Below are 144,179 nucleotides of genomic sequence, written 5' to 3' on the forward strand. Positions count from 1 at the left end.
GTATCAAGGAGTTGAAGGCAGAGTCGCACGGGCACTATAACTGCATGCAAGAGATTTCCCAATGTTTAACAGGACACTCGAGGGAGGCTTTGGAGTTGCTTAGCAGCTCAGATGCTGATACTCACTTCAGTAGAGTGGCAAACGAATCTCATGGTAGCAGGAGAGGGCCTCGACAAGGAGCCACAGCACATCTCTAAAGACATGACCCACAGTAGATTGCAAAAAGACACACCTGCTACCATGGGGCAGCCCTCCCCAACATTGAACATAAGTATGGTTACTGAAGAAGCTGCAAGTGAAACATTAGAAGGGCAACTACAAACAGTGACTGGAGACAAACCAGACACAATTCTGTAGTCTGTAGAGTCCACATGAGAGACTCTGGAGGCCACAACCGACACATGTGTGATCAACATGGGCCTTCTCCAGTAGGACCAGAAAAAACTGTTAGACAGATTCAAACACACTGTAGGTCTGTGGTGTTTGCTCAAGGTCTGTGGTGCTTACAATGTGTTAGAAATTATAAGCAACATCCACACTATATTTTCGAGCTATTTAAGGCAAATGGGTCCAGCAGGGTATCAATGTCACTATACTGTAGATTTACAGTCCCAAACATTTTACATACACTTCTTATGGCACTTTAAGAGATGTCAAATTTCCCTAGCTCAGCTCATGAAGAGATTCCAGGCCTTTGCCTCCCCTATTGGACCAATGAAATTACTCTGCTCCCCAGCAGGAGGATGTACGTCTATCATGCCCAATAGAGCCATCAACATTGCTTGACCGAGTTACTGGGAAAGGAAACAGTGGGGAGGAAATCTACATCTGTTAATTAGCTTGCCACACTGCACATGGGCTGGAACAAAGAAACACAGGAGGAAGGCCAGACCTCTGCAGCCACTCAGGAGGGGCTCCCCATTGACGTTTTGGTAGGAAGAGATCAGGCAGCTTCTCAGCTAGAGGCAGAGCTGAAGTTCTTAGGGAAGCTGTTTCCACAGACAACTTGAAGTCACCATATTGGATTATTCCCACATTTTGTGCACAAGGGTTAGGACAGGGTGGAGTGATGATGTGCTGCCCTCAGATTTTCCAGTAGTCCCTGGCTTCTAGAACTTGTCACCTCAACTTAAAAACCCTGCACAAGGGAAAGTCTGATGAGAGTACACTGGATCTGAGAGCAATACCGGTGAAATATGTACATCTGGAAGGAGAAGTCACCTGATGATTTGTAAGGATGACCTTTGGGACTCTGACTCTAGCGACCCCAGAAGTAGTATGGGTCATTCCAGAACCAGTGAAGCTGGCCCTTTTACTCCTTCTGAGGAACTGTTGGGAAACTAACCTTCAGGGGACCCTGGATGGTTTCTATGGGACTTCTGACCACTTGCTGTTGACATAGAGGTGTCCTTCAAGGAGCCAGGAGTCCTTGGCACACGGCGAGTGTGGTAGTGAGGGAATTTTGCTGACTAGCAGTGGAGGGACCGTGGAAGATGCCCCCCTCAGGCAGGAGAATGCCCCAGGATTGAGGTTGAGGACAGGTCTGGTGCAGGGAGCAATGGAAATCTAGCTCTGAAACAAAAGCACCCATAAGAGGCCAGGATCCCCGAAGAAAAGGTTCCTGGTAGCCAGGTATGACCAACAGGAGTGGAATTAACCCTTTTTTTAAGTTTAAAAAGGTGTTTATTTCAAGAAAAGATTGCAATCGAAAAACATACAATATAATCATAATATAAAGCAAATAGCAATCAGAATAGGAAATGATACATTACAGTATTAATGGGGGGAAGAGAAAGGAAAGAGAGAAAGAAAGAGAAAAAGAAAGAAATGAGGTAGGGTGGGAAAATACAAACAGTTCATTATGTAAAAATCCTAATAATATATAAAACGGTAAAGTTGCTAATTAAAAAGTATCATAATATAAACAGTGAAAAAACAATTATGTAGTACACATATATAATTCTATAAAAACAATATCAATATCATGGAGGTTTGGGGATTTCTTCAGTGGTAGGGGTATGTAATGGACGAGATTGAGCAGATACATCATGAACATTGGTAATTGGTAACCATAAGAAGTCACGCTTAATAGCAAGAGAAAGAGGGGATACATGTGCTCTATCCAATCTGTGAATGCAGCAGACACCGTAACACCAAGCTTGAAAAGAGACGCATGAGGTATCTTTCCAAGATTTAGTGATCTGCTGAAAAGCCACCGCCAGAAGCAAGTCAATAATAGAAATATTAAAGGTCATAGAGGACCATAGATCAGATAAGCTACCTAGGAAAATATGAGTGATTGAAAAAGGAAATTGTGTAGAGAAAATGGAGTTAATTTGTTGCCATACTTTAGACCAAAATAAATGAATTAGGGGACAAGTGAAAAGCATATGTTTGAGATCTGCGTGTGTATTGGAGCAGGACCAACATGTGGAGGGGATAGAAGAATCAATAGTGTGTAGTCTGGTAGGAGTGATCAAAAGTCTATTATAAACAAAAAATAAAGTCTGAGTGGTATTAGCTGCTCTAGAAGAACTTCTTATTTTATTCCATATGTCATGCCATAACAAACTAGAGAAAGTGTCTTCTAAGTCAGATTCCCAATTTTGTTCTATCTTGGACTTATCTCTAACTAGAGGAAAAACATGTAATTTTTTATAAACTTGTGAAGCCGAAGGCGAAGATAAAAGAAAAGGAAGAGTAAGAGAAGAGGCAACAGGGAGAGAAGAAGGAGAAAGAAAGGAACCATATGATGTTTGGAGAGCTACGCGCAAAAGATTATATTTACTAAGAAAGGATTGACGAAGAGAAAAACAAGACTGGAGAGACAAGAAAGGAAGGCAAGTGCCATCTTGAAAGAATTGATAAACCCAAATAAGACTAAGAGACTGCCACTCCTTCCAGAAAAATGTTCTATTTTTAACTTTAACAAAAGGATTGTACCATATGGGAGATTGCATAAATTGAGCTCGATCGTCAAGACCATTAAGGAAAAGAGGCAGAAAGAGTTTTCTAGCAGTTGTAAGAACAGGAAGAGACATTTTAGAAGGAACGCGAGAGAGAGAAATAAATTCTTTGAAAGTAAAAGGATGAAAGAAGGAGGATTCAATTGCAACCCATATTGGAAGTGAAGAGATATCTGACTCCGCATCCAATAAAAAGGAAGCTGAATGGGAAAGGAAGAATGAAGAATGATAGGACACGAAATCCGGAAAATTAACTCCACCTAAAAACTTAGGGCGTTTAAGTTTGGCAAAAGACATTCTAGCTTTTTTGTTTTGCCATAGAAATTTTGAAAGAACAGAATAAATGTTTTTAAAACAGGATTTAGGAAGATTAACAGGGAGATTAGAAAGAAAAAATAAAATTATCGGAACCAACATCATTTTAATGGAGTCCAGTCTTGCCCACCAGAATAAAAATAGGGGGTGCCATCTAGTTGTAGAGTCTGTTATAGTACCGATTAGGTTCTTAATATTCAAAGCATGTATCTTTAATAGAAGAAGTAAACTCAAGACCCAGATATTTGATTTTAGTAGGACTCCAATGAAAAGATGAAATTAAAAAATCAGCATGAAAACAATATTTATTAAGAGGGAGAATTTCACACTTATCAACATTAAGTTTGTAACCGGAGACTGTTGCATATGAAGAGACTTCAGACAGAAAAGTCGGAATGGACGTTTGAGGGTGAGAAATAAACAAAAGAATATCGTCCGCATAAGCAGAGAGTTTTAGCTGCTTATCTCCATATGGAAAACCAATGATATCTTTGTTTAATCTAACTTTTGACAAAAACGGTTCTAAAGCGAGGATAAAAAGTAAAGGAGATAGAGGACATCCTTGACGAACACCACGAAAAAGAGGAAAAGAAGAAGATACAAGACCATTAGCAAAAATAAAAGACCTACGAAAGGAATATAATAAAGAGATATAAGATATGAATTTAGAACCAAAACCAAACCAAGAGAGAGTAGAAAGCATGAAAGACCAGTTAACTCTATCGAAAGCTTTCTCTGCATCCAACGCAATTGCAGCTAAGGATTGATTGAAGGAGGGAGCTTTACTGAGAACGTTAAAGAAAAGGCGGGTATTATCCGAAAGAAGACGTCCCTTGATGAAACCACATTGTTCTCTACCTATCAGGTGTGGGAGAATTTTATCCAAACGAAGAGCTAAAATCTTAGCAAAAATTTTGTAATCCACATTAATTAATGAAATAGGTCTATAATTTTTGCATAGGGTGTGATCTTTGTTGTCCTTAGGAAGGAGACAAATAAGAGCTTCCTGGAAAGTACCTTCGGATTTCTGAGATGATATAAAAAAGCAAAATAATTGGTGAAGTTTGGGAACAAGAAAAGAAGAAAAATGAGAATAGAATTCTATAGAAAATCCATCTGGACCAGGCGCTTTACCTTTTTTAAGCACATGAATGGCATCTAAAATGTCTTTGGGAAGAATGTCTTTATCTAAAGAAGAAAAATACACATCAGCCGTGTGCGGACGAGGAATAGAGGATAGGTATTGATCAATATCGGAGGGCGCGGGAGGAGACTCAGGAGTATAAAGATTTTGATAAAAAGCAGTGAATTCATTTAAAATATCTTCATCTTTATGAAGTATAGAATTAGAAGAGGAAACAATCGAGTCAATTTTTGTTCGTTCTTTCTTGACTTTAAGATAATTGGCAAGAATATTCCGAGCTTTGTTTTGTGTAGAGTAAAATTTTGGGCTAGACTTGAGTAAAAACAAATTGGCCGAATTGTTAGTTAGTTTATTAAAAGAAAGTTTAGCTTTAATGAGTTGGGTAAGGACCGACTGAGATTTGGTTGAGTTATAAGAAAGCTCCAATTGTTTAATCTGAGAAGTTAAAGAAGATAGAGATTGACATGCAAGGCGACGTTTCTTGGCAACATAAGAAATAATAAAGTCCCTAGAAGCAGCTTTTAAAGTGTCCCAAATTAATTGAGGGGAAGATTGTGGTGTTTCATTTTCTGCAAAAAAGTGTGGAGCAAAATCAAGGAAAGCAGAAGTAAAAGATGTGTCCAAAAGAAGGGCATTATTAAATCCCCATCTTCGTGTTCCTTTAACAGGAGGGAGTAAATCAAGACCTAATGAAACAGGGGCATGGTCGGAAATTAGTATAGACCCAATGTCAAAGTGAGTGATATGTTGTGTGAGAGCCTTGGAAATAAAGAGATAATTAATTTGTGATTGAGAGGAGTGGACGGGTGAAAAATATGTATATTCTTGTAAGGTTGGGTTGGATAGCCTCCAGGAATCAACAAGAGACCTCTGTGAAATAGTGGATGTAAATTGAGTATGAACCTGAGAAGGAGAAAAACGAGATTTGGATTTCCTATCTAGAAAAAGATCTATAATCTTATTACAATCACCCCCAAGTATAAAGTAATCATCTGTATATTTCATAGAGGATTGAAGGATGGAAGGCCAAAACAGTTTATCAGGAGCAGTAGGGGCATATAAGTTGAAAAGAGTTAGGGGGATTTTATTAACCAATAACGAAATGACCACCCACCTACCCTCCGTGTCGTTATCTTGGGAAAGAAGTTCAATGTTTAAACGTTTATGACATAAAATTGCAACCCCATTACGCTTCCCCGAACCCGGAGAGGCATAAACATGGCCCACCCAATTACGACGTAACTTAGCTATTTCAACATCTTTATCATGAATTTCTTGTAATAAAACTATATCTGCGTTCAAATGTGCTAAATGTGATAGAACACGTCTCTTAATTGGGGACCCCAAACCTTTGACATTCCACGAAATTACATTAATTGGCATTTAAATGTATCAAAAATATCGAATACACGATACTTAGCAACAATAACATGAGTAACCAGCAAAATATACAACTAAACCACAAGGTAGCAATATTAACAGAAGAAAAAGAAGTATAGACCGGAAATGGGGAAGAAAATAAAGGAAAAAATGTAGCATAAAGAAATAGATGACTGAAATATAAGAAAAAGAAAAAGATTGAAGAAGATAAAGGGAAAGGAAGAAAGATAGAGAAAGAAGAAAGCAAAAGAAAGGGAAAAGTACAGAACAAAAATTGGAGAAATACAATATATGAAAAACATACCACATGAAAATAGAAAGAACAGGGATGGTGAAGCCACATAAGGGAGATGAAACGAAGGACGGGATAAACTCCATGACGAGACGAAAAGAGCGGGAAACAACTCCAGGACGCACTGAAGAGAATAAAAAACAATTTGGGACCATACACGAAACCACCTAGAAGGGGAGAGAAAAAGGGGAGAAAAAACTTAAATAACTTGAATAACTTGAATAACAGGGGAAAATTTGCAACAAGCATACAACAGAACACAAGCAAAGCCATAACCTCTGGATAGGTGAGGAATTACATCAAAGAACAAGCAACAACAAAAATAAAAGATAAAAATCAGTAATAAAGAAAGACGCTACGAGAGACAGAAGAGAGGGAGAAAGGACAAAAAATCATTGTACGAAGGATTCCGTCTTCATGGTTGAGGAATGTCCATTGAATCCACTCTGCAGCTGTTCAGAAATCGTTGAAGAAGAACAGGGTCATCATATGAGGTGGTTGTATTGTTATAAGTCACTTTAAAGAGGCAGGGGTGGAATAAACCATATCTCGCATTCAAGCTGCGTAACGCCGGCCTCATATCCAGGAATTTCTTACGTCTTTCCGCAGTGGCTTTAGCATAGTCCTGGGCAAAAAATAGTGTAGAGCCATTCCAAATAATCTTCCCCCGTTGTTTAGCAGCCTGCAGCACACGAAGTAGATCAGTATATTCAAGAAAGTACAGAATAACTCCCCTAGGCTTAGGAGAGGACGCTGAAGAACATGGACTTGAACCAAGACGATGTGCTTGCTGAATATTCAAAACTGGCGAGTCAAGAAGACCAAGAAGCGTTGGCAAAAAAGTTTGAAAAAAGGAAATCGGAGATGGACCTTCCAAACCTTCAACTAGGCCATAAATGCGCAGATTGTTGCGCCTATTACGGTTTTCTAACTGTTCAACCTGCTGTTTAAGATGTTGAATCTCTTTAGACATGGGTGGAATCTGATCCGCCAGACCTTGGATAAGAGCAACACGATTCTCCAACACTCCAACCTTCTGTTCAGTGATGGACCAGTTGGATTCCAGATTAAGCAGACGAAGATTAGTTTCCTCCATGTGAGGTTTAAGGGCACGCAGTTCTTCAAGGATGAGGTCTGAGGAATTCAAGGAGGATGAAGCAGGAGGTTGGGAAGGAGGGTTTACCTTGACTCGTTTGCCTTGTATAGAGGATGAAGTTGGCACATTAAGGGGCGCTTTAGGGCTTTGCTTAGCATTCAAGCGTGACGCCGAAGTAGCAGACCCCTTAGAGATAATAGAGTCCGTGAGGGAATCCTCTTTAGAGTCTTGCAAGACATTTATTTATTTATTTATTTATTTATTTATTTATTTATGCAATTTGTTGAGCGCACGTTTACCTAAGGGTGTCTTGGTGCTTTGACAGAGAAAATGAAAGGTTGGGACCGGGAATAAGGGATTTAATAATTAAACAGCCACGTCTTCAACTGCTTCCTGAATGATAATAATGTTGAAGCATTTTTTAGATGTCCTGGCATGGTGTTCCATAATTTAGCAGCAGCTACTGCAAAAGATCCATCTCCCCAAGTTGCTTTTTTAGTTTTAATTACTTTCAAAAGGTTTGCATCAGCAGATCTAAGATTGCGTGATGGTCGATAGAAATGGAGGGCATCTTTAAGAAAGCAGGTGCTTTTTCATGAATGCTCTTGAAGGGAATGCAGAGGGCTTTGAATTTGATACGTTGTGTAATTGGCAACCAATGAAGCTTACGGATGATATTGGAGATGGGCTTGAATTTTGGTGTACCTGTGACGAGTCGTGCGGCCGCGTTTTGGACCAGCGGAAGTTTGTTGACTACTTGTTCTTGGGCATTAAGCATAAGTGCATTGCAGTAGTCGACTCGGGACATCAGTAAGGTAGAGATCAAGGTATTTATGGTGTTTAAAGGTAGATAGGGCTGGATTTTTTAAATCATTTTAAGTATAAAGAAAGAGGCAGAAACTATAGAATTGGATTGTTGAATGAATGAGAGTTTGTTATCAAAGATAACACCAAGATTTCTAACCTTGGTAACAGGACTAGGCAGGGGGCCAAGATCTTGCGGCCACCATATAGAAGACCATGCAGGGGTGAGTTTCCCAAACACCATCACCTCGGTTTTATCCGAGTTCAGTTTCAGACAGTTTGAATTCATCCAATTACATATGGCAATCATTCCCTTTTGGAAGTTATTAGCAACCTCCATTCCATTGTTGTTAATAGCCAGGACAAGCTGTGTATCGTCTGGGTACGATGTAACTGCTAGACGATGAGCTTTGATGATCCTCGCCAAGTCCGTCACATAAATGTTAAAAAGTGTTGGGCTTAGCGAGGATCCCTGGGGGACTCCACAAGGTAAAGTAAAGGAGTCAGAAGAGAATGTGCCCATGGAGACTGATTGCTCTTGGTCTGTCAGGAAGGAAGCCAGGAGTGAGAGAGCATCAGATGATATTCCAGCTTTTCCGACATGGTCGATCAGAATGGAATGATCGACCGTGTCGAAAGCCGCAGACAGGTCGAGTAATATGAGCACCACGGCGCCTCCTTTGTCAAGGATCATTCGTATCTGGTCTGAGGATTTTATTAGTGCTGTCTCCATCCCGTGTCCCTTCCTAAAGCCAAATTGAGAGGTGTCTAAACAGTTATTAGAATCTATATATTCAGATAGTTGAGTGTTCATAATTTTCTCAATAATCTTGGATGGATAGGGGATACATGCTATAGGTCTATAACTGGTTACTTTGGAAGGGTCCAAAGTAGTTTTCCTGAGTAGAGGCTTAATCACTGTTTTTTTTCCATCTGGTAGGATAGATACAGGATGAAAAATGGATTAAAGTCCTCCAAACCTGCTCCATTTGGTTGTAAAGACCCATTGCGGTTTTTACGTGCTTTAGCCATATTAGAAATGAGGAGGAAACCACTTCCTACACAATATAGGCTTGTACACCGTAGAAAACCAGCTGGCGTAAATAAACAAGAATTCTGCAATAGCTCCTCAAAAGACACCCATGTATGTCAACAAATAAAAATATCAATCGCAGGGCAAAAAGAGGAAAAAAACAGTAAAATGACCGAAAATTAGAAGGTTTGGCAAGGTTTTGTGAGGAAAATGCATCTGGTAACTTGTGTAGGCGCGAAAACGCGGACGCGCCAAAAAAACAAAATGGCGGCCGTGACGTTTCTGTGGAAAGCGGAGACAAGAAACATCAAAAAGAAGGGGAAAGCCTTACAGGATGCAACTGTCGTGGCAGCAAGGCAGGCAGCATTCTTTCCGACGCCGGGAAATAGCACAAACCGGGTACGAAAGTGCAAATTAAGTCCTGAGAGCTGCTCGAACTCTCACGTCCCTACGGAGCTCCCGTGAATCGCGGCCATCTCCAGAGGCTCCTAAGCCACTTTTTTGTGGAGTAAGTTATTCAGTGAGCCCGGCCTGCCTAGCCATCTTAAGGATCAAATACAGAGACTGCAGAGACTGTCGAGATGAAAATCACAAGGTGAGCAGGCAAGGGAGGCGAGATGGATGTTTTCCGCCGGAAATGCCGTGCCCGGAAGTTCAAACGACAGCGATCAGGGCAAAACGGGACGCTGGAACCGCAACAAACGGAAGACGCGGAAGCAGAAACAAAATCAGTAGTCAACCTCTCGAATGTCAAACTCACTTTGGCCGAGACTGCGGTTCTTAATTTGGGACTTTCTTATTGCCCTCCTTGCAATATGAACTATGCTGACACCCACATGGATATTTACAGGTTCACAAGAAAATTAAAATTGAAGAAATTCTTTGCATTACATCCAAAAAAGACTACTGAACCTGCAATTCCATCTAGTCCCACATTTTCCAGCAGCCAAAGCCAAGCAAACTTTGACATAATCTGGGATTTACAAAATCAGTCGTCTTTGAGTAATCTGAGGGATGTTCCTCTGGAACCACTTGAACAGCGAGTCACCCCCTTCAAGCCGAAATCCACCTTTTTACCAATTATGGTTCATGACAATCTTGATACATTTCAGGAAAGTGTGGTCCGCGACATTAAACAGCTCTATACCGCCACGAATAAGAAAAAGTTTCACATTTCCAAACAAAACCAATGCTACAAACAACTAATTGTGAAACTTCAAAAGAACAACAATGTCATTGTCAAACAGGCCGACAAAGGCGGTAATGTGGTTTTGTGGCCCAGGGACATGTATTTGCAACAGGCGGACCTACAACTAAATGATATTTCCTGTTATCGGAAAAGCAACTTACAGATTGTCAAGAATGCGTGGATTACTCAACATCAAAGATTACAAGTGTGGAGAAGTGCGGGGTTACTCACACATGAGGAATTCAAATACCTTAAGAAGGATTATCCTGTCATTCCATCCTGGTATTTACTCCCAAAGATTCATAAGGACACTCATGTACCACCAGGCCGTCCAATTATCTCGGCCATAGATAGTTCTCTTGAACATGTGTCTAAGTACATTGACTTTTTTTTGCAAAGACATGTTAAAAATCTTCCTTCCTATGTTAAGGATTCTTTTGATTTCCTTGCTAAAATTGAAAACTTCATCTGGGAGGACAACATGGTACTCATGACTTTGGATGTTTCATCCCTCTATACCTCAATCAGACATGAAGACGGACTCAGGGCCCTGGATCACTATTTGAATAAGGACTTACCTCTCCCCACGGCACACAACAAAATGCTGGTTGATATGACCAAAATGTGCCTGGAACAGAACTTCTTCATTTTCAATGGCGCAATCTACCATCAGGTCAGGGGTGTGGCGATGGGGGCCTGTTTCTCACCTAGCTACGCGTGTTTACACGTTGGGCTATGGGAGGAACAGGTCCTAGTCGGAAAGCACTATGATTTCTTTTCCTGCAATATTGTTTTGTATTTGCGTTACATTGATGATGTTTTTCTGATTTGGAGGGGTAGTGAGGGTGAGGCCAGAAAGTTTGTTGATTTGATTAATTTAAACACCATTAATCTTAATTTTACGGCGAACTTTAGCACTGAGTCCGTCTGTTTCTTGGATGTTGAGGTTACGGTGAAAGGAACTAGTCTCAATACCAAACTGTACAGGAAGCCGAGTGCAGGAAATACTATCTTGCACTCTAACAGCCAACATCCGGCACACTTAATTCGGAGTATTCCCTTCGGGGAAATGCTCCGAATAAGGAGAATCTGCAGTACAGATGCCGAATGCGCGGCTGCGCAGGAGGCATGCAGATTGCGCTTCCTGGCTAGAGGCTACTCCACTGATGTCTTGACCAAGGCTATCTCACGTTCTAATTCCATGAGTAGGCAGGAGGCACTAATACCTAGAATGAAAAATGTCCAACTGAATAACGATGTGAACAAGGATGCTCGAATTTGTCCCTCCAGAGCTATTTTAACATTTAATCGACAACATGGGGCTCTTCGTAAAATCATCTATAAAAATTGGAATTTGGTTCTAAGTGACCCTGTGATCGGTCACATGATGGATACTAAGCCAACTCTGACTTTTAGAAGATCCCCATCTATGTCAAAAGCTCTGGTCAGTAACACCTTAGAACCCAAGATTTCTACCACCTGGTCAGCACTGAAGAAGGGATTTAAGACATGCCCCCAATGCAAGGCCTGTCGTTTTGGCAGCAACAGGACACATTTTAAAAGTCCTTTTTTTGAGCATCCTACCGCCATTTCTAAGTGGCTCACATGTAAAACGGAATATGTCGTTTATGTGTTGGAGTGTCCTTGTGGGCTACAATACGTGGGCAGCACCAAGCTGCCCGCCCACAAGCGAATACTCCAACACATACGAGCAATTTCTGGACATGATCAGAACTATCCGGTTGCCAGGCATTTTCAGGAAAAACATCTAGGGGTCCCTGATTCACTTGTATTTTTTTTAATTGATTGTGTTGAGGCGTCAAGGAGAGGAGGTGACCGTGAGGCCAAGCTCCGTCTCCTGGAGACTCGATATATTTTGGAATTAAACACCAAAAATCCAAATGGCCTCAACGACAGGGAAGATCTCTATACTTGCCTCTAGATTCTATTTTTATGCCTATATTTGCCTGTCCGGATATTTTAACACTCATTGAACTGTCTCCTGCAAAAATGTTTCCTGTTGTAAATATGATGAAAACTTTTTTCTCTTTTTACCGTAATATGTAATTGACTTTGGTTTTAACTTCGGAATCTTTAATGATCAATATTTTGCACTTTACTTAATTTGCACTTTACACTATGCACTTTCATGTCTATGACTATTATCGTGACTTGCCCACTTGGGCTCAGCTCAAAATGCTTATTGCTATTGTGTCATTATTTGTGCTGCTAACGGATATCCATTATTTACATTATTTGTAAATACTATATTTTTCTATATATATCGGAATACTTGGATTTTAACACTTCAGATCAAACATAGATGAATTTATTTATCATGTATATACATATGGTACTGTTGTGTATTGATCAAGTTTTGCTAATCTTACATGTTTCTATCTTGTATTTATTAAATTTTTAGTATTATTCGTTGTAAATATGTATATTGCATAATCTTGAATCAATGGTAGCCCACTTGGGCTCTTATCCGCTGTTCCGTTGTATTATTTGCAGAGATTTACGATATGAAGTATTTTCTTCGTTTCTATGACACCATGTAACGCACTGTCACTTTAAATAGTCTGGCTCTTTGCTTGCAATCTGTCATGTGATCAAGCCTCCTTGGAGGCGAAACGCGTCATGGCGGCAGCGCTGGCTTCTACGAATTAAACACTGTTCACTAGCACTTCTTGGGTCGGCTCTTTGTTGCAGTTATTCGAACTTCGCTGTTTGGTGTGACAAGATTCGCCATATATATATATATATATGTGGTTAAAATTTATGCCCATTCAGGGCTAGAGTAAATGGTTTGTAGATTGCCAAATATGTATTTGACGCTCTCATATCCATAACAACAGGAAAAGCGAGTGATATATATCTTTGTCGTTTTTCACTGTAAAAAGTACTCCTAAGATGGTGCTCATTGTAGCACACGAGTAGTCCTTTGTTGTTGTTCATGCCATCATTATGACGATTACATTGTATCTGTTTTAAAAGCAATGGCGGCGCGTTCCAAGTTGCAATTGACGAAGGCTCATCGCCGAAACGCGTCTTGTGTGTGCTGGTTGCCAAATAAAGAAGTTTTGGCTTTGTACCCCCCTGTGAGTGCTGCTTCTAATTTCGCAGGACTGCGTGTTGGATTTTGTAGCGACAATATATTGGATGGGCACACCCCCACCTAAAGGAGCACCCGCTCGTGAGTGCAGCAGGCTGGTGTATCGTTGGGAGCAAGCATTAATTTTCCAGCTGCACCATGTGTGAGAAAACGTGATTTAAAGCTTGGGGAAGACAAGGAACAAATATTGCCGGGACCGCTGCATTTTCTGCCTTCACGTCGGAGAAACATCTGTGAACAAAGACAGCCGACGAGTGGAAAACCGGTAAGCGGCAATAGACTTCCATTCTATTTCCCCGTATCTGGGCTCAGAGAATTATCACGTTTCATAACAAATAGAGCGAAGGGGTCAGGCACTTACATCTCGAAGGAGCTGCGGCTGCAGCATCCTATAATTTTTGAACTATGTTTTGCAAAAGTGAACGTAAAGAAGCCGCATTAGGCATGTTTAAAAAGAAGCAACACAGTGAAAGCTCTGATCAAGCAGGTCATAGTGCTATTCCCTCCACGTTGAATGCGAAGCTAACCTCCTTGGAAAGCCTATACGAAAGAGAAATTCGTAAGTGGTGGGAGGCCACCTCCCTGCAAAATTATATGGAGGTAAAACGTGTGCCCAGAGGATTAAGAATATACACCATACCTGCGTATGAAAATCCGGATCCTTTGTTGTTAGATGCCTGGGCAGAACATATAGCGGACTCATGCCAGGGAATGCTAGTAATACTAGTACGTTTTGCATGGAGTGACCGCGATAAGGCACTGGCTTCAATTAAGGATTTGGAGGAGGAATTGGAAAAGGAAAGAGATCAGGAGGGCATTAAAGAAAAGCGAGACCAAATGAAGAAACGATTAAAAGCATATGAACAAAAAATCAAACAACGAAAAGAAGAGAAATTCGATCGCGATGAAAAAGATTACAGGCTGGGCAGAGTTTTAACATTCTCAAAAAAATATGATAATCCCAGAAAAGAAATTCAGAAAAAACAAGCGGGACCGCCGCCTACAGTACAAGAAACCTCTGAATCCGAAGTGACACCTGATGAGGATTCCGTAGAGGAAGGAATGGGAGCCTCCACAAGCTCCCATTTTTACACGGAATTTCAAGTCATGAGGAAACAGCAGGAAGGTGGCAGGGGAAAACCCCCAGAACAAAGAGCTCCACGAGGAAAACGCGGAGGGGGGGCTGGAGTCAAAAAAACAGCAAGATCACCCCCGGTGACCAGGAGCAAAAAGACCTTCAACAAAAGGAATTAGAAAAAATAGAAGATCTATCCATCATTAACCTGACAACAAAGGTATTAACTTTGGAGGAAGAAAACATACTCAAACTAGGTCTTTCCTTTTGTCCGCAGAGAAATTTTGAATTTGCGCAAACACGCATTGATCTTTTCAAATTCGTGAGAAAGTTAAAGCTACATAAATTTTACAAATTGAAACCTACATCAACAAAACCCAATACAAAGAAAGCTCCAGGAAAATGCACAGAAGGCCTTCTGTGCAAAGATCTAAGTGGGATCATCACCATGGAAGAACTGCGAGCAGAAAGTTTGGGAGAGGAAAGTAGAAATATCTCAAATACACAAATGGTTTCAGCAATGGATGTCCAACTAAAAGGAGGGATTTCTTCTTTTAAACCAGCATCGGTCTTTATGCCTCCAACAACAACGGATGCCATAGATATATTTTCAGAAACGGTGATCAAAGATCTGAAAAAATTAAGACATGATGTACAGTATCAAAAGGATGTGAAAAAGAATTTTGACAAAAAACAACAAATGGCTTTCAGAGAGTTATGTGATGAGTCTTCCCTAATATGCAAACCATCTGACAAAGGAGGTAATATCGTACTCATGACAGTCTTACAATATGAAAAGGAAGCTTCCAGACAACTAAACGATACCTCATGCTATATCAAAATTACGAACTTGGAATATCAAAATAGCATAAGAGAATACCATGAAATGATCACCATATGGTATAATAAAGACATGCTAAACAGTGACGAATTTCTGTTTCTTCGTTGTATGAACCCCATTACTCCAACCTTTTACCATCTTCCCAAGATACACAAGGACAGTATAAACCCTCCTGGACGACCGATTGTATCTTCTCTAGGGGGGTTAACAGAACATTTATCTATGTATGTGGACTCATTTTTGTTTCCTTTTGTTATTACTTTGAAGTCGTATTTAAAAGATACCACACATCTTTTGAATATACTAGGTGAGTTCACATGGAAACCAGGTTACTGTATGCTGGTGATGGACATCACCAGCTTATACACAAGTATTGCACACACAGATGGGCTACGGGCCATACATAGTTTCTTACAAACAAAGGGTGTGGAATACTATGAGCATAATAAAATGCTCATGGAATTTATAACCTTTGGTTTACACAACAATATCTTTGTCTTTAAGGGACAACTGTATAAACAACAGTCAGGTGTAGCCATGGGTTCTTGCTCCTCCCCCAGCTACGCTAATTTAAGCGTTGGCTGGTGGGAGGAACAAATAGCCTGGAACGACAATAACAACACATGGAATGGGAAAATAAAATCATGGAATCGTTACATCGACGATCTGTTGATTATATTTGATGGGACAATAGAGGAGGCTAAAACCTATGTGGGTGTCTTGAACGAGAATAATGTACATTTGAAATTCAGTGGTGAAATAAGTGACTCAGAGGTTAACTTCCTAGACCTGACCATTTTTGTGGAAGGGGATACCTTACATACGAAGCTGTATCGGAAAGCCACAGCAGGGAACTGTACATTACACGCAACAAGCCATCATCCCAAAAAACTCATTAAAAGTATTCCCTACGGGGAACTTTTAAGACTCAAAAGAAACTGTTCCACCGAAGCAGAGTTTGAAAAGGCAGCCAAACAATGCATAAACAGATTTAAGGTGAGGGGATACAATGAGGGCGTGCTTAGACAAGCTCTTAACAAAGTCAAGAAAAGATCTAGATTAGACCTATTGAAACCTAAAGAGAACAAAAAACAAAACTCTAACACTTTCAGACTAATTACGACCTATTCACAAAATTCAGAACAGGTTCGTAAAATTCTGAAAAAGAATTGGAACATTTTACTAACGGACAATGTCATCAGGGACGATTTACCGAGCAATCCGCTGATAACTTACCGTAAAGCAAGAGCGTTGAAAGATGATTTAGTGCATAGTCATCTTACGGTTAAACCTAATGTATCCAATAAAATACCTCTCAATGGTTTCTTTCCATGTGGCCGTTGTAAGGCCTGCAAAATTAGCAAAAGGACCCTCAGCTATGAAATCCCAGGTTTAAAAACCCCAAAAAATATAAAAAAGTTTCTGACATGCACAACACCGTATGCCATTTATTGTTTGATGTGCCCATGTGGTCTAAGATACGTCGGGAGTACCATCAATCCCGTAAAATTACGTATATTGGAGCACATGCGTGCCATCAGCAATTTAGATGAGTCATATCCTGTGGCACGACACTTTGACAAAATGCATAGTCGCAACAGGGATCTGTTGGCCTATTTTTGTCTAGATAGTGTCCCACCCTTACCCCGGGGGGGTGACCGCTTACAAAAATTACGGCGGCTCGAGTCACGATATATTATAGACCTACAGAGTAAGAGCCCTTATGGACTTAATACACATGAGGATTTAGCAGTCCATTTAGGTTACTAATACTGTGTAAATATCGTAAATCACTGAATCTTGAAATAACAAATGAATTGGTCTTGTGCTTCTGATGTGTTCTTTCTTTTTCTCTTTGTTTCTTCTTTTCTTTTCTTTTCACTTTAAAAATCTTTTCTATTTTTCATCAGAGCATTGTGTGTTTCATAAACTGCCTTTTTAACTAGTGTGTGTGTATGTAATCATGTCAGCAAAAATTGGTGGCACAACGTAAGCCCATCTGAGGGCAAAATTATATGTGGTTAAAATTTATGCCCATTCAGGGCTAGAGTAAATGGTTTGTAGATTGCCAAATATGTATTTGACGCTCTCATATCCATAACAACAGGAAAAGCGAGTGATATATATCTTTGTCGTTTTTCACTGTAAAAAGTACTCCTAAGATGGTGCTCATTGTAGCACACGAGTAGTCCTTTGTTGTTGTTCATGCCATCATTATGACGATTACATTGTATCTGTTTTAAAAGCAATGGCGGCGCGTTCCAAGTTGCAATTGACGAAGGCTCATCGCCGAAACGCGTCTTGTGTGTGCTGGTTGCCAAATAAAGAAGTTTTGGCTTTGTACCCCCCTGTGAGTGCTGCTTCTAATTTCGCAGGACTGCGTGTTGGATTTTGTAGCGACAATATATTGGATGGGCACACCCCCACCTAAAGGAGCACCCGCTCGTGAGTGCAGCAGGCTGGTGTATCGTTGGGAGCAAGCATATATATATATATATATATATATATATATATATATATATATATATAACCTACTGGCGGTCGCCAGTAGGTGGTTATAGTTAGGATTGATTTCCATAGGGAAATCGTAACATTCTATTGGGAATAACGTTGGCGCCGGTGGAGGAATCTGCCTGAAATTTTCCTCAACTTTGCCTCGCGGCGCTCTGCTCCTTCCCTGAAAGTTTGGGGGGCATTTGTCAAGCGGGGGCCGAGATAAAAGGGGGGTCCCAAAACGTGTTTTCCCCATGTTAATTTTCAGAGGGCGGTCAAACTCACTTTCAGCTCGAACGGCTGAATAGATTCCCACCAAACTTGGCAAAATTGTAGGAACTGGTAGCCCGATGTGCCTTTGCTATGTCTCAAGATATGTGCTCCAGTGGATTTTGAGTAATTTAGGTTTTAAAAAAATTATATATCTATAGCCGCGCCCCGGTACCCGCACCGGGGAGCGCTCCGGGCGCGCAACGCGACTTGCGCACGGAAAGCTGATTGGCTCTCGGGTGTCTGTAAACATTCGAAACAGTCCGCAGTGGCCGTCATCTTGTGTCTCGGTAGGATCGGGACACAAGAGGTGGCAAAAACAAAGGGGGAAATGACCATAAGGGGGCTGGGTAGACCCCCCCTGACCCCATAGGTTTGATGTGGGGGCCATAAAAGGGTCCCGCGGGTGAAAAAAAAAGTACTTTTTTCAATTTTCGCGGGGGGAGTGCCCGGTACGCGCACCGGGGAGCGTACCGGGGAGCGTACTTTGGTGGAAAATAGTGAAAATTATAGTGTAAAATAATCATTTTGAGTGATTACAGGTAGGGTAGCTCTGAAAAGAGCTTCTGGGTTCTGTGGCTGTTTTAGGTACCTACAAGTACGTCCCACACACACCCACACGCACACACCCCACACACACCCACACCCCCACCTACACCCAAACACCCCACACACCCACATCCACAAACACACCTTACACACCAACATCCCCACCAACACCCACATACCCCACACACCTACACACACCTATGCACCTCATCCCCCCCAGACACACACACACACACACACCTCACAGACACACCCCACACATCCCCCACACACACCTTCCCCCCCACACATGGGGAAAACTCAGTGAAACACTAAAATAATAATTTAAAGTGCTTAGAGGTAGGGTAGCTCTGAATAGAGTTGTTGTCTTGTGTGGGTGATTTACGTACCAGCATGTAGGTACCAATGCAGAGTCTTAAATTCAATGTAGACTGTCTCATCTGTAGATAATTTGCATGTTGTTACAGAAGTTATTGTGGTATATGGAATCTATACTATAGTCTGTCAGGAAAGCAGTAACAACATGGAGGCAGGAGATGAAAAAGAGATGTCAAATACACATTGGAGATAATAAAGTGGGAGAAAGGAAGTAACTATGAACAAAATTACTATGTAACACAAAAAAAAATTGCACAGTATACTATAAGTCTCACATTATATTATATTCATTTTGGTACTATTTCATTGATTACATATAAAAAAGAATAATGTCTGGAACAATTTTTAATTATTAAATATAAATTTATTGCTCTGATTTTTCAAAATTTAATAAGACTTCCAACATTATGTCGTCGGGAATGTCCTCATTTGGATTACATGATTCCATTTCTTCCACATATTTCAGAAACTCTTCATCAAGAGACTGATCCAAAAAATCTGAATCGTTATTCTCTTCCTCTGGGTTGTCCTGAAGATCAAGTTCGAATGAAATATTACATTTATTTTGATCTCCTTCCATTATGTTGCTGTAAATTGCATACAAAATAAATATATCAGTAGAGATAGGGCACTGTTGGGTTTAAGTTCAGACAGGTAGTTTTGATTTTTTAACAGTGAAGTTATCTTTGGGCAGTGTATGGTATCAGGCTGGAAGTAGAAATATAAAAAAGTGTATATCATAAAGACTAAGTAAATTGATAATTATACAAGACAAGCCTAACTCCATCCATATCTATAACAGAAAAGCCTATCTCAATGTATAACTATTACTGTGGGATAGTATATAACTATCAGAAAATGTTTTCCAAATTAACTTAAAGTGCACAACATACTTCAGTTTTCAAAATAACATCTTACCTTTGAAAAAGAAGTTTAAGTTCTCAGTGAGAATCCTTTTGAAATGTACTTCAGGAAGTAGTAGTCAAAATGGCTGTGTTTCCCTCTCTTTCTTTATATATATTCATGTACATAACCAATCAAATGTCAGGAAATAATAGTGGAAAATGAAAGTAACATTTTAATTGGTTGTAAATTCTAACACTTCAGATGTGTTTTTGTCATGTAATTTACCTCAGGATATTTAGACAGGGCTACAGGCCAAATGGCTCAATGGAATTGCACCAAATTTGGGAAAATGGTAGGGACTGGTATGTAGTATTGCCTATTCTATATTTGGTGAACTTCTCTACAGAGGTTTTTATGTAAATTAACTTTTAAAAAATGTTGGGAGCGCTCACCGGTGCGCGCCCCGGTACGCGTACCGGCAGCGCAACGGGAGTCCTCCATTTTGTGTTTCGGTAGATTTGAGACAGAAAATGGAGGACAAACAACGTTGGGAATGGGTATAAGGGGGCATCGTAGGCACTCCCTGACCCTCTAGGTTTTCTGAGGGGGACTTAGGAGGCCCATATAGGCGGAAAAAAAAAAATATATATATATTTTTCGCGGGGGGAGCGCCCGGTACGCGCACCAGAGAGCGTACCGGGGAGCGTACTTTGGTGAAAAATAGTGAAAAAAGTTAGAAAAAGATAATCTTTTGGAGTGATCAGAGATAGGGTAGCCCTGAAAAGGGCTTTTGGGTTCTGTGGCTGATTTAGGTACCTACAAGTAGGTACCAATGCACAGTCTTAAATTCAGGAGGAATATTCTATTCCCCTCATGTGAAAAGTGCACACCATCTCCTCTGTAGATATCTTGCATGTTGTAACACAAGTTGTTGTTGTATATTGAACCCATTCCATAGTCTCTCATGTAAGCAGAAACAGATTTATTCACATGTTTCCGTGCTTTCTCAAATTGTGGACAAAATTGGTTGGACCAGTTCCATTTCTGTCTTTGGCATATATTGAAATATACCATGGCAGTTTGTGGAAAAAGTGTCATCAATTGCCCAAAGGTGTCCTTTAAAACCATCTCCAGACCTACCCCAGTCAAAGTGCCTAGGTCATTTCCACCACAGTGCAAAATTATGAGGTCAGGGTGCGGCAGATGGTAAAAGGTTTTCACCAATGGTATCAATTGATGACATCTCAATCCTCTTTGGCCAATCCATTTTATGTTCACATTTGGTAAATCAAGGTTGTGAAAATTTCTGGTAGCTGCATACCTTTGAGCCCAGTGAATGTAGCTATGTCCAATAATCCAGACAGAGTACATGGTGAGAGGAGGTTCTGGTGCAGTCAGATGAAGTGTAGGAATGAAATGGCAGTTGGAACAGTAGGAGTTTGCAAAAGAAAAACTGTGGAGTTTCAGTGCTCTTGAATCACAAGCAATGATTGGTGGATTCAGATAGTGGAAAACTGAAAGTTAGGGTGCATGGTTCTGTTGTGTGTAAGAAGTAATTTGAATGGTTAAAAAAGTCATTTAAAGAAAGATTGCAGTGGATAAGCTGGTGTATTGAGAGGTCAAACATCCTTGCTCATTTGATTTGCAACATTGTAGAATAAACTTTTAACCCTGGGAGCTCAGTGAGGAGGGAGTTGCTATGGTAACAGGTAGAAAGGGCTGAGGGGGGGAAGGGTGTTTATTTGAAAATAGAGAGGGAAGAGTTTTGATTGGTTACCATGAGGAACATGTGTGTACAATTAGAGGTTTTCGGTGACATTAATGGTTGCAGTGCCTGGAGAACATACCTTTTGCTCTGCTAAAGAAATATTGGTGTGTGTATCTGACACTGTTCTGAATCTCCCAAAGCATTTCTTAAGGTGAGTTATGATTCATTTAGATAGAGAGTTCAGATTAAGAAGCACATTGATTTTCTTTGCTGTTGGTTTGTGTGATGCTTTTTGAAAATGCATGGTTTCTATATTTGGAAAATAGAGGATTTGTATTTTGTGAAATAGTGATGTTTCAGTAGTGAAGTTGAATGGTTGTACATAGGACTTGCACTCTGTATCTAAAATGTTATTTTTAAAATCAATTTTAGGGTAAATGAATGGGTTTCAGTAGTGAAAATGAATGCTTGTACATAGGACCTGTGTTGTGTTCCTAAAATGGTAATTGAAAAAAGATTTTAGTGCAAATCAATGGGTTTGAGTAGTGAAAATGAATGTGTATATAGGATCTGTGCAGTGTTTCTAAAATGTTAATTTAAAAACGATTTTAGTGCAAAACAATGGGTTTTAGTAATGGAAATGAATGCTTATAAATAGGATCTGTCATCTGTTCATAAAATATTAAATAAAAAACGATTTTAGGGCCAATTAACGGCTTTCAGTAGTGAAAATGAATGCTTGTACATAGGACCTGTGTTCTGTTCCTAAAATGGTAATTGAAAAACGATTTTAGTGCAAATCAATGGGTTTGAGTAGTGAAAATGAATGCTTGTATATAGGATCTGTGCAGTGTTTCTAAAATGTTAATTGAAAAACGATTTTAGTGCAAGACAATGGGTTTTAGTAGTGAAAATGAATGCTTATAAATAGGATCTGTCCTCTGTTCATAAAATATTAAATAAAAAACGATTTTAGTGCAAATCAATGGGTTTGAGTAGTGAAAATGAATGGCACATGTTTTATGCCGCCGATACGTCACAAAAAGTGACGCATCAGCAGTGCAAAACTGATGCAGGGCCTCATAAATGAGGTTCATCTTTTTTTGCACACTACTCCAGTTTAGTCTTGTCCACTGCACTCTTGGACACAAGCCTCACCTTTTGTGCTCCCCTGGACAGGCTTCATCTCATCTGCACTCCTACTTATGTGTCAGAATCCTTTGCCTCAGTCTTATGCCTGCTGTGAGGCAGGTGCAAGATTTTGACGTAACAGTGTCCTAAAAGTGATGCAGTGAAATCTCATAGATTTCACTGCATCAGTATTACGAGGCTTTTTGCGGAGAAATGACCCCTCTGTGTATATTACACCTGACAGAGGTATAATGTGGCGCAGAGGTTTAAAAAATGACGCATCTACCTACATGCGTCACTTTTTATATATGGCGCAACAAGGCACATGTTTTATGCGCCAATGCGTCACAAAAACTGACGCATCAGTAGCGCAAAACTGACGCAGGGCTTTAGAAATGAGGCTCATCTTTTTTTTGCACACTACTCCAGTTTAGTCCTGTCCACTGCACTCTTGGACACAAGCCTCACCTTTTGTGCTCCCCTGGACAGGCTTCATCTCATCTGCACTCCTGCTTAGGTGTCAGAATCCTTTCACATGGGGAAAGCCCCATGTGAATTTGTTTGCCTCAGTCTTATGCCTGCTGTGAGGCAGGTGCAAGATTTTGATGTAACAGTGTCCTAAAAGTGACGCAGTGAAATCTCATAGATTTCACTGTGTCACTATTACGAGGCTTTTTGCGGAGAAATGACCCCTCTGTGTACATTACACCTGACAGAGGTATAATGTGGCGCAGAGGTTTCAAAAATGACGCATCTACCTACATGCGTCACTTTTTAAATATGGCACAACAAGGCACATGTTTTATGCGCCAATGCGTCACAAAAAGTGACACATCAGTAGCGCAAAACTGATGCAGGGCTTTATAAATGAGGCTCATCTTTTTTTTGCACACTACTCCAGTTTAGTCCTGTCCACTGCACTCTTGGACACAAGCCTCACGTTTTGTGCTCCCCTGGACAGGCTTCATCACATGAGCACTCCTGCTTAGGCCTTATAATCTTTTTTTAGAATAACATTTGAAAAACAGAGAAAAGGTCATATGTATAAGCTTTTCATTACACTACTAAAATATTTTTGGTGCAAATTAATGAGTTTTACATTTTTGAGAAAGAATAAATAGTAGGACCTGCACTGTGTTTCTAAAATGTTATTGAAAAATCGATTTTGGGACAAATCAATGAATTCTACATTTTTTAGAAAGAATAAATAGTGTGTGCATGATTACATTAAAAAATTTGAACTTTTCACAACCATGTCACCTGTGTTACCTCAGATTAGGAAGCACACTGAGCTTCTTTGCTGTTGGTTTGTGTTATTTTTTTGGTAATGCTTGGTAGGATTGTTTGCAAGAGAGAGGAAATGTATTTTGTAAAATAGTTAGTTTTCAGTACTGAAATGGAATGCTTGTACTCCAGCAATGCATCCTTTCACATGGGGAAAGCTGCATGTGAAAGCGTTTGCCTCAGTCTTATATCTGCTGTAAGGCAGGCGCAAGATTTTGACGTAAAAGTGTCCTAAAAGTGATGCAGTGAAATCTCATACATTTCACTGTGTCACTATTACGAGGCTTTTTGCGGAGAAATGACCCTTCTGTGTACATTACACCTGAAAGAGGTATAATGTGGCGCAGAGGTTTAAAAAATTAACGCATCTACCTACATGCGTCACTTTTTAAATATGGCGCAACAAGGCACATGTTTTATGCCGCCGATGTATTACAAAAAGTGACGCATCAGTAGCGCAAAACTGCCGCAGGGCTTTATAAATGAGGCTCATCTTTTTTTTGCACACTACTCCAGTTTAGTCCTGTCCACTGCACTCTTGGACACAAGCCTCACCTTTTGTGCTCCCCTGGACAGGTTTCATCACATCTGCACTCCTGCTTAGGCCTCATAATCTTTTTTTAGAATAACATTTGAAAAAAAGAGAAAAGGTCATATGTATAAGCTTTTCATTGCACTACTGAAACATTTTTGGGGCAAAATAATGTCTTTTACATTTTTGAGAAAGAATCAATAGTGTGTGCATGATTACATAAATTTTTTTGACCTTTTCACAATCATGTCACCTGTGTTACCTCAGATTAGGAAGTAGATTGTGTAGATGAGGTGAGGCATGTCCAGAGGGACAGACGAGGTGAGGCCTGAGTTCAAGACTGTAGTGGGAGAGAGGCCTTTCCTGGAGAACATAGGTGGTGAAGCCTGTGTGTAAGAGTGCAGTGGACTAGACTTCATGAAGCTTATCTCCTACTGCACTCTTAGACACAGGTCTCACTTTCTTTGTACCTGTGGACATACCTCTCTTCCACTACACTCTTAAATACAGGTCTCACCTCTTCTGCACCCTTGGAGAATCCTCACTTGATCTGTAACCCTGAATAGACCGTTTGCTTTTTGTCATTGCTTTGTTGTTTGATAATAGTGGTCTATAATGTGCTATTTTTTTTTAACACAGATTGCAATCAAGATTTCAAGAGTAAGGAAAGATGCCCTCAAGTCAAAGAAGAGTGAAGAATGAAATACGGTTCCAAACAAAAACAGCAACGGAATTACAGCACTCTTCAACAACAAATACTTCAAAAAACAGGAACAAAGCTCCTGGTAAGACCACTAAGTCTTTCTTACGGAACATATGTAGATCATGTAAAAATGTTGGACAGCATGTAGAAAAAGAGAATGAGAGAGTAAATTTGAAAAGGAAGGAGAGAACCTCAAAGAATCCTACAACTGGAGCCGGAGAGAATAATATGTATAGGAATAGAAGGCAGAATCAGTTTAGAGACATTTGTAAACGAATGTTTCGCAATAGGGTGGTTTTAAATTTGTTAAAAAACATTAGGAAAGGTAAACAGAGAGCTGCTTTTTATAAGAAAAAGAAAAGTGTAGAGAAGATTGTTGATCAGGCTTTTGAAGTTAAGAAAAAATTATTTATTTTAATAATCAATAGAATTAGGACACTTAACAAGACAATTGATGTTTTCAAATCAAACAGTAGATGGAAAAGAGTAATTAATCGGACAAATTTTGGTAACGTTTTTTCAGGAGAATGGATGCACAGTTCAAGTTGTGAGCCATTTTTTAATGAGGAGAGTTACTTCCAGGAGAATGATTTAGTGCATGCAGTTGACACCAGTGGTCGAGCGTATGAAGTGAAAGACGGTTTTCCGATTGAAAAAGAGAAACTTGTGCCTAGAGAACCAGAAGAGGTGTTAACTGATGAAGTTTTAGGGAGACGTACTAAGGGTCCAGTGTACACTTGGAAGTGTAGTCGTATTTGTAGTGTGCGACAGGAATCAATTGATTTGTTTTGTAATTTCTTACGTACATATAGTAAGAAAAGTCTAAAGCAGAAAGTGAAGTTGTTGCAAGACTTAGATCCTTGCAGAGTGAGAGAAAACACAGGTTTGCAAGGGCATTCACTGGCTTGTCTTTCTAGAAAAGTCTGTCAGAGTGTTTTTCATCATTTTAGGATGTTAGCAGTGCATCATACCAAAATGAGGAAATTAGTGAGAATGTTGTATTATGCAAAAAGTCCAGCACTTAAGCTTAAACAATTAAACAGTGCTCTTTTGCATGGAACTGAATTAGATGTGAAGAAGATTTGTGAAGAAATTGAGATTTGTTATTTTGGTGAAAAAGAGGACAGTGTAGAAATTGACACAGCAATTCAAGGTAATGTGGAAGAGAATGTACAGATTTCAAGTACAGAAAAGTTTGAGCAGGAAATTACCAGGTTTAAGGTGAAATCAAGTGAAAGGCCGAATTTTACTTGTGTGTGTTGTCGACGAAGTCATTATAAACATCAAACTAGATTAGTTGATTTATATGTAAAAAGTGAAAAGATGAATAATTATGAGTGGAAGGATTTTGCAACTTATTTGTGGGTGGAGAATTGTTTTGATTTGAGTTGTGATCAGCGTATTTGTAAATATTGTTATGATAAATTAAATCAAAACAGAATGCCTGCCAGAGCTGTTCATAATAATCTGGAGTTGGTAGACATTCCCCGTGAATTGATGGATTTAAATACATATGAGTCTATTTTGATTCAATGTGTCCATCCTTTTCAGGCAATTGTTCGCATGGAGCCTAAGATAGGGAAATTGCCTCCTACAGATTTGCAGAGAGGATTAAAGGGAAGAGTTGTTTATTTGCCTCTAGATTTAAAAAAAAATATTGATACAATTGGTATAGAAAAAGTAGAAGAGGAACCTTTAGTTATTCTAGTTAATGGGGTTCCGACAAAGAGTAAGAAAATCTGGCAAGATTTAGTGGATGTTAGGAAAGTCAAAAAGACAACGTTGTATTTAGTAAAAAAGAATGAGTATTACAAAGATGTATGTGTTGCAGCAGAGGAAACAGCTGCAGATGAAGACAGTGATTGTTCAGGCGGCCAAATTGAAAAAGTTGATGTCTCTAGAAGTGAAGAAATATATGAACATTATACTGTTCATCCTTTGCATTCCAAAGAAATAATGGGGAATGCAATTGAATTGTTTCAAATGAAAGCAGCAAAAGGAAGTCCCATTAGTGTATGGGAAGAAAGTTTGGAAGCTCGTTGTTTTCCACAGCTATTTCCAACAGGTCGAGGTGGACGATATGACGATCGACCACTTCAAATTCCTGCATCTGAATATCAAACTGTAAGATTATATGCTGAAGATCCAAGGTTTCGTCAATGCATTCCCTATTTGTTTCATTTACTGTATGAAAGTGACTTGTCTGGGCTTTCTTATGCAGTAAACCATATACTGAAAAGTGGAGCACATCTGCAAAATGTTTCGGCGAGGGACTTTATGGAGAAAGCGAATCTGCAAGATAATATTTTGGAATCTCATTTAATCAATCTCATGGCATGTCAGTGTGGTACAAACGAGTATTGGTACCGTCGTCATGGGGAATTGAAATGTATGCTAAGAAACTTAGGAACTCCTACATGGTTCCTCACTCTTAGCTGTGCCGAGTATGCATGGGACGACTTACTTGAATTTCTACGCGAGGCAAATGCAAATATACAAAATATAGAATTCAAAACACCTGGAGAACTGTGTTCTTTGGATCCAGTGAATGTATGCAGATATTTCAATCATAGATTTGAAGCTATGATGTCTTTTATTACCACCCAAAAAAATCCTCCCCTTGGAGAGGTTTTGGATTTCTTTTGGAGAAAGGAGTATCAAGCGAGAGGTGCTCCTCATATACATATGTTGTTGTGGATTAAAGATGCACCCAAATTTGGAACAGATTCGGATGAGACAGTGATGAGCTTCATTGAAGAGTATTCAACATGTGCTGTTCCGAAAACTACCGAAGAAAACAGTTTAAGGCAACAAGTTTTACGCTTTCAATCCCATCGTTGTGGAAAGTACTGTCGTCGAAAATTCAGAAACAAGGACAAGTTCTACACAAAATGTCGTTTCAGCTTTCCACGACCAGTGATTTCTAAAGGAAGAGTAAATAATTTGATGTCTTCTCTGCGACATACTGTGACGAGAAAGTCACCAAAAAATACATACAATTTAAAAAGAAACGAAGAGTCCAAGTACATCAACGACTACAACCCAGTGATTTTGTCCATGTGGAATGCTAACATGGATATTCAATTCGTTGCTGACAACTCTATTGCTGTGGCTCGATATGTGACGTCTTACATCACAAAAAAAGAAAAAACAGAACTGAAGGAAATGTGGGAGGACATTTCACATGAAAAGAGTCTAAGCAAGAAATTATACAGTTACAGTCTGAAGATGTTGTCGCATCAAGAAATTGGAGCATATGAATGTTCTGATCGATTGTCATCAGCAAGTCTCTATGCCAAATCTAGAACCATCATTTAGATGAGTCTAGGTCTTGCTGCAACACGAAATCGAGTTTTGAAATCTGTACAAGAGATAGAGTATTTGGCGGAGAAAGAACCAGAAAGTACAGATATTTTGAAGACAAACATGTTGGATACATACTATCCAAATAGAAGTCCTCACCTTGAGAACGCTTGTCTCTATGAAGTTCTTCAAAGCTATATTTATAAGAGGAACATCAGAGAAGATATCAATAATGGAATATATGCTGTCATTGGATGTGAAGGATGTCTAGTGAAACAGAAAAAAGGCCATTTGATTAATCATCGAAAATTGAGTTGTGAAAATCCAGACAAAAGGGAATTTTACTATTTAGCTCTTTTGCAACTCTTTAAGCCATGGCGTACAGAAGAGGAACTACTTGGAGATTTTCTCTGTAACGAAGATTCTTTTAATGCAACCAAGGATACCATAGAATGTCCTGTTTTTCCAAATTATCTGCAAATGTTGAACGAAGAAATAGAGCAAGAAGCCACAATTGCTGCAGAGATTGCTAGAGACAGTTCTCAAGACAGTCAGAGTTCTGCTTCATTGAGTCAGGATCCACTTGGAGGACCAATTATTCAAAATGAAGCTGCCACTGCCATGGATGAGGTGGAAAGAGCTATGGAACAAGCTCAAGATGATGTAGTTAACTTAAAAGATTTAGTGAAACAACTAAACCTTGAGCAGAAACAGATATATGACGAAGTCACAGATCAGATTGAACATGGATTCACTCATGAGAAAAAAGAGTGCTCATGTACATCATTTAAACCAGTCCAACTGTACGTAAGTGGAGAAGCGGGAACTGGAAAACGTTTTCTGATTAAAGCAATTGCAACTTATCTGCAGAAAAGGACTGAATCACCGCTATCTTGTGTTGTAACTGCTCCAACTGGGCTGGCAGCACATAACATTAAAGGGATTACTTTACATCGTTTACTGATGCGGCCAGTGGAGCATGATAACAAATTGCAATATCACAAGCTATCTGGAAATGCGTGTTCCGAAGTTTCGAGAGTCCTGAAGAAAATGAAACTTCTTATCATTGATGAAGTAAGCATGGTGTCAAATATAATGCTTGCTTTTGTGCATTTGAGAATGCAAGAAATTCTTAGAACAGACTATGATGTCTTATTTGGAGGAAAACATATTATTGTTTTTGGAGATCTACTGCAGTTGACTCCAGTGAAAGGACAACCTGGGTTCAAAATGCTCACGCATGAAGATACCAGGAAGTGCCTAGGAAGCATTGAAAACGTTAATATATGGTTAAACTTCAAATATGCAGAACTGCTTCAAAATATGCGGCAGGCAAAGGATGAAGATTATAAAAATATTCTACAAGATTTAAGAATCGGAAAAGTAAGTCAGCAAGGGAAAGAAGCTTTACATGGACGATTAATTTCAAATTTGTACCCAAATGAAAACATTCTTCCAGAGTATATTTTTAAGAAAATTAATGAGAAGAAATCTGGCATATGTTTGATGCCAACTCTGAAAGAATGTTCCATGTTCAACAACAAAATGTTAAAGTTAGAAAATGAAGAGATAGTGAAACTGGAAGCTTTAGATAAAATTGAACATATGGGAGCAACAATTATTTTGTCTGAAAATTTGAAATCAAAATTGGATTCATTAGAGAAGACTATATCTAAAACTGCTGGTTTTGAAAAGACTCTGAATGTGTGTTTAAATTGTCGTATCATTTTGAGAAGGAATTTAAATGTTGAAAGAGGTCTGGTAAATGGAGCAATGGGTCATGTTGTTGGTTTTGTGAATTACAAAAATAGAGATGGAATTGAAATTTAAAAAATTAAATTTGATGGCATTGAGGAAATAGAACAAATTTGTCGTTGTTCAGCCTGATTTTTGCTTGTGAAAGACTTATATGTTCGCCGAAAACAGTTTCCTGTTTGTTTGGCATATGCGGTGACAATTCATAAATCTCAAGGTTTAAGTGTAGATAGCGCTTTGGTGAACATTGGAAGTTTAAGGAGGGTATGGCATATGTGGCATTATCACGAGTCAGAACTTTATCAGGATTGTACTTGATTGAGTGTGATGAAACAAAGATTTGTGCAGATCTACATTGTGTTAAAGAATACAATAGGTTAAGAAGAGAGTATGCTCCACATTTGCCTCAATATCCTCTGTTTGAAAAACGTGTGGTAGGCCGAAAAAGAAGAAATGAGAATAATTGCAGTGAGGTAGTAGCAAAAAGACAAAAAGTAGATGAAACTGTAATTGTAAGGAGAAAGAAAAAGGATTCTGTTGAAGATGTTGTTGGATTTCAGTTTGAAAACAGTTCTGGTGTCAACTGCTATGCTAATGTAGTGGTTAATGTTGTTTTTTTTCTTCAAAATATACAAGAACAGATTGTTGAAAATCGGGATCAAAGATTCTGTTGTTTGTTGAATTCCGTGTTTGAGAAATGTAGCAGTGATAGAGCAAAAATAGAAAGTGTTTCAGAAATTCGAAATCTTCTAGACATATGTTCTGGTCAAAATCAATTTTCACAGAATATTCAGCAGGATTGTCAGGAATTTTTAATGTATATGTTTGATGTATTGGAAGATGAAGGTGTAGATATAAAAAATCTTTTTAGCCTTTCTTATCAATGGCAGCATGACTGCGACAACTGTACTTTATCAAGTACTACTAGAATAGACACTGAAAGATTTATATATTTGACTTTACCAGACTGCAAATCAGTGCCTTTTAATAATCTAGTTAAAGCAGCGGATCACAATATGGTGTGTACCCAATGTAAGTCTACTATGCTGTCCACATTATTTCTACAAAATTATGGTCAGTATGTCATTTTAATGTTCCAACGATGTAGACCTGATGGAACTAAATTGACAACTTCTATTAAAAATGTCGTTGGTTCTCAGTTATCAATATCAGGAAGAACCTTTGCAACTGTAGCTATTATTTTTCATGACGGTCCTTCTACAACATCAGGGCATTACACATGCTATTTAAAAAGTTGTAAAGGTTGGACCAACTGTAACGACATTCATTTGACTTTCAAACAACGTTTGCCTTTTGGCTTAAAAAATTCATACCTAGTGTTTTTACAACCAAAATTTAAGTAAAGGTAATTGGCCTTTGAAGACGGGAGCAGTTAATAAAGGTTATTTTGCTGTTTAAAAATATATTCTGAGTAAAAGTGATCCAGGTAATATAAAAAATTGACTTGTCATATAGGTACTGTAAGTGGATCTCATAGTATGTGATATTAGTATTATACAAAATGATGAACATGAGTGAGTCAGAGATGGTTTTACAAATACTTAAATATTGTGAAAATGTTGTATGAGCCTTTCTTTCAGAATGTCGGAAAAAAGGTAATTTCAGAGTTTCTTAGAGTTAATTTGAAAATATACTCATACATCTGACACTATTTGGCCAAAAGGAAAGGTACAGGAATGAATAAAGAGTCATGACTGAAAAAAAGGAGTTTATGAAAATAATGAAAATATTTCAGATGTTCTTGGAGCTTTTCTTCTAGAAAGTCGATGAAAGTCGATGAAATGGATTTTTTAGTGAACAGCAGAGTACTTTGCAACGAGAAAAGGACCTCCATGATATACTATTTGGCCTCAAGGAAAAGTAAGTCAATCAAAGATTAGTGTACATTTGTCATTTGTCAGTATCTAAGTTTTTTTTAAAAACACAATCTTTTAGATTGTGTTTTTTTTTCCCGCTGTCATATGATGAGTAATTTGAACTCACTGTTTTAAGTGAAATTCAATATATTCTGAGAACAGCAAAAATAAACTATGTAACATGTTTTACAAGTTATACTATAATTTGGATTGTGTAAATTAAATTGTATTCCCATTCTCTGACACTCATTTTCCTTTTTCCTCTCTCTTTCAGCTCTCTTTACTCACTCACACTGCCTTTCTCTTACTCTGTTTCACACCCATTCGTTTACTGCACTTCTTTCACAACCCCTCATTCTCATTTCAACTGTCTGCATCCCCTCTCTCCCTTGCACCACTTTTCAGCTTTCAGTCTCTCTGCTTTACTTCCCTTTTCCGTCTTTTCCTCCTTTGCTCTTTTACTAATTCCTCTTTACTCACTGAGCAGTATTGTTGCACTCTATCACTATAACTTACCCACTCTCCCTCGCTTATCTTTGTTTGCTCCTTTCTTTTGAGCTTTTTTCTCTATTTTCCGTTCACTACCTCTATGTCCTCAGTGCCTCACTCTCCTTGTGTTATGTTCACTTGTGTTTATCTACCTTCTATCATTTCTTTTACAACAACTTCACTGCTCCTCTCTCATCGTTCTTCTTCCCATTTCTTTTACTCTGGTTCCATTACTATCCCTCATTTCCTTTCTTTCAATGTCCTTCTCTTTACTTTCATCACCAAATTATTTTCTCTCAGTACCGCTCTTTTAGTCGTCTTCTCCTCTCTTTCCTTGTTTTGCTCCTTACTCATTTCCTTTTGTCACTCATTGTACTCCACCTCACTCAGTTTTTCTCTTAGTGTGTCTGTCTACTAACTTCCTGACTTTATTTCCCTCAATCGTTGTATATTATCCTCTCTCCCTTCATCCCTTCACTTGACTGTTCTTCACTTACTCTGAGTTATCTTCTATTTCTCAATCTTCTAAATGCATCCTTAATTAGACTCTTTTCCGTCTCTGTTATTATCTTTTTACGTACTACTGTTTCCTGACTTAGTTTTGCTAACTCACATTGTTTTAGTATCTTTCTTACATTCAGTTCATTTCTCTGTTCTTCTCTTCCTCTGTGTCAGTGAATCTATATGCCTTACTCTTAGTAATTTGCTCTCATTCTATTTCTTTTTTTCTCTTTTTATCCTTCTACCTTACTTTATTTCCCTTTCTGTGTCCTTCACTCTTACTTTATTTCTAAATACACTGTTATGATTTTTAACCTCTTCATTTGTATATTTTAATTTAAAATACACATTTTACTAATTATGACTTATTTTTTCTTCTCTCTTTCACAGATACAAAGTGTAGTAAAAAAAATTAATTAAAGTTACATTTATTATATGGTAAGTATGGCTATAAAAATGTATTTTGTAATTACCCTTTGCTTTAAGCTCACTAATATTTTCTCAACCAACCTCACTCCTGTGTCTTTATTCTGCTTCCCTCACTTATTCTTATTCTCCATGTTTACTCCAATTTCCCTATTTCCCCTCTCATATTCAACTTCTTTCAAACCCTATTCTTTACTTCACTTACCCTCTGTTCCCTTCCTTTGCTTCTTCACTCATTCTGTTTTTCTTAATTATTTACCTTACTCCTACACACACACCTCATCCCCCTCTCAATACATACACACACCTCTAACATACACCCCACACACACACCACACACACACCTCATACACACAAAAAATCCCCCCCACACACTCTTCACATACACACACACATTCCATACACACACATAAATCGCACACATATACACCCCACACCCATACACTCCTCACACATACTTCACACACCCTCACCTCCACCCACACCAAAACACCCCACACAGCCACACCCACAGACACACCTTACACACCCACACCCCGACCTACACCCACTGACTCCCTATAAGTCACACACACTACATTACTTATCTTTCTTTGCTGTTTCACTCAAACCCATTCAGGTACTGTTTTCTTTACTCTCTTTGTCCTTTCTCTTTGTCACTCCCCATGTCTTATCCTAATTCAATTTTTCACCCTCTTTCACCCCTCTTTACTTACACTAACTTGTCTTTTCTTACCCTCACTCTCCGTTCTTCATTTATCCCGGTTACGCCACTACCCTTCATTCACAATTTTTTACTGTCCTTTCTTTTTCTTTCAACACCCACTCACATTCTCCCACTATCTCTACTTTAGTCTTCTTCCTCTCTCTTCCCTTCTTTGGCTCCTTTAGTCATTTTACTTTTCTCACTTTCACCCTATTACACCTTCTCTGTTTTTTACTATGTAATAAACAATCCCTCTGTGTTCATCCTGTAGCTCTCTTTCTCTTAACATTACTCTCTTTGTGTTCTTCCCTCATGCTAACTCCTTCATTAAATTTTTTTTTTCTATTTTTTGGGGGACGCGCCCCGGTACGCGTACCCTAAGAAAAAAAAATTGACAGAGATTCATTAAAAATATAGGTTTCTTTTTATGAATGAAAGGTAGTTCTAAAAAGAAATGTTTTTGTTTCTTCTTTTTGTTGTTTTATATTTTTTTTAATGTTTTTTTGAACATTTTGTACTTTTTTTGGCTTTTCAAAACAGTTTTATATTTTTTTTGTATTTTTTATGGGGAGAAACAAAAAACAGGGAATTGTAAATGGCTCAACAGGAGCAAAAAACAAAAAACGGAAAAAATTACTGTTCTTTGTGGTATTTGTGATTGTCACCAGCAAGGACGACGAGCTTCATGCACTTTTCACCATAGGCGATGAGCTTGCCACATGCAATACATGTGATTCTAAAATTTGCAAATCGTGGTTGTATACAAGGCATCATCTCCGTTGTTTCTAGTCCCGATGGAGTGGGTTGTGTTCTTTTGGAGGTGGTCCTTGAAGACTGGGGGAGGTTACTGGCCAGTTCCCTGAGCTCTGCACGAGAATAGTTGTTAGGATGCTTCCGGATCATATGTCGAATCATGGTATTATTACCAAAGGAATATTTTTTGTTTGGGTTGCCCCTTGAGAGTTGTTCGCCACAGATTAGGCAAGTTACCTTGGCCGCATTCACTTTTTTCTTGCCCTCTGGGATTGAAAAAAACTCCCATACAATGTGTGACTTGGGCTTGTATGGGGTATTTTGTTCAGGCAGCCATGTTCTCCCCTCCTCCTCTTCCTCTTCCTCCTCCTCCTCTTCTTGACCACCAATGTACTGTTGTGGTGGTCCTCTTGGTGGTGGTGGTGGTGGTGGTGGTGGTGCAGATGCTCCAGCTGTTGCAGCTACAGTAGCCATTTGAAAGTACAAAATAGTTCTCTCTCTATTGCTGAAACAGGTCTTCCTCAGTCAAAGGACAAAGTCAGAATAAGGAAAGAAGGTGGGGTCTTTCATCATTTGCAAAAAACAAAGTGTCCTGAACCAATCAGAAGTGTTATTTTCAGGTCATATGACCCGGGCTCATTTGGAAACCAAAACTGTTCTGCACCAATAGAAAGTGTTATTTTCAGGTCACATGACCCGACGCGCTTACGCTACGTGCCCCGGGGTGCGCCCGTAGTCGCGCTCCGGGGCGCGCCCACGGGCGCGTAGTGTAAGCGCGTCAAGACGTTGCACGATCGTATGCGCTCGCATGCTTCCGGGTGCGCTTACGTTGTGCGTCATATGACGCATCACGCGTCTACGCCAAACGTCATGATGTTGTATTCGTTTGCGAAAATAGCGCTAACGGGACGCTCCCCGGTACGCGCCCTGGGGCGCGCCGCAACATTGCGCTGACCGGGGCGCTCCCCGGTACGCGCCCCGGGAGCGCCCCAAGCAAAAAAAAATAAAAAACAATTACATAAATATACAATATAAAATTCGTTATAAAATGTTTTACTTTTTTTACCTATAGAGATTTGCTATTAAAAACCTATGAAATTCACTGAAAAAAACATAGGTTTCACACCAGTTATAGTTAGGAATTAGTATTTAAAAAACCTATTAAATTCACTGAAAAAAACATAGGTTTCACACCAGTTATAGTTAGCTGGAAATTTTACTCGCATAAAACCAATGAAATTCCCACGTTATAGTTAGTTGGACTCACTATAACTTGCGTGTGCAATGCACTGCTGATGACGTCACATATTACATCACTCATGACATGGTCAGTAACATCACTCATGACATCACTGATGACACCATACTTGTGACAGAGTGACAGACCTCCTTTCACTGTAATGTAACCCTTGAAACACATATTCAAAAATAGAAACTAAACTTTTAAAAAAAATGGAGATACCCATACCAGTTACAACAACCAATTCAGTAATTCCACCATCTATATACACATCCACTCATTCGCCAACAGTTCTATGTAGTCACTCATACATATACTCACTCATCATATGTAGTGATACACCTATACATCCTGTTACACACCGACAGTCATCCAAAAGATACTCTCACACATACTCACACATGCAAAAAAACTATTGAACATCCATTTATTTGCATATACAGATATACACACACTACCACCTTACTTCTAAGGAACCTTACACATACTTACTCTCTTAAACAATCACCTATAGAAACACATACTTATTTAAACAGGAACTCTTACAATCCCTTATTCTCACATATACTCACTTATATACATCAATATTCACATATACTAGATTAAAACATATGTAGTTACTGATAAAGACACTAGTGAGACAGTCATTCACTGACTAACATACACATATACACACTCATCCACCCATACAGTCCTGCACATATGCTGTATTCAAAACACATACAAACAGAGTCAGTCATTCATGCATCTATGTGCTAAGTAACACCCCCACCAAACCATACAGACACTCATACTGATACTAAGAAAAACATCTAATAACCCATATACCTACACATGTAGCTACTCACCAACCCATGCAGCCACTTATACACAAAGGGAAACATTAATACATATATTTAAATATTTAAACATTACTCACTAATATTTATTTTTCAGAAAGACACACATTCACTGGATGGTGTCATCAGTGATGTCATGAGTGATGTCACTGACCATCATGAGTGATGTAATATGTGACGTCATCAGCAGTGCATTGCACACGCAAGTTATAGTGAGTCCAACTAACTATAACGTGGGAATTTCATTGGTTTTATGCGAGTAAAATTTCCAGCTAACTATAACTGGTGTGAAACCTATGTTTTTTTCAGTGAATATATATATATATATATATATATATATATATGTATATATATATATATATATATATATATATATATATACATACATATGGTTTCTGTATATATATATATATATATACATACATATGGTTTCTGGGCGTACACACGCTTTGCAGCTAGCACATTAACCCTTTGGGCTACATTATGATAAGCAAAAATCAGGGAGCGAGCACTCTGATTTGCTTCCAGCAAATCAGAAATTTTTTGCTGGCAGCTATAATAGGACTTTGGGACTTAGTACCCTGTCCTAAACCTATAAAGGGCATTATGGGGATACCTCCCTATACTACTACCCAGCCCTAAACCTTTTACACCCTTTACCACCCTATAACCTTAGCCACTCATAAACCCTAATGTACAAAACATATATATAGCCTTTCCTGTTTTCAGTTTCTATTTTTGGTAACTTCTGGTGGGGTTTTGTCAGTGTTTTTAAGGGATTTCAATAGCAAAAAAACAGTGGTTATCAGTGGTTACACAGTTTCGCACCATTAAAAACAATAGAAACTGTGTTTTTCCGGTGTTTATAGAATGTTTTGCTTTTATTACTGCTTGCTTTCTGCACTGATAGTGCATGGTATATAGACAGTGTACGTGCAGTTTATATGAGATCCAAATACATTTTTACAAATCATACTTATTGTAGAACACCATACAATACTTCTTCAGTGAGTCTTTGGTCTTGTGCACTCGATATTTCCTTCCCATGTAAACTTTTATCTGTGAAAAGGCCCTCTCAATATAGGCACTTGAGACAGGCAATGCCAACACAGCCAGTACCCAGAGTTCTCTGCCCATTGACATAGCTTTCCATGCCAATACTGATGCACCTGAAGGTTGTGATTCTCTGGGATAGGTTCTGCAACATTCGTGTTGAACTGGGCGCATATGCCCTCAGAGTTATAGAAGTAGTCAAAAATGAAGCAGCACTTTTAAAACTCCAGAGAAAATTCCCCTTTACGGAAGGGATATATAACTTGTGCAGAGTACCACGGTGAGGCTTAATTGACTTCAAATGTCATGGTAGGTGAAGGGGCATGTTTATGCATCATTGCAAGCTATTTCTCATGCATTGGAAAAAAAAAGTTCCAGAATTGCTCCTCAACATTTCTTTGGAACATGCTGCAGTGCCAAAGTCATTAAAAGTGTTGCCCTGTCTATTCTCAAGGAGATGTTTCACATGTACACCACTTATGCTGAACACTTGGTAGACAAGGTTGTTTTGAGACTCTAGTTTTTTTATTATGTCCACCACAGTAGTCATGTTTTCCTGTAAAAATCTACAAATGCAGTGAAGTGTACTTTTTTACATCACTATCAATATGCAACCAAAGATCCTCATATTTCTTGCCTTTTGTAAACATTTTGTAAATTGTTGCCACATTGATAATATAGCATTCACAGCCTCTAGGCCTGAGAACCACCAGCTAAGTGACATAGGTGGGATGGCTGTTTTTATGATGCCACACAAAGCACAGCATGAGACATATTTGCATTTTAGTTCCCGTGGATAACAAAACAGTGCACCAGAATGGACTAAAAAGTCAATAGCATTCTTCATTAACTCAGAAGATTGCTTTCACCACCGTCTAGCAAGTGGCAATGATCTCTTACAGGTAAGCACTTCAGCTCAGGTATTGATTTTGACAGGTCATCACATAATAATCCACATTTGTAAAGCGCACAATCACCCATAAGGGTCTTTAGATGCTGGGGGCCGTCAGGAAGATTAAGCAAGCTATTGTCCAGAGTCACATGGTGCTGAGCTAATCTGCCGCCAGTGGCAGGGATCGAACCGTGATCCCCAGATTCCAGAGTCAGTCGCCCTTGCCACGGCGCCACACCTCTTCTTTTCACATACACATCTGAAACACTCCAGATATAAACAATATCAATCCAATCTTTGATGAACTTGGTAAGAACTTTTTGCAGCAGCATTTCATGTGACACTGCTTTCCATGTTTAACAAAAGTCTGGTGTCATCTTTTTACCACTATCCCTGATGATTATTGGCAGCACTCGTTTCACATATGCCTGTCACTACACCTTGCACTGAAATCCTGGGGTGTTTGGCAATTCTGACTATCAATACTGACTCACTAGAAAAGTGGGCTGATGTATTAAGCGTTTTAACCAATTCTCTGTGGTAAATATGATGGTACACATTGGGAAAAATTCTTATGAAACCAGCCACTTTACCAATCAATGATATAATCATTCATAGTCAAAAAATCGAATAAGATTTTGATATCTCCTGAATCCCTACAGTTTTTTAAATAATTAAACAAGACCTTAACCCTGCATCTTTAGACCAAAGACCACAGAACTAGAAAACGCTAAAGGAAGAAGAAACAATATTTTAGTGACATCCCTAAACAACAAAACACAAGCAGAATAATATTAGCCCAGTCTTTCTTGCTGCTACCTTGTATAACATAGTTACATGATATTGGCTTCTTCAGGAAACAATAAAAATGACTTTCACTCTTATTTTTCTTTCTTTGAATGGCATTAAGTTTGTGGTTGTGCAGGTGTTTTTTCAGTGTTTATATGTTTACACCGGTGAGGGCTATTTCCCTTTTGATGGGATTTTATCAGTTATAATAGGTTTAAACTTAAAAACGGACAGCCTACATATATATAATTATGTACACACATATATAGACACATACATACATACACACATACCTTAAATACACTTACATTGCATTGAAAAGGCATGCATGGTAAAGGTAAATGCTTGGGACATGTGTGGTAAAGGAATTGCGTTGTAAAGGCAATGCATGATAACCGATGCATGGTAAAAGTATTGCATGGTACTGGTAATAACTGCGTTGTAAAGGCTGTTTGCTATTCAGATAGTCATTCCACATGTTCCTTTCTATAGAACAACTATGCAACTAAAAAATACCTTTTCTAGCCTTTGCCTCTGTGGCACACCAAACCATGTGCAACACAACATTATACATACTACAGTGAGTGATGTGTCATGTTCTGTTTTCCATCTAATCTTGCTGGTCTTGATGTATTCACCCTAATGGGACCCCATATATCTCTCATTTTCGGCTGCGGAATATTGTTTGTCTGTGTAAGTGTCTTCTAGATTCTGTAACATTATCATATCTCGCTTGGCAAGTAGCAATGTTATGGAAATGAATTTCCTCTTGGCCGATGGCATTTGGGCCACACATCCTAACAGTGACATTGGTGTATTCATCAGCCTTCTCCAACACAATATTTGAAAGGGTGCATATTACAGTTGTCCAAATGTCTCAAACCCCAGCGTATTTACATACTAGGGGGCATAGTTACAAAGACTTAACGCCACCGAAGCGTCATTTTTTTGATGATGCAGTGGCTTATTTTTTTTAAGACCTTATTTACAAAGTGTCACAAAACCCCTTTAGAGACATTTTCCACAGTTTGCACCTTTTTTCAACAATGCCAATTCGGCTAGCATGCCTACCAAAAATGTATGCAAGGTAGGCATTCCCACAGTAAAACACCTGCTAAACCCACTCCGCCATATGTACAAGAATTTCAGCTACGCCTCTATAGATCAAAAACTGCCGCTAAGGGGCAAATGTATCAAGGATTTTTGCATTCGCCAACAGGCACATTCCAAGAATCTACCCATTTGTGAACACAAAAATTGCTTTTCCAATGCAGCAAACCAAATTCTGCTATTCCGTAACCTGTTACCGAATCGCAAAATTGGTTTGCAATTCGGAATTAGGAAGGGGTGTGTGTAGGGCGTCCCTTCCTAATACTGAATCGCATCTGTATGTATGAATGTTTTGTGACCGCAATTCTAGACGCGAAACATTTGCATTTCACCACCTACTTCAAGTAGGTGGTAACCAAATCAAAAATGGAAAGGGGTCCCCAAGGGACCCCTTCCCCTTTGTGAATTTTTGTAAAACCATTTTTAAAAGCAGGCTGTGGTCCTACGGACCACTGCCTGCTCTTAAAATATATGGGCAAACTTTTCATTTTTTGTTTTGTAAAGCATTGGGTTTTCCTTTAAGGAAAACAGGCTGCTTTACAGAAAAAAAGATTGCCTTATTGAAAAGCATTCAAGGACATGGTGGTCTGCTGATCTCAGTAGGCCACCATCCCAGTGATTTTTTCAATTCCTAGGGAGTTGCAAATTGCGACCTACCTCATTAATGTTCATGAGGTAGGTCATTTGCAACCCCCTTGGAATCCTAAAAGGTGTAATATATACCCTCATACATTTCATTTTGCGATTTTCTAAATGTCATTCACAATTATGAAATCGCAAAATTCTAGCTACATACATCTGGCCCTGAGTCGCTTTAGCGGCAATTATGTACCACTAGGAATTATCTGGTCTTAAAAAGGATGCCAACACACTTGCATAAATATTTATCAGACCCAAAACAACTTGGAGAGCACAATTACACCATGGACTCCTGCTTCTGCAGCTGGGAGCACCAAGGATACCACTACCACTACCAGCACCACCACAGAGGCAATGCCGGAGAAGAGATCAGATATACCGTCAGAGGATTACCCTCATTGACCAAAGGCAAGAGGAGGTCATTGCCCAAGACAGGCTTAAGACGGGGTCCATGGTCCGCATTCTGAACCAGATTGCGCCAAGCCTGCAGCCCACATTCCAGCGCTGCATCAACATCCCATAACAGGCCAAGCTACTTGCTGTCCAGGACATGCTGGCGTCAGGAACTTTTCAAACCACCACTGCCAGAGTGGCAGGAGAAACCCAGGCATCCTTTTCAGGTGCCTCCTCATTGACCTGGATGCCATTATTAGCCTCACCCCACAGTACCCCTACTTCCCCCACACTGTGCAGTAACAACAGGACAACAAGCAAGGCTTCTATGCCATAGCTAAGTTCCTCCATGTGTTGGGAGGTGTGGACTGCACACATGTGGAACTTGTGCTACCGGTAGAAACATCACACATACCCTGCAACAGGAAGCACTCCTATTCAATAAACATGCAGGCAATTGTGGACCAACTGCACCTATTCAATAATGGACTAGCAAAGTACCCTGACAGTGCGTATAACTCCTAAACCATTCAGGCAAATCTGTCATCAATCATCTTTTCGAGAATGGTACCTATGGGAACGGCCTGCTTGTTGGTAAGGACATCTCACACACACAACAGACCGTAAGGGACTCAGTCTTGTAGGAAAACAATGTCAAATAGGTCTTGTGCTGAATTCTACTCTGCATATATTGTAGCTGTGCCCCCATAAATAGTTTCACATATAAAATTGCAAAAGTACAACATAGATTTTACAAGTTGCAGATGTTTACACTAATTAAACCAGTGTGGGCCACAATAAACCAATCAACCAATAAATCAGTACTCTTGTATATTGCGACTACTCACCTGTGAGGCTCTCAAGGCGCTGAGGGGGGTGAATCTGCGGTTCAGTGGAAGAGTCAGGTCTTGAAGTCCTTCCTGAATTTTAGTAGCGATGGTGATTGCCTAATGTGCAGATGTGGGGACTTCCAGGTCCTTGCAGTGAGGTAGGAGAAGGCTCTTCCTCCAGCTGTATTCTTGTGAATATGTGGAATTGTCACCAGGGTCAGGTGGGTGGTGCAGAAATGTCTGGTGGGAGTGTTTGATGAGAGGCGGTGGTTGAGCAAAGCAGGTCTGGAATTGTGGTGGGCTTAGTAGGCGTGTGTGAGGAGCTTTAAGGTGATCCCTTTGTTGATAGATAGCCAATGAAGGTCTCTTAGGTGGGCGGTGGTGTGGCTGTGGTGAGGGATTTGCCGAATGAGTCTGGTGGAGGTTTTTTGGATGGTCTGCAGTTACTTTTGAAGTTTCTGGGTGGTTCTGGCATAGAGTTTATTGCTGTACCTGAGTCTGCTGCTGACGAGCGTGTGAGAGAAAGTTTTCCAGGACCGGGTCAGGATACACAGGAAGATATTGTGAAGTAGGCAGAGTGTGTGGTGCAGGAGGATGATACATCATTGATGTGGTGGTTCATTGAGAGCGAGGAGTCCAGGATGATGCAAGGTTTAGTGCATGGTCCGGGACCGAGGATTTACGAGCGCTGCAGGCCACCAGGAGTTGTCCCAGGAGGAGTGGGTGGAGCCCATGATAAGGACTATGATCTTGTCTGAGTTAAGCTTGAAGGAGCTGTCCTTCATCCAAGAGGTGACTGCCTCCATTCCATTGTGGAAATTGCTCTTGGTGGCTCTATGTTCATTGGTGAGGGAAATAATCTGCTGTGTGTCATTTGTGAAAGGAGAAAAACATTGGGTTACTGGCTTCTGACAATGGCTGGAAGCGGGCCATGTACATGTTAAAGAGGGTGTGGCACTGGGAGGATCTCTGAGGCACTTTGCAGCTGATCTTTGTGGGTTCTAAATTTAAAGATGGAAGCCTGACTCTCTCTGTTTGGCTGGTGAGGAAGGGGCTGGTCCATTCTATGTCTTTGTTACAGATGCTGGTGCCGTGGAGTCTTGCATAGAAAGTGTGTTGGGAGACGGTGTTAAAGCCGGCTGAGAGGTCCAGGAGGATGAAGGCAGCATTTTTGCCTCAGTCAAGGAGGGTGTGGATGTCATCTGTAGCGGTGAGGAGAGTGGTCTTAGTGCTGTGGTTTCTTCTAAAATTCATTTTGGACAGGTCCACAATGTGGTTTGCCTTGATAACCTCAGAGAGTTGGGCGTTGATGGCTTTCTCGCTGATTGTGGCTGGGAAGGGGAGCAGGGAGATGGATAAGTGGTTCTTGCGGACAGTTGTGTTGGCAGAGGGCTTATTAAGCGTGGGGTGATCTCTGCATGCTCTCAGTCTTCTGGGATGGTGGGCGACTCGATGGAGAAGTTCATGGTGCAGCAGAGATTGTGTGTGATGCAGGTCCTGGCTCTGTTGAAGATGTGGTGAGGATAGGGATCAGAGGGTGCTCCAGAGGGGATGCTCTTCATGAGATAGAGGGTGGTTTAGTTGGCCAAGGTTTGCTGGGCTTTGGAGCCAGGTGTTTCTAGGGGGGTGGGTGTGTTTTGGGCAGCTAACCTTTTTTTAAGATAATCTCAATCTTGCGGTGCCCCCTAATGCACAAACTCTACTCCCTATGACCACAAACAACTACATTTCACTAGGGACATATTGTGAGTGTGATGGAGCAGGGTTTCGCAAAAAGAAACCGGCTTGGATTAGGTACCCCTGTAATATGCACTAATTTTAAGTAGTAAGAATATTAACATGACATCACACATCACACGTGGGAGATTTACTTTGCAATGTGCCTGAAATTAACCCTAACAAAACGTAAATAGCCGAAAATGTAATAATATTGTGTTTAGAACGTGTTATGAATGTTTTGCATAGCAAATTGCATATGTATGTTTAGTAAAAGCATGACATGTGTTTCTTTGTTATAATAATTAATGCCACTTTTCTGCTTATGCTATGCTAGGTTAACTCTTAACATGGATTAGAAATAGAAATAAGGTGAGTGGTTAACAGTGAAAATGTCATTATCACATTATTAATAAATGTCTGCTTTCTGATCTTTTAGTAAATGGACAAGTCTCCATTTTGTGTTAAGTTAGCTGAACTGTAATGAGTGAAACTTGCAGCGCACACAAACTATGTGACTGTGTGGCTGGAATGCTGAACAAGCTGAAAGAGCATAGCACGGTGAAGGACATGACGCTTGACGTGCAGCCGAATACAGTGTCTTTGTGTGAAAAAGTCACAAGATGTTAATTGTATGAACATTTTTCCTTAATTTTGTTACATTAACCTGAGGAGAGAACAGGAATGTATACTGAATATGTGGGAATGGAAATCATACAATGGGATAGTCAAAAAGTGTGATCTAATGGTAGGGTGACCTTCCGCCCCTCGTTTTTAACCAATCCCGTTGCTAGAATAGGTGACTTTAGCAACTTTAGTGGGATGGACATGTATCGTAAGGATATAAAGAACAGGTGATTTAGGGATGGGGTCTTGTTGTGAGGGTGGCAGCTGTGGCTGCTGCTTTAGGCATGGAGAGAGAGAGGGTGCGCTGCTGATTATCGGGTTGCAGAGAGGCCTAGCTGTTCCAGTCCTATCCTTGACCTGATCTTAGAGTCTTTGATCCCTGACTCTCTATCTGGGGGGCCCCTGCCGCCACCTAGGCCAGGTGGTGGTTTCCCTCTTTCATATTCTTTGGGTTGGTATCTTTGATAACTCAAGTTTTCTTCTTCTACTTTTGTCTCTTCATCTATACCCTGCATGCAACATATGTTTCTTGAGATTGATTATTTGCTAAATGTTTTTAGAGTGTATTTTCTCTCAAGAGATATTTTTTAGATTAATGCATTTGATTTGGATAAAATTTAACAATTTGCAAACAAAGAGACTGTGGTCATTTTAGTTTGTCTATGATTTGAATAACTGTTGCCTTCAATTTTTCAATTAATTGGTCCAACGACCAAGAAGATGGAAAATTGAACTAAAAGGTTTATTGTGAAATTGTGAACTGTCTAAATATCGAACAGATGAGTATGAATTGGTACAGAATTTGCAACTTGACACCAGCGCAACAGGGATTTTGGGTGTATATGTATGGGTCAAAGTAAGTGAAGTAATTGAATGTTTGTCCCTGTCCAAATTATTGGGTCCGCGCTGGATCAATTGTTATTGGGAAAAGCTGCACTGCTTTTGGCAGCGCAAAAACACAATGAAAAGATAAAGATTAAAGAGTAAGCTATGGCCTAGACTTTACCGTTGATCAAATGTATAGTAGTGTACGTAGTACACAGGTTGAACTGTCCTGGTTAACATCACAAAAAGTCTACTAACTGCTGTATACTGCCCCCACAGTGGGCTCTGTGTACTACCATGTGTAGGTAAAAAAGTCACATTTACACATAAATCCACTTATATTTCCATGCTAGACACATAGAAAAAGGTAAATGCAATGAACAATTTAGAAATGCTGTGTGGCAGAAGGAAGATACTCCAACAGCTAATGGAAATTGTCATGTATTACAACATATCAAGTAAAAATTAAGGGATGGTACGCATATGTCTTACACAATCAAAGCTTGTCAGACAATAGCCTAACCAAAGGGATCAAGCACCTCATGGGGCAATGGACTCCCACATCTGGTCTGCAATGCAATGCTACCTGTCTACGTAGTTTTGCTCTTGGCATCATGACAGTGCTTCTTGCAGTCTGTCACTGTTTTCTTGACTTCAGCAATGGAGTTCACCTTTTTTCACTATGGACTGCTATATGACGTTTTTGGTCACCAATGACACCTTGGAGCTGACGAAGAGCTGATGTTAATGCTCCGTTACCTCCACAATCAGGATTTCATTCTCTTTCTGACTGAATGTGCATTTCCTTTTCCTCTTCCCCTTGGACACTGGCTGGTCATCTGGCTTTTGGTGGGGTAGGTGTCCTGTCCGGAGCTTGGTCCTGGCCGCTCCCTTCTGCATTCAGGTTCCTCTATTTTTTTTTTCCTCAGCGGTGTATTTGTACGTTGTTTTTCCAGGTAGACGCTGAAATGTGACATTCGGCTGACTAGCGAAATTTTTCATGCTGCTAATTGGCCGGCTGTTACTTTTTTCACGCTAATATGTATTTTTCTTATGACTTTATGTTAGCGTTGGCGTCATTTTTTCCAGCCGCTAGCTGTTCCTAATGCCACATTTCGCCATTTGTAAATACGGCGCTAACATGGCGTTAGGATTTTTTGTGCTGCAGTGGTAAAACAGCATTGCGACAATCCTTGTAAATATGCCCCTAAGAGTTCAAAACCTGAGTCTTTTTTTTGCATTGATGACTTTGAATCCCTTAGTCCTGATCACATTAAATAATCTGGGATGGTGCGTGGTATAATGGTGCAAAAACTTACTTGGAGTGAATCAGCTTACAGGAGTTAGCTTAGGTTTTCTTTTTATGGAGCTCTCTCTGGTCTGTGGAGGGGAGTATTTCCAGCACTCCTCGGGTATGTCTGAGTGTAGATCTATTTCCTATTGTGCTTTAGCTCGGGCTTGTCACTCTTCCTTACTCTGATAATTACACTGCATTGGAACGAGGTCAATTTTTTGCCGTCTCTGCCAATTATCAATTTTGTAAGTACCGGAGCTTAGGGAACGTTGTCAAGGTCGTTCGTTGTTAATGTGTACTGTAATTTGTACTATAGAACTATGGGAAGGGGGCTATTCCTGTCACACACACACACACACACACACACGCACGCACGCACGTACGCACACACACACACACACACACACACACGGTTCTTATATTTATGCAATGTTTTAAATTCCCTGTATGGGAGCAGGTTCCCAAATGTTTCTATTTTTGGTGCTTCGAACATGTGTTTACCCCCTTCCAATTTGAAGGATAAGACAAAGTTACCCACCAATGGTAGTAGGAGTGACTGACAGTCGAGACGCTTTCACTAGTTCTTGCCAGCTAGCCATTTTCATAGTATATGCTATCACGCTTGATCTAATCGTTTTTTGCCTAGAAAGCTATTTTCGAACTGTCAATCTTTACTAGTTGGGCTGTTATCATCTGGTGGTTACAGTGCTCTGTGCATCAAACTATAATCAAACAAATTGTGCCTGTGCTACCAAGTACTACAGTCTGAAATCCGGTACTGATATCCCACCCTATACCCAATATTCAGCAGCTTCGGCAATATGATTGGTCGGGTAAGAGGGTTCTAAGAGCCCTGTGTGTCCCATAATAGCAACACTGTGCCCTCCCAAGCAAATCGAAGGCTGTTGCACGGCTAAGGGAAGGACAATGAGTCAGCACTGTGATGTCATCAGAGGTCAAAGGGTGGACCACTTCTGCTCTCCCTGGTATTTTGGTGATTCATCCTCCATGGTCTACGCTATCACAATTTCTCCACAGGCATAAAGAAATCCAATTATTATATTTTCCACGCATGTAATGTGACGTGTATCGCATTAGCACACACACTTGTTTGCCGTCTTTGTAACGCCACTTAGCCAGACTTTACACTGTTGCAGAATGTCTGCGAAATTACTTTTCCTATCACAATTTCCAAGCAGGCCGTGGCATCTGTCTGCAGGCTGTCAACCTGTGGCCGTCACGGGGTGCTTTAGTGCAGCGACGCCAGCAGACTCTGGCCGGCTTCATAACGCCATGTGGAGAATTTCCGCTCTTCAAGCCAGAAAACGACTTGGCCGGCAGGCTGCTATTGCCTTGCCGGGAAACTCTATAATTCCTTCTCAATATGCCTTCTCAGTGGGATAGAACAGGAATCCCCGGCCTGGCTCGCTTTCTATCTTGTGACATTTAGCACGGTTTGAGACGGCTTGTTTGGTTTTCCAAATGTTGCAATCTGCCAAGACTGAGTAGCTAATATGTTCTTCGAAATACTATACATCTTGACAAAGCTATTCGCACTCACCTTGTATCACATTAATATTTAGTTCTAGCTACAGTCTTTAAAATGAACTCCCCTTGAGTGACATAGAATGATGCAAACCGAGCAAAGGATACAGTTGGCTAATTTCACTCTATTTCGAGTGCTTCCACTATTTAAACAAGTATACATTTCTTCAGTTTTTTGGGATGTGAAATAGTAGCCTGTTGCTTAGGCAAGTTATATGTCATTTCCAATTAACAATGCATAAATAGCAAAACTAGTGCAAAATCAGGTTGTTTTATTAACTTTTTTATGAACAAATTAATAAGCGATCTTCTGATAAAATCTACAAACTCTCTTAAATGATTTATAAGCAATATATGTGTTACACATGGTTTCAAAAATCAGTTATTTTGTGTGTGATGTAAAATGCAGATTTTCCACAGTTTTAATGGGAAGAAAATCATGATTTTATTAAAGGCTAGGAGGCTAATATTATGCATCTTCTGCTGTGTATGAGCCAATAAAATGTGTATGTTGGGTGGGTGTTGGAATAAAGTATCCAGACTTTGGATACTAGGCGATTACTAGATTCTCCTGTTCAGTGCTGTGCCACCATTATGAGCTTGGTCTGCACTATAGTAAAACTGCCCAAAAATGACCAACTAAGCCAGTTCAATACCGATTGTTTGTATTGTCTTAATTTAGCAGCTGTTTAGGAGCTTTGGGCCTGATGTACTAAGCCTTTTTTGCTATCTCAGAGCCTTTGATTAACAAAATTGTATGTTTCTCAACCACTAGATACACTGCAAGTTGGAAATGGCCAGTCGCGGCCGGTAGTGGGAGTTCCGGCCGGACGGTGACGTGGGGAGAGGGAGGGGCAGGGTGGGGGGTACTACTGTATGGATTATGGACTTTAAAAGGTAAGTAAACATAAAAATAAATAAAAAGAATTTAGTTGCACACACTGCATCGCATTTGGTGGCACTTTGTCAGGGACGCTTTTTGTTCCCAGTCCGGCCCTGGTATGTTAGTGTTTATGTGCGTTTGCATCTGTGCGCTAAAACATCATGCACACAGACGCAAACGCACATAAACACAGAGTTCAAAGTCTGCGCCAACATCACAGCACATTACAGACCGACCCTCTGTAATGTCATTGGGCGCATACTCTGGAGCACAGTGACAATTAGCGCTGGCGCAGTCATCTGTAATACAGCCCCAGGTGGGCATGCTGGGCCCTGCTGCAAAATGATGGCCTGCATGTAGGCGGAAAGCCCCTCACCAGTTCGGAGTGCCTGGAGGAGATGGCGGGGACGGGAGATTGACAGGGGTTGCTGGGACCCACGGAGGTGAGGTTGGCATCTGGGCCGAATAGAGGGAAGCTGATGAGAGGCAGCTAGTGACCGAGAATGGCAGCCCAGGCCCCTGGTAATCTTGCGTCTACTGGGGAGTGGTGGGAGGCCACACTGGTGCAATGCTGCCCTGGATGTCTGACCTTTGCGGGGAGGGACATGTAAATTCCCCCATCTGGCAATATGTTACTGGAAGGATCTCAATGACAATGGCATGCCCACACACCCACTGGGGGCCCAGCAAATGATGCAGAGTGGCAGGAGCCAAAGACTAGACCCTGGTGGAGCCTACCCCAGAGGGCAGGAGGGACGCAGACAGCAGACAGGCCAGACTGCACAACGGGTGTCACTGCAGCAGAGGCTGAAGAAAAGCGGCAGAGGTGAGGCAGAGTGCATTCCTGTGTGCTGGTAGTGGGCCAGATGCACTGAGAGCAGAGGACCAGAGTATGCCGGTCGGATAGTGCAGGGAGGGCGGAGGTAGCTGGCGCCCTGCTGTCCATCCTGTGAGCTACTTGCTCTGGTGGCCGGATGGAGGTGGCAGTCCCAGTGGATGAAGAACAGACAATAACAGGATTCTGGTGCTGCTGCACATGGCTGCAAGGTTTCGGTGATGGCAGAGACAACCTGAGTTGCGGGGGCCCCAGATGGTGGGGGCCTCAGGCTAACAGGAGAGTAGATGGTGCTCTGAAGGACCTCCTGAGTGGTTGAAATTGCAGGTGGCCACCATGCTGAGATAATGGCCAAGGAGAAGGGGATGAGGGAGGCGCAAACTAACAAAATTGACCAGTATCTAGTCACTAAACCTGATGCAATGGTGCCGTGACATATGCAGGAGTATTACCATGAAGTCCAGGACCCAGCCAAAACTGCAGAGGTGCTACTGGCGGACATCCAGGGGTACCCGGTTGCACTAGAGGTCAAGATGGACTTGATGGGCATTGATATAACTCATCTACCCATGGACCTAGGTTGCAGATCGCACGATAGCAGTGGATGATAAGGTGGATGTGCTCAAACAAGAGGACAAGGCACTGACAGCCACAGTGTCTGGCCTCAAGTGCAGTGCTATATATATAGAGGGGCACCTAGAGGATTCTGAGGGGCGATCCTGGTGAACAATATACGCCTAGTGGGTTTCCTATAGCATGCAGAGGGCCCCTCAGTGGAACTATTTCTGGAGGACTAGATTGTGAACACACTCAAACCCGAGCGACTCTCAAAGTTTTTCAGAAAGGAAATTACACACAAGGTGCTGGTGGCAGTCCTGCAGCCTGGGGTAACACCTAGAACGATAATAGCTTGCCTTTTTAACTACTGTGACCGTGATGTCATACTGAAACATGTGCAGACACACAGCCCCCCTAAATATGAGGACAGGCACATATTCGTATATGTGGACTACGCTGCTAAGGTGCAAAATATCCATGAGAATTTCCTGCCTGTGAATAAGAGGCTAAGGGAACATAATATTAAAATGTGTGATGGCTAGGCCCACTTTTATAAAACCCCACAGGAGTCCATGAGCTGGCTGGATTAAGGGCTACGCTGTACTTCAGGTGATCACCTGCACAGAAGGGGACCTGAAACTGATCTGTATGTCACGCTAACAGAAATAGGAGGTTATCGACGATGGAGAGGCCGAGACTGGAGAATGATGGAGAAAACCAGATTCTTGTATTCCCGGATAGAACTTTGAGGTCCACCAAATTGGGGCACTCAGATCAAGACTTGCTTACACAAATCCATCTAGTACCAGAGACTGTGAGTGATAGCACAGATGCTGATTAGATAAACCAGACCCAGCCACAAGGACCTGTTTTATTCTATGTGCTTATTCAATGATTGTTATGTTATTCTGTTGCTGCTGACATAGGAGACGAATGTAGGGCAACTAGGTATGAATAGCCCGAACTTTGGACACAGAACACACTGAGCTGGTGGGCCTGGTGCCTGGGAGGTTGACCGATGTGGACCTGTAAGGACAAATGAGGACCTAATACATTACCGTACCAAAGCCTGTGAGCCAGGAGTGACCTAACCCTCTAAGGTGGCAGTTGTTATTCCTCAGAACCTAGGTGACATGGGTATAATATGACTATGTAATGTTTCTTTTTCTCCACAGCGGTGGAGGCATGGGACCTGTTCTCTTGTGACTTGTTGAAAAGCCACAGTGGTCTTGAGACCTCAGGTGGGACAAGGTTCCTTGGTCTGTGACTACTATGTACACCAATTCCTACTCTGGATTTGCACAAGGCCCTTGTATGGATAGCCCACAGTGTCCCATTTCAGAAGATGCACATGCGTGTGGACCCAACAGTGAGGTATGTTTTACTGCATGGAACCCTATTTGCCCATGAGATCTGCCTCATTAACATTCATGCTCCCAATGTGATAGTACTTCCTAATTCAGGAAGGTGGTGACAGCATCACAGGGTTACATGACAACTGAGTTTGTACTAGCTGGTGACCTCAATTGTGTGCTTGATGCATCACTAGACAAGTCTTCCCCACAACAGTGCACAAAGCCAAATATGACAGATGTGGTCAAGCGAATTCTGACAGGTATGATGCTGATAGCTATATGGTTGTCTCAACAGCAATGGGCACGCACGTATTCCAGTTATACGCTAGCTGCCGACACGCATAGTAGATTGTATTACTTCTTGGTACAGGCGGACATAGTGCAGAGAGTGACTGATTTGACGTACTGCTTGGTCCCTGTCAGATTACTCGCCCCGAAACAGAACAGAGGCAGCACCAAGGATAAAGTAGCCAGGACCATGTAGTATCAATAAATAAATTCTTTTATTTTCTCATTTATCGGACAGCCAACGCGTTTCGCTCCCCAACAGTGGGAGCTTCGTCAGGGCTGAAAACAACACAGAAATACACCAATATTAATAACACATACCAACATGACATTTACAATAAACAAACACGATTCTTTTTTAAAAAATACATTGCAGTTGTGCTTTGAACGAGACGAGATGGCCAAACTAAAAAGCAGGTCACAATAATAATCCTATGTATATTGCTTGGAAAACATCTTGCATTTAGGTCCAAATATCTAAACACAAGAGTCATACAACTTGATGGTCTATATAGGACATTGGTAACCAGAGCCAGAAAAGTTATGAAAAAAAGAATTACCCCAAGTAACGCAGATAAAAGTAGCCATTGAATGAAACCCGAGTAAGAAGTAAGAAGAAAGGAAGAAAGCAGGAGAAGGTAAAACAAAAAGTAAAAAATAAAAAATAAAAATAGCCATTGAGTGAGACCCAAGTGAGGACAGGGCAAGAGTTGACAATATACACAAGACGTTCTCACCAAGTGTGTTGGTCAGAACTGGAAGCGACGAGAAATAACGTCAATGGAGTCGTCCGATCCAAACAGTACAGAAGCTGAAAATAGTACAGAGGATTAATTGATATATGAAAAGTGATCCAGAAGTCAAGCCATAACAGATTTTGAAAGGCTTCAGAACTCCTTACCCTATGACAAACTTTCGATAGCCGGATAATATTTTAGCCACGTCAAGGGTATATATTTAAAAGACACAATTCGTCCAAGAAGTTCCACTGAATCAAAAGAAGATAAAGAGGATTTCAATCAATGCACGTCAAGGATATAATATTAAAAAAGTTGATTGCTGGTAAGTCATATTATATATTAGCCATGTCAAGGCTAAATACTTAAAAGGCACAATTCGTCCAAGCAGTTCCCCTAAACCAAAAGAAGATGAAGTGGATTTCAATCAATATACGTCAAATTTTAATGTTAAAAAGCTGGTTGCTGTTGAGCCATTCTGTACAAGGTAGTCACAAGGACAATCTTATCTATAAGGACTTAACACGCGGCGATCGGCATTCCTACTCGAATCAATATTATAAAGTTACTCACACAATTAGTGTAAACTTTCTGGTATCCAAAGACAAGTGAACGCGCAGACCATAATAAGCTGCTACCAAAGTTGCTGTAATAAAAAATAAAAAGAAAGGGGAGTACTGTATATACATACATTGTAAATCACGACCCCACACAATAATATCATTTATCCAAAACAATAAATCACATAAAGGCGTATCGACTGAAACCTAACGGTCCTGCTGAAAAATAAAACGCTCACCATCACAGCGTGTACAGACCCCAAGTGTTTCGTGACATTTTTAAAACTACCCAGGGGCTAAGGAAAGGGGAGTACTATCTCTGCATCCATTGTAAATCACAACCCCACACAATCATGCATATGCAGACCCCAAGAGTTTCACGACGTTTCCCAACATACCCAAGGGCTGAGGGATACCTGCACGTTTTTACCCCGACACCCAAAGAGAAAGTAAAAGCGGGTGCAGAGTTGCGCAACGTTTACCCACATACCCAGGGGCTAGGGGATACCGGAACATATTTACCCCGACACCCAAGGAGAAAAGGCGCGTGCATGGAAAACACACTGCAAGTTAGTAAAGCGCCGCTGTCACGGAGCTTCCTTTTCAAACAATACAAGAGGCAGTAACATTCAGAGCCCACCCCCCTTAGAACCAAGTGATTCGAAACGGTAACTCTGCAACTTAACCAAGGTATGGCGCAAACTCACCTGAAGAGCCCCTTATCAGAGCAGTGTCCCCATGACGGATTCTATCGGCAGTGGCCCGCCCGGTCCGGTGCGCTTTTAAACGCCCCGCGTATCAGTCACATGGTGTACAATAACATACACCTGTGTTTGCGCAATTAACACGAGAGTCTCGTCGCTTCAACTGGGGACGCGAAAATCAAGAAAGGACTATACAGAGTCACAATAGGACGGCCATGATGGACCGACCTCGGAATACCAACAGCCTTTAATGAAAGCACTGGGAGTTCTCGTGACTGCAACCAGGGACGCGGAAATAGAGAAGGGACTACACAGAGTCCCAATCGAGCGGCCATATTGAACTGACCTCAGGATACAAACAGTCTTTGCCAAAGGCACTGGAAATTCACCAGAAACGCGATTGGCCATAGGCACTAACTAGTCAATTGTATATATAGAAAAATACATCTATATGTGTATTCCAATTAAGGATTCCTGAAATTCAAAAAAACAAAAAACGCCGCGCTCTACCATAGGAAATACAGAGCCAAAAACCTGGATAGAGATTCACATCCACATATATATTCTAATGACGGATGTCCCTCCAGAGCCTTTGGGAAGTAAAGAAAACGGATGAAAGGAGATTGAGACAAAAGATAACAGATACATGGACAAATCAAAAACAAGTCCCTATTCAAAACATAAAACATCCCACCTAACTGTGAATCAAATGGGAGACAAAACCCAATGGCATTCAGTATACCAAATGGGAGCAACACGATTCACATCGTGTAAATACCATCTCTATATGCACATACAAAAATACAAACAACAACACAGCAACATAAAAAAAGGGGGTCAAAGTCACATTTAGCAAATGACATGAATTAAAATTAATGTTAATCATACTATGATATCATCATTTCTTCTCTGCCTAAGCCAAGCTACACAATAGGAGGCAATCATATCCTTTATACCCCAACCATGGTGATGCAAAAATCAAACATCAGAGTGGGCACCAGGTACAGGGATTAGTCACTCAGGACAAAATGAGCCAAAGAATTGACACTGCAGAGGTGGCTCAATATTACATTATAAAAAGTGATGCATCTCATTGTCCGAGTTATGCCCCTGGTTGATCGCTCTAAGGCGACATATCCACTTGGCTTCCTCTCTCCTTAGCGTAAGCTCCCTATTCCCACCTCTTTTATTAGGCGGAATGTGCTGAATTGCGTGGAACCAGAATGTATTATCATTGGCATGTTCCAAATTGTAATGCTCCATTATCGGATGCCTACTGTCCCTATTTATAATCGCCCTGCGATGTTCTTGGATTCTCAGTTTGAGTGGCCGTATACTGCTGCCTACATATATACGACCGCAGGGACATCCTAGGACATAAATGGTGTGAGTGGTGTTACAATTACAAAAATGGGTAATCCTGAATTGACGATCATTATTGTATGAGAAGGTGGTGGTCTTATTTTTACCCATTTCACAAACATTACAGGTTCCACATACAAAGAAGCCTGGGGGCTTTGGAGCTAGCCAATTTTTGTTGTTAGGGGGAGTAGTCACATAACTTGGACATAGTTCTCTACGTAGGGAAATGCCTCTCCTATAAGTAATGGAAGGTTTATCACCTACATGCGTTTTTAGGCCCTCTATTCCTGTCAATAGATGCCAATTTCTCCTGAATATGTTAAAGATCTTGTCGCTGTGTGATGTATATTGAGTGATAAATCTGACTCTGCTTGTTTCCTTGTCCATTCTAGCCTTTTCATTCTTGTTGCACAGGGTGGATTCCCTATCAACCGTCTCAATTCTACATACAGCTCTGTCCACAGTTTGTTGGTCGTATCCTCGCTTTAAGAATCGCTGTCTGGTCACATTTACATTCTCCCTGAATGTGTCTTCACATTTTGTGACTCATTTTGTCCTGAGTGACTAATCCCTGTACCTGGTGCCCACTCTGATGTTTGATTTTTGCATCACCATGGTTGGGGTATAAAGGATATGATTGCCTCCTATTGTGTAGCTTGGCTTAGGCAGAGAAGAAATGATGATATCATAGTATGATTAACATTAATTTTAATTCATGTCATTTGCTAAATGTGACTTTGACCCCCTTTTTTTATGTTGCTGTGTTGTTGTTTGTATTTTTGTATGTGCATATAGAGATGGTATTTACACGATGTGAATCGTGTTGCTCCCATTTGGTATACTGAATGCCATTGGGTTTTGTCTCCCATTTGATTCACAGTTAGGTGGGATGTTTTATGTTTTGAATAGGGACTTGTTTTTGATTTGTCCATGTATCTGTTATCTTTTGTCTCAATCTCCTTTCATCCGTTTTCTTTACTTCCCAAAGGCTCTGGAGGGACATCCGTCATTAGAATATATATGTGGATGTGAATCTCTATCCAGGTTTTTGGCTCTGTATTTCCTATGGTAGAGCGCGGCGTTTTTTGTTTTTTTGAATTTCAGGAATCCTTAATTGGAATACACATATAGATGTATTTTTCTATATATACAATTGACTAGTTAGTGCCTATGGCCAATCGCGTTTCTGGTGAATTTCCAGTGCCTTTGGCAAAGACTGTTTGTATCCTGAGGTCAGTTCAATATGGCCGCTCGATTGGGACTCTGTGTAGTCCCTTCTCTATTTCCGCGTCCCTGGTTGCAGTCACGAGAACTCCCAGTGCTTTCATTAAAGGCTGTTGGTATTCCGAGGTCGGTCCATCATGGCCGTCCTATTGTGACTCTGTATAGTCCTTTCTTGATTTTCGCGTCCCCAGTTGAAGCGACGAGACTCTCGTGTTAATTGCGCAAACACAGGTGTATGTTATTGTACACCATGTGACTGATACGCGGGGCGTTTAAAAGCGCACCGGACCGGGCGGGCCACTGCCGATAGAATCCGTCATGGGGACACTGCTCTGATAAGGGGCTCTTCAGGTGAGTTTGCGCCATACCTTGGTTAAGTTGCAGAGTTACCGTTTCGAATCACTTGGTTCTAAGGGGGGTGGGCTCTGAATGTTACTGCCTCTTGTATTGTTTGAAAAGGAAGCTCCGTGACAGCGGCGCTTTACTAACTTGCAGTGTGTTTTCCATGCACGCGCCTTTTCTCCTTGGGTGTCGGGGTAAATATGTTCCGGTATCCCCTAGCCCCTGGGTATGTGGGTAAACGTTGCGCAACTCTGCACCCGCTTTTACTTTCTCTTTGGGTGTCGGGGTAAAAACGTGCAGGTATCCCTCAGCCCTTGGGTATGTTGGGAAACGTCGTGAAACTCTTGGGGTCTGCATATGCATGATTGTGTGGGGTTGTGATTTACAATGGATGCAGAGATAGTACTCCCCTTTCCTTAGCCCCTGGGTAGTTTTAAAAATGTCACGAAACACTTGGGGTCTGTACACGCTGTGATGGTGAGCGTTTTATTTTTCAGCAGGACCGTTAGGTTTCAGTCGATACGCCTTTATGTGATTTATTGTTTTGGATAAATGATATTATTGTGTGGGGTCGTGATTTACAATGTATGTATATACAGTACTCCCCTTTCTTTTTATTTTTTATTACAGCAACTTTGGTAGCAGCTTATTATGGTCTGCGCGTTCACTTGTCTTTGGATACCAGAAAGTTTACACTAATTGTGTGAGTAACTTTATAATATTGATTCGAGTAGGAATGCCGATCGCCGCGTGTTAAGTCCTTATAGATAAGATTGTCCTTGTGACTACCTTGTACAGAATGGCTCAACAGCAACCAGCTTTTTAACATTAAAATTTGACGTATATTGATTGAAATCCACTTCATCTTCTTTTGGTTTAGGGGAACTGCTTGGACGAATTGTGCCTTTTAAGTATTTAGCCTTGACATGGCTAATATATAATATGACTTACCAGCAATCAACTTTTTTAATATTATATCCTTGACGTGCATTGATTGAAATCCTCTTTATCTTCTTTTGATTCAGTGGAACTTCTTGGACGAATTGTGTCTTTTAAATATATACCCTTGACGTGGCTAAAATATTATCCGGCTATCGAAAGTTTGTCATAGGGTAAGGAGTTCTGAAGCCTTTCAAAATCTGTTATGGCTTGACTTCTGGATCACTTTTCATATATCAATTAATCCTCTGTACTATTTTCAGCTTCTGTACTGTTTGGATCGGACGACTCCATTGACGTTATTTCTCGTCGCTTCCAGTTCTGACCAACACACTTGGTGAGAACGTCTTGTGTATATTGTCAACTCTTGCCCTGTCCTCACTTGGGTCTCACTCAATGGCTATTTTTATTTTTTATTTTTTACTTTTTGTTTTACCTTCTCCTGCTTTCTTCCTTTCTTCTTACTTCTTACTCGGGTTTCATTCAATGGCTACTTTTATCTGCGTTACTTGGGGTAATTCTTTTTTTCATAACTTTTCTGGCTCTGGTTACCAATGTCCTATATAGACCATCAAGTTGTATGACTCTTGTGTTTAGATATTTGGACCTAAATGCAAGATGTTTTCCAAGCAATATACATAGGATTATTATTGTGACCTGCTTTTTAGTTTGGCCATCTCGTCTCGTTCAAAGCACAACTGCAATGTATTTTTTAAAAAAGAATCGTGTTTGTTTATTGTAAATGTCATGTTGGTATGTGTTATTAATATTGGTGTATTTCTGTGTTGTTTTCAGCCCTGACGAAGCTCCCACTGTTGGGGAGCGAAACGCGTTGGCTGTCCGATAAATGAGAAAATAAAAGAATTTATTTATTGATACTACATGGTCCTGGCTACTTTATCCTTGGTGCTGCCTCTGTTCTGTTTCGTAAGTTTTTGTCTGGATTTCCAGTAGGACCAAAACCACAGCAGGTCCTGGAGGTTATCAGCACAACACCAGATTGGATATTAGAGGGACATCGGAAAATAGAGGTGCTGTCTACAAGATCCGCTGTGGAACTTTTTTCTTCAGATTACTCGCCCCTACTGATTACTAAGTCCTTGGCTAGATCCTTGTTCCGGGTGCTCCTCTGAAGCTGAGAGTGTAGGCTCTTTTGACGCCCTATCTTTATGGGGGAAATTGCAGAGGCCCTGACTGATTACTTTGCCCACAATTGTGAGAGCACCCTGCACAAAGTGGTTGAGTGGGATGCGATGAAGCTGGTGTTGAGAGGAGGGTGCAGGAGGTGTTGAAGTGCTTTTTCAGGAAGTAGCACGCTACTTCTGAAGATTAGTGGTGAATTAGCATGGTAAAATTATGAAAGAATTTGTGTGGTGGATATGTTAGTCCGTTATTTGGATAGGGAAGGATAGTGGAGGAATAGAGGGGAAAAGGTTTGCATTTATATTGCCTTTGCTACCCCTGATGAGGTGTTGAATCGGTTTTTTGACGAGTGGCACGCTACTCCGGAACCCATAATGGATATGGGGTGAATTAGTATGGTGAAATATGAAAGTAATTTGAGTGGTGGACATGTTAGCCTGTAATTGAATTGAAAAGGACAGTGGAGGGATGAAAGAGGGAGGGATTTAGAAATGTATTCATGTTTTTGGGGCTCATAGCCGTAGGAGGAGACTTGGAATGAGTAAAAGTGAGGTGGAGGGTGAAGAGTCAGAGGGAAGGGTTTGGAAAGGCTTGTTTGGGAGATGTGACTAGAAAATAGGTATGAGATGATGCAAGTAGGGGTAGGGTAGGGAAGAGTCTATATAGGGTAATTTTGGGGATCATAGCAGTGTTATGGCGTTTGGGATAAACAAGTGAGTGGAGGTAGAGGATATATTGATAGAGGTATAGGGTGCAAAATAGGGTAGTGCATTGGAAAGAGTATTAGAATGAGTCAGAGAGTTGAGGTGGAGGATAGATTGAGAGGGGTATAGGGTGAGAAATTGGTTAGTAAATTGGATATGCTGAATTAGAAGAAAAGTAATAAACATATAGATGCATAAGTACATGGACGGTATATATATATATATACATAGGGACAATAGCATATGTAGATTAAAGATGCATTTCAAGTGTTGTTGTTCTTTAAATTAATTTCTTTCTATTTTTTTACTTGGGTATCATCTTTAGTAATAGTATGCCTTGGAAGCCCAACATGACAAAATCTGTTTTAAAACTCCAACAATTATTGGGGCAGTTCATAGAGTACAATGCCCCTTTTACAAAGCCCATGAGGCTTGCTCTCCAGTAAAATGAGTCAACGGTCTTGGGATCTGTCCTTTATGGGGCTGAGCTATGGTGACATGCAAATATAGATGCACTAACAAGTACTTAAAATAAATGTTATCACAAACTAGCATCTGTCCCCGCCAGTACTCCTCCGGTACTACTTTTTTCGGATTTGATTGTCCGAAGCATACATGACAAAGCTAGACTTTGCCCCTTGTTATACTGGAGATGACTCTAGTCCACGCCAGAACTTGCACATTATACCTCGGCCGTACAAAATGGAATCTCCACACCAACGTAACCAATGTCAAAGAACTCTTCAATGTCATACAGGAATTCACCACACCCCAGCAAAGCCATGGACATCACACCATCTCAGGAACTCAGCTCCTTCTTCCATCTGAAAATCAAGGCCCTCTATGACAACTTTAGCGAAGAGACGCCGGACTCACCCCACGCCCCACCTCCACCGACAAGGAGCCAATCATCACCACCTGGAATGCTGCCAACGTCGAACTCACCACCATGACCATGAAGAACACCCATTCAGGAGCCCCCATGGACCCCTGCCCATTGCACATCTACCACAGGGCCGCCGCCGCCATCGCACCAGAACTAGGGAGCACCATTTACGCCTCTTTCGAATCCGGCATCTTCCCTGACGACTGGAAGCGGGCGGAGGTCAAACCTCTCCTCAAGAAGCCCACGGCCGACCCGACAGACCTGAAAAACTACCAGCACATCTCTCACCTCCCCTTTACTGTCAAAGCCATGAGAGACTCGTAAACACCCAGCTGACTGCCTCATCAAGGACAACTCCATCCTAGACACCTCCCAGTCCGTATTCCACAGCACCCATAGCACGGAAACGGCCCTCCTCGCCGCCACCGACGACATACGCATGATAATCAACCAGGGGCACACCGCAGCCCTCATTTCTGCTAGACCTCTCCATAGCCTTCGACACCATCTCACATCGCACTCTCGCAGCCAGACTCCACGAAGCAGAAATACGAGGAACCACTCTCTCTTGGATCCGTTAATTTTTCTCTGGCAGAACCCAGAGGGTCAGACTCCTTCCCTTCCTCTCTGAACCCACATAGATCAACTCCAGAGTTCCCCACGGGTCATCGCTCAGCCCCATGCTTTTTAACATCTACATAGCCTCCCTAGCCGCCATCGTCAGACAACCCGGGCTCAGCATAGTATCTTACGCCGACAATACCCAGCTCATCCTCTCCCTCACAAAGAACCCCGAAAACACCAGACTCTGCTTCCAGGAAGGAATGAGAGACGTAGCCACCAGGATGAAAAGCTGCTACCTGAAGCTCAACACGGAGAAGACCGAGGTCCTCATCCTTGGATCCTCCACCTCTGCCTGGGACATGACCTGGTGGTCCTCTGCCCACGGGAGTCCATCCACCCCAACAGACCATGCACAGAACCTCGGCATCATCCTCGACTCCTCCCTCACCATGACCCGCCAGATTAACTCCATCACCTCCACCAGCTTCAAGTACCTTCGGATCCTCTGCAAGACCTTCAAATGGATACCCCCAGAAGGGCAGAAAAACAGTCACCCACTCACTCATAACCAGCAGATTAGACTACGGCAACACCCTCTATGCGGAAAATCAACAGAACTCTCCTGCACAGGCTACAGACCATCCAGAACGACGCAGCCAGACTTGTCCTCGGAACCCCACGGCACGAACACATGACCCAACACCTACGCAACCTCCACTGGCTCCCAATAGAGAAGAAAGTTACCTTCAAACTGCTCACCCACGCCTACAAATCTCTCCATAACATCGGACCCAAATAGCTCAATGAGAGAGTCTACTTCCACGCACCCAAGAGGAACCTTCGCTCCGCAGACCTCGCACTTGCAGAGACCCCACGCATCTGCAGAGCCAGAGCAGGAGAAAGAGCCTTATCCTACGTCGCAGCCAAAGCCTGGAATGACTCTCTGTGAACATCAGACGCTCCACCGCCCTCCACACCTTCAGGAAGAACCTCAAGAACTGGCTCTTTGATTGATCCGGAGCTGCCTCCCCCAGCGCCTTGACACCCTCACGGGTGAGTAGCACGCTTTATAAATACCCTGATTAATTGATAGATTGATCTCCGCCACCTATTCTGTTAAAATTCCTTGGCTTTTGCATATCAAGGAGCTATTGCATGATATTGGGGCTCCTGGGCTTTGGGAGAATCCAGACACTACTACGTTTCCATCAAACTTGGCTCTCAAAAAGCTTCATTGGACTACAATAGAGGCCAAAGCCCAATGCAGAATAGATCTTCCTAGAACATAAAGAGAGTTCCTGGATGTTAAGGACCAGACAGGATATGAGGCATATGAGGCATTTTGGGATCAAGTGACTGTCCCAAGTGACAGAAAGCTGTATTTTCAGTTTAGGCTGAGGGCTTTTACAAAGTGCTGGACTGCAGGGGCTTTAAACTCCTGATCCCACTGCTCTACTATAATTGAAAATGTATCCCATGTCCTTTTTCTTTGCCCCAACTATTTAAGACCTTATAGACACTGGATAACCCCTGTTTGTCGGCAATTAGGGCAGCACAGTCATCTTGATGCTCTCCGCATCTTGAGGTCGAATACCAGCTTATCTTTTGCTATCCCAGTTTCTAAGTTACTTGGGGCTAAGGGGATATTACGTAGAAAGATTGTATCTTCTTCATAATGAGGTAGACATTCCACTTCATTTTAGCTGGTACTCAGAAGTTTTAGCTTGGTTTTTAATAGTCCTATCATTATGATCTTTTTAAATACTACTTCAAATGGAAGGTTCCTATCCCACATCCTAATATATTTTTTAAACTGTATGTTTTATAACATTGGCATTATAATTGGTTTTATGTGTACTCTTATGGCTCTAGCGGGCGAAAAAAGTTTATTGTATTATATCGTATCGATTTATAACGATGCAAGATTCCTTCAGGACATTAGGCCTGGGCCCTGCACAGTTTTTTCAGCTCACCAAAATTGCTGCCATAGCTAGGAAAATCTGGTCCACATTCTCGGAAGCCCTGGAACCCATGCAAACATCTGTCAATTTGCAATCCTTGGTGGTGAGGGGGGAGTTCATTACACACATTTATTGGGCTCATTACACACATTTATTGGGCACTGCAGGTGAACACACCAGGGTCCGCCCTGAAAGTAGAGGAGGTTGGCAGCAGTTTAGCGATGACCCCATTACAGACAAGGAGTGGGCCAGAATACACGGGGCAGTGAAAGAGGTGAAATTTAACACATAATTTTAAGCTCATACAATTCAATATTGTCCACATTACATATCTATCCCTCAAGCACCTACATGATATGGACCTGACCAGAGACCTGAGCTGCGTGCGTTGTAGGGCTGTACTTGCAGATTTTTTCCATGTGGTGTGGGGTGGCTCCCTTATTGTGCGATTCTGAGAAGAGGTGTTGGAACATCTTAATCAGGCCATGGGTGGGGCAATTCTCCTTGAGATTAAGCAATGGGTCATAGTTCTGTTAGCTACAAAAAAAGAAGACGAGCAGGAAATTTGTGTTGCTCAGTATGAGACTGACTAAGGGGCAAATTGCCATAGATGGTTGAGCCTGAACTCCCCTTACAGCAAAAAGGCAACAGGATCTAATTGAATGGGTGGGAGCAGAAGATATCCATATGGGAAAAGTGTGATGAGGTCAGAAACTGGCAGATGACTTGATCTCATTGGTAGCCATGACACAAGCCCTTACTAACCCTCCTGGTAATAGACCCATACATGGAGGTCAGGCCAAGGCTATTGTGGGACCCCCAACAGGACTGTTCAGAGAGATGTATAGTGGGGCAAGGGAAAACACCTGTGGGAAAGCAGGGGAGGGGCCCGTACAAGACTGTCCCACTAGGGCAAAAGGAGTCCCTTTAGAAAGTCACTGAGTCATATTGGTGAGATTATCGGTTTGAGCAAGGGGTTTAGCTGTGCTTGATTAGGGAAGTTTGTTTGTCTTTTTTATTTTCCTTCGGTTTATAATCTTGTGTGTTGCTTAAGTGACTGCTTTATGGGTGTCTTTGCCTGTCACATTTCAATGTAAACTATGTTCTGGGGTCTATGGGCCAGATGCATCATGCATTTTGCTCCTCGCAAACGGACCGATTCGCAGAATCAGCCCATTTGCGATCGCAAAAAATGCATTTCTGATGCAGCAAACCTAATTGTGCGATTCAGTAACCTAGCTAATGTTTGGTGTAACTTCTTTTCCAAAACCGTGGCATGGTTTTTGTTTTTTCATGGACTCAGAGATGCTTGAGTTGAACTTAGATTGTATGTTCTAATTTGTTCCACAGCTATATTCTGCAGGTTTTCAGTGTCTTTCCACCATGTTTCTTCCTACTTACAATATGTCAACACATTAAGGCTATTCCACACTATGCACCTCTAAGATCTATAATCTTAGAGTCATAGACCGAACATAGGGGTCGATTATGATGGCGGTGAATCCGCATCTTCCGGGCCAGGGGAAGCCACCGCCGGCCCGAAGGATGCGGATTCACCGCTCCGGTGACAGAAAACACCAACCGCCAGATTAGGATAGCGGTGGGATGGCGTTGGGAACAGCGGCGGACGGCAGGTCCGTCCGCCACTGATCCGCGGGATGATGAGCGCTATTTGGTGGCGGTGTCTGCAAGACACCGTCAGCCAAATTAGGATGTGTGGTGAAACATGCTTTTCCGCGGCGGCTTTTCTGCCGTGGAAAAGCATGTGGAACTTTGCTTCTGGGGGCCCCTTGCGGGCCCCCAGGGTGAAGGGGGCGTGGGGGTGCACATGGGGGGTACCTATGGTACCCCCCTGCATTTACATGCACAAAGCGGCAGGCACCGCGCGGTGCCTGCCGCGTTGTGCATGTAAATGCAAATCATGCATTTTTAACCTGCCGCAAGGTTAAAGATACGGGATGTGACCGCCAGGGTGGCGGTCACATCCTAATTGCAATGGAGGGACCGCCGCTGCCTCTGCGGACGGTCCCTCCACCTCGGGGATGGCGGACGGACTCAGGTCCGTCCGCCATCCTAATAGGCCTCCTAGATGGGTGATATCCTCTGGGCTTCCTTGTGGCCTATCCCCCAGAAGGCTTTGTGGATGATGCATAGCACCTCCTAGTCAATTCTTTGCCACCGCTGGAGCCACGGAATAGGTTTCAGAGAAGCTGCCACATACTCCCATTCTTTGTTCTTGTGAAAGTATCATTGTATTGAATTTTATGAATCTTAAACATTTCCGAATTTTACAAGCCAGAAAACTAAAATAAATGGTACAAGACAGATGAAATCTATATTTTTATTGGCAGTTACCGCATGATTAGGGCTCCTCAGTTAATGTAAAACTAACAACATCAAACATGCACGAGTCTTCTCTGTTTGTCATTTACTCTTAGACCTGCCACTAAGCTTCTGGTTTGTGCAGGCTTCCCCTTTATTCAACTAAACAAGACTTTATTAAATTAATATAAAATATGCTCCAATCTATTGGAAAAAAACAGGACATTCATTTCCTTTCAATTAATTATTTGAATAGTCTTGAATAGGCAATTGATGTATTCAATTTTTAAATGAGCAAACTGAATATTCATGAGCAGACAAACACACAAAGAGAGGTATAAATACAAATGTTGATGTACTGCAAAATGAAAAGGCAGGAACATTATTTATACTGTCAAATGTACCCTGTTATTGACACATCAGGTACACAGAAGTTAGACAAGGTCATCAAGGACACTGCAAAGCGACTTGTTTAGCAAAACAGCAATTAGTCCAAACTTTTTCAACAGCAAGTTCGAAAGATGAAGTGCGTGTTCATGGTGTTAGGCCACTAACAGCATAATTTAAACACGTTTTTCCTTCGGGGAGACATAAACTTGACCTGAGTGGTTAACGAGCAGACATAAACACCTTTTGAAGGCATTCAAGTCGCCACACCACACGAGGCGTGGGTCAAGGCAAGGCAAATATGTTTTGAGAAAAAATATAAAATCAGACATTCCAAAGTTAAAAGTCAGAATGCTAACATTCTACTAAATGCTACTCATTATGTTATTTTCAATTGTACATGCTTTTAGGTTTCAATTTACTGGGATTATCCGACCTTGTAGTAGTAAATAATGAAAGAAGTAAATCCGTTTAATGGAGCACCCACAACACGCACCGGAGTCCACAACAAATCGAGTTAAAAGTTCCATTTAAAAAAAAGGTACAAGCAACTAACGAAAAGCATAAAACCCAATTGACGGGATTCTTGTAGAACATTCTAATGTACATGCATTACTGCAGACCTCCTCTTCATTTTCAACCTTTTTCACTTTTGCCTTTAGTTTCACAAATGTCCGTCTCATTTGTTTGCACGTTATTTCGAGTGAGAGCTAAAGCCTATTATTTTTTCTAGTATTAATCATTTGAAGAAAGAATTCCTTCTTTAGAGCTTGCCTCAGGTTGAGCCAAAATTTATTTTCCTCCCAAACATGGCCACTGTGGTGCATCCTTGCCAGCACTGGCAACAGCCAAATGCACAAACCCTGTATGCCATCCAAAGTCGAAAACTAGAGGCTATGGGGCTTCAAAGGTGAGCTGGCCTCCAGTCACAGTATTTTTTAACACAAAAAGCCATCCAAGATTCATATTTTCTCTTTATATATCCGCCAACACTCCACCTTATAACAACGTACTTATGGACATACACAAAAATGTGACAGGATGTCCTCACAAATCACCAGGAGTCATGCTTCATAATAGGACTTCCCACACTCTCCAAAAATCTGTTTGATGGAGTGCGAGCCTACACTTGAGGTCAGGGAGGCACTTCTACCTAAGAGCGGACCTGTGAAATATAAATATTAAAAACCAATATGATGTCCCAAGCTGACCTTTATATTCACAGGAGGTATCCTTTGGTATTAAAAACCAAAATGACGATAAAGGGAATTAGTACCCCATCGCCACACACACCCTCTGATGTTTCTTCTTGATTTATTTTTACCATTTGTAGAGCCACTAATCTAAGTTGGGTTGGCATTTGTTGACCTTTAATGTACTAGGGCCCTAGGTGCCCCACCATCGGGTCATCCTGGCCCCATGGAGAAAAGGCTCAGGAACTCCTGTATTCACACTTTTGTCAAGGTGTGTTCCTTTTTGTTAACCTGATTGCATCTGCCCCTTCCTCCCAACGTGTCTGTGCTTATGTGCTGAAGAATGCCACAGACAATCCTGGTGGGTGAGGGTTATATAAGGCCAGTGTTTGTTTTTCACCTTTTGGAGGGTCATTTTGCAGTAAACTGAGTGACTCCCTATATTTTGGCTACTTATCGGTAGGTGGATGAGCTTCTCTGTCAATCTAGCTCCCCGTAATTTTTGTTAGTATCTACTCCAATGGCCATATCTAGAAAGTACGCATATGACAATGTTTTTGTATGTTTTATTTTTATTTTTTATGTAGCACTCTATAGTTATTGGAAGCATTCCTCCCATCACTTTTTGTGTGCATATTGTAACACCCTAAGTGGCCACGGTTATGTTCGGATGCTTGTCCTGTGCTCACCATGTACTTGGATCCGAGCTGCACCCCGCTAGTAAGCCCTAATCAGATTGAAACCAGTCTTAGGTTGCTTGTGTTCCAGTTCAGTGAGGACCTGGCTTGGTATTTTGGGCTGGGTGTCTCCTGTAGGGGCAGAACCAAGATTGATTTGCATATCGCTGAGCACATCAGAGGTGACGTAGTGGGGAAAAGAACAATGGATCAGAATGTACCTCAAGAAATTAGCAAAGGTGAGTCTTAATTACTCACTTCACTTTCTGTGCATGTTACGCAATACAAGTGGCCAAGGGTATGGTGAGATGTGGCTCCTGTGCATTCTGGGACCAAGTTGCATCCAACTGAAAAGCTCAAATCAGGGTAAAACCACTCTTTCGTTGCTTGTATTCCGATGCAGAGAGGACTTGACTTGACTATTCGGGCTTGGCTGTTCCTATTGGAGCAGGACCAGGACCGCAAATGTCTGGGTCTAATGTGAGGTGGTATGGTGGACAAAAGAATGATGGGTTGCTACCCCGAGCTATTACCAGTGATTAGACCTATTGTACACATCCCTCCCATCACCTTTTTTGTGTTTTACGAAATGCACTAAGCAACCATGGGCATGCAGAGTCAATTGTCCCATCCTTACTGTGTGAATGGGACCAGGCTGCACATGACTGAAAAACCTCAATCAGGGCAAAACCCATCTTGGGTCGTGTTAGACCTGTCAGCCTTAGGGTGGTCTCCCCTACATTTTTGCCCTTTTTGCCTCCCATTTTTATCCTATGTTTTGTTGGACTTAGGACTCTGGGCGCCTCACCACTGCTAAACAGTGCTGAGGTGCAGGTGCTCTCCCCTAAAACTTTGTGAGGCTGGCATATCTGCCACAAGCCACTGCTACCGCAGTAAGGTTTAATCCTCCATAGGCTAACATTGGGAACCTCCCCTTATGGACTAACTTCTGACAGGGACCTAATAAGTCTATCATGTTTGGTCTTGTTGGACTCGGGGCGGGGAACCCTTTCCAATGATATATAGGGTTTGGGCATTACTACGCTAGGGATCCCACTTTTATAAAGGGGACCTTTTCCTGCCTACACTTAGATTAGGCTGCAGACTCCCCCCTCCCCTCTGCATACTGATAGCCTGCCTGGGTTGGGAGGTGGGAGTGGTGATTCACACCTTCTTCCCTGGGATGAGCTGTGATGGGCTGCCCACTGTAGCCTTAACGCCTGTCTCTCGTCACTGTGACAGCTAGGTCAGGGAAGGCAGGGAACATACCAGAACTCCCTGGACTCTTCCAGAAGCCCCTGCCCCCAGACCCTTCCAGAGACTTCCACCACTTTCAAGCCCTTAGACTAAAAAGATATATAAGGGAGTGTCCTGGCCTCACATTCTTGTTACACTGCTGGACCTGGAAGAATCCCTGCTGGAGTGAGGACTGCTGCGCAAGAGGATTGCCACTGGGAAGGAGGCTGACTGCTCCAAGGAACTGCTGCCCCACAACCTGCTGAGCTGCCCTACTGTCTGCTGATCCTGCCCTGCTTGGGAGACTGCAACATCACCACCAGATTGTCTCCACAACATCCAAAAGGAACTACTTTTCTTTGAACCACATTTTAAAGAATCTTCAACCTTTTAAAGATTGCCTTTTTGGGACTGCACCCTTTTTAAGCTAAAGGAAACTACCTGTCCTTGGACCACAGCGTTTTAAAGACTGCCCTTTGGAACATCAACAACACTCTCAAGATTTGCCCTGCAACGCTGTGCCTGCCCTCAGCACTGTTTGCCCCGTGATCCTCCCGAGGGCTCTGTGATTGCCTCTGCTTCTGGCGCAAGCTGACTGAAACTGGCCCTGAGGTCACCGCCACTGGGACCGGAGCACGCTGTGTAGCGCTGAGAAACGAAGCGCTATGTGACAGGAGGCTCCGTTGTTGCCCCGTACTTGGAGGCACTATTAAGCGCTGTGCTAAAGGAGTGCTGTGTGGCCGTGACCCCCACCCGTGCAGTGCCTGCTGAGCCCGAGGCCCCAGGGGGAGAGGAGCCTCGCACCCGTGCACGCAACCACCACCCCAGGTAATGCCTCAGTGCAACCAGGCTGCTGCGAGGGGGCGGGGTGCGGGTTGGCTGGGTACCTGGAGTGTGGGCTTTGTGCTTGGCTGGGAACCGTCCTTCACTGACCGGCCTACGGGGGCATAATTACTTGATAATTGACACTGGGACATTTTTTAGCATTACCAGCAGCTCCTGGGCAGCCGCACTTCCTACGCTGGGAGCATCATTTCTATGAGAGGCACACTTATTACGCTACAAGGGAACTTTGGCCTAAGAACCTTCCCACAGAGAATTTTGACCATAAGAACCTACCTCAAGTGAACTTTTACCATCCAAGGACACTGTGAGAAAGACATTACCAGCAGGAGCCCTTGGCACACATGAGCTTTTGGTGATTTGATCAGGCCTGGGAACTGGATTCATTCTTATTGATTATTGATCTTGCTTGGAAACTGGAATCCTTTTTATATTGATCTTGCCTGGAGCTGGATTTACCTGCTTTTGGTTCTCGCATAATTTTTAGATAAAGAAATTCTTATTCTTATACAAAACTGGTGTGGTGTTCCTTTTGTGAGTGTTTTTACTATGTCATCGCTGTTGTGTGTTGCACAAATACTTTACACATTGCCTCTGAAGTTACGCCTTTGCTGCTCTGCGCCAAGCTACCAGGACGGAAGCGGTGGTCCCTACTTGGACTAGGGTGCATACCCCTGCCAACTAGAGACCCCGGTTCTAACATTGGTGATCGAGCGGTGGGATAGGACTTGTGCTTGTGTAACACCACGCAGCGACGCAGTGTACACCGCAACCCTACACCTGACTCTACGGAATTTTTGTCTACCCTCTCCAATTGGCATTTAAAAAAAAAAAATGTAATACTCCCTGACGGGCTGCTCTTTTTAAAAGTCCTTTTGCCTAAGTCCCATTTGGTTTTCTCTACAAACGTCTGAGGCCCTACCTAGCAAGATGGAATTCGAGCTGGCCAATCTGGAAGTTTACACAGTGGCACAACTCAAGGAATTCTGCGAGGAGAAAGGGGTGCCCTTCAAGCGAAGCGCCAAGAAGGCAGAGCTTCAGAAAGCCTTGAGAGCATGGGTAACAGCCCACCCAGAAGGAGATGGGGACGGGCAAGGACCAGAGCACGACGCCACAGGAAACCTTGACCTACTGCACTTGGCGGGAAATGGTAATTTGTTACCAGGTACAAGGGTACCTTCCAGGGCAGGCAGTAGTGTGTCAGTGAAGAGCCTGTCCGTAGAGGACCTGGAGGACAGGAGGGAGGAGAGACAGCTCAGGTTGGAGCTTGCCAAGCTGGAGAAAGAGGGGGAAAGAGAAAGGTGGGCCATGGAGCAGGATCGCGAGAACAAGCGACTGGCTATGCGGGAAAAAGAACTTGCCCATGAGCTCAGCCTGAAGGAACTGGAAATCTGGGCCCTAGAAGTAGGGGCCAACAGCAACAAGAATGGTGGCAGCGTACCTATGGACGCTTCACGTGAGTCCAGTGTCTTTATGCCTAAAGATGTGATGGCCAGTTTTAAGGTGGGGGATAATATTGATAAGTGGTTAGCCGCCTATGAGGTGTCTTTAAGAGCCCATGGGGTCCCAGAGAGTTATTGGGGGGGTGGTTTGTATAAGTACCTACCTCCAGATCTTAGGGACACCCTCCTTTACCTAGAGAAGGAAGACCAGACTAACTATTCTGTCATGAAAGCCGCATTGCTTAAGAGGTTCGGTCTTACCCCTAAGAGGTATAGGCAGAGGTTTAGGAATAGCCACAAACTTCCCACACAGAACTGGGTAGACTTCCTGGACTACGCTAGTAAAGCTTTAGAGGGCTGGGTGCGGGGCAGCAATGTGCATGACTATGAAGGGTTGTATAACTTGTTTTTAAGAGAGCACCTTCTAGAGAAATGTTTTCCAGAGCTGCGCCAACACCTGGTTGACCGCAAGTTGACCAATCCTAGGAAGCTTGCGGAGGAGGCAGACACCTGGGTCAGTACCAGGGTGTCCAACAAGGGTTCTGGGGGGACTCCCAAAGGGGTGGTCAGGGTTCCCACCAGAGGAAAGAGGGGGGAGATAAAAAGAAAGATTTCTCCAAAGGCCCCCAAAATAATTCACAAGGCAAAGGGTCTGGGTCCCAGCCCCAATCTGGCCACCAGAAGCCCACTTATCCTGACAAAGGTCAGCAGCCCAGAATTGTCCGGTGCTACGAGTGTGGTGAACTTGAACACTACAAGGGGGATCCCAAGTGTCGCAAGAGAGCACCACAGCCCACTGGAGGTAAAAACCCCGGGGTGGCTAGTGTAGCGCTTGGGGAGGAGCTGTCCCTAGATGATGGGAGTGAGGGGGCAGGGCTTGTCCTAGTGTCTCTGGGAGACAGTGAGATGGTTCCTAAGGTCCATGTGCCCTCAAATACTACCATGTATAGGCAGTGGGTCACCCTCAATGGTCGGGGTGGAGGCCCTGAGGGACACAGGTGCCAGCATGACTATGGTAAGGAGTCAGCTGGTGTCCCCAGAGCAAATAATTCCCGATGCAGTCCATCCAGTTGTGACGGCTGACAACAGGGGGGGTCACTATCCCATAGCACAGGTTCCATTTGAGTGGGGAGGGGTTTCAGGCCTTTTAAGAGTTGCTGTGAGCCCTGCCATGCCAGTGGACTGTCTGTTAGGGAATGACCTAGAGCATACTGCCTGGAAGGAGGTAGAGCTCAAAGCACATGTGGAGATGCTGGGGTTGCCGGAGTGGATTTGTGCTACCACACGGTCCATGGCTGCCCGGAATGGGAGTCAACCAGGGCTGGAGCCTGTAAGAATGGCCCAGCCAGCTGCTAAGAAGGGAGGAGCCCGAGGGCGTGGGAATCCCGCCCCGGGGCAGTCACCCCGTGAGATGGATGGGGCACCTGAGGAGGCTGCGCCGGAGTCCACGGAGGGAGACGTTGCTCCCTTGGGGGACCTACCTACCCCTGCGGGGTGGCAGGTGGAAGGAGGGCCCACCAGGGAGGAGTTTTGCTGGGCACAGAAGGAGTGTCCTACCCTTGAGGGCATGAGGCGACAGGCCGCAGCCCAAGCAGCAGGCAATGCCTCCGCGAAGTATCATATTTACTGGGAGGATGGGCTCCTTTACAGTGAGCCCAAGGCTCCTGTGCATGGGTCATCAAGGGCCTTAGTGGTCCCCCAGTGCTACAGGGCCTTTCTTTTGGAATTGGCTCATGAGATCCAATTGGCAGGACACTTGGGCCAAGACAAGACCTTTGCTAGGCTTGTCCCACATTTTTATTGGCCGCAGATGAGGAGCTCCTCAGATACATTCTGCAGGACCTGTCTGACCTGCCAAGCTAGTGGGAAAACAGGGGCTAAGCTGAAGGCTCCCCTGGAACCACTACCTGTCGTTAGCACCCCCTTTGAGAGGGTGGGCATCGACATTGTTGGGCCTATGGATCCGCCGACTTCTTCTGGTCACAGGTTTATCCTGGTTCTGGTGGACCACGCCACCCGGTACCCAGAGGCTATTCCACTGAGAACCATCACTGCACCTGCAGTGGCACGGGCCCTGATGCGGATTTTTACCAGAGTGGGTTTCCCCAAAGAGGTGGTATCCGACAGGGGTACAAATTTTATATCTGCCTACATGCAAGCCATGTGGAAGGAGTGTGGGGTTACTTATAAGTTCTCCACCCCTTACCACCCACAGACCAATGGTCTCGTGGTGAGATTTAACAAGACCCTAAAGGGCATGATCAGGAGTCTGCCTGAGGGCCTGATGAAAAAGTGGGACATCCTCTTGCCCTGTTTGCTGTTTTCCTACAGGGAGGTACCGCAGAAGGGGGTGGGTTTCAGCCTCTTCGAGCTCTTGTACGGTCACCCTGTTAGGGGACCTCTCAATTTAGTGAAGTATGGGTGGGAGAAGACTCCAAGGAGGCTTCCCCAAGATGTAGAGAGCTACATGCTGGCCTTCCGTAGCCAAATGGCTAAGTTGTGGAAACAAGCTTCTGACAACTTAGAGGCCAGCCAGGCGGTAATGAAGGAATGGTATGACCAGAACTCTCACCCTGTGGAGCTAGAACCTGGACAGAAGGTGTGGGTCATGGAGCCTGGGGAGCTTAGAGCCCTCCAGGATCGCTGGCCTGGCCCTTATGAGATATTGGAAAATAAGGGTAAGGCCACTTACCTAGTGGACCTTAAGACCCCCAGGCAGCCCCACAGGGTGCTACACGCCAACCGCCTCAAACCCCACCATGAGAGTTCTGAGCTCACCTTACTGATGGTGACTGATGGGGCCGAGGAAGAGGAAAGTAAACCTCTCCCGGACCTCTTTGCTTCCAAAGAGAAGGATGGATCGGTGGAGGGAGTGGTCCTCTCACCATCCTTGACTCATGAGCAACAGAGGGGCTGTCGCCAGGTCCTGGGTCAGTTCGCCTCAGTGTTCTCCCTTATCCCTGGGATTACCCACCTGTGCACCCATGATGTGGACACAGGAGACAGCCCCCCTGTCAAGTCCATATCTTACAGACTGTCAGATAAGGTGAAGGCCAGCATCCAGAGTGAAGTCACTATGATGCTGGAGTTGGGGGTGATAGAGCCCTCCAACAGCCCTTGGTCCAGTCCGGTGGTTCTGGTACCAAAAGCTGCCCCACCGGGCACCACACCAGAACTTAGATTCTGTGTGGATTACAGGGGACTGAACTCTGTGACTAAGACTGATGCTGATCCTATCCCGAGGGCGGATGAGCTCATTGACAGGCTGGGGGCTGCCCGATACCTGAGTACCTTTGACCTCACGTCAGGGTACTGGCAGATCGCCCTAACAGACGGAGCTAAAGAGAGGTCCGCCTTTTCCACCCCAGAGGGCCACTACCAGTTCAGAGTGATCCCTTTGGACTGAAAAATGCTCCTGCCACCTTCAGCGGCTGGTGAACCGGGTCCTCTCCGGTTTAGAGGCCTTCTCTGCTGCCTACCTGGACGACATAGCTGTCTTCAGTAGCAGCTGGGAGGACCATTTGGGTCACCTCCAGGAAGTGCTTCAGGCTCTGCAGCAGGCAGGCCTGACCATCAAAGCTAGCAAATGCCAGATAGGGCAGGGGTCGGTAGTCTACCTAGGACACTTGGTAGGCGGGGGCAAGGTGCAGCCCCTACAGGCCAAGATAGAAACCATCCTGGCCTGGGAGCCTCCCAAAACACAGACTGAGGTCAGGGCATTCCTGGGCCTCACAGGTTACTACCGCAGATTTGTCAAGGGTTATGGAACCATTGTGGCCCCCTTGACTGAGCTAACCTCTAAGAAGTACCCTAGAAAAGTCATTTGGACAGAGGCTTGCCAAAAAGCCTTTGACTCTCTAAAGCAGGCCATGTGCACAGCTCCTGTGCTCAGGGCCCCTGACTTCTCCAAAGAGTTCATTGTCCAAGCGGACACGTCAGAGCATGGCATAGGGGCGGTACTTTCGCAACTCAATGAGGAGGGAAGGGACCAACCAGTATCCTTCATCTCCAGGAGGCTGCTCCCCCGAGAACAGCGGTGGGGTGCGATAGAGAGAAAAGCCTTTGCGGTGGTCTGGGCTGTGAAGAAGCTGAGGCCATACTTGTTTGGCTCCCACTTCCTGATTCAGACTGACCACCGGCCCCTCAGGTGGCTCATGCAAATGAGGGGCGAGAATACCAAATTGTTGAGGTGGTCCATTTCTCTACAGAGGATGGACTTCAGGGTGGAACACAGACCCGGAGTAGACCACGCCAATGCTGACGGTCTCTCTAGATTTTTCCGCCTTAGTGATGAGAACTCCCTAGAGGTTGGGTAGTTCTCCCCACTTTCAGCTGGGGGGGGGGACACGTGTTAGACCTGTCAGCCTTAGGGTAGTCTCCCCTACATTTTTGCCCTTTTTGCCTCCCATTTTTAACCTATGTTTTGTTGGACTTAGGACTCTGGGCGCCTCACCACTGCTAAACAGTGCTGAGGTGCAGGTGCTCTCCCCTAAGACTTTGTGAGGCTGGCATATCTGCCACAAGCCACTGCTACCGCAGTAAGGTTTAATCCTCCATAGGCTAACATTGGGAACCTCCCCTTATGGACTAACTTCTGACAGGGACCTAATAAGTCTATCATGTTTGGTCTTGTTGGACTCGGGCGGGGAACCCTTTCCAATGATATATAGGGTTTGGGCATTACTACGCTAGGGATCCCACTTTAATAAAGGGGACCTTTTCCTGCCTACACTTAGATTAGGCAGCAGACTCCCCCCTACCCTCTGCATACTGATAGCCTACCTGGGTTGGGAGTTGGGAGTGGTGATTCACACCTTCTTCCCTGGGATGAGCTGTGATGGGCTGCCCGCTGTAGCCTTAACGGCCTGTCTCTCGTCACTGTGACAGCTAGGTCAGGGAAGGCAGGGAACATACCAGAACTCCCTGGACTCTTCCAGAAGCCCCTGCCCCCAGACCCTTCCAGAGACTTCCACCACTTTCTAGCCCTTAGACTAAAAAGATATATAAGGGAGGGTCCTGGCCTCACATTCTTGTTACACTGCTGGACCTGGAAGAATCCCTGCTGGAGTGAGGACTGCTGCGCAAGAGGATTGCCACTGGGAAGGAGGCTGACTGCTCCAAGGAACTGCTGCCCCACAACCTGCTGAGCTGCCCTACTGTCTGCTGATCCTGCCCTGCATGGGAGACTGCAACATCACCACCAGAGTGTCTCCACAACATCCCAAAGGAACTACTTTTCTTTGAACCACATTTTAAAGAATCTTCAACCTTTTAAAGATTGCCTTTTTGGGACTGCACCCTTTTTAAGCTAAAGGAAACTACCTGTCCTTGGACCACAGCGTTTTAAAGACTGCCCTTTGGAACAGCAACAACACTCTCAAGATTTGCCCTGCAACGCTGTGCCTGCCCTCAGCACTGCTTGCCCCGTGATCCTCCCGAGGGCTCTGTGATTGCCTCTGCTTCTGGCGCAAGCTGACTGAAACTGGCCCTGAGGTCACCGCCACTGGGACCGGAGCACGCTGTTTAGCGCTGAGAAGCAAAGCGCTGTGTGACAGGAGGCTCCGTCGTTGCCCCGTACTTGGAGGCACTGTTAAGTGCTGTGCTAAAGGAGTGCTGTGTGGCCGAGACCCCCACCCGTGCAGCGCCTGCTGAGCCCGAGGCCCCAGGGGGAGAGGAGCCTCGCACCCGTGCACGCAACCACCACCCCAGGTAACGCCTCAGTGCAACCAGGCTGCTGCGAGAGGGCGGGGTGCGGGTTGGCCGGGTACCTGGAGTGTGGGCTTTGTGCTTGGCTGGGAACCGTCCTTCCCTGACCGGCCTACGGGGGCATAATTACTTGGTAATTGACACTGGGGCATTTTTTAGCATTACCAGCAGCGCCTGGGCAGCCGCACTTCCTACGCTGGGAGCATCATTTCTATGAGAGGCACACTTATTACGCTACAAGGGAACTTTGGCCTAAGAACCTTCCCACAGAGAATTTTGACCATAAGAACCTACCTCAAGTGAACTTTTGCCATCCAAGGACACTGTGAGAAAGACATTACCAGCAGGAGCCCTTGGCACACATGAGCTTTTGGTGATTTGATCAGGCCTGGGAACTGGATTCATTCTTATTGATTATTGATCTTGCTTGGAAACTGGAATCCTTTTTATTATTGATCTTGCCTGGAGCTGGATTTACCTGCTTTTGGTTCTCGCATAATTTTTAGATAAAGAAATTCTTATTCTTATACAAAACTGGTGTGGTGTTCCTTTTATGAGTGTTTTTACTGTGTCATCGCCGTTGTGTGTTGCACAAATACTTTACACATTGCCTCTGAAGTTACGCCTTTGCTGCTCTGCGCCAAGCTACCAGGACAGAAGCGGTGGTCCCTACTTGGACTAGGGTGCATACCCCTGCCAACTAGAGACCCCGGTTCTAACAGGTTGCTTGTTTTGTGCTTTTATGGCAACACTTCCGAAATAAAGTTTGAACTGACTGGCTTGTGTTCTGATTCATAGAGGACCTGACTTGGAAGATTGGGCTGAAATGTTCCAACTGAAGTTGAGCCAAGACTGACTTTCATAATTCTAAGTCTAGTCTGAGGTAGCATGGCGGACAAGAAAAAGGTGGGCTGAAATGCTACTTTGAGAAATTGCCAGTTTTTGGACTTATTGCAAGTGTTTTTCTTATCACCTTTAGTGTGTTGACTGTATGAAATGTTCCATTCTGTTCGTCAATGAATCCTCAGAGAATTACAGGTGCAGTGTCAGAGTGGCCATGTGGAAATACATTGGCCCTAGTGCTGTTCTTTTGACATCTGGTCATCTACATAGTCCCCTAAAACTTGCTAAAGTGGACTCACTTGCCTAAGTATCTCTGTATAGTGGAGTAGCCTACCATATACGCTTATGCCCTAGGTGACAGCTCTGCATGGAGATTGTTTATTTAGAAATAGACTGCCGTTCTAAATATCATGGAGAATGGCAGCAAATTGCAAGAGAAGCATGCTTTTCTTTCTAACTTCTAGATTCACAGTTTGCTTTTTTGAGCTGCAAACCATTTACCAAATGATCTCAACAAGTAATCCAGTAGGGTCAAAGAATTTGTAAGTGATTGAGCAAGTGAGTGCGTGAATTGTTGGGGAAGCCATTTGCAGATGAATCAGCCAGTAGAGCAGCATAATAAAGAGAAATGCTGAGAGGAATGTAAAAGTCCAGAATCGAATAGAATTGATTTCAAAGTAATTTGGATGTTAGGATGGTTGTTTTCACAGGACCACCTTCAAAGCCATTAGGGTAGGTAATTTGGATGTTAGGATGGTTCTTTACCCAGGAACACCTTCAAAGCCATTAGGTTAAAAGCAATGCACATCAGATGAAACCACTATATCTCCCTTTGCCTGAGGTTGGCTGATCCTTTTGAGGGCCCTGATTGGAGACTGGTGTAAAAGCCAAGACTAATAACAAATTCAGAACTCTGTGTATTGTTATGAATCTGGAACCACTCTGTCTGATGACTTTTATGAAATCCAGAACCTAAAAAGAACTCTCTGATATCTCATAGGGCATGACGACTTTTGTCAATACAGTGTTTACCACTGGGACAATACCAGTTATGGATGTTTAATTTGCACAAAATATGTTCTTTGTCACAGCTGTTGAGTACTGTGTTTCCTGAAGCTAGCAGTGGTGATAGCCTGGTGTCTTGTACAAGCCAAACAAGGTTAAAAAATACTTACAGTGCCACTTGGGTGCATGGGTTTTAAATGGGCTTGGAGATCCTAAATCTTAATCCACTCCTAATGAAACCATGGATGAGGGCTGTGGGAGAGTCATGGCCTAGTGTCCCATACGCCACCTTACTCCCCAGCATTGCACTGCCCTGCTGTTCCTTCTCTCTGCTCCGTCCACACACACCCTAACACTCAACCCACCCCATTTCCTGCCCACCTTCAATTTCCCACACTTCATCTCGAGGTGAGGGTGCAGCTGGGTTTCTGTCAGCAGAGCCTGAGTCCCATCTGTAATAGCACCTATATTAGAAGGGACCTTCCACCATTTAGTGGATATGAAAAAACTGTTTTCTAATATTTGGAATACTTTCCTGGAACTGCACTGTTATTCACTTAGGGACTTATTACGAGTACAGCGGTCCATAGGACAGCTATACTTGAGGTGGGGGTCTAATCACTACCACACTTGGGGCCCGCCCGCAGTATTACAAGTTGGGCAGTTGGACCTCCACAGGACCGCTGTGTCTGCTGGGGATCCAGGATCCTGCGACAGTTACGCAATGGTCAGGGAGCTGCATTATGCTGCCGGTGCTGCTGCAGCACCACTGAGCATATTATGAGGTTCCTGTCCACTGTCCCTTTCATGACTGTGAGTGCACTATAAAATGGGTGTCAGAGAGGCAACAAAGGAGCCCCTAACAGGGCCCCCGTGCTGCTCCAGTACCTGGGGGTGCATGCAGGGTGGCACAAGTTGCGCACCCCTGGAATCGTACCCCTGTTCCTGCATAGTGTGGCATGCATAGCACAACATGCAGGAACATGCTGCAGGCGTTGTCACGGCGTTGAGCTGCGTGTTTGGTGCTACAATTAGCCTAACAGCCCACTGCCACAAGACTGCTGCAGCACCACCCACCCAACCTGTATTAAACTTCCAGTGGATGGCATGGTGGCCAAGCCACTAGAGGACTGCCAAAGTTGTAATAAGGCTTCCCTTTCACTCTACGGGTCACCTTCATCGAGTGTCTGCCTATGGATTCAGTTTCCAATTGGAGCAACGTGATTCTTACTCTTCCTCTCCTCTAGGATCCAACCGGATGGTGGATATGGCTTGTTTGTACTCCGCTAAGGATACTTGGTATTTGATACCATTCCTATGGCTGTCCTTTCCATGTCCTGAAGAAGACCCACTGTGACTTCACAATCATGCATCATCTTGGGTTGAAATGTCGACGTACCACACAATCCATATCCTATGTTCTTTATTCCTTGCCAAATGACAAAATTAATAGGAGGCTCATTGGAGATTCACATGTTTAGGAATGGATGTGTATTGATGACAACATTTTATATACTGTTTAGTAAAGCACTGTATACATTATCTTCACCTATAACACCTTGTCACCTTTAGTTCACCTACTCACAAAAAGTCACTTGTCTTTTTATCAATGGTAATCATTGCTTTTGACAGCCTTTCAATGTTGTAATTGATGAAGAAATATGGTGAACAGCCTTTGCGACGCGGCTGTTACACCGCCGTGCCGTTACAACGCAGTCTTTTCAACGCAAGTCGTTACCACGACTTGCGCTGGAGGGCGCTGCAGGACAAGGAATTTTTTGATTTACTATCCAACACCTTCCCTACTGTATGTAGGCTGGTGTTGGAATAGTAAATTAAAAAATTCCTAAGTCCGCACCCCCTCCAACGCAAGTTGTGGTAACGACTTGCGTTGAAAAAACCGCGTTGTAACGGCACGCGTTGTAAAAGTACGCGTCGTAATGCCGTACATCCAAGAAATATATATGAACCAGGAGCTTACAATATATCTAAGTTGATTGACTTCACATATGTGTGTTTCCATTTCTTTCTGCATAATTAATGTTGTAATTGTAAAAGAAATTGAGTTCACCCAACAGAAAAAAGCTGTAATAAGGCCTTTAAAATCACTCTGCAATATATTGAATATGCTGCGCAAAGTAATGCTTTTGTTCTTTAGATTGGTAACTTGATCCTTCTTAAGTGTTGTGTTAGTGGTTTGCCATTCATAGTTTGTATATTGTTACTATGTCTTCAGTATTCTATGGATATGTGCACTATGATTTTTATCATAGTTACTTTGAACGCCTGAGCTTTTTTGGAAATCTTGCTTGAATCTTTTTAATCTTCTTGTGTATTCAAACAATTTAATCAAATCATTTTGGAGGAAAAACAAGAATGGTACCACAGATTGAATGCACATTTATTCACTTCAGATGGTGAAGAATAAGCAGACCCATTCCAAGGCAGTTCCAGATATCCAGTTTATTCATGTTGCCTGTTGATTACAGATTGGCCCCTGTTTCATCAGTTATTAAGAGTAGCAGTGGCATTGGGTGGGTTGAGGAGAGGAAAGGTGAGTTACAGCAAACTGGGATTGTGTCAATTTGCTCATAGCACGAAAAAGGTGAAGTTGTAGGTTTTAGGTTGTTCCCTCCTAAATTGTTGCAGAGATGGAGATAATCCATGGGGTAAAATCGTTTTTGATTTTTTTCAGCACTCAATATGAAGATTGAGAAATTGTCTTTCTTGTCTGTTTCGGTTTGGCTATCAATTTGTCTAGTCTTTAGAGGATAGTTGTTGGAAGCTGGAGTCCCAACCCTGTGTCACTGTCACCAAATGCGAGACCCGGGGCTCCTCCCTCAATGTTAGGCCAAGTAAGGACACTGTTTGAGATAGCTCTGCTCACCCCCTTAGTAGCTTGGCACGAGTAACCAGGCCTATCTCCAAGGCACAAGTGGACAGTATGAACAACCACACTCACAGCAACCCATTGGTGACACCACAAATGGACTCCATACAGGTTTGATAAAAATAAGTATCAACTTTATGTAAAAAGATATACGATCAGACCACACAATACAACAGCCAACATATAACAAAGGGTAATTTTCTTTCCGGCTGGCTGGTAGGTTCAAATCCCAACCACCGCTTTCAAAATGCAATGCTGGTCGTAATGCTAGAATCATACACGTTGCAATGGACAAACAATAGTGCGCTGTGTAACGATACAATCCTGTTCTGGACAAAGAAGAAATAATACAATGTGTAGCGATACACCCCGGTACCTTGCAATAGGAGAACTAATGCAATGTGTACTGCTACAATCATGTACTACGCAATGAAGGAATAATTCAATGCGTCACACCACAATCACATACTTTGCAATGAAGAAATAATTCAATGCGCACCGCTACAATCATGTGCTTTGCAATAAAGAAATAATGCAATGCGGGCCGCTACAATTGTGTACTTTGCAATGGAGAAATAAGGCAATGTGTAGCGCTACAATTGTGTACTTCGTTATGCAGAAATAATGTCAGGCATCATTAGACAGTCCGGCAGTTCCTTAGCAGCAATATTGGCAATGTGTATTACGACAGTCAGCCTCTTCGATAACAGTTGCCCCCACACATATCAACGATGACATGAAGTACAGCGTCATGCTCTGGCCCCAGTACTGCCGCTCATTTGGTCAGTACGGGCCCCAATCTGAGCAGAAGCAAAGGCTCATGTCCCCAGAAGGACTGAGAGGCCGGGAGAGTATCCCTCAAAGTCCGCACCCCTCCCAGGCAGTGAACCACATTACCTTGGGGGAGCAACCCCACTCTCCTCTCCTCCTTCAGCGAACTGGGCCTTCCATGCAGAACTTTCTCAATTATTAAGAAGAAGACTAAGAAATTACGTAAAGACATTAGTTATTTTTCAGAGGAAAGAGTATATCCTTAATTAGCAGCCCAATATTACAATTCCACTAGGGATCCAGCTAATCAGAGTGATTATCAACATTGGTCGAGTAACAGAATTCTCACTTTCTCTGACACCTTGGAGTTGGATAGTGAAGGTGGGCATAATTCCTTTGAGAATTATGGTAATCGAAGAACCCCCTTTGATGGCCAAAGGAGAAACAACCATTTTGTAGGCAACCAATGAGGGAATACGAGAGGGAGGTTCAAGACCCTAGAGAGGGGACGGTATCAACAGACAGACAACTCCCTCAATTTTTGCAGACAAGGTGGAACTAATACTGGCGAGAATAGGTTCCCGTATGCTTGAGCCTATCCCAATTTTTTTAACTTTCCAGGATTTCCCCTGGACACTTCCCCTGAGGACCTGCTGGTCCGCAGATTGTCCGTCATACCTAGTACTGGCCTTAACTGGTTTGAATTGAACCCAGATCTACAATCTTTTTCCGGAATATTCGTTTAAAATTTAGGGGGGAGAACAGACCGATCATGGAACTAGACAATCGATCTGGACTTCGTCCTAAGCCAATATTTACCCCCAGTCTGGATGAAATAGGCCCAGAAGTAGAGATTTTTTAGAGAGTTGTCAGTAACAATGTCCATAATATGATGAGATTTGTACGTAAACCATCTTTTAATCTCAAATATGGGGAATACAAAGTTCTTCAGACCCTATCTTCCAATAATGATTTGACGATTAAACCTGGTGATAAGGGAGGGGGCATAGGGATTATGGATAGCACAAAAATACAAAGAAGAAATCCAACGTATGCTTAATGTTCCTGAACATTACTCAAAAGTTTTGAATTACCCTGATCAAAGAATCAAAAAGACTATTTTTGATATTACGCGAAGAGCTTTGGACATAGGTTCTTTTTGTAATCAGAAATTTGAATATCTTAATAAATTGTTTTTTCGAATTCCGGTACTATATGGTCTACTGAAAATGCATAAGAACACTGAAAATCCGCCATTTAGACCTATTGTTTCGACCCTTGGTTCACTCACTGAACCATTGTCGAAATATGTAGATGTATTCCTTGCACCTTTAGTTTCCAATTTACCAAACCATGTGAGGGACACCGGTCCCTTAATAAGTAAAATCGAAGGGATTGATTTTAATCCGAAAAACGATGTATTGGTCTTGATGGACATCGAGGCTCCATACTCTAATATCCCACAAAGGAGAGCGCTAGAAACTGTGAAAGGTCCCCTTGAAACCAGTACCAATCAAATTGATAATTTTTTTATTCTAGAGTACCTCGGGGTAGTGTTACAGGAAAACTACTTTGAATTTGATAAATCGATCTTTAAACAAACCCTAGGTATTAGCATGGGTGCTGCCTGTGCCCCTAATGTAGCCAATATTTATATGGGTGCCATTGAAAATAGATTTATTTTTAACGAGATCGCTCCATTTTTCGAAAATATCTCGCATTGGCACCGATTTATTGACGACATTTTCATTTGGAGCGGGCCTGAAGAACAACTAACTGAATTCATTCTATGGATTAATTTATGCGACCCTCATTTAAAATGTAGTCCTAATTTCAGCTAGGATAAGATATAATTACTAGGTTTCTGGATCCAGGCTGTGGATCAGCATATTGAGGTTTCTCTCTATACTAACCCACTGTGCATAACACGCTTCTACAATATCAGAGTTACCAAACTCACAGTCAAAAAGACAGTATACCTTTCAGTCAATTCCTGCATCTCTGCAGGAATTGTACTTGCCTGAAGAATTTTGACGTTCATGCAAAACAATTAAAAATCAAACTGCTTAACAGAGGATACCCGCATAGAATTGTCTAAGAATCCTACAAAAGGGCGAAATATTATGATCGCAGTTGTCTTCCCCAAAGTAAACCTAAGGAGATTGAGAATAATAAGACGATCAATTCTTTGTGGCATTCCTTAATTCAGAAAATCAGATCTACACTCTCCCCAAACCTATTTTCGCTTTTCAGAGGAATAAGAATCTAAGGAACTCTCTGGTTAAATCTACAGTACGATAACAGAAACAAACTTGTCAACGTTCTATCACTGGATTGCACCCTGTTCTAGGCATGCACAAATGTGGTAAGTGCCATGCGTGCAACTTTGCCAAAGTTACAGTCAATTTAGAATGGGGGAAGAAGAAATTTCTGTTTAAGAAAATGACGAACTGCAGAAAAACTAATGTAGTTTACCTGATCCTTTGCCCGTGTGGCAAAGGTTATGTGGGAGAAACCAGTAGAGAAATTAGGGTAAGATTTAGCAAGCACAAATCCGCCATTAATAACAAACGTAGTGGAGCCCCCTTGGTGAGACATTGATCGGGGACTCAACAATCCATCAGTGATCTGCAATGGTTGATATTGGAACGTAGGTTAAAGAAAAAGGGGTAACCCTGTGTTCCTCAGAAGCTGGGTAATTAATGGTTAAACAAAAAAGTGGTTCTGTTGGGTAAAACAAAATTACTTTTGGCACTGCTATTAAAATCAATCTAGGACAAAAGCTCTCATATACACATACACAATGTTATCAGAAATTAATGCTTAGCAAATAAGTCATAAGATCGACTGGTTGTACTGTGTCATTTTATCAGAATTACATCATTCAATGGTGTCATACAGTACATGGGTAGACTGTCAGCATAAGTGACAAGGTGCAGTTAAGTGACAATTGTGTTAAGTGCTCAAAAAGTGAAAGATATATGCAGTGAAAACAATTTCATATATACATATATATATACAAGGGTTTCAGTGGCCAGCTACTGATTTATAGCCAAGGATTCTTATTCTTCCTGTTGGAATCCTGGTCATGCTGGACCCCAAGACAAGCGTTGAAGTTTCGACCCTATGGTGCCCCAATCGGTGGGCACAGCGGGTCTTTTTCAAGACAGGAATAGGGGGAGTTGGGTTTGTTGACAGTCTGCAATTAAATTAAATAAATGCTGTGTATCAGAGAGGCTTGCAGGGGCACATGAAGTTGCACCTATAATAGAGGGAAACATGTATACTCACTCTGGTTTCTAGGCTGGGGACCCTCTGCCTGAACCTGTGCAGCACAGTGGCTGGTGTACCTGTGGGGGAGGATTGAGTAAGTCAGTACTTGGCGTGTGGAGCTGTCAAGTAAACACACTTAGATGTGATAAACTGAGTGTGCTAGCATGCACTGGTGAACGCTAGTGTGTGTTTAGTAACGTTAAGTGTGACAGGCTGGGGGAGTGTGCCTGTCTCACAGTAAGCGCGACCTGCGGCGTCAAGCGGCGTCCGCCGTGCGAAGGGCTAGAGATGGCCCTAGTTGCCTATTACAACATCCGCTGTGTCTGTGCAGGGGCGGGATGGAGCCTACTCGGTTAGTGAAGAATTAATTGCCCATTTGCCAAAGCTGTGTGACACCCGTGGTGAATGGGGCGTCTGACTGTGGAATACGGCGGTGGTTGGAAGATTATGTTACTCAGTTTGTGAAGAATTAATTAAAAGATTAAAGAAGAGCCTGATTACGTTAAGGCTCCTGTTGTGAAGGGTTAGACCTCGGTTGCCGTATGGCGGGTGACTCGTCTTAAGGCGGTATCGGGTGATTAAGTTACCGGGTGCCCGACACAAGCAGTGTGGGAAGTAACAGGCTTGTGGTGATGCCAGAGCCTCGTGCTTACCCGAAATCTGGAATGAAGTCAGTCAAGGACGGTGGTAAAGTTTCTCATCCATCTGCTGCCAAACAATCAATGCAGCCGACCAGTCCTTACTTCCCTGGTATATGACTAGGCAAAAGCACTACCGCGGGACCGCGTGCACGCTGGGCGCGTCGGTTGCTAGGCAACGGCGTGGCGTCTGTTAATGTACCACACAGCGCGCGTGGGTTGACGTGGTGCAGCTGGGGTTTAGTTAATGGGGAGTTTGGAAACTTGTAGGATATGCGAGTGGTTTAGGAAGACCCAATTAAAGGTAGCAACATTTGCTGAATGAACCCGACCTATCTTAAGTCAGGTTAGCAATGGTGTCTGAGGTGCAGCAACATCCTTTTGTAACACTGAGCATGCTGGTTGATTGATTTTAACTTTTGCGGTAGATATCGAGTGAGATAATGCTATTGTGTGCTGGTTGATAATTAAATATTCAGAGAGTTAAAGGAAAGAACGCAATGTTATTCTTCATAAATCAAGAGGCATGAACAAATAACCGCGCAAAGGGGCAGATACAGTATGACAAAGCACGTGCATGAAAATATACAGTTTTCTCAAATCGCGTGTATGAATGGAAGGCATATTCATATACAAATGATTATGATGTTGTATAACACATATTGGATAACATCCTTATATAACATTCAGCATACTGGTGATCGGATTCTGACATGTACAGGAGATATCAAGTGCGATATTCTGTTCAGGTTTTGGGCGACCATTACTAAATGATTACATATGCAGAGGACAAGTAAACATGCATCGGGGCAAAAACAGTTTGACAAAGCACTTGCCTGAAAGTATATACAGTGAACGTACACAAATGGTTACGGTCTTGTGTAACACAAATTCGATGCATACCATATTCAAGCATGTTAGGGGTGTAGCAAAGAAGGTCATATCCACAGCTGTATGGTATACTCAGTCACGGGGGTAGCTTATCAGGGAACACATATTGCATGTGGACACGGTTCATTACAGCAGACCCATTTGTTTGGCTATTTCTTCATGGTCGTTTAATCCAGAGGCCATGGAGTTTAGAATATGTATCCATTTGCATTCTTTCCGGTTAAGGGCAGATGCCATGGACCCCCCTCATGGATTTGCATTGATCTTTTCCAAAACTCTCCATCTTTTGCTCTCTGGTGTGTGATTGAGACTAGTGAAGTGTTCTACCAGTGGTGCGCCCTGAACCTTACATCTGATTTTGCTCATGTGTTGCAAGATTCTCACTTTGACTTTCTGGGTAGTCTGGCCAATGTATGGTGTGTTACACGGACATAGGATGATATAGATAACATTTGTTGTGTTGCAGTTTGTTAAAGATGGTAGCGTGTAGGTTTTGTTGCGGTACACCAGGGTAGGGCCCTTCATGCATAGTGGACAGATTTTGCATGTGCCACATTTTTGGAACGTATTCATGCCCCAAAAGATGGTAACGCTGATGCTTTGAGATGGAAAAGGGAGGTCTTCTGGATGTATACTTTACAGACAGTTGAAACTGGTCTTAACAAATTCCTCCCATGGGAAAATGCAAAGCGATTACTTGAGGTTCTGGAGCAATTTCTCATGTTTATTCTTGAACCGTTTGGATCCCAGTAATATCTTTTCCAGAGCTCTCTTTTTATCTACCTGGGTGACTATAGTCTATTTACTGAGAACCTATAGATGTTAAACTAGGGCTGCTTATTCTGGGCTGACTGTTTTAGGTTCTATGTCTTTTTTCTATCAAAGACATGAGTCATCATTAGTATAAAATTCTTTTAGCTTCTTTGTTGACCCTTGAAACTTGATGTACCGGATAAATACCTACTTATTCCATCTACGTTTTTTGGAGTATGCTGTAATATGAATTTTAGTATTTTCATCTTTGGAATGTGATCTGATTTGCAAATCATTTGATTAAGTAGGAAACAGAGCTCTTAGGGTCATTGTACTCTACAAATATGAATCCTCATTTTATATCTTGAAGGACTTTGGAATGTCCTTACTGTCGCCGAGAGTCGAGTGAGTTCATTATTTTATATTTGATTGTTTTCACTATCTTGAGAATAGTTAGAGTCATTACCTTTTCAAAAGACTACATTTATGCGTGTCTCACCAGCATTTTATTTACAACAAGGGGTGGTGATGGACAGAGTCTCTGAATTAAGCAGAGTACTCACACCCAGTCAAGAGATCAGGGCTAGATCCAACACCGTTTTTTAGCTCATTGCACCATCCCAGTTTCAGAACCTGGCTGTATGCAAATTAGTCCGTCCCTGGCCCAGTGCATCATGGGAACAGGGCAGACCAGACTACAAAAGCCAATTCTTACACTGGGAAGGAAACAAGCTTCCGGGGACCGGTTTCTGCCATTTCAGGCATCTTCGGCCCGGCTTGCTTGAATCCTGATGGTGCAATGAGCAAGGGACTCACATCTGAGTATACCCTTCCACGCTTAGGGTGGACAAAATTATTTACAACAAGGGGTGGTGATGGACAGAGTCTCTGAATTAAGCAGAGTACTCTCACCCAGTCAAGAGATCAGGGCTAGATCCAACACCGTTTTTTAGCTCATTGCACCATCCCAGTTTCAGAACCTGGCTGTATGCAAATTAGTCCGTCCCTGGCCCAGTGCATCATGGGAACAGGGCAGACCAGACTACAAAAGCCAATTCTTACACTGGGAAGGAAACAAGCTTCCGGGGACCGGTTTCTGCCATTTCAGGCGTCTTCGGCCCGGCTTGCTTGAATCCTGATGGTGCAATGAGCAAGGGACTCACATCTGAGTATACCCTTCCACGCTTAGGGTGGACAAAATTATTTACAACAAGGGGTGGTGATGGACAGAGTCTCTGAATTAAGCAGAGTACTCTCACCCAGTCAAGAGATCAGGGCTAGATCCAACACCGTTTTTTAGCTCATTGCACCATCCCAGTTTCAGAACCTGGCTGTATGCAAATTAGTCCGTCCCTGGCCCAGTGCATCATGGGAACAGGGCAGACCAGACTACAAAAGCCAATTCTTACACTGGGAAGGAAACAAGCTTCCGGGGACCGGTTTCTGCCATTTCAGGCGTCTTCGGCCCGGCTTGCTTGAATCCTGATGGTGCAATGAGCAAGGGACTCACATCTGAGTATACCCTTCCACGCTTAGGGTGGACAAAATTATTTACAACAAGGGGTGGTGATGGACAGAGTCTCTGAATTAAGCAGAGTACTCTCACCCAGTCAAGAGATCAGGGCTAGATCCAACACCGTTTTTTAGCTCATTGCACCATCCCAGTTTCAGAACCTGGCTGTATGCAAATTAGTCCGTCCCTGGCCCAGTGCATCATGGGAACAGGGCAGACCAGACTACAAAAGCCAATTCTTACACTGGGAAGGAAACAAGCTTCCGGGGACCGGTTTCTGCCATTTCAGGCGTCTTCGGCCCGGCTTGCTTGAATCCTGATGGTGCAATGAGCAAGGGACTCACATCTGAGTATACCCTTCCACGCTTAGGGTGGACAAAATTATTTACAACAAGGGGTGGTGATGGACAGAGTCTCTGAATTAAGCAGAGTACTCTCACCCAGTCAAGAGATCAGGGCTAGATCCAACACCGTTTTTGGCCACTATAGGTGTGGCAGGGTATACTCAGACATGAGTCCCTTTCTCACTGCTCCATCAGGATTCAAGCAAGCCGGGCCGAAGAGGCTGAAATGCCAGAAACCGGTCCCCGGTAGCTTGTCTCCTTTCTGGTGAAGAATTGGTTTGGTAGTTTGGTCTGCCCTGTTCCCATGATGCACTGGGCCAGGGACAGACTAATTTGCATATAGCCAGGTTCTGAGCTGGGATGGGGCAGTGAGATAAATAACGGTGATGGATCAAGCCCTGATCTTTGGACTGGGTAAGAGTGGTCTGCTTAATTCAGACACTCTGTTCATCACCACCCCCTTTTCTGTATCGTTTTTGGCCACTATAGGTGTGGCAGGGTATACTCAGACATGAGTCCCTTTCTCACTGCTCCATCAGGATTCAAGCAAGCCGGGCCGAAGAGGCTGAAATGCCAGAAACCGGTCCCCGGTAGCTTGTCTCCTTTCTGGTGAAGAATTGGCTTGGTAGTTTGGTCTGCCCTGTTCCCATGATGCACTGGGCCAGGGACAGACTAATTTGCATATAGCCAGGTTCTGAGCTGGGATGGGGCAGTGAGATAAATAACGGTGATGGATCAAGCCCTGATCTTTGGACTGGGTAAGAGTGGTCTGCTTAATTCAGACACTCTGTTCATCACCACCCCCTTTTCTGTATCGTTTTTGGCCACTATAGGTGTGGCAGGGTATACTCAGACATGAGTACCTTTCTCACTGCTCCATCAGGATTCAAGCAAGCCGGGCCGAAGAGGCTGAAATGCCAGAAACCGGTCCCCGGTAGCTTGTCTCCTTTCTGGTGAAGAATTGGCTTGGTAGTTTGGTCTGCCCTGTTCCCATGATGCACTGGGCCAGGGACAGACTAATTTGCATATAGCCAGGTTCTGAGCTGGGATGGGGCAGTGAGATAAATAACGGTGATGGATCAAGCCCTGATCTTTGGACTGGGTAAGAGTGGTCTGCTTAATTCAGACACTCTGTTCATCACCACCCCCTTTTCTGTATCGTTTTTGGCCACTATAGGTGTGGCAGGGTATACTCAGACATGAGTCCCTTTCTCACTGCTCCATCAGGATTCAAGCAAGCCGGGCCGAAGAGGCTGAAATGCCAGAAACCGGTCTCCGGTAGCTTGTCTCCTTTCTGGTGAAGAATTGGCTTGGTAGTTTGGTCTGCCCTGTTCCCATGATGCACTGGGCCAGGGACAGACTAATTTGCATATAGCCAGGTTCTGAGCTGGGATGGGGCAGTGAGATAAATAACGGTGATGGATCAAGCCCTGATCTTTGGACTGGGTAAGAGTGGTCTGCTTAATTCAGACACTCTGTTCATCACCACCCCCTTTTCTGTATCGTTTTTGGCCACTATAGGTGTGGCAGGGTATACTCAGACATGAGTCCCTTTCTCACTGCTCCATCAGGATTCAAGCAAGCCGGGCCGAAGAGGCTGAAATGCCAGAAACCGGTCCCCGGTAGCTTGTCTCCTTTCTGGTGAAGAATTGGCTTGGTAGTTTGGTCTGCCCTGTTCCCATGATGCACTGGGCCAGGGACAGACTAATTTGCATATAGCCAGGTTCTGAGCTGGGATGGGGCAGTGAGATAAATAACGGTGATGGATCAAGCCCTGATCTTTGGACTGGGTAAGAGTGGTCTGCTTAATTCAGACACTCTGTTCATCACCACCCCCTTTTCTGTATCGTTTTTGGCCACTATAGGTGTGGCAGGGTATACTCAGATATGAGTCCCTTTCTCACTGCTCCATCAGGATTCAAGCAAGCCGGGCCGAAGAGGCTGAAATGCCAGAAACCGGTCCCCGGTAGCTTGTCTCCTTTCTGGTGAAGAATTGGCTTGGTAGTTTGGTCTGCCCTGTTCCCATGATGCACTGGGCCAGGGACAGACTAATTTGCATATAGCCAGGTTCTGAGCTGGGATGGGGCAGTGAGATAAATAACGGTGATGGATCAAGCCCTGATCTTTGGACTGGGTAAGAGTGGTCTGCTTAATTCAGACACTCTGTTCATCACCACCCCCTTTTCTGTATCGTTTTTGGCCACTATAGGTGTGGCAGGGTATACTCAGATATGAGTCCCTTTCTCACTGCTCCATCAGGATTCAAGCAAGCCGGGCCGAAGAGGCTGAAATGCCAGAAACCGGTCCCCGGTAGCTTGTCTCCTTTCTGGTGAAGAATTGGCTTGGCAGTTTGGTCTTCCCTGTTCCCATGATGCACTGGGCCAGGGACAGACTAATTTGCATATAGCCAGGTTCTGAGCTGGGATGGGGCAGTGAGATAAATAACGGTGATGGATCAAGCCCTGATCTTTGGACTGGGTAAGAGTGGTCTGCTTAATTCAGACACTCTGTTCATCACCACCCCCTTTTCTGTATCGTTTTTGGCCACTATAGGTGTGGCAGGGTATACTCAGACATGAGTCCCTTTCTCACTGCTCCATCAGGATTCAAGCAAGCCGGGCCGAAGAGGCTGAAATGCCAGAAACCGGTCCCCGGTAGCTTGTCTCCTTTCTGGTGATGAATTGGCTTGGTAGTTTGGTCTGCCCTGTTCCCATGATGCACTGGGCCAGGGACAGACTAATTTGCATATAGCCAGGTTCTGAGCTGGGATGGGGCAGTGAGATAAATAACGGTGATGGATCAAGCCCTGATCTTTGGACTGGGTAAGAGTGGTCTGCTTAATTCAGACACTTTGTTCATCACCACCCCCTTTTCTGTATCGTCACCAGCATTTTATGCCCGTTTTTTTCAGCCCCTGGATACACTCGAATACTATATATTTTTTGCCACTTTAAGATGGCTCCCATTTTTGCTGCAGAGAAACGGTGCGGTTCCTTATCTGTTTTGAACGGCAGTCTACATCTAATATGACACGACAGTGTTGCGCATTGTGGGTTACTGGTCTGTACCTTTTACCCGCAGGTGAAAGGGTTTGTATTTTTTCAGTAACGGTTCCACGGGATATAAGTCGGGGCCCCAGTCCTCCTCTTACTCAGGCCTGGGTGTATCACAGGATGGCGGTGCCGTAAATTAAGAGGGGACGTTTCTATACTTACGTAATTAGTACTGTTGCATTAATATCTTTACAGGCCACAAGACGATGGCATTCTCTTCCGACCTCGGTTTGGGTGCTTATTTTATGCTTTCCTCGTGTGTCTCCTTGTAATCTTGACATGGTTATAAGAATATCGAGACAATGTTCTAATCATGGAGCCCTGTTCAAGAGTCGGAATGTGATTTTTTTATTCTCAAAATTAAGTGTTTCAGTTATTTATATCAGACTGAGCTTTGTTTAAGTGTAGGAATGTGATTTTGTACTCTTGAAATTAATTGCTTCGTGACGTGTGTGTCTACAGATCTCTCTTTTCACTTTTCAGCTATTTATATCATACTGAAGAGGAGAATGGCGACATCTTAGATGACCATATGACGTAAACTTCTCTATCTGGAATGATACGCCCCTACATTTGACTTTTCTTAAGACAACTGTAAGTGAGGGTATATGCAGTATTTTCTAGACTGCAAGATACTGGTAATTTGATGGGTTTAATTACTTGTCTGTATCCATTTGGTCCTTAACTAGCAATTATTCTGGATCCAGACCATAACCTAATTCTACAGCCTGGCGACATTCGTATTTGAATACTTCCTTGAACTTTCAAAGTACGTACAGGGATAGATTTTTTCCACTTTATTTTAGAGTAGTGAGGCGAGAGCATGAGAGAGTGATTTTTCTTCTTTCTTGTATTTCAGTCTGAAACTTGTTTTTAGTCTGAAGACCTCAGCGTGGAACCAGTGAATATAGGACGTCTCCTATGCTTTGTCTTATAAAGTAGGCTTGCCATTTTCTATTGTTTTGTTGTTAAGGAGATTTCAATAGAGGAGGGTATGACAATAGTCTAAACCCTTGATTGTCTTTACAGATTCTATCTTGAAATTCAGTACACTTTTGAAGCATAGTCAATACCTATTAGCATCTGTGATTCTCTATGGCCTTAAAGTATGTGGAATATCCTTTTTGGAATTTATTTTTCTCTATTTTCTATATATCGTTTTGTTGGGTATCTATATTTCTCATGGGATGTACTGTCCACATTGGATTTCTGTATTATATTGTCATTTTTTTTCTAAATTTTATGTATTTATGGCAGCGGTTATTTCTCAGGTATATCGCACCTATTTGGTTTGTATTGGACTCACAGGTTTAAGTAAATTTGCTCCTTTGTGTGTTTTTAAGATAAAAAGATATTAGTATAAACATGTATAGAATTATTTATTGTGCCTCGTTTTGTTCCCAGAGAGTTTGGTATATATATCTTATGGAGCCCCGAATGTATCTGAATAATATTATATTATAATGTTAGACAGAATGTATTTCTGAATTCCAAAGCATCATATGAAATCAGCGCCCTGATGAAGGATGGTACATGGCATTTCCGAAACGCGTGTCAGCGCAATTTTGTTAATTGTTTATTTTATATTTGAAATATGTTGCGTTATTTGTAATGGTGTCTTTTGTTCGAGTCAATGGTAATATTGTGAGTTTTTGTTATTGTGTTAAGGTTTTACTATATGTTTTTCTTTTCTTTGTTGATGTTTGTTGTCCAGACATGTACCGAAATTATGGTTTTCTCCTGATTAGTTGGTGGCTCTTGTGTCTGATATGAATTACAAAGAATATTGTACATGTTGAATTGATTGTATGTGATAAATTATGTGTTGATCTATATAAAAAGAGATAAAAAAAGATTTTATCATTTGATAATAAAAGAAAAGAAATCAACTACTCTTCTGTGGGGCACTACTTATTATTAATAAATGTTGAATACTGTGTAAGGGGGTGATTGTTGTATATTTCCTTGAACTTTCTTAATGGACCTCAGTGGTTTGGCCAGGCAGCTCATCTCCTCCTGGGGCTTCCGGTCCAGGCCACAACTGTTAGGAAGGTCTCAGGCGGCCGCAGGGCAGATGTACCGCACGCCTCTGAGATTACGTTACTCTGGGTGCATGTTTACCACAGCACCCTCCGGGTCTCCTCTGGCACGAAGCCACACACACAACGCTGATAGAACTTCACGTCGACTCTGAGAGCATGTTCACCAGGTACTCCTCCCTGCGGTCTCAGTTGGCACCAAGACACGCACACCGCGCTGCAGAGACTCACTTTCTTCTGGTGCACATGATGATCAGCCGATCACGTCCACAGTCCCAGGTTGCACCAAAGTACGCATGCTGCTTCACTGAGACTTACTACAATTCCGGTACCCCGATTTACAGGCGCTCTTCACCAATGCCTTCGGTTGCACCCCGACATGCTCCCTGTGCCCGAGCCTCACTTCTCCTTCGGTGCACTCGATGACCAGGCACTCTTCACCAGCGCCTCCGGTGCACCCCGATATGAACCCTGAGCGTCCAAGACTCACTCCACTTCTGATGCACACATTGATCAGGCGCTCCTCACCAACGCCTCCTGTGCACCACGACACGCACCATGTGTGAAAAAGACTCCCTTCACCTCCGATGCACACGCCGACCAGCCGCTCTTCGCCAGTGCCTGCGGTGAATCACGACACACACACTGCGTGTCCGAGTCTCACTTCACCTTCGATGCACATGCCGACCAGGCGCTGTTCATCAATGCCTGCAGTGCACCACGACATGCACCCTGCTTGAAACTTCTCCGGAAACTTTTATGTTCCTGTGTTTGCAAACAGGGAGCCAGCTCACCTTGGGCCCTTGGGATAATAAGACACAGCACAAAGCACAGTCTTCTTAAAGAACGGGAGCCCAGCCCACGAAACCCAGCCCCAACAGCCTCTTGCTTGGTTAAAACAGCAAACTGCAGACCAGCCCCAGATCATGAAGGGTTAGTCCTTTCCAGCAGTCTCTTCAGTTGTTTCTTCCTTGACAGAAGTTCCTCTTGACCACGAAATGGGTCTAAGCCTTTTCAGTCTCAATCCATTTCTATTCCATTCCAACGTTCAAGGGTCTCAGCTCTCATAGTTATACCCCTAAATGTCTTTGAAGTTCAGGGATTCACTGACCCCTGCCTAAATCAGTTCTGGGTGTCTCCCTCCCAGTGTCACCTTTCTCCCTTTGATACTGGGGGTCTGGATCCGTAATCACTCTGCAGACCTCTTCACCTCCCGGGCTTCTCCTCCGCCTACTCTCCAGATGCAGGTTAGCCTGGTGCTATCTCAACCCCTCACTTGGGTCAAGACCACCCCCAGCTCCTCTCACCTCTCAGATCCAGACAGTCAATCGACATTCAGCAGAGACGCACAGAAATGCTTAAAGAACAAAACTCAGCCATTTTCCAAAAGAGAGGTTTCTGAACACAGTGACAATACCACTTTCATAAAAAGATGTGTTATGGCATTGTGAGTTCATACATACTAAACTTCACCTCTCCATTCTAAACATATAGGAAGCACACAGCTCAGTATATGTCCTGCCTTTTACTTACACTGCACCCTACCCAGGAGTTACCTGGGACCTACCAAAGGGGTGCCCACTGTGTACGTAAAAGGGAAAGTAAGGCCTGACAAGTGGTTGCACTTGTCAGGACAACATGCTAATTTAGCAAACTGCGCGCATGCCCTACGCTGCAGGCCTTAGTTCCCTTCTCCGCGCACTTCACTAGTAAGGCAAACATACCAGTCATGGCCAACCAATTACCATTACACTTTACATAGGGAACACTTGTACTTTGAGACTGATTAGCAGGGGCAACGTACCCAAAGCATCTATGTTAGATGTTTTCACATCTAACATGGGTTTCGATAGGAATTCATAGAGCATATTATCAAGCCCATTATCGCCGCTTTATCGGCAGTTTCCTGTAGTTTCCTGTATCGCCCGTCCTTGATAATATGCCCCTGTGTTTTTCTGGCTGTAGTTAACTAGGCCTCTATTGAAGCCCAAATGCCTTCTTGTCCCTCCAGGAACATTTCACTGTTTCTTTTTTTCTGCGAGATAATACTTAGGTGCTAAGGAAAAATTATGTTTCAGAAAACCGTGCTCTGATTTATTGAGAATGTAACACCTTTGTTCAAGTCATGATGATTTTTAAAATTCAATGAGTTAATATGGAGAAAATATATAAATTACTGATTTTGAGGGTGAGCCAGAACTTTCCTGAATACTTTCCAATGCTACTAGGGGTGCTGTACATTTCGCTATTGATTTTGCAACTCACTTGTGACTTAGAATTATTTTGATTTGCACATTATTCTGTAATGCCCTAACCTGCGAGCCTTTATTGCATTGACTTCATGCTTTTTGCATTTATTATCTCTGCACCATTCTTTTGAATTTTTGAAATAAATCTATAAACTGTATTCTTGAACTACATCTCAATTATTGAGTGGGCTCTTACTTGCCTGTTTTTGATATTCTGTGAGGTGCTTCATCTCTGGGACACATTGCCTCATTAAATTGAGGTTTAACACCATCTCCTGTTCATCAAAATGTGGACTAGATGTTGGGTAACATTTTGGGATGTTCAAATGTATGGGTTCCCTGCACCCACAATAACATTTTTGATAACAGAAGGCCCGGGAAAAATTGTAGACACAACAGCACAATTTACAAAATGTCTGAATTTTACTTATAAGCAATTACAAAAATTCAAATTATTTAAATATTTATAAACTTTGTCCACGTGAGATTGGCTAACACAGAAAAGGTCTCACCAAGAAACATTTTCTACTTGAATCAATAGCCTGTTAGTATGTCACAAGAGATGCATACTTGCATTAAAAGAAGTCACACGTGGTACTTGCAGTTCATATGTAATTTTGAAAACGTAATTTTTTGAAACGTTCATGGAATTTTTTGAAATTTCCCAAATAAAGACAATTTTGCACACCACTTGACAAAAGTAAAGACATTAGAAAACCTTGTCCAGCATAATCATAATTCTATTGTTTATGGATTATCAGCTAGATTCATCAAAGTCCTGTTTTGCGAGTCTGTAATAGCGATTCATAAGGAATCGCTATTAAGGACTTGCAAAACGGGATTCATGTAGGAATTGCAAAAAGTATTGCGATTCCTACATCTTCCTTATTTGCGATTAGCAAATTGCTAATCTCAAATAAGGAATAACTCCCCATAGGAGTGAATGGGGAGTTATTCCTTATTTGCGATTAGCAATTTGCTAATCGCAAATAAGGATGCAATTTCAAGGGTGCCAGGGGTGTCCAAAGGACACCCTGTAGCACCCCTGAAAAGCAAATGTAGCCAGATGTTGCGCACACACATGTCCAAAGGACATGTGTGTGTGTGTAACATACCACTCAGAGTTTTCGCTATTTACCACGAAGTCTGACTTCGTGGTAAATAGCGGCCAGGAATAGCGAATTAGCTAATAGAAAATGGTTAATGAATTGCATTCAAGGAATCTCAAATAGAGATTCCTTAAATGCAATTCCTCGCAAATATGCAATTTCGCAATTAGCGATTTTTGCATGTGGGATGATGAATCCCAAATGCAAAAATTGCACTCGCAAAGGCCCTTAGCGAGCCATTTTCGGCTTGATGAATCTAGCTGTATATGTTTGGTTTATGGTATCTATCACATGCAAGTGAGAGACCGCAACTTTGGGAGAAAAATCCTTCTCAGGTAGCGCAGCACATTCTGTAATGCACAAATGTAACAATACAGTTTGTTTTCCTTATTTTTTTTTTACCGAAAAAAGTTATTTTTCTAACACAGTTTGTTTTATTAAAAAGAAATATGAATTCAGCACCGAAACACGGTCGCCACCTCAGAAAAAAAGCTAATTAGAAGCAGATGTTGAAACAGATGCCACACATGGAGAGCTTGACTTTCAACAAGAACCTTACTGTAGCAATTGGCGTCACCTCGGTTTTTTTGTCAAACAGAGAGAAGCTTTTCTTAGCCGCTATGAATTGGCAGTCACTGTTCACTTCTAGAAGCTGACACCCCTTCTCCCCAAAACAATGTACTGATTGACTGCTAGATTTATCTTGGCATAACGCAGATATTTAGTATGCTTACCAACACGCTGTGCTAGAGAAAGACACAGGGATCTCCAGTCTTACAAAATACATAAAACTGTTCTCTTTAAGTTCCACAGAATGAGTCCCCTAGCTTTGTTTATGTAGCTAGCATCAACCCCCTATATACTTCGGGTAATATGTTTTTCTTCGTGAATGCGAACATGTGTGTGTTTGTTATAATGCCTTATGAAAGCAGGCTTAAAGTACAGCCTGCCCTGTTTGAAATGTTAGCATTGGAAGGCACGGAAATGTTTATGCTTTTGCTGTGAATGATATCACTGGTACTCCCTAGCATTTGCCACTGGGCCCTGGGAAACTTAACTCCCAAAACAATAAAGAACAGTGAGATGTTGAGGGAGAGAGTGAGAAGGAGAAAGAGATATTGAGAGAGAAGTAGATAATCACATTTTACTTTTATCTTACATTCAGAAATTTCTTCTGAAGACTAGAGGTTAGCAGTGATGAGAATGGTGTGTGTTTAGGAGGGAAGATATATATGGAATTCTTCAAGGCCTCCCTTCCCAAGGAGCGCCAAATGATGTGTTGTAAATGTGTGCGCCTTCTGAATGGCACACAGCACAACCCTCGAGGGCTGTTTTGCCTGTACACATGTATCTGTAACATAGCACAGGCACACAGTCATACACATGCTCTCATGTGCATACGGGCAAACCGCGTGAAAATGAGAAAACACACACTTTACCTTGCATGGATGCAAACTTTGTGTCACACACGGTGTTTTATACATCGGGCAGACAACATTATGTGGTTCTTTTCATAATATTAGATTATCCATTGCAGTTTGTGGCAAATTCTTTAACCCAGATCTTGGTATCATGTCCCTTTACCCCCCACCTCAAGCATGTCAAAAAAACGAAAAAACTGGAATTCACCTATCCACGTCTCTAGCTTAACTCACACCAAGGACCTAGAAAATAGGTCCTCTTCTGCCACCCTTCTGGAAATTGAGCTTGGCTTGTCCTCTGTCAGAATAAACTAAATTTTTATTTTTTTACTGGGACCATCCCAAAACTTACTTATAACATCCATGCACCAAAGAAAAGACCATGTGGAGGTCACACTTACTGAGTTGCAGCCCCCTCTGTGTATTTGTCTTCTGCCTATTGGAGTCCTATAAGATTCAGACAAAGATTGTGAAAGTAACAACAGTCATAGCCAAGTCAACCACGATGTGAAATACCGTATCTGTAACTCTGATAGGCAGCAGTAAAATATATTTATCCACAATATAACACCACGCCTCGCGCTGATTTATCCCTTTACATTACAATGCCTGTTATTTGCACTCCGAGGCCAAATAAATCAAGTTTATGCAAAGTATTCTACTGTCATTAGTGAGAGAAAGAATTACATCAGCAATGTTTTCCTCAAAGTATTTTGTGAACCAGGTTGGATAATTCAATAACCGTCACATTGACGAGTGTAGAAAAATATCTCAGCCAATCAGTATTGAGATTAGGTTCCAATTTTGGCATCAGTAAAGGTCCACTGAACTAACTTGTAAGTTAGGCAATTTTTAAAAAAACATTAAAAAAAACATGGATTTACCCCAAACCAAAGAAATAAACTTAGTAAGTTCCCTTAAATCCCATGGGGGTTTGGTCACTAAGCAGTGGCTCAGCCCCTGCTAGATCCTCCCCCGGCGACAGACTGTCTGCGGTACTCGGAGCGAACTTGTTATGGGGTAACACATTCCTGACAAAATTCTTCTGTCATCTCTTTGTAAGAATTGAACTCTGGGCGCACCACCATGTCATGATAAGCCAATCTGCATTCTTTTCAGAAGCAAACCCCCAAATGTTTGTTTACATAAAACAGAGGCCCCGATGTGTATGGACATGCATTGGTTGACCATGCCTTATATGACAGATCTGGACACAGAAAATCTGCACTGAGAGGACTTATTTAAAGTCTACAGACAGCAAGATGCACTAAAGACAGCGTTCCTTTTTCGTGCATGCTGACACCAAAGACTCGTAAATTATGTACATTTTTGTGAGTTTTTTTATTTTATGATTAATTAAAATGTTTGCAAAAAAAAGGTGACTGAAGAAAGAGAAAGAAAAGAAGGTGTTACGAGGACATTATGGCATTAGAAAAGCACAGTAAGATCACAGGCTACATTGCGGGAAAAACAATGTGAGGGAGTTATGTCAGTATAAAATTGTGATAAAATGCATTCTACGGCAATTTAATTAAAAGTACAGCTGTACATTGGGCATACAGTGTATTTCTGCTGTGCATATTGTTTGTTTTAATCCTTTTGGCTCTGAATTTTTTTTACTGGAATGTAGACAGGAATGTTGCCACTCTAATTTTCAAAGCTGTGTTGTCCGGGTACAGCGCCCCCATAATTGCCTGCCCTCATTTCCACTCCTTCAGATTGTTAAAAACACTCACCCAATAACCACCTCCTACCTCTTAGGAGCTTTGGATACATATATACAATATGTATAAGAGTTTCTTGTCCAGTTTTGCAAGTCTCCAATTAAAGTCTGTGGGCTGCTTATGTCACCTCTGCAAGAAGTCCAGGATGGGCAGACCCCAAACCCCTACAGGATAAAATTGTGTTTGAAATATTTTGAATAATGTATTTCCATGTGTATCTGCTTTCCTTTTGTATTGTATGTATTTATCAGCATCCAGGCATGGCTACCTGTTTGGATATTTGCTTTCTGTAAACAAATTACTTTTGTTTATCCTTCATGGTTTGATACTAAAATATTCTCTGACCTTTTTCTGGAGCCTAATGTGCTTCACATATTATTGAATGTATTGATTTGTTGACTAGGCTCAGCCATAGAGCACCATAATCAAAAGGGGATTAACACCACTCCTGGTTCCTTGAGAGAAGCACTTTCTAGTTCTCACAGGTTTCACACAGAAAAGACCTAACACTTTTCAGGACAAGCCTCACAACTCCCCGTAGAACTCCTTCTATAAAAACGTATCTAGACAAGCAAAACAAGGGATAATTGATGTCCTTGTGAGGTGGTTGTTATGAGATTCCAAAGAGTTAATGCACACAAGTTTGACACAATTGACAATTGCATGAGTCGGGATATTGTTTTTGCTTTTAAAGTTGTATGAAAATCATATATAAGAAATCGTAACACGTCTTAAGTTTTGGAAAACCATGTGTTTCCATCAGTACACAAAGATGTTGAAAACCATTTCAACCTAAGGGCCCAATTCTCAAAGGCAAAGTGAGATGAAAGTCTAACTTTATGACTTTCGATCTTCACAAATAGCATTTGCAAGAAGTAAACACCCTTTGTGAATACCGAAAGCCATACAGTTAGACTTTCGTCTCACTTTACCTTTGTAAATCGGGCCCTAAATGTGTACATGGTGTTTACAGAATGTTTTGTTGAGTGCACATCTTGTATGAAAATATTTTGAGAATATAAAGTTTAGGTAGATGCCAGGTTCATAAGGTTTTGCCCCATTTTAACTCATATGAAATGTTACATTTAAGGGGTTTGCCAAGAGTCTGTAAACAAGCAAATTTATTCCAGTTTAAAATAGTATTGCCAGCTCATTGAAGTCCTGACGTTCATGTGCTGTTAACAAACTATTTCAAACAGGGCAGTATATCAAAATATAAAAAAATGTTTTCTATCATAAATATCATGGCTTGAATATTGTTTACAAAAGGATTGCTTCTTTGACCATAATGTTTATATTATTAACTCCAGAGGTGAGTTATTTTTGTTAGGTTATATTTGGGTTATATTATGTTCATGTATTACTTGCCAGGTGTATAGATATGGGGCCAGATATAGGTAGCCAAATACCGGTCGGTAACGGCCGATTTCGGCTGTTACCGACCGGTATTTGGCTTTTGAGATGTAGGTGGGTCGTTATTTGCAGAATCGGTATATTTACCGATTCGGGAAAATTTACCACTTCCGTATTTTACCGAATCGGTAAATATACCGATTCTGAAAATCCATATGTAGCTGACACTCCTAAGAGTGTCACAGGCCCTTAAGAGTCGGTATTTTACCACACAATCCTATTGTGTGGTAAAATACCGAATTCAGGTGTGCATGCACATCTGTGCATGCACACCTGTGCAATGTGACACACAGACATGCCCTTAGGGCATGTATGTGTGCCACATGTCACACAAGCCTGTACTTGGGGTGCTAGAGGGTGTCAAAGTGACACCCCCTGCACCCTTGCAGGATTCAGTATTTACCGATTCTGTAAATACCGAATCTGTATTTCCCATTGATTCCTATGGGCTTCAAGGCCCATAGGAATCAATGTGAAATAATGATTCGGTATTTACAAAATCGGTAAATACCGAATCTTACCGAATCGGTAATTGGAAAATAAGATTTACCTACATATGCCTCCTTCCTATTTACCTACTCTTAAATACCGAATCGGTATGATTCGGTATTTAAGAGTCGGTAAATAGGAATTACCTACATCTGGCCCATAGTCTGTAAAATGTGAAGAAGAATGAAGACCTTATGCTAATATTCCCTTTATATCTGGATGTCTGTAAACTGATGCAGAGGGATTTCAGCTATTTTCAAAGGAATGCATTTAAGCAAAATGTTGACTGTATTTTTGTATTTCAGAATACATAAAATTTGCAAAGTAGTTCTGTTTGATATTCTATGATATGAGTGTAATTCTCGATATTAAGGACCAAAATGACACACTAAACTATGTGATTTTAGATCTTTCCTACCACAGAGTGCAAGATGCCTAGAGGCAAAAGACAATGTGTGAAAATACCAAGGGGTATATGATCGAGGATGGCGTTAAAAATTATCGCCGCTTTAGCGGCAGAAAACTATGGGCTTGATAATATGCCCTTGAGAATTCCAATACAAGTCCATGTTCTGGTGTGAACATGGGCTTCTTTTGGAATTTTCCAGGGCATATTATCAAGCCCATTATCGCCACTTTAGCTGCAATTTTCTGCCGCTAAAGCAGCGATAATTTTATTGCCGTTCTTGATAATATGCCCCCAAAATCTTACAGTGCCATTGGTTGGCTATAATCTCACTTTCATTTGCTTGATTCCTATTTAATGGTGTGAATTTCTCTTTTTTTCTTTATCCTTCCCATAAAGCACCCTTCTTTACCATCCTTTTGATTGGCTGGCTTGTAGTATCCTTACATTGTTTACTTTCAGGGAACTGCTTTTTCTGTTTGTTCAAGCACTTTTCTAAAGTGTATGGGTTTTCCAGAGGTCTTCCATAAGTGCCCTACTTCCATACCAAATACCAGACACTCATAATCAGTGTTGTTCTGTAATCAATACATTTTAAAAGAGCTAAAGCATACTTGTCATTACAACAGGAAAATTGACCCAGGAAATCCTATTTCACTTTTTCCCAGGCATTCTTAGGCAAGTCTACCTTTACCATTGGAGGATTTTTAACAGTCAAAAGCTTGTCTGCTTTGCAACTTGCCTCACAATACCTCACTTTCTTTTCGACATCAAAATCAATTTTTGGCCATCAGTAAGTTTCACATGACCTTTTATTGCTTATGTCATGCCTAAATTCCCAATATGAGTTAAATCTAATGACCTGTTAAAGAACAAGGGGATACTAATCTTTCCCATCTGTAGATAGTACCATCAATTAGAAAGAGCTCAGGTGAAATTTTAGATAAAATCTGAAAATCGACTGTAATATTTTTTTCTTTAGGCTAACCATCAGTGATATATTTGGAAACCTCGCACAATGTAAGAGCAGATAAAAGTGCTGCAATCCATTCATTTTTGGACATACAACACTGACTGTTGAGTAACACACTCTTCAAATCACCTTTTGTTTCTGTATCTTCCTCTATAATGGTAAATTGAGATTAAAAAATAGCCCCTTTATTAGTAGAACCTGGTACATGAACCACAGAAAAATTGCATTCTAACAATTGTATGGAATGGGCGGTAAGTCTTGCAGATAGTTTTTCAGAATGACGAGATGATCTGTTCAATATGTAAACCAAAGGTTTGTGATCTGTTTTAAGTTGGAAATGTATTCCTCATAATATATGTCTACATTTTTATACAGCACATGTATAGGCTAACAATACTTTTTCAATAACTAAATAGGATTTCTCTGAATATTTTTAAAAACTCTAGAAGCAAAAGCAACTATACAATCAAACATTTTAAATCTCAGGGTAACTACAGCTGTCACTAGCATTTACTGTGACACACACTCTGAAACCTGAAATGTATTGCTGGAATAAACGTGCTAACAACAAATCAGATTTGATGTGAATAAAAGCCTCCTTTTCTTGAGGACCCCAGACACAATCCACTCTTTCCTTAAGTAGCTTGATAATAGGTTCATCTATCGATGCAAAATTTGGAAGAAATGTAATGTAAAATTTGCGGATCACTGACATAATATAGAATGACAAAATATAGACTTACCAAAATATAGTCACCAAAATATAGAATGCCAAAATATCGAATTCCTATCTACAAACAGGTAAGTACAAAAATATCAAATCCAAAATATAGTCTGTAAAAAATATAGTCAGTCAAAATATCGAATTTTTTTAAATGTCTTAAAAGTAATTTAAAATTAATGAAATAATAAATATAATTAATTAAAACATACTTAAAAATACTCAAATAACCTTAAAATGAAGATATAATTAATTTAAGTCATTAATAAAAAATGTACAATATTTTACCGTAGGATAGCAGGAGGGTAAAATTTAATATTACTACTCCAGTGAGTGCAACAGTAGGGAAAGCGTTGGATAGCGTAGGGGTAAAAAATACTATTCCCACTCCAGTGAGTGCAACAGTAGGGAAAGCGTTGGATAGCGTAGGGGTAAAAAATACCATTCCCACTTCAGAGAGTGCAACAGTAGGGAAAGCTTTGGATAGCGTAGGGGTAAAAATTACTATTCCCACTCCAGAGAGTGCAACAGTAGGGAAAGCGTTGGATAGCGTAGGGGTAAAAAATACTATTCCCACTCCAGTGAGTGCAACAGTAGAGAAAGCGTTGTATAGCGTAAGGGTAAAAATTACTATTCCCACTCCGGAGAGTGCAACAGTAGGGAAAGCGTTGGATAGCGGGAGGGTAAAAAATACTATTCCCACTCCAGTGAGTGCAACAATAGGGAAAGCGTTGGATAGCGTAGGGGTAAAAAATACTATTCCCACTCCAGAGAGTGCAACAGTAGGGAAAGCGTTGGATAGCGTAGGGGTAAAAATTACTATTCCCACTCCAAAGAGTGCAACAGTAGGGAAAGTGTTGGATAGCGTAGTGGTAAAAATCACTTTTCCCACTCCAGTGAGTGCAACAGTAGGGAAAGCGTTGGATAGCATAAGGGTAAAAATTACTATTACCACTCCAGAGAGTGCAACAGTAGGGAAAGCGTTGGATAGCGGGAGGGTAAAAATTACTATTCCAACTCCAGAGCGTGCAACAGTAGGGAAAGCGTTGGATAGCGTAGGGGTAAAAATTACTATTCCCACTCCAGAGAGTGCAACAGCAGGGAAAGCGTTGGATATTGGAAGGGTAAAAATTACTATTTCCACTCCAGAGAGTACAACAGTAGGGAAAGCATTGGATAGCGTAGGGGTAAAAATTACTATTCCCACTCCAGAGAGTGCAACAGTAGGGAAAGCGTTGGATAGCGGAGGGGTAAAAAATACTATTCCCACTCCAGAGAGTGCAACAGTAGGGAAAGCGTTGGATAGCGGGAGTGTGAAAATTACTATTCCCACTCCAGAGCGTGCAACAGTAGGGAAAGCGTTGGATAGCGTAGGGGTAAAAATTACTATTCCCACTCCAGAGAGTGCAACAGTAGGAAAAGCTTTGGATAGCGTAGGGGTAAAAATTACTATTCCCACTCCAGAGAGTGCAACAGTAGGGAAAGCGTTGGATAGCGTAGGGGTAAAAAATACTATTCCCACTCCAGAGAGTGCAACAGTAGGGAAAGCGTTGGATAGCGGGAGGGTGAAAATTACTATTCCCACTCCAGTGAGTTTAACATTAGGGAAAGTAATGATTTAATATATTATTAAAAATAAATTAAATATCAATACCAATAAAACATTAATTGAAATTAATAACCAATTTAATATTATGTAATAATTAATTAGAAATACAACTACATATTAGTTATTAAACATTAATAACCTATTCATAATTATTTAACAACTAATTAATTTTCAATAACAAAAACTAATTAATAATAAAAATTAATACCAATAAAAAGTTAACAGTAAATTAATTATCAATACACTAAAAGTATTTTTAATATGTAATTAATTACAATTACATTACTTCCCACCCTATTCCCCTATAAACCCACATCCCACTACAGAAAATACATTAATACAATTATCATAATTATCAAATATTTAATTAATACAAAATAATTACCAATTAATAAAAATTAATTGCCAATTAATAGAAATTAATTACCAATTAAAAATTAATTAACAATACATTTAAAATCAATACCAATAAATGAAAAAAATTATTTACTTAATTACAATTAAATTACTTCCCACCCTATTCCCCTATAAACCCACAACCCGCTACAGAAAATAAATTTAGAAAATTAACATAATTAACAATTAATCAATTAATACAAATTAATTGGCAATTAATAAAAAATAATTACCATTTAAAAAATAACAATAAATTCAAAATGAACACCAATAAATAAATAAAAATATTTAATTAATTACAATTAAATTACTTCCCACCCTATTCCCCTATAAACCCACAACCCGCTACAGAACTAGAAAGCAAAATTTAATTAAAAATTAATAATAATTGCTAAAAATTATTATTTAATTTAATATAATTAAATTACTTCCCACCCTATTCCCCTATAAACCCACAACCCGCTACAGAATGAAATTACGCAAACATTAAATAACATAAAATTCATTACTTAAAATACATTAAACATACATTACAAAAATTAATATACACTTTTCACACATATACTAACATACAAAACACTTTAGAAAAATTGATATTATTAAAAAATCGATATATTTAATGCCTATATTGTATACTTCGATATTTTGACTTCTATATTTTGAAAATCGATATTACTTACCTTAAATTTGATATTTTTAACCACTATATTGTGTCCATTCGATATTTTGTCCATTCTATATTTTTACTTCGATATTATGTCCATTCTATATTTTGGAATCGATATTATGACTGTTTACCAAAATTTGCCAATGACAATGACGTTACCTGTTCGCTGTTGCCAAAAGTCATCCTTCTGAACTAGAAACCCCATCCGATGTATCTAGAGCTGTAAAATACTTGGATGAATTAGAAAGAGCAATTTGATGTTAATCAGATCCTAAATTTAATTTGCGAGATATTTTCACAATATATTCAGCCTTACCATCAAATCTTCAATTCTAGGCATATTACGGGCTTCCTAATATTTTTGTTAAGTGACCTAGGACAATTCAATTCAATATTTAATAAAGATTTGGAACTACCGGGAGGTCCACATAAAAAAGTTACATATTATTACAAATAATAAAACATAACAGAGCTCATTCCACAAATCATCATATAGTTATCAAAGACCTGCTTTAGCAAGGATGGAATTCATTTAAGTGAGAGCAGTCAATATTGTCAATTATCCTAGTACGAAGAATGCTTAAGGTTTTCAACATTACAATCGTATACCGAATAAAATCCACAGTGCCGTTTCAATGGGAGGATCAATTCAGAATTAGCAGCAAGTTGAAGGAGATAGCAGAGCATCACTTAAAATGTGCAAAGGGCCGTAGGTATCAGTCAGTTTATAAGCAGACAAAGTCCAAAGTTCAAGTTCAACTGAAATATTCAATTTGAAATTAGCAACAATAAAAAAGAATAGCTTAAGCAAATCCAACCTGTGCAAATAGCAATTCAGTAGCAGTCGGTTAATTTGCTAAATACATCCAGTATCCTACTAGGGGTGGATGGAATTTGCGTAGTCGCGCTGCGCAAATCTCCGCGAAACCACCCACATTTTTTGCAAACACACGGAACTTCCAAGTAGATGCAGAATTGCTTGCCCCGCCTGTTCATGATGATTCTTTGTGTGAGCGCGTTGAAAGGTGTTGCCAACTTGCCCATGCGGTCGCTAATGGGTGAGGCAATGTTGTTTTTCGCTTGTCCCGCCCGTTTGCGATACTTATTTCCTGTTCCGGGTTGCGTATTGCATGCTCCCGCCCATCAGCGATGAGTTCTTCCTGTTTGGGAACGCGTATTATGTGCTTGCGATGCGTTTTGCGTGTTCGGGGGGTAAATGTCACACAAACCTGCCCACGTATTCACAACGGGCGCAGCCATCTTGTTTTTCACTCCATTCTATGGTTCTGGGCCTGGTTTTCTATCCTCCCTCTATCTTTACAATCCTTTGTTTCTGTACACTTTTTAAAAATCTTTTTTTATTTATTATCTATCTCTCTATTTTCCTGATTCTATATTTTGAGTTTTTTCTACTTTTTGTTACTTCTTCTACTACTTTTTTACTCTTTTGCTATAACTTGGTTTTTCATTTACCCACTTTTCCAATCCCGCCCTTTTCTTTTCCGCCCACCCCCCCAGAGTCCGGGATCCATGGCCAAGGGAGAGGGCAAAGCCAAGGGCAAGGGCAGGGCTGCTCGCAGCCACAGCCGCAACCGCCTTCCCTGTGGAAGGTTGCGCCCACATGGGTTGCATGCACAGGCCTTATTTAGTTAGACGGAGGTGGCCGCACTTTTGTTCTTTTGTCCAGCGCCACCTCCCCTTAACCCTGGCAGCAGGCGGCAGGCCTATGTCCGTGTACGGAATCTGGGAGCGTCGGCAGCAGTGGGGAAAGGTGTGCCAGGCAGTGTTTCACTGCTGTGGTGTCCGGCGCACCAATAACCAGCTGACGCACCGGTGGTCCGATATCTTGGACCGGGAGCAGGACCTGCTGGACCCGCTAGGAGTAGAGATCCCGGGGCTTGGTGAGTAGCTAGTTAATATTACTACTTTGTGTTCTTCTGCTCTGTGTTAAATATTGCGAATACATTTTTTCCCCGAACAGCAAGAATGCTGCTGCTTACCTTGCAGGTAAATTACGTTTAAAAATCTTCTGTGATTGTTATGACACCGGTGCTCGGCGCTACTAATCTTACTTGTTTCCAAGTTTGTACTCGCTTGGCATGATTATGTAAGAGTTTACTTTAGATAAATTAATTTAGGTTATGCTAGAGAGACTCTAGTCCTTCATTTGTCCTCCTATCACTAAGAAGAGATAGTGGTGGACTGATAGGTTTAGTTTAGTTACTTGTTATTATGAGGTAAGTTTTTTAGTGGTTACGTGTTGCTGAGTGCTGCTTACCCCAGTCTTTAGTAGAACCTTTTGTAGTTTGTTTATTGAGTGGTAATATAGGCTTATTATTTATCACTAGCAGAACATTAGCAGGAACCAATCAATTCTACAATTTGGTGTATGCAAAAATGTATGCATGTGTCCTCCATTGCATTTTTGCAAACTTAGTGAACAATTGGTCCTTCTGGAATAGGAGGGCTAGGACAGGCGGTACTTTGGCTTAGTTAGTATTTTGGAATCAGAATGGAACACTGGAATATTGTTCATAAATATATTAAATAATAACAAGACGGACCTCGAATCCCGCAATACTACTAGTCTACCAGATTTGCAATTTTATTGCAATCGTTGTTTCCATAAATGTTTTTTCTAGCGTTTTAAAAAATATTTTAAATGTTTCACACCAATCATCCATGTTTGTTTCTTTCTTTCTTACATCCTTCATGATCAGCACCCAGGGGCAGGAAGACGGGGTCGGAGTCGGCGAGAGCTGGGAAAGATGCCTCCCAGGGCCAGGAACGCGCGTCTAACGAGGGCTCTGCTGCTCGCCCCAGTAAGTCCTCCTAATTCTATTTTGTATGAAATCTTCTTCAATGTTCAATCTAGAGAATCAGTTTCTAAATTATTGTTATCCCTGCCTCTAACTGCCTCTCCTATGACTCTACTACTACTACTATTAGTCTGTCTGTAGCTAAGCTTGCCCAGGTGGCCACTCTTTATTTTAAAGGTTTTAAATAAAACTCTGATTCACCAATCGCTCTAGCCACTGAGTCCAGTCCTTTGGGTTGTCCTCTTCTAGTCTTCTTAATATTGAGGCTTTTAGAAAATTCCCACCAACAAAATGCCCAACCAGATATTTAACTATTTTTTATATGATACTAGTACATACTACTACTGTTGTAGGGATTCTGCACATAAAGAACTATGTACAGGACGTTGTTGATAGGAGGTTGGACCTTCTTCACACCTCACCCACAGACCCTGACCGACTAGCTATAGTGTCTCATTAGCTGAGGCTCCCCGACCACCCGAAGAAACCCAATGATTAGACAACCAGGAACATAACACTACACTCCCGACCTCTCTGAGTCGTGGAAGCAATGCACACCCTTTCACTCACTCACTCCTTTAAGAACACAATCCACACCTAATACCACAGAGTTTCTGTAAGTGCAAAAGGTTTATTTTCAAATAACAAGCTCTGTACATTGCTCTAAAATGCAGTATACTAACTATAAGGGCCAGCACCAACAGCAACATGCATAAGATTAAAACAGCGGCAGCGGCCCCCCGGAGACCCAAAGAGCAAGGCGGCAAGACTACAAGAAGAAGACTTCCAGGCTACGGAGTGCAGTCTCTACACGGCCCACCCCCTCTGTAGCAGCACACAACAGCACACAATAACGCAGATAGCGCGTCCGATGTAGCTCGTTTGACGGAAGACACAGTTGAAAAGAAAAGAAAGGAATATTTACATTGCGGCCATGACACCCTGGAAACATAGCTCTCATGCAACAAAGGGGGCCTTGATGAAGCCAGCAGATCAATCTAATTATGCCAAAAAACAACCTCAGCGTGGACATCGTGTTAAGGTAATGATGCCTTTGTGACATTTTACTATATTTTTATTTCTTGATCTGTATCCTTATGTATATCTACATACTTATTAAGATGGCAGTGGCTCTGTGTTCTACTCTCTTAAAATGGCCAAGGTCATAAATTACAAGGACAATGGGCCTCCCCATCCACTGGTCACTTCTAATTATGTTTAACTGCATCTCCTATGTATACAATTTTGTCACAACTGAAATAGGACTATTTAGCCAGAACAGTCTTACAGACTGTGAAACAGGACTACACTAGATAGCCCATAGATCCCCAATAGCTTAATGGACAGTGAACCAGGACTACACTGGTTCTCCAACACTTAATGGAAACAGACAATGCACTACATAGTTGATCAGTAAGATCTATCCCAAAGAGTGGGCCATCTTAGACTGTCTCTACCATAGAGGTATAAACCACAATCTCTGCGTAGACCATCCTCTCCGCCATATCACCTCAGGTCAGAATCTCTTTACATTCTCCCCTCGATATATTCCATGTTTTTCTATTTCTATGCCCGTATCTTTTCCTTCCTCTTTTTTCCCCCACATCCTACTCTGCACCCCCCCACCCCTGGTGCAACCACCAGGATACTTGAGATCCCACCCTCGTTTTCCATTCAGCCCATGTCTATTTAGCCACCCCCTCATTTGCTGTCTTCACCTTGCCTTACCCACCCACCCCCAAGCACTCCTCGCCACATACCACGAACCCCTACGAGGCTCATACCCACCTCGCGCCTCATATCATTTCACCTACTGTGCTGGTCATATCATGGAGCTCACAGGCACACACACCTACAACATCATTTATCCCCCCAACCTCTCAAAAAAATCAGCCAAACGATTCAAGCACAATTTTATAAAACTTCACCCTGAAACTCTCTTTGCTGATCTCTATTTCTCACCACACAACAGTCTTACAACCACTGATATCATTTTCCACACAAAACGAAGAGCCCAATGGAGGAAAGCATTCCTAGCTTCACTCTCAATCTCTTCCACAAGGAAAACCGTGCATGGTCTAGTTATTTGTATTTCCCCCTCGCAGCTCTTCCAAGTGCCAGCAACTATCACCATCTACAATAACAGAACTATCCTTATTCAAGCCACAGAGTTTAAATCTCTTGGACAACATCTTCCCCATCATTAAAAATCTAGTGTCTAAACTCCAATTTGCTACCCAAACTACTCCCATTTTCACAACACAAGGGGTAACATCACCCACCCCATCTGACAACCTCGCCCCTCTACCACCCCATCCACTACTGGCATTGGATTCTTCCGATACCTCCACCCAGACTACCCCTCCCACCAACACACCTCACATCACCTCATCAAACCCACACACTCTACCTCCCAGCACGCCTGACAGCCTTGCCCCTCGTCCACCCTGTCCACTACTGACATCGGATTCATAAAGTACTTCCATTCAGACTACCCCTCCCACCAACACACCCCACATCACTTCACAAAACCCACACACTCTACCTCCCAGCACGTCGGAGACAGCATATGCTCCACCAGTAGATATTGAACCCCCTCAGCATAAGATTATAGCTCCCCTCCCCCCTAACATCATCCCCCCATAACCATCTCTCCCGTTACTTCATACTTGCCCCATGTTTCTCCTTACACGTATTCCCCCATCACAGCCACCCCCCAGGTCAGTTGCTGGCACATAATATGACACCCCATTACCTCTCTAAAAACACGCTGCCCTCAGAGCACACCCCACTCCCAATTACCCCTCCCATACCCACACACCAGTCAGCCACCCCCACAACTCAGCCATCTACATCCACAACTCATCCACCCACACGCACAACATTGCCTCCAACACTACTCATACCTGCACTTGATAACACACCCAACCTGACCACATCGCAGCCATCCACATGCATACCACAGCCACCAACCTCACTCATAACCGCACCAGACCCAAGACTGGGTGAGATTATGACCGCACTTCACCAAATCAGAAAGAAACTCCAATCTTTTAAGGAGGTGATGTTGAGTCAACCATGGCGCACTATTTCCTCAAGAACATCTAAATCGAGCGAGCGCCCGTGCCACCTTACATTCATCTCGAAACTTATCCCACCCAGATGGAAAACAGTTCCCTCCCATAATACATTAACCTGCCCAATGCGGAGCATCAATCTATTTTCGGAGAGCGATCTTCTCTCTCTTCTACACTCTCATGAAACCTCTCTCATGAACCCCTTAACTCCCACTCAGATGACCATCCCTACTATCCCCCTCAACCCATTCTGGTCCTCTACACACAACAATAGAGGAATCATCGATAACAACCTAAGAAGAGTCCCTCTCATTCAGGATCCCACTTCATCCCTTTTCACACCCCGTCTTAAATGCACACTTCTAAACTGTAGATCTGCCTCTAGACATGCAGCAGATATAGCTGACCTCATCATCTAACAGGAGTTGGACCTGATAATGTTATCCAAAACCTGGTTAACGGAATCCTCCACTCCACTCGTCGACTTTCTAGTGCCCCCTAACTACGACATCATTAAATTGGATAGAATTGATTAAATAGGGGGAGGTATCGCCTGTATACATCGTAGCAACATCACTGTAAACAGAGGCTCTATTCCCCTCTTGCGAATACATACGCCTCAACATTAGCAGCAACGGCAAACCAGTATGCTCGCTACACAACATCTATCATCCACAGGCGGACAACCTCTTCTTCACCCAACACCTCATGGATATGGTTTCAACGAACACTGGGCTGCAAAATACCCAAATATTCCTTGGTAACTTCAATCTCCATTGGAATCACCACAACGACGAAGTGGTCAATAGTACTTCATTGATGAGCTAGCCCTCACCCAAATTTGCAACAGCCCTATACATAAAAAAGGCTCAATCCTGAATTTAATAATCTCCAAAAGTGACGTCATTCATTTGGAGTCAATCCAACCCTGTGACTGGTCGGACCATCATATTATCACCTTCTTTATCAAGGAAACAGTGAAACGCAACTCGGTTCAATCCACAAAACCAAAGATTTGGAAAGGATACTTGAAAAAACTCAACCCCAACATATTACCTTCCTCTATCTACAACCCTCTTCTGCCCCCTGCAGGTTCCTCCGATGTCCATGATCTCACCAACCACTACCTCAATTCCATGACCTCGATAATTACCGAGGTAGCCCCCCCTTCAACTAAAGAGAGTTTCTCCTAAAGACTCTAAGCCCTGGTACAACGGTCTACTTAATGAGGATAGACAGTCTCTCAGAACTTTTGAACGCAACTGGAGATCAGCCCCATCTGCTAATCACCAAGTTACTAAGGAAAAAAAGAAATGCCTATTACAAAAAGATCAGGCGCACTAAAGCAGACTTCTTCAGCCACCAACTAGACCAAGCAAGAAATCGTCCCCAAAAACTTTTCGAGTTAATCAAAATTCAATCTAAGGACGCACCTCAACGGCTACAAGACACAACCCGACCGCAACCGAGTTGTGAAGAATTTTCTGCCTTCTTTAATCAGAAGACTGACAGCATCAAAAAGGATCTCCTAAATGACCTATTATTACACACCAGTCCTCATACGAAAACCTCCCCTTTACTCCCAACCCTGCCACACCAAATCCCCTCAAAGTTTGACCTAAAAAACGACGCAGACTGGTCATCCTTTGCTACTTACACTGAAGTAGCTTTAGGCAAGATTCTTAATGCCCTGAAGCCTGCCAATCACCTCACCGATCCTCTCCCTGCAAACGCTGTTAAAGAATTAATCCCATGGCTTCTGCCTCTCTGAACCAAAATCATTAACAGTTCACTTCAACAAGGCTGCATCCCAGGCTCCCTCAAAGTCGGACAGGTATCACCAATCCTAAAGTAACCAACAGCGGACCCTACGGACCTAAACAACTATCGTCCTATTTCCAATATTCCTACCTTGGCCAAATTACTTGAAAAATGTGTACACCACCAACTGACTAAACATATTGATCACTTTGACCTTCTTAACAAACACCAATCAGGCTTCAGAGCAGGTCACAGCACTGAATCAGCCATGACACACATTATTGATGATGCGCTACAAATCCTTGACCAGAACGGATCATGCCTGCTCACCCTACTAGACCTATCCTCATTTTTGATAAGGTCAAACACGAGAATCTGATAGACCTTCTGAAACATAGAATGGGTCTATCAGGTTCAGTGTTAAACTGATTTACCTCTTTTCTCCATACCCGAACGCAAAAGTTCAAGGTCAACAACACTCTTTCCAAACCCGTACCAGTAACGTTGGGAGTCCTGCAAGGTTCCTCACTATCTCCAACATTGTTTAACCTGTTCATGGAACCACTCCCCAAAATGCTACATGCGTCTAACGTGCAATATCATATGTACGATGACGATACACAACTTTATCTTAAGATCAACACCCTAAAAGACATTAAATTGCTTAACACAACGCTCAGGAATACCCAGACCTGACTGGCAAAAAAACATCTCAAAATGAACGCTGTAAAAACAGAATTTCTCCTTATAGCTCCACCCGTCAAAGTCCCCATATTGCAAGACTGGATCAAACATCTTACTGCACTCAACGTTGAACCAACCATTGTGGACTCAGCAAAATCTTTGGGCATAACTCTTGACAGCAACCTCACTATGCAGAAACACATTAGCAACGCTACAAAGGGAGCAAACTCCCAGATAAACACACTGAGGAAGCTGAAACCCTTCCTGTCAGTCAATGACTTCAAGCTGGCAGTACAAGCTCTAGTTATCCCTCGTGTGGAGTACGGAAGTGTCTCTCTGTGTGGCCTTCCAAAAGCTACAACAGCTCCCCTAAGAGCCTCAATAAATGCTGCGGCAAGACTCATCACTGGTTTGAAAAGAAGTTCCCACATTTCCCCAGACTAAAAAACCTTGAATTGGCTACCGCTTGAAGCCAGAATTCATGTATAAATAGCGTGCTTGACGCATAAGGCCTTACATCATAATGCACCCAGCTACCTCGCACAGAAACTGACGATCTCTGGTTGGATAAGATCCTCAAGAAGAGCAAAAAACCTACTACTGAAACCTCAAAGATTCAACAAGAACAAAATGTATAAACAAACCTTTGCGGGGATGGTACCCAGGATATGGAATACACTTTCCCAGAAACCAGACTGAATGCTTCTACCGCATCTTTCAAAAAGGAAGTAAAAGCGATTCTCATGGCAAAAGTCACCTGGTCATAGACTAAAGAAATTCTGAGATAAATTGGAACCTTACTAGTAATTCTTACTATGATAAGGGTCCAACTAAACATCCTAGTCACTTTATCTGCCTTTGACTTGATTCAATGGGTATGTTCCTGTTATATACCCTACTGCATTCCTCTGCACGAGATGTTCAGTATACGTGACTTACCTGCATTTATTTGTTTGTATAATTAGCCGTGCTTAATGTAAAGCGCTCCGATATCCGCAAGGATCTTGTTTGCGCTCTATAACCTTCAAAATACATAAATAAATAAATTGTTACAACTACAAGTTCAAAGAAGACAAAAGGGGAAATCATGATAACTAAACAGTGGTTGAAGATTCACCCTCCCCTTGGCAAGAATATAGTTTACATAAAATTATAAATGAAGATCTCTGAGCGAATTCTGGGGGACCCCTCACCTTAGCAGAACCTAGAAGTACGGGTTACATCATAAGCTCTGCAGAGCTCTGTTTCGTAGAAGGGAATCTTCTGTCTGTAATGAGAAAAATGGTACGCATTAGTATATTGCAAGCATTTCTCAGTCGTGCCAAAAGTGTAGCATGTAATGGCTAAGCAATACGGACTGACCACCAGAACTCAATAACAAAGTTGCTTGTTTTTCGAACTTGTACGCAGCGCTCAGACAGTAGCAGTATGAGCTCATGTGGGCTCAAAGGCTTCTTAGTTCTTACACAAAAAGCTGCGAGGTAACGTGCACAAAATTAAAAGACACAAAGCTAAAATGGTTGCGCGGCTCAGGCTAACTTAGCATAGAGACTAGCATGACCCTAGAGACTTTAACACTACAGTGTCTACTGTACTCTAGTAGTACCAGATTTGTACTAGTGATGTCTGTTGTATATGTATGCATTTTACTTTTTTTTAATCTTGCTATTGAAAAAGAATAAATAGGGGGAGGTGTATATGGCATCTAAAATATGTGTAATGTTTTTTCTAGGTGTACTACCAACCACCAGTGCCCGGGACAAAGGCGATGGCGACACGGCCATTCCGGAGGGGGCAGGTGATGTGGCACCTGCAGGGGCTGCAGGGGGTGAGACAGCAGCAGTGGCGGGCGGTGGTAAGTTATCCTCGCTGCAAGGGTGTACAGTACACTGTACTGTTGAGACTTAGTAAGTAAAAAGTTGTTGTGAACAACGGTTGAAGAAGACACCCTTTACTTAGCATTAGCAATAGCGGAGGGAGTTGAGTAACCAGTGGCCTCTTCTATCTGACTTCAACTCAGCTTCGAAAGTTTTATGGAGAAGACTAAAAGTCAGATCAGATGACCTTGATGGGTGTGTTGGACGAAAATGGAAAGTAGGGTGGAAAGCGGAAGGATGGGCAAGACCCTTCTGACCTGAGACATACCACCAACTATCTCCAGTTCCGAAGGAAACTAAAAACGCATCTCTTCCCTAATCCGTAAATCTCTCAGCACACAACCCCAGCAGCTTCCTTGGTTTATAGCGCCGTGATATCCCACGGGATGAGTGCCGCTTTACAAAAACCACAAATCAAATGTAATATTTATGACTTGCAGAGAAGGATACGTGGGATGCATGCATAGGTGGCTGATAGGAATCAGATGCATTGGTGGTTAAAGGACGGGTGGAAGGTAAAAGAAAAGATGCCTGCCTGGGTGGGTGAAACTGTATAGGTGGAGGAGAGCAAGAATACTCAGTGGTCTTTGGGTCAAACTCTAAGCCAAGGCAAGCAAGGAAGGAAAGGACGCATGGGTGGTGGTTTAAAAAAAAATGTTTGTTGGTGAAACAAACTAAGGTTTGTTGAGAGATTAAGAGGAATAATAGACGTTGTTCTGAATGGATGGATGCCTGGATGTAATCATCATAGATAACATAGTCGGAGACTGTCACTGGTTGAAGAGTTCTAGTTTGAAGAGACTGTGAAAAAAAAAGCGCCAGAGTAGCAAAGCCGAGGAGAATCTAAGTTATTTTTTCAGAATATTCCCTTGACCCACAGTAGTTTGCAATCACAGCATATATATTGTGTATGTATCTAGTAGTGATCAAGTGACTTCCTCCGGCTCAGAAGACAACTCCCTTCCTATGTTAATTTTTTTTCAACTGTGTCAGACAGCCTGCCATGGGTGGCCTATCGGCTGGTTACACAATCAATCAAAACAAAGTATCTCATGTTGTACCATATATAAGCAATGATCATTGGATCATATATCATCTGCTTTTTTCTAGTAGTCAGGGCAGGGTGAAAGTGAAATTAAGCAGTTGTCCTTGATGTAACAGAGTATGGCCAGTGCCACTTGTAATCAAAAAATACGATCTAACCCACCTGCAGTTTGTTGTTGTGAACAACGGTTGAAGAAGACACCCTTTACTTAGCATTAGCAATAGCGGAGGGAGTTGAGTAACCAGTGGCCTCTTCTATCTGACTTCAACTCAGCTTTGAAAGTTTTATGGAGAAGACTAAAAGTCAGATCAGATGACCTTGATGGGTGTGTTGGACAAAAATGGAAAGTAGGGTGGAAAGCGGAAGGATGGGCAAGACCCTTCTGACCTGAGACATACCACCAACTATCTCCAGTTCCGAAGGAAACTAAAAACGCATCTCTTTCCTAATCCGTAAATCTCTCAGCACACAACCCCAGCAGCTTCCTTGGTTTATAGCGCCGTGATATCCCACGGGATGAGTGCCGCGCTTTACAAAAACCACAAATCAAATGTAATATTTATGACTTGCAGAGAAGGATACGTGGGATGCATGCATAGGTGGCTGATAGGAATCAGATGCATGGGTGGTTAAAGGACGGGTGGAAGGTGAAAGAAGAGATGCCTGCCTGGGTGGGTGAAACTGTATAGGTGGAGGAGAGCAAGAATCCTCAGTGGTCTTTGGGTCAAACTCTAAGCCAAGGCAAGCAAGGAAGGAAAGGACGCATGGGTGGTGGTTTAAAAAAAAATGTTTGTTGGTGAAACAAACTAAGGTTTGTTGAGAGATTAAGAGGAATAATAGACGTTTATTCTGAATGGATGGATGCCTGGATGTAATCATCATAGATAACATAGGCGGAGACTGTCACTGGTTGAAGAGTCTTAGTTTGAAGAGACTGTGAAAAAAAACGCGCCAGAGTAGCAAAGCCGAGGAGAATCTAAGTTATTTTTTCAGAATATTCCCTTGACCCACAGTAGTTTGCAAGCACAGCATATATATTGTGTATGTATCTAGTAGTGATCAAGTGACTTCCTCCGGCTCAGAAGACAACTCCCTTCCTATGTTAATTTTTTTTCAACTGTGTCAGACAGCCTGCCATGGGTGGCCTATCGGCTGGTTACACAATCAATCAAAACAAAGTATCTCATGTTGTCCCATATATAAGCAATGATCATTGGATCATATATCATCTGCTTTTTTCTAGTAGTCAGGGCAGGGTGAAAGTGAAATTAAGCAGTTGTCCTTGATGTAACAGAGTATGGCCAGTGCCACTTGTAATCGAAAAATACGATCTAACCCACCTGCAGTTTGCGTCATGACTCTAGTATGTTTGTCTTGGACGCAGGCTGACTCGGCATGCCGGCTACAACAAAGTTACATTACTTTCGTCAAAACAAGAGAGAAGAAGAAGACTGGTGTAACTGTGTACTTGAGTTCATACATAGTGTTAGTATAATGCCAGAAACTCCCACAAATGTTAGAGGCCGAGGAAGTGGGAGGATAGATACGTACCACAAATGTTATGTACTGTGCTTGCTAGTGCTACTGTGCAATTTGTGTTACTGTTTTGCTAAGAGTATTGGTTAATAGTTTTTTTTCTTTCTTGATATAGCTACTCCTTCCTAAGCAAAACCATTGAGGAAGGAGTTGGCAATCAAGGCCCGGCGCCGGAAGCTTGAGGCCTTCTGCCAAGAATACCGGCGGCTGCTGGCTCTGGCGGAGGAGGAGGCGGCGGCAGCTGCAGCCTCCACCAATGCCCCGGGTCCCAGCCAGGCCCCTCCAGTTGTACAACGCTGTGGTCAGGCAGCCGCCCGCCTCTGCAGTTCAATATGCAGCACTGCTGTCCCCCCTGTGGATGCAACTGCAGTGCATATGCGTGCCGTATGCTCCTCTGGAATGCACGCCTAGACGAGCAGGTAGAGGAGCTGAAGAAGAAGTTCAAGGTCCTGGAGAGGGAAATCCGAAGAGCCGGCCAATAACTTGACCCCTTTGCATTGCCCCTTTTTTAATCCTTTTTTTGGGTGTGTTGGAATTGGGAGTTGTGTTGTGTTGGGGTTTATTGACATTTTGGACATTGGTTGGACTTTATCATTTTGAACATTGGTTAGGGTTAGGGAGATGGGTGGGTCGGGTGTTGTGGGATTTTTTTCACATAGTTTATTTTTGTTAGGGTATTAAATTATATTTCTACTTAAACATAGCAATACGTTGTTAATATATTGTGGGGGGATACTGTTTTACGTGCCAAACAATAATATGCCAAAATACAATAAAACTTAATGGTGGCGGGATAACCTAGTACATAGAGTTACAACAAACTCAAGTTGTGTCACCAGTCACTCGACTAGGTGTACAGTACACTCGACACAAGCGTAACTGTTAGATCTGTGTAGGAGGATGACAACAAATCCAATCGATGCAAGCAATTAATGCTGATAGATTAGGTTCCTTTGGTAAAAAATTGACCTCACAAATATACTGCTCATCGCTGGACAAGCAGAAGAAGATCCTCGCCCTGCCTTGAAATTGAATTAGTGTTGCTTTTGCCACATCCACTCCAGCAAGTGTGTTAAAATTATTGGTGTACATTTAATTTAGTCACACCTCAAAAAGTCACAGAAGCCTGGGGGAAGAGGGTTAGGCTTTGATCAATGGTTGGGAAGGGGGGTTTGGGGAAAGGTTTGACAAAGAAATACACCAGTACGCATGGACAAACCACAAAACACAATCTTTGTAGACTACCATATCCATAAATCTGTTAAGGGAGAAAAAGGAAATGCATGCAAGATGATGATAACTTGGGGGTCGATTCTGATTCGGGAAAAACCGCTCCGAATAGCCGTTCGGAGAGTTTTTCCCGTACGAATCGTACCCTGCAACGTCTCGCGTACGTACGTCAAAGTACGATTCGTACCAGGAGCCGGACTCCGTACGAATCATACAGAGACCGTACGACTCGAATCCCCGTACGAGTCGCCATCGGAACCCGCTGTACGCAAGATCTGTACGGCTCGCGGCTGGCTTATATGACCCAGCAAGTACGATATGTGTCGGGTACGCACCGTATGACCCTTTTTGTACGGGAGCTGAAAACAGCCATAAAAGCAGAGTTTGCGCCGAAACATGTACGGAAAGCCCCCCCTCCCGGGTACGGTGCGTACCCCCCATGATCACAGAAGTACACCCCGTTTACCCAGCATACATGGGGTACGGTGCGTACCCCCTATCTTCGCAGGGGTATGCACCGTACCCCATGTACGCTGGGTGTACGGTACGTACCCCTGCGATAATGGGGGGTATGCACCGTAGGGTGTGTATGTGATTGTGCGCTTTTCCGTACGAATCGCCCTTACCTGACGTGGACCGTACGGATCGCGTCCTGATGCCCCGGTCCGGTTCGTACTCGTCGGGTCGTACACCGTGCGTACGAGTCGTACGGAGAGGGCTCCGGATACGATTCATACGGAGGTTTTTTTACCGGATCGGAATCGACCCCTAAATGGTTAATGATAAGTAGTACTTGCTAACTACTCCTAGACAATTAGACAGTACAGGGCAGCAGTATATTAATATTATGCAATTTGCCTTGCCTGTCTGCCCTCCCGGAGACCCGGATTACATACAGTTTGTGTTCTGTTGTACCGGGCTTACTTTTAAAGATAGCAAATAAAATTAAAAAATAGCTGTAGGGATGAATTATAAGCAGAGAGCAAACATAATAATATTAATAACACACAGTAGTAATTATTGAAGACAAAAAATGAATCAAATCATTTAAAAAATGATGAAAGTTGATATTGTTACTGTGTTATCCTGGTCAAAATGGGGAGTTGCAGCTCGGCATTCCTCTTGGTCCTTCGTTCCATGAATGCTCCGTCCATCAATCTTGGGTGACGCCACTGCCTTCCTGGCAGATATAAATTAATTGGTAAGGTAAGTGTGCGTTGTTTTTCCAAGTGTAGCGCAGGGTCTGTAATTGTAGATGGAAAAACAAAAGGTTTATTGAAAAACCAAGTAGAAAATAAATGCATAATTTACGGTGGGGTGCAACAAGAACACTTTCAGAGGCGGCATGGATGCATCATGTCTACTCTAGTCCATTTCCAGCATTAACCTACAAGAACAACAGAACATAGCAGGCCCACGGTGACAGAACCCTTTGCACATCCTCCATTTAGCGTACATTTTTTGACTGTGTCTGAAAAAGAACATATCCAGAAACATAGCATTTTATAAACTAAGTGACTAAATCAATGCACCGCTGTCAGTCATACCACACTACACTCTACTCCACCACTACACAGACATATAAGTCTGCTGTGGTTATTGTTTACTTGGTTACCTTTTATGTCACTCATGAAATGCCCTGACTTATTCCATCAATCGTCTCCGATCCTACTGAGGGACTGCAAAGATATTATGTCACTGTGGTCATCATCATCATGTTGTTCTCCAACTCAGTGTGCAGTGTACAGATTGAGTCCCCTTTATATATTCAAAATGCAATGTATCGGCCTGCAGTAAAAGTACAAATTTGTTAGTAAATATACAAGAAGGGAAAAATTGCCTCGAGTTCCTTTCAGTGTGTAGATTAGATAGTAGTACACAATTAATTGACTTCATGAACAACAAACACCAACAACACAAATCACTCAGACAGAGTACAATGCATGGCATCATTCATTACCTGTTCCTTTTCCTCTTCAGTTAATGGGCAGTTTCGGCTCAGAAAGGAGGATAGCTATAGTAGTCATCTTAATGTTCCACTTCTTTTGGAGGGACTCAACAAGGAAAGATTTTCTTTTTTCTTCCACTATGCTTCATCCAATCATCATCTGGCTTGAGGGCAATGGAGTTAGGAAGATTCAGGGGGATGGAGGAGCAGGATTCGGAGGAGTGGACTGTGAAATGCAGACAGATGAAACTCATATATGGCAATCAAAAGACTAGAAGACGGTGGTGATGGATTTGTTGTGATTCGAAGTCTCGAACCAGAAAGTCAGAGACACAAATAAAAGTAAATAAGGGAGGAAGACAGTAGGAAGTGCAAGTCTAATTATCAGGGAAGTATAGCTCCTCCTCAAACTCTGGGGGTTCAACCAGAAGTAGGTAATCATCATCTAACACAGAACTTCTGTCAACTGAGCCACTGTCCTCATCTTCCTCCATTAATTCATGTATTGTGTAATTTGGTGGTATAAAGTGCTGTCTCATTTTGATCATGGTTAACCTCTCCACGTTTGTGGGCAAGAGACTGGTCCGTTTCACTGTTACAATGGAACCAGCAGCACTGAAAACACGTTCAGAAGAGACACTTGTGACAGGGCAACCCAGGTAGTCTATCGCCAGTCTGATGAACAGTGGACATTGGTCCCTTTTCCCATACCAATACCGCAATGGGTTTTGATCAATGTACACCTCTGTTGGGTCATCCAGAATGACCTGGACCATCCGCTCAATGTTCAGGGGTGCTACACTTTGTTTGGCATCTTTTGTCATTGCTTCAGCACTAGACCTAGCAAGTCCTTGCTGTAAATACCAATACTTTAATGATTTTACTGAGGCTGATGATCCGGTTCTTGCTGTAATTGATATAATTGGTGAGTGTTCTGAGCCAAATGCACTGCCCTCAGGCTCCGAAGTTGAACTTGACACCGGATGCCCTGCAGCTGTATTGTTGTGTGTTTATGTAGCGGGCTTTTAAATACCAGCAGTTCATTTTCCAAGTTACTTGCTGCCTCTGTTATCAAGTTTTGTATTGGGCAACATCCACTTCTGAAATAGGAATTATTGACTTACTGCCACGTTAATTGACTTAACGCTGCCTTGGTAATAGGGCCACTTTCACGATAAACTCATCGTTAAAGGGGGCGTGCAGTGGGTGTTGCGGTGGGCGTTCCACTGTAATACCCATTTCTTTTCGACACTGCCACCTACTATCAAGCTTGGTGATAATAGGTGACAGCTCCGAATTTAAGACAGGTCCGACCTGTTCTTTAGGTGGCGAAACGAGGAGAAATGCTTCATTTCTCCTCGTTTTTGCTTTTTCCATGTGTGCTGCCTTGTGCAGCACACATGGAAAAAGCAAAATGCCAAGGTTTGTTTATGTATAGGAAGGTGTCCCTTCCTGTACATAAACAAACAAACCTCTTTTTAAAAATGCCAATTTGCAACTTACATGTGTGCTGCATGTAAGTTACAAAACGGCATTTAAGCTTTGTTTATGTGCAGGAAGGAACTCCTTCCTGTACATAAACAAACCTTCCCTGCCTGCCCTGGTGTTAAGTTGTAAAACCTATCACCATCACAGGGGGAAATGCTAGGCTGCACCATATCCTTTTTAATATGGTGCAGCCTAGTGTTTCCGAAGTGGCGAAGAGAGGCGTTAAGCCAAGGCGGCTAACACCTCTCTTCGCCACTTTGTTGCTAATATGCCCCAATGTTCCCCCCCAGTAGAATTTGGTCCAACCTTTATTGGTAGAGGCCTTAGCTCTATTATAGTTTTTCTCATAATTCCAAATCGTTATGCATCCTGGTTTAATGACTTCACTATTCATCCCAATGGGTTAAGCGACCATCTCCCGCTGAGTATTAATATTATCCTCCCCCATAATAGCACCATATCGGTGGTCGAGAGCTTGGCCTGGACACAAGATTGTGTCATGGATCGTCAAAATGGATACTCATTGAGCTGGGGTGGAAAAGATCGAGAGGCCCTGAATTTCAAGATTATGTCAAAGGCAAAAGATCATATATTAGAGTGCCTATGCAAAAAGATCACACACAAGGACATCTTGATTGCATATTCGCAGATTGTATTGGTGATCCAAGAAATTTTGAGTCGTCCTGACAGGAAGACATCCAACAATAAGAACGGCTGGTTCGACACATTCTGCACTACAGCTTATTCTGCCCTAAAGGCTGCCCTAAACAAGACAGAAAGGGATTATGAAGAAACCAGGGGGCTTAGGAAGGTCTATAATAATGCCAGAAGTAAACAAAAGAAGGAAATTAAAGAGCAAGCATGGCAGAATCTCTACGGAGCTTCGCTTAGTAGGGACTGTTCATATTTTTGGCAGGCAGTAAAGGCTCCCTTCTTTGCTAGTAAAGAGGTAGCTAGAATGGAGATTGCTATCAGTGAGAATTCCTGGGTTGACTTCTTTTCCCAGGTATATGGGATACAAGATTAAAATACTGTAGTTCCTGAAGATCTAATAACAGCAAATATTGTCACCCAATTCCTCCCAATTGATATTCACGTCACTCTTAGTGAAGTCCTGATGGCTATAAATGAGAGCAAAGGCAGAAAGGCTTTGGGCCCAACAGGACTCCGGTAGACTTGTACAAACACACAACGGAAGTCTGGGCTCCACTGCTAACTCGAGTCCTTGACGCCTCTTGTACTGAAGGTTTTATAAAAACATGGTCGGAGTCCATCATCATATCTATTCTTAAAAAAGGGGATAGGGATAACCCCGTCTGTTACCGCCCTATATCCCTCCTAGATTTTTGATGGAAAGGAAGGGTAATCCTTAATAGACTCTAACAGTGGGCTGAGAATAACAATATCCTAAGCCTGAGCAATGCGGTTTTAGGGAGGGTAGGGGAACGGTTGAACAAGTTTTAAATTTTATTATAATACAGGGGAAACATATCCATGCAAGAGAGGAGAAATTATTCACGTTTTTCGTTGATTTGACCGCAGCCTTCGAATCTGTTGTCCATAATAGGTTATGGCAAATCTTGGAGAGCCTTAACGTTGAGCCTTCCCTGGTGCTACTCATGAGGCAATTATATGCGGGGGCCACAGCTAGGGTAAGACATGGCCTAAAGGGTGAATGCACTAAGTCGGTCCGCGTGGAGAGGGGTGTTAGACAAGGTTGCGTTCTGGCCCCATTCTTCTTCTCTTTATATATCAACGCTTTGGAGGAGGAATTGGTGGCCAGTGCGAGAGACCCTCCAAAAATTAACAACAAACAGATTGTCTTTCTCCTCTATGCGGACAACGCAGTGCTGATGTCAAGAACTCAACTTGGTTTACAGAGGACTGATGCTTAATGCGAAGAAGACTTCTGTAATGTCCTGTGGCAAGAGGAGGAGTTAACAATGTAACCTAGTAGTAGATAATGGGAAAATGTAATCCACAAAAAAAATTCTTATCTAGGTATTTTACTAGAGGACATGGGATCGGGGAGATCGGCGATCAAAAATAGGACCCTTCTCTTCAAACGATCAACCGTGGCTGTGATGCTATTTTCGCATAAAATGGGTAGAAGGCCCCCGGGGATCCTGCTAAAAATTTATCAAGCAAAATGCCTAAGTATAGCTATGTACGGGGCAGGGATCTGGGGGTTTTATGATGTTTCCCCTATTCAGGTAATAGAAAATGCTTTTTTAAGATTTATATTAGCTGCTCCCCAAAGCACTTCGGTTTTTAATTGTCACAGGGAACTGGGGATTTCCCACATTGCTGATTTGATTAAAATACAGCCCATGATGCTTTGGCATAGAGTCTGGACATCGCCACACTTAGCATTACATAGACAAATCTTAACAGACTCTTTGGGATTAGAACAGTCTGGAAAAATCCCCTGGTTAAACTACATAAGAAAGCTGTCTAATGATCTAGGGAGATCAGATTTTTATACTGATCCTGACAATGTGCACAATAACTAGAAAAGAGCTAAACGTTCTTTGTTTAACCACTTTGAGTCTCTAAGAATTGGGTTGGAAATTAATAAAAGTACTGTGCTTCGACATCAACTGACCATGACCTGTGGCTCTATACAACCGTACCTAGTAGTCAGTCTGTCTAGGTGGTCACGTCTTGACTAGGTTCAGGTTTGACAGTTTCCATCGTTTAGTATCCTTCCCAAACTCAAATAATTGTTCTAGACAGCTCTGCCCCTGCCTGTGCGATAACCTACCTACCCAAAGTACAATGCACGTGATCCTTTTCTGTAAATTTTACACTAGTGAACGTGCTAGATGGATTATCCCTTTTTTAAAGCAAGGAGCATGGAGGCAATGTCGTCCGACCTTCTTATTTCTACAATTATTGGAAAATGTGTATGTTATTGGAATCATGACTGGTTTTCTGAAATGTATATTAAAAAAAAGGAGAAACATATGTTTTTAAAATAACTGTATAATTGTAATGTTTAATGCACTTGGAGGGCTGCTGCTTTGATGTATTTTATTTGTTTAAAAAAATGTATGTATGAATTATTTATGGTATTTGCTGTTTTTATGGTTTTATATAGTATTTCAAATCAAATAAAGCATTTTCAAATTCAAAGAGTGTTCCAGTGAATTCTGCCATTTGTAACAATGAACCCTACTGTGTCACCTTTGAAGTTCCATGGGCCTACCTTAGCACAAGTAAAGTCATATTTAAAACGTATCAGCATATGATCAATAAAAGCATTTCCTATGACTTCCATATTTGTAAGTTTACGGAAAGAATCTGCAGAAACAATTAAATAATCTATAATAGATCTCCCAGTTGGAACCTTATGAGTGCAGTTTGCTGGAATGTATTTTTCTATCCTCCCATTGGCAATTATGAGATCTAAACTTCTCAGTCCCTTAAGTAGTAAACTCCCCTTTAGTCTGTCCTGCTGTTATTCGGAAATTGGGCAATGGGTATATTTAGGGCTTCATTTTTTTCGGTGTTAGAAAATACCCTTATACTATGAGATGAAAATTTAGAGTTCCGATCCCCAACTAATAATAAGCACCTGCATTTTTCAATATCCAGGGTAGAGGAGACAAAAAGGAATAGATCTTTTAATAGATAAGAGGAAGATGCATCGGGAAGTAAGTATGCGTTTATGATCAACAAGGAATCCAAGTGAACCTGGCCATCCTTATGATCTACCTTAGTCGCCTGAATTTGGTTAGAGGCATGAACAATGTCTTTATATGACCAACTGAGGCTTGTGCTTAACAGAATAGCAATACCTCCTTTAGCTCGACCTCTACTCACAGGGAGCGCAGACCGGCTCAGCACAATATAATCTTCAGTAACTCAGTTCTTTCTGATCCAAGTCACTTGTAGACAGATTATATCAGAATTCTGCTCTTTCAGGAATAAAAGTTTGTTTTTATTAGTGCTTAAGCCGGCTGCGTTCCAAGACATCACATTAATATCCTAGCTAGGAAGAGTTGCCACTTTTCAGGCCTAAGGGTCTATTTGAATTAAGAACGCATTCAACCCAACTCCATTTCTTATCTTCCTCCTCTACGGGAAGCACGTGCTGAGTATTTTTCTTTGTATGGAGCGAGACCCCCCTACCTTCTTTACTGAGGAAAACCTGAAAAGTACTCTCTTTCTCCAAAGAAGGTATACCTCCTGCGAGGGATACTCGATCAATGTTAGATCAATGTTATTTTGGGCTACTTTTATTTAATAATAGCTCCACTTCTGGAACTAGAACATCAATGCCACAACAACATACTTTATCGCTGTGTGCCAATATCAGGTGGGAGACAGCTTTAGAAGCAAATGTTACTCTTGCACCCCTAAAATTATTATATTTTTGAACCTGAACCAGAGAATATCATTACTTTCAATCATCTGTAGGCCTGAAAATTCAGCAAAGCAGTCCAACAAAAGGTCCTATTCATATATAGTTCATGGTCAAAGATAAACGAGAAGTCCAATCTATAAGGGGCAGGCTGGGAGATATTACCTAGGCTATGTACCTCAGAAATATTAATATTGACACTATAGATTACATTATTGCCTAGAGAAGAAGCAAATAGGGAGGCATTAGGGTTCAGGATTCCCTGCACAATGGGAGAAGCACGTACATCTAATGTCACTGCTTCTTTGGAAGATTTAATAGTTACACTTGAGTTCAGAGAGGAGGAACAAGGACACGATAAATTGTTCTCGGTTTATCCATCTTCTTTCGTCAGAATATTTAACTCCAGCTTTGATGATATAGTATGATCGAGGTTAAAGCCGAAGTGTAACTGTTTTGACCTTTTTTTGCTTAGCCTTTAGCATTTTTCCTTCATCTTTTTCTTATGGGGATTATTACTTTTGTTCTTGATTGCGTTTTCCTTAATGGGAGAACTTCCGACTTTAAGACCATTCTCTATTGGCTGCGTTGGCTGCTTTGAGGAATTTAAACTATATTTTTTGAAGATCGGGAAAACCTATTGAGTTGTGTTTAAGTTTGTATTTTCCGTCTTAGTTTGCGGGCGGAACGTAGAAACAGCCACTGTAGCTAAAGACTCGGATTCAAAGAGCTGCTGTAAAGTGGAGGAGTGTAACTTATCAAGTATATCTTCATTTCCTTTCATTTTGATTTTATTATTTCTGCTAAAGAAAGGCTTACCAGCCTGAATGCCAAAGTCCCGCCCTTTAACGTGTGGAAGAGAGTCTGTTTGACTAGGGTGGGGGAACCATTTCCTGAATTAGACTTACTAAAGGGTATAACGCAAGCTTTTCCTGTGAATAGTTTTTGTTCAGCGGCTAAGTACTTTGTCAGGGTCAAAACGGAGTTCAATAGAGATTTGGAGTTACTTACTGATTTCTCCATTAGGGCTAGGATGGAAGCCAGCACTCTTTCTAAGCAAAGTAGCGATTCCTACATCAGCATTTTTGACTCTGGGTTATTCATTAAAGGAAGAAAGTTCGGGGAAGGTTCAGGAGTTAATGAACCACAAGAGTCTAATAAGCTTGTGCAAATGGGTACACTACTGAACAGTTGCAGTTGCAGAATCCTGGACGATTCTAGATTGTAAGCGTGAGACAACTTATGGGACTGATTTAAATTAATGTCAGGTAATGTAAAGTCTTCCATTATGTGTTCTCCCGCTTTTAGGACCGGTTGAGAAAGTCCTTCTCCTTTGGGTTCAAAGACTCCATGTACCAGAGAGTGAATGGTTAGATTTGCCAGCAAGGAGTCAGCCATCCTAGATTCCAAGTGTTGATGAACTGTAGGCCGTGATTCCCTGATTTAGTACGGTAGTATGGGAGGTACTACTGGTAATTGATTTTCAAGAATTACTTTAGCCTCTACATGATCTTGATATTCTTGATATTCTTTTCGGAAAGAGTCTGGCATCCCTACTGATTTTTAACTTGTTTCTTTTTTGGGAAAAAAGGAAGGGATGGTATTAAAACTCTTCAAAAAGTGTATTTGCAGTCAGTTGTTCCTTAGGGGATTAGCTCTATTTTTGTGCAAGCTCTTGTGTACACAAATCTACCAGAGCATAATTTTTTTGCAGTCATATCTTTGTTCTGATATTATATTACGGGTCCCTTGCCAGGTCAGCCAGAAGAGTTAGCACAGCCAGTGAGGAATGGCTCCAATGCGCTGATGCTCTGATGAGCCGCTTATGCTACACCGAGCACCGAGCGTTAGGCGCCGAGTTTTCACACTCTGACGTACAATCTACAGTATTTCACAATCTCACGAGCTCGGGCAATTGTATTACTGTCTGCTGGCGCAGGGCTCTGGGGCTAAGAAGACGCAGGAAGGCACAGGAAGGGGAGCCACGTTTGTCTCCAGCAGTCAGCGCACTTATCTGTAAAGATCTTTGATGCTTGGAGTAACTACAATTGCATACAGCAGGCACCCTCTAGCCCCTGCATACCTCCAGTAGAACTCCATTACAAGGACAGAATTACATTTGAAGAATTGTATAGGGACTTAGCGAGGATGTGGCAGTAGAGTGGCAGAACTGTAACAGGGTTAAACTGGATTCTAGGTCATATGGTCCTTAATTGCTTAATTGCTTGATCACTTGAGTACTTGGCAGCTTGGCAATTGGCTAGCCTGGGTGTGTTGAGGACTCAATGGCCATGCAGGACTTAAGAAGGGCTTCTTAAGAAGGTAAAAAGAAAATACATATGATGTCTGGAGTGCTTAGGATGCAGGCCAAGAACAAACCAATCCAGGATGAAGCCACAAGTGAGGGTGGGGGGATCGGGGGCAGCTGGCTTTAGCGTTATCTTTTATTATATGAGCCCGTCAGCCCCTCCACCATACCACCTCACCGCACTGTTCCACTCCGCTCTGCTTCAGGTCACTCTGTTCACCTTTGACGTGTCTTGACTGCTCTCTCTCTCTGCAGTTCCACAGAGCAACGGCAGTGATGGTAATGGCGGTCCCTCAGTCTCCGCCTCTGCGGCCTCCGCGCGGGATGCTTTTCAGCTGTTCTGCAATATCAGCTGTTATTGGCAGATTAGCTCCGTTTGCAGCTACGAGTGTGGCTCCGGCTCCGACCGCCACCACTCGTGGCTCCTCCTCCATCACATACCACACCACCGGTCCAGAGATCACTGCAAGCTGGGAGCTGCCTCTGATCCAATTTTGCGGCACCACCACGCTCCGTGAGGTGGTGGGCTCAAACCACGGGACAAGTAAACTAGGAACACCCACCTGTCCAACTTCATGGCCCCCACCGCACTCCGTTGCTCCGAAGCCTATTCCAAGACTGCCTCTATGGGCTGACGGGGGGGCTCAGGCCCGTGTGTCAAGTAAGCTGCGATCTGCCGCTGGTCCTGTTACACGGCCCCACCACACTCCGAGGCTGCCTCACCTCTGCTCTGCTGCTCTGCTCTTACACGGCGCAGTGGAAACTCCTGGATTCAACTAACATAGGTCAATACACATGTTTAATACCTTATTTTTCTTTTAAATGATTACAATAGGCAAAAGTCAAGTAGACCTATTAACAGGTTCAATAACATCCTGTACTTGTACTTCTTTTAAGGCCTTGCATAAATCATTCATACTGCTTAGAGGGACCCTTCTCAATGTATGCTTAACTAGTGTAGCCTATTTTTAAGTTTGATGTTCAGATCAAAATTGTTTCATAATCCTAAACTATCCTCAAATCACACATCGAACATCTTAATTGATTATTGAATCTGCAAATGAAAATAATTATCGTTGTGAATACCATGCACAAGATGAACACAAACAAAAGAGTCCGGCTTACAACCTATTTGTGCTGTTTCATGCGAAATTTCAGAAAAAGACATAACCTTTTTCCTTTGCCAGGTAAAAGAACAATGTCTAACATAGTTGGATGAAGGCAGCTTCAAGAGTTCTTTCCCCTAAATGTAACATAGATTTTGCTAACAAACATATGTTTTGGCAATTAATTGTAGATACAAAATAGCCAATGAGATAAATGTTTATGCCTTGAAAAGACTCATTCTGCATATCAGGATCTTCATATAGTGTATCTTTCAAAAATTCCTCAAATGAATCATGTGTGGTGATAGTCAAAGTTACTCCAGAATACATCAGCAATTTGAACATTTTTTATCCCACAAAAATATCAGCAGTGGGATTCTCACAAGATTCAAGATCTCTTGAATTTACATTCAGCATGACATCTTTTTAACTAGTCTGTAATTCAATGTATTCTGAAAATGTCTCTATTTAATTCACTTGAAGTTTCTTTTTAATGCACACTATAGCAAAATTATCGATATCGCCACTTTGATTAGAAATCTTTTTAAATGCAGGATACTGCTTGAAATTAGCCACATGATGAGGAGATCCTCCAAGAAACATGCACAAAATGTGTTTTTGAAGTGCTACCATATTTACACTTAAACTGAAAAGATAAACACTTGTCATCCTGCAGCTTGCTTCTGATATTCAGAACCAATTCATCAGTATTTTTCCTTAAAATTGTCACTTTTGTCTTTGTGGACTTAATCATAGAAGCAGCATCAATCACTTCAGAAAGAGACAATCTTTTGAAAGAAAAGTAATTTCTCTTGGATACTCTTGTAATGACATCTGTTATAAGTTGTTAAGTAAAGTTTTCAAATTCACAGTTTGCTGCTAAAATCCTTAAAGCTATGACATAATATTCCACTGATTTTCCTGCTTTTGTTCTCTCAAAATGAACTTGAGCTATCTGCGACAATACTTTTTTGTGTATCAAATCTCTTCTGCAATCTTTTTACAGTTTCTTGAAATTAATCAACCTCTTCTTCATCAGGTAGAGTACATAGAGGAACGTTTTCAAATATATGTTGGTCTTTTCTTCCTAGACAGTGCTCTAATATGATTTTTTTTAGTCTGCCCTAAAGTATTGTGCATTGATAGTGCCAAGATATGCATTTAATGGCATGTACCAATCCTGCCTTTCAATAATTGGTTCACCAGACAAATCTAAGAAAGGAGGAGGAGGATGCACTAATTGCATATTGAATAAAGAGCAGATATTAAAATTATGCACAAATGGTGTGAAAAGATATAAATATGACTAACCGCAACATGAGTGATAGACTGATAACAATGTGTTGCACAATAATTGCATGCACTTGGAAAAGTATCCAATTCGGTGTGCATATCACCCTATGATTCTGTAACTAATTTGTAAATTATGAAACAGCTCATGTAGATGTGCAGTTAACTATTGTTCATTTTAAGTCAAAATTTTGAGATAGAATATATAATAATAGACATGTTTTATATGGTGTGCACATCACCACTGTGCTCAAATTCTTAGGAAATGTGATAAAGGTGCAGTAACTCAAAACAGCAAATAAGTGACATTTATTAACTGTTAATTTTGTTGTGTGAACTTCAAGCTACTTTTCCAGAAGGAAGAAACAGGAAGGACTCTTCAAGCAATTAAAAAAGATGGGCACTGCTTCAGGAAGTATTAATGCAGCACGGGCACCAACTTTGAGATTGACCAGGAGCCGTATCATATGGATGGTGCATTATCCCTTTAGAAGGTGCGCCCATCGCAAAGCAGAAATTGAGGCATATTAGTGTGCTTATGCTGCCCCTAGGGCAGCTGAAACCTCATGCTACCCTGGTGACAGAGCATTCATGTGAAAAGCAGAATGACTGCTTTGAAGCCGCTCCATGTTCCACAGTGCAGGCGGCACCCACCTGCAATTTTAGGGAGGATTAGAGATCTCCTTGGACATGGGTGCAGTGAGTGACCACACCCAACTGCAAGGGGATGTCTAGGGGCTCCATGGGACCTCCTTTCACCCCTCCAGGGGGCTGCCATCAGGATGCACACTGACAGTGAACTGCCTTTTAGTTGGTGCGCAGTCTGTGTGTTTCTCACAGCTTGTTTACCTCTAACACTGCATCTGTAATACGGCGGGGGTGCAGAAGCAAAGGGATTCAATCATTTGCATGGGGCCACGCCCCATTGCAAATGAAGGAATGTCCTCTGTTTATAGCGATGGCTCTTTATGTACACCAGTGCGATCGGTATTACGAAAGGGGATGCATAAGTGTCTGCAGGCCCTCCTGTCATACCAAAGATCCCCAGAGGCACGCAAAGTGGGTACAAACCCCTGTTGCGCCACCAGAGCCCTTCCGTAATATAACCCCAGATCATCACCAAAAATGCCTTGAAAAGACCTCGACAGGATAAAGTTAAGTTTGTAGCTCATGCATTATTTATTGAAAATAACCTTAGGGAGAGTGCAAAAGAGCAATTGCTCTCACTCTAATTTGCGTTGTCTCTACCTAACATAAATAACAGTAGAAACTCACCCGGTCATGATTCAAACTTCCAACTCACACACATCTGAAAGCTTATTGGCTTCAGCAGCTTGCGGCTTGCAAAGCATGCAGAGCTTCCACATGCTCTGACATCATGCCTTACTCTGTTTGGTTTGTCCCTCCCATGGAGCATACCCTCTTTACCTTACTTTTGATTTGCTGACTTGTTTCCTCGCACTGCTCACTTTCAGGGAACTGCTTTTTGTTTTTGTTGATTAGGCACTCTATAAAAGTGCACGTTTTTTCCAGTTCCCTTCATCAAGTGCCTCTCTACCGCACAAAATGATATAACCCTCATGCTCTGTGCTGCTCTCTTACTCCTGTGCTTTTCTCCCACCCCATGCTTCGTATTGCTCTCTTCTTCGTGTGCTTCTGTGCCTGCCCTTTGTTGCTCTCTTCCTCATTTGATATTATCACCACCTCCTCCACACACTGACAGTTGTTCCCCCCAACTCCATCATTGCTGTGCCACCCCTCACATTGTTGTGGTCCTTCAAATAATTAGATTTTGGAGTACCCAAGCTTCTTATTAACTATCAGGCTACTCCAGTTTGAGTAATGTGCTTAGGTCAACTAAAAATGCATCCTTTTATGTATCATGCCAGGTGGCACCCGCTATCTTGGAATGGCAAATGAACAAATGAATAAAATGCCCATTGCGTCATTCAGTACGTGTACATTCATGTGCATTTAGAAAGTGATGCAGCTGCATGTCTTTTTTTCCCTTTCTGTTTTTTTACACTTTGCTTTTTGCCGATGATGCACAACATCGGCAAAAACTTTGGCAAAGCCAACTGGTTTCTAAGAAGGAACCTATTCACCTTGCCAGTGGTTTTCATATTTTGCCAATCTGATTGAAACCAAAGGGTTATCTAAAGTGTCGAAAAGAGGTACTCTGAGGCAGGGTGAGTACAAATGTCTTTATTCTGTCATCCACTCTCCATAACTGACATGCTCCCCAACATTCTAAAGTGAACTCTCATGGAACGTTCCAACTGGGAAGGAGGGAGGGGGGGGGGATTGTACCAAGGGAAGAAGGAAGTAAGAAAGATTACAACACAAAGCTTTGAGGACGTGGATAGCCACAAAGTGTATCAAATGTATTAACTTTTCTTTCCCATGCAATGTAGGATTCCTTAATTTCCCGTGTTTCGCGTCCAAGTGTATTTTGTAGAAGTCATTCTGATGGAAATAATGTTTGCAAAAGAAGACATCCAGAAAACATAATACCATAACAAAGATGAATTGTTTAAGTGCAAAATATTGCAGTAAAAATGAACTCAACGAATCAAGAGCTTTTGCATGTAGAAATTATATATGAAAGGATATTTCATTTGTGTAGAAATGGAATGTTTAATGATCCAGGAGATGTGATGTCTTCAGTCATATATTTGCGCCCTAGTTTGTGAAATGTAGGGGGGGTGTATGTAAATGGGATGGGGAACTATGGAGGAGCTTCTGAGTATACAAATGAATCCAAAAGCCTTGGTGTAAACTCTTCGAATTGCTTTCAGTAATCCATGTTAATAAAACCAGGTAAGATAGCCATGTGGCAATCTGCTGGCATCGTTCCGAAGCCAATAAAGCCATTTATCACTGTAGATTTACCAGCTGGAAAGCTTGGGAGGCAACTCAAATCGTGCTGCAAATTGAACACATTTTCTGTATTCATTAATAGTGCTGGAGTGGTTTGGATATTTATTCTGAGAATTTGAATGACCATTTATTTCTGGAATGTATCCCAAAGCTAGGTTTGACTAACAGCTACTAGATCCGAGAATGGCACATAGGGAAAGAAACCATACTCTAAATGTATTCATAAAACATATTAACTCTTTGGCACATTCTCATAAATGTTGCTTTTTTTGCCCACACTAGTTGACTGGTTGAGTCTCCATTGCCTAAGTAAAGGATACATTTTTACACTGACATTTGTATGAAGGTAGTGTAGGAAAATTATCCTAAACTATGCTTGGCAAATATTAGTTACAAATATCAGAATTATATAACGGCTGTATTTACAGAGCAGGCTTGCACCCTGGTGAATTACTTAGTGCCTTTGATAAACATCTCAAGTTTATATTTACTAATGTAAAAGATATTCATTTTGTCAGCTCCAAAGGATAAAAGGCTAAGCTGATGTGCAAGAATTATAACCTATGTTCATGGAGTCCCATAAGATCCCTGCAATGGTGGAGGGAGTAGTTTGCTATGTCACTAGACCCATAATATCTTTCTTACTATAGCCTTATAGCTATTCCGGCCGTTTAAGGCCCGCTTCAGCGTTTTACAAGGGAGCAGGCCTTTAATGGCTGTTGTAGCGCAGCTACGGAGGGCTATAAGGCTATTAGAATACTCTGCCCATCAGGGTAGAATGATCTCATTAGTAAAACAAAGGATTCATAGAACCCAAGAGGGTTGAAATACCTTTGGGATCTGTGAGACCTTTGTTCACAGCTATTGCAGTGAAATACACAGTGAAATACAAAGATTGGAATGTTGGAGCTCCGGGCTTTTATCAGCCATTAGTAGCCCGGAGCTACTCCATTGTCTCCAGGAGATCACTCAACATTCCAATAATGAGATATTTTCCATTCCTCTACTTCTCTTGTTTCTCATCCCAAACCTTGCATCCCATCAGGGGCATATACGACTTCTAAGACAAGTACTGCAGTGCTAAATCGATTGTGAAGTTTTTGCGCTTAGTTGACAACTCACAATACCACCTGTATCCCATAAGCACTCTATTGCACACTACTAAAAACCTCAGAATTTGAAAACCACAAGTTATTCCTGAGTTGAAAACATAGTATACCAAAGGCTTGAAATAAGAAAAATGCAAGTAATGTTGGAAAAGGTGCCTAATCAAATAATTCATCTTCTTATCGCCTCTCACAACCAACATCCATGTAAAATATTCCAAAACACCCTTCTTGTGATTTTCCAGACTACCATGAACACATGGCTTTCAAATCCCCAGCAGAGAGTTAAATGTGAAACACATGGTTGCTAGTTGAGGATTCCCCCACTGGAGGGAAGAACAAATACATCCTCAGAGGTTGTCCTAACTATGAATACATGGCTTTGCCCATCCCACCCCAAGATTCCTAAGAAACCGAGTGGTCATCATAGGTATTCAATTTCGAGGCCTATTGGAATGCAGGAACAGTACAAACTATTCCACAAGACCAGAATGGTGGTTGCAAGACTAATCTCTCAATCTCCTTGTAACCAATCCAAGATCGAGCACTCCGGAGTATTAAGGGGACAGAAGACTATGGAGAACTACCATATTGAAGACACGCAATGTTGCTTAAGGAGTGAGAACCAAGCCATCCTCCATCACTAAGGGACCACATCCTCTACCTACATGTCTCCTTTCATGATTTAATCCAACAGCTTTCTAACCAAAGGAAAGATAAGTAGGATACATCGATAAAGTTTGCCCTAGATCAGGGCAAGGATGCGATGCTGATTCTGTTGGACCGATCAGCCACATTTGACACAGTCTCTCCGGAGATTGTGAATACTGGCATTACCAAAAAGGCGCTGGCCTGGCTAACATCCTTCTTGGAAAACAGACGTCAAATAGTAACACTAGGCAGTTACAAATCAACAAAGGAACAGTTGCAATTAGGGGTCCCCTAGGGCTCATCCCTGAGCCCAACTCTATTTAATCTTTATATGATACCGTTGCTCACTTTGATTGCCACATTCGATATCGAATCCATTTCTTATGCGAACAACACACAGCTAATTCTCACCCTCGACATAAATTCCACAGCAGCTGTAGAAAAATGTTGTTATTGTCTATCTGCAGTTATGGACTGGATAAAACTCAACCATCTCAAATGTAATAGCCAAAAAACTGAAATCACGCTGCTTGGAAAATCTAATCTCTTCATGCCCAAACAGTGGTGGCCACCGAACACGGCTCCACCTCCCAACACAGTAAACACTGTGAGGAATTTAGGGATCAGGTTTGATTGTGTGTTTTTCGATTCCACACTATCCTTCCACAAGCAAGCCCTTGCTGTGGCAGGCATGGGTTTCCAAACAATAAAAACCCTCAGAAAATTCTTGGATCTACTTCCTGTTACTGCTAGGAAAACAGTCACAGCAGCATTAATCCTGCCACGTCTGGATTTGCTGCAACAGCCTGTATGGAGGAGCAAAAAAGGCAGTCTGAAAAGATTACAGGTAGTCCAGAACGAGACAGCTAGGCTGGTAGTTAAACTGCCTAAGGGTTCTTCTTCAGCAGCCGCGCTCAGAACCCTTCACTGGCTACCCATACACAAAAGGATTTTTTCCAAAATCTTAACAATCATCTGCAAGGCCACTAGGGCAACAGGATTACAATACCTCAGGTCCAGAATCAGACCATATATCACCCAACGCCTCTAGCAGTCATCCTCGGAAAACTTTTTAGCATCCCCCACCTTCCATCTGACTTTCAGAGGGGGTAAGGCAAAAGCTGTGCTGGTAACAAAAGCCTGGAATACCTTGCCCAGCAAGTTGAGACTGGCACAATCTGAACAAAAGGTTAAAAAACACCTCAAAACCTGAATCTTTGCTGCCCCAGACCACACTGTGCTATCTCTCATCTGATCCCTATTCCCCATGCGTTAGTTACGTTTTTCCCCACCTAAGATTTCTAAGTTCTTTCCGCTAGCGCCAAGATGCTCCTTGGAGTGAACGTTGCTCTTTACAAATGCACTCATTCATTCATTCATGGCCTAGGATAAAGCAAAACAGCAATAAAAAAAATCATTTTGGGCTAAAGGACAGAATAGAGGAGGACTCAGATGCCCCTTACAGATCTACAGCCAGAGTCCTAAACTGTCTGGGGGGGGAACCAAATAACAGTTGAGAGAAAAAATAGTTTTGCAAGACGTGAAGATTTTGTACAGCCCATCTTCTAAGGATTTCTATAAACACAAAATGGAAGTTGCTGTAAGTCATAAAATGTACTTTATTTGGTATGAATTTCTGGGCAGGTTTTCCTGGCTCTATGATTTGTGCCGATAATTACAGACAGGTTCTCTATCACTAAGGGGAAGGTCTGGATTGCGATAATCATAACTTACATGTTTTTTCTAATGGGAAGAGTGGGTCCCATGCATCTATAACCAAACACCTAGCACAAGGGGAGCCCATGGTTAATTCCCCAAATATCAATGGTGACATCCATTGTGAGAAGTAGTGGAGTGCAGAACTTGAATGACTTCCCCTTGGAGCCTGGTTAACCTGTCCAGCCACACTACAAATCCTCCTGTATTGCAGGTGATACGTGTGGATTAAGGTCTCATGTCAATGAGAATGTGCACTGCAGAAACAGAAAAACAGAGAAGGAATCTTAAAGTCTTGATAGGGCCTTCAGGTGCAGCCAGCACAAGGCAACACAAAGACCAATGCTGTTTATAGATGATAAAAGTGGCAGTATTCTGAAACCATGTCAGTCCACCAAGTGTTGTCTTCGTTTACCTGAGGGCCACCTACCATATTCTTGGCACTTGTAGTGACTTCTAACCAAGAGTGCATGGTCAATAAAATATCTCTGAAAGGGACAGTATTAGTCGAGTGGGGCAAACCACTCTGGCAGTTCTAATGCAGGAACCTTTGATTTGTAGGTCAGCTAAAGGCTTATTTGAGTTTCTTTCATGTAGGCAATGAACCTGTGGTCCACAGATTCTACACACTTCCAGAGATAAATGATGGTGTCTCATAACTACAGCAACACCCTCTTTATCAATTATTTTCACAGAGAATAATATTTTGGGATTCATTCTCATGATGGTCAGCACATCAAGAGAAGGGATACAAATCCAAGGGAATGTCTGCCTCTGCTGCTTCTGAGACAATGCAAACGCTATTTATACCTCTCATTCACAGCAATTCAGGTTTTCAATAATGTCCTAGGCTGTCCTTTAGACATGGTAGGTTGAGAAAGACAGTTATTAAGGAAAGAATATCTATTATTCTCCTTCACCTCTATTTAACAAAATGAGGACAATAGGTTTATATGTTGCATTTCAGATTACTCTCAGTATTGTCTCTGTCTATCTTATAGAGCAGGGCTGGGAACTGAGGTCCATCACTATCCAATCTGTATGACACAATGGGTCAAAAAGAAGGTATGTCAAAGACAACTAAAATCTTATGGGTCCTATTCACTAAGGGCCTCTACACCCATGGCTGAGGCCCCACGGTTGTGGTGGGGAGCCAGTACTTTTGGTGGAACCTCCGCATCGCAGTTTCTCACTGCGGAGGTCCACCATGAGTAAGGGGCCCAACCATGACTGCGGGCCTCTGCCATGAGTACAGAGGCGCTCTTAGAAATCAGCTCCCAGAGTGCACCGCCCTAAATACCAACAATACTCATGTGGTGCGGGGAAGACACTGTGATATGATGATGCTGCTGCTCTTCTCTTCCAAACAACCTACCCTGTCTTGAACCAACCAAGACATCTGGAATTGCCTTTGCTATTTCATCCAGCCAATTTACCCAGAACTGGGCCCATCACAGGGAACTGGACAATATCTTCAACCTTTCTGCGACTAGCCCCAGGCAGTACAAGTACTATCATATGAACCCAGAAGATCCTAAAACATATCTTACAATATGACTGCCACTGACAAAATCAGGTGAGATTACAGTGAATGGCCACTCCTAAGTACTCTGCAGACTGTGCGAAGGAGCACCGCTACCGAATAGATACATGTATGATTATAGTCATATATGAGTAAAAAGGGATCCGCCAGGAGATAGCAAGGCAGTTAACTTTGAAATGGGATAAGTATGGAAGGACAGTAACATCAAGTGGGGTATATTATTGAAGACTCCATGAAAATTTGCCTTTGCTTCATAATAGTTATTAAAGAAGGACTAATGTGACTATTGATGGGCAGTGTTTTCTACATAAGAGTTTGGGCTTAGGACAATATAAGGGCCACAGAGCGGATTATCATTTTTCTGGTTAACTTTTTAGGAAGGGTGATGTCTCAAGAGTATAGACCCACCAAGGAAAATGTAAGAAATGGGTAGAGGAGGAAGTTGAAGAGTTAATCAAAATTGGTTTCAACTAAGAGCTGGCACAATTTTCTGAAACATTTGGTGATTTTCGGGCACTGAGAAAATTATGAAAGGAAACCTGTGCATCAGGCTACCTTTTGGACTGAGGAACCCTTTCAGGGAAGAGTTAAATATCAATTGGAGTGGAACAAGAAAACCAAGGTGGGCTTGAGGCAGTGCTATGATGCAGTATGTGAAAAAACCCACAGAAGTGGATCACTCCCCTCATCTTATTTCCTTTAAAATCATACACAAATAGTTTATGGCAATTTGCAAGCCTAATGAGGAAAGGCCAATTGAGTCCCCCAAGAAGACTGACAAACTAGCCATTGTGCCACAGGGTCATATCCCCAGTGGGCTGTAGGCTGGGGGCTGAATTGTCCTGCTGGACCAATACTACTGTTTGTCATAAAGCTACTTCAAGCCACTCCCAGAGGACTGGCTTTATACTGATGCCACAGGCATCCAACGCAGGTGTTAATGGTCAGGTGACCATGTCAA

Source organism: Lissotriton helveticus, chromosome 1_1 (genome assembly GCF_964261635.1).
Source record: "Lissotriton helveticus chromosome 1_1, aLisHel1.1, whole genome shotgun sequence".
NCBI lineage: Eukaryota > Metazoa > Chordata > Amphibia > Caudata > Salamandridae > Lissotriton > Lissotriton helveticus.